The following is a 144,179-nucleotide window of genomic DNA, read 5'->3' as shown; positions in this document are numbered from 1 at the left end:
ATATGCAACAAGCCTTTTAAACCCCTAGGTTACCCCTAGTGGACGAGTGAAGTCTCGTGAGGGTTTCCAGAAATGGTACCCACAAACATTAAGCTCATTCTTTCAAAAGAGGTACCAATATTGCAAGCAAGCATTGGGAGAAGACTACCTCAAGTATGCAATTTTTCAACCCTTTCCAAGCAATCTCTCAAAATTTCAATATCAAGCAAGCAAGTATGGTCCTCCACACATCAAGAAAGTGATCATGCAAATCAAAACAACTCTAGAATTCTTTTGAGTGGACCGGCATCAATGTGTTGCTATCTTAGCCAACTAAAGAATAAATCACATCCTTACCCACAAACTAGCATACAAATCTAGTACCGATCATCAAGACAAAAAGTGGACCTTTTATTAAAGCTTTATTTATCTAGGTGCGCTTATTCTTTTCACTCGGATATTGTTTTTTTTTTAGGATCAAAGATGGAAGTATAGTGCAATGTGTTGATCTATTAAGCTTTCTAGCGATTCATGAGGTCGAGCGTTAGGTCAATGACTCCCAAACCAGACGGCTTTAGGGCATTAGGCGTTAAGACACCCCTACGAACTTACAAGCTCAAATCAACTAGGTTACAAATCAAGACAACAACCATCTAATCATTTCCTACTTCTTACCTCTTTAGGAGAAGTCCTCACTTTTTATTGCTTTTTTTTTTAATCAAGTTCAATTATTAACCTAGAGTTTGGGCCCTCCACCTTTCGGCGCGAGAAGTTCAGTACTTGATGAGGCTAGAATCCCGGCTACTTAGTGAAAAGGGGTTGTTATCCACCTTTATCAAGAATGAAAGCTTTCAATGCACTACTAGATCAATTGGGATGTAACCAATTCAATAATTAACAAAGCATGTACCCCATAAATGAATGCTAGTGTGCGCCTGTACTAGTGTAGAAGACTAGAGTGAATCTCAAAACAATAATAAAATCAGGATGATGTGGACCACAAGAGCAAGCAAGATATCAATCTTTTGAAAAATTTACTCCTAAATAGCATTCATAAGGCATACAAGTAGTATTGGACTCTCAAGTCAAGCAATTTTTAAATTTTAAGCAATATAGTCCTCAGAAGATCAAAATCATAGCTAGGTATGGACCAATCATAGAAATATCCCTCAAATACACAAGTCATGCTCAAAAGTTTGAATTTAAAACTATCACTATAGAGCACCATTCCCCCCAAACTTAAATTGCACAATGTCCTTAATGTGCAAAGAGAACAAAGGAAAGAGTATACCAATGCAACTAAGCAAGAATGATCGGGACTAAAGTATCCGAAGTGGGTGGCATGGCCCCCCTAAACTTGGGATGAACTGTGGTCCTGAAAATTGGCACTTGGATAAACTTATCAGATAACAAAATAGGATAATCAGTGCACAGTGAACATGCAAGTGTAAATGGGATAAACAGAAAATGAAATGAGAGAGGTATAAGGGTGGTCCTGAAAATTAGGTAGCACTCTCTCACTGAAGTCACTGTGATGCACCTGATGGAGTCAAACATACAGATATAAGAATACAATCAGATGACATCCATAGCAAAAATAGATATATAAAATAGAATAAGTGCAGGTACAACAAAAATATCAAAGCCGACAGACCAGCTATAAAAATAATACAGTGACAATAAAAAAGTATCAAAAGGAGAAAGGGATCATAAGATAGAAAAAAGTGGGAGCTCAGGAAGATGAGGTATGACGGGTAGGTCTAGCTCCGCGGATGTCTCTAGATAAATCTCTGAACATGGTCGCAACATCCATGCGGAAGGTAGCGAACTCCGCTTTGTGGGCCATGAGGTCAGCTCTGATGGTAACAACAGTGTCCTCGAGCGTCTGCAGACGCACTCCGAAGCCAGGGGTCAAGTCTGGTATGGAGGAGTCAGAAGACAACTCCTGGGTCTGCTCCTGCTCGTGCATAGGTGACCCAGCTGGAGAATGCTGAACTGCGTCATCCGCTGAGTGCTCCAAGTCAATGTCTATATCAATGTCATCATACTCGATAGCTGGATCGACTGGTGTATCGTCCGCTGCGGAAGTTGCTGCTGCTGCTGGCTCTGCTGGTGCCGGGGCTGCCTGTGCTACTGCCTCCCCTCTAACTCCAGCTCTGCAGCCGCCAATACGGCATGGGTCTGCAGGTGAGTGATAATAGCTCTGTAGCTCTTGTCCCAGTCCTTCTTGAGGAAGTGACAGGAACCTTTCTCGGGTTCCTCCTACGGGTGGATGGGATAGCGCTGGTCTATGAGAATCTGGGTGATGAGGTGGTTGAATGGAAGAGACTTGGCCCTTCCGGGCGCCTCCTTGCTGACGTACTCATCGTACAGCTTCCTCATCACGCTCTAGATAAATGCAGGAATAGACACCCAGTGGCCGGTATAGAAAGCGTACAGGGCTTCTAGATAGTCGCCCCGCCTCTGAATCTTGTGGCCTGCCATGTATATGTTTCGGTAGAGCGCCGAATCTGTAAACCATAGGTCATCCGGCAAGAATGTCCGGGTGGCGAAGGTCTCGCCACTAGCATGGTGACCTGTGAGAAAAACTGCCATATCGGGGTAAGAAGGCCTGTGGAGCCTGGGATATGTCTCCTGTAGCTCGGGCGGGCACCGATGTGGACAGCGAGTCGAACGGGCCAGAGTATCCACTGTAATGGTGATCTCATAGCCATCGATAAAGGTGATGAGCTCGGCTGTAGTGCGTGGCGATGGTCGGAGGTTCTGGTAGAACAACCGTACCAGTCGCGGGTAGATCGGCTCTGTGACTCGGGCAAGAATAGCTGAGAGGCCCCACTGAATGATGTCCTGGTAGGCAAATCGAGTCAGCACCGATCTGGAGAAGAATGCGGTGTCAAATGCAAACTCGTGGTTGATAGTCATATGTGCATATCGAGGCGCGAGTCTGTCGCACTGTAGAGGAACTGGCTGAACAGGTGGAGCCGGCTGAGCTGGCTGCTCAGCGCCTCTATGCAGTGGAGATAGTGATGGAGTGAATGTTGGACGAGCTGGCGACTGGGGTGGAGTAGGGTGTAATGGCTCCTCTGTATGGGAGGGCTGCGCAGTCTCCTCTGTCCGCTGTCGGACTCTCCTCCATGTGTGCTCGGGGCTAGGATCCCGGACATGAGATAGACCGGCCCCGTCGTCAAGTCTGTGTCTGGTGCCGTGACAGTGTCTACATGCTATAGTCTTGATGTGAGCCATAGTCTGTAAATAGAATTTCAAGAGTTAGTGCCAGCATATATAGAATATAAGGCACAATATAGAAACATGTATGTCAGATAAGATAGACAAAACAATACATCGCATGATTCTATGCAAGTGGCAGAATATGAAACATGCCAAACAATGTGAGTATGAAATGCATCCAATGTGGAATATCATAGGCATTGGGCATATATAAGGTAGCATGAACATAAGATAAGATGAATAGAGTGTGTATATGAGATCTGTGAAACTCGATCGATCATAAAAAGAAATGAGATCGATCACAAAAGTTGGATCCATCGAATGTTGAGTTGGATCGATCGCAAATATTCAATCGATCATAAATTTGTTTGATCGATCGAACAATACGATGATGAAACCTAACAGTCACAGATCTGTGACTTTTGAAGAACGGGGCCCACACGAACGTGTTCGTGGGCCCTACAACACATCAAATCAATAACTCACATCACCCAAACATGGCCCGTACTCCCAAATCAAACAAAAATATCAAAAATATATACAACGATATACATATATATATATACATATTTCAAGCATCAACAATAGAGGTTCAATCATATATAAAGCATGAATCAAACATATAAACTATGTATGCACGAGATTGAAGCTTGAAATCGACTAGTGAGGTCTCGGATCTTACCCAAAACGAAGGGAGATGTGGATGCAAAGAGGGAGGGATGAAACCGAGATAAGAGAGAGAGAGAAGCTTGGTTCTCGCCTGAGATCTCACCGGAGATGGAAGATATGAGTAGGTGCAGCGGCGGCGACGAGAGAGAAAAAGGGGGGTTTTGAGGTTAAAGGTGAATTGGATCGATCTAAATGATCGATCAGGAGAACCCTCGATTTTTAAAAACATTCCCCCATTAGTTCGATCGATCGAACTTAGCTGATATCGATCGAACTTTCTCTCACAATAGTTTTTTTTTTTTTTTTAAATGAATTGGAAAATAGAAAATCTTTTTGGTATTTTTGAAAAATAAAATAAAATAAATATTTTTGGATTTTTGAAATTTGAAAAGTCAAACTAAAATTAAAATAATGAAATGAAGATTTGTGATCGATCGAATCAAGAGTTCGATCGATCATACAGAGAGCAAAAATATGCAGGCTTTTGGTTCAAAAATTTGGCTAAGTGTTGGAACATAAGATCAATTAAACTGGGAAGTTGGATCGATCGAAGAACTTTCAGATCGATCTTGGAATGTTTCGAACGATCAAACAGAGAGCTGAAAATATGCAGGTGGATGCAGGCTCAAAATTTTTCTAAGTGTTGAGGCATGAGATCGATCGAACTTGGAAGTTGGATCGATCGAATGTCTCTTGATCGATCTGAGAATTAGTTCAAACGATGGGACAGAGAGGTGATTTGGATGCAGGTTCTGCAGGCTCAAAAATAATCTAAGTGTCAACACTCAAGATCGATCGAACAAGATAGTTGAATCGATCGAAGGTCCTATGATCGATCCAACTGAGAACTAAGATCGCAGATTTTTTTTGGATCGATGGGACAGAGAGCCTATTTGGATGCAGGCTTGAAAATTTTCTAAGTGTTGGATTCAGATTGAAGTTCGATCGATCAAACTCTGGTATGAGATCGATCGAACTTATGCAGAATGCTCAAAATTGACATGCAAGCTTATGCAATCCTCACCAAAGTTCCTTGAAATGCATATGAACCAAAAACAAGTATCTAGACTTCGCAAGAAATGAAATGAAAGATAGAAATGGGGGAGGAATAGGGTTTTGACACCCTACGAATACCTTTGCTAATCTTTAACGTCTCTAGCAAGACATTGGGCTCTTTTAGCCCGGATCAAAGATCTTATAATGCATCCCCTCCTTGTTGGGGTGATGATTATCTTGAGCCCCACCCAACAAATTTTTCTTGGAAGAACTTGTTGGATCAAGCTCAAAAAAGGCTTTTGATCCTTTGTCTATGCCATCAAAACTTTTGGGCTTCCATGCCCTTTCAAAGCAAGAATTTGAAACAACACTTTGAGAATGCAAGGTTGAAGATGATCCTTTGGAAGTTTTGGTTTTACACAAAAGTTCATTTCCTTGACATTGAAGATCATGACACTTTTCTACAACATTGACCTCTCATTCATATTTGTCAAATGAATTGGGGTGTGGAATTAAAGATATTCAACTTCACCTTCATGTGGCCAAATGAAATCTTTATTATCCCCATCCTATAATTTATGTTGGCATTAGCGGTTGCCAAGAAAGGACGGCCAAGGATAACGGGAATTTGGCTCTTAGGATTGGAAACCGGTTCCGTGTCTATGACAACGAAATCAACGAGAAAGAAGAATTTATCAATCTTAATCAAAACATCTTCAATGACACCTCTAGGCTTTTTAATGGATCGGTCGGCAAGTTGCAAAACTACCGACGTCGGTTTCAATTCACGTAAGCCTAGTTTGACATAAACCGAGTAAGGAAGAAGGTTAACACTTGCTCCTAAGTCAAGAAGCGCCCGATTAATGATAAGTTCACCAATGATGCATGATGTAGTGGGTGAACCGAGGTCCTTAAACTTTGGAAGAGTGTTATGTTGCAAAATTGAGCTTACTTGCTCGGTCAAAACCACTTTTTTTGGTGCTTGGCTTTTGTTCTTTCGCTTTTGGGTGCAAAGATCTTTTAAAAACTTGGCATAAGCTGGAATTTGCTTGATTGCATCCAAAAGTGGGAGATTAACTTTTACTTGCCTAAACATTTCCAAAATTTCATTGGTCTTGACTTTTTGCTTTTCTTTTGAAATGAACCCTTTCAAGGCGTCCGGAAATGGAGCTCTTGGCTCGAAAACATTTTAAGAATTTTCTTTCAAAGCCTCTTCAACATAAGAAGTTTTCAAATTAGGTTTCAATTCACTTTTCAACAAAATTTTCTCAACATCATTTTTCAAAACTTTCTTCAATGGATCATTTTCAAGATTGCTTTTCAAATCACATTTTTCAGCTTTCTCATTTATAAGATCATGCACATGCAATGAAGGAGGAATAGAATGTGAAACGGGACGGGTGACAACTTGTGGTTGCACCGGTTCACTCTCTTTATTGGTCATTTCTACTTGATTATTTACAACTCTACCACTCCGCAAGGTGGTCACCGCATTAACATGTTCTATGGTACACCCCTCCGATGAGGATTAGGTTTCCACAACACATTGTTGCTTAGGCGGGGCATTAATAAGCATCTTTTCCTTCTCTCTAGCATTAAGAGTGCTAGCTATTTGCCCTATTTGGGTTTCTAGCTTTGTAATAGATTGAGAGTGAGAATGAAGCAATTGTGTGTTAGCCTCTAAAGTGCCCAAAGCATTTAAAACTTTCTCTTCAAAAGCGGGACTTCGAGAATTACCTTGGGAATATGATTGGTTGGGAAAATGAGAATTAGAGAATTGATTCCCTTGTGATTGGTATAGCCTATAACCTTAGGATCCTTGGTTTTGAAGTGGAGGTGGAATGTATTTCCCTTGGAAACCGCCTTAGGAAGGGTTTAAGCCTTCTCCTTGGTTTTTCCAAGAAAAATTTGGATCACTCCTCCAACTTGGATTATAATGAGTACCATAAGGATTGTTCCCTTGGTTCACAAAAGTCGCATTGACTTGCTCATTAGGTTCACTTTGCACTTGTCCATAAGGACAATGAGAAGTATAATGAAGAACACTAGAACAAGTCATACATGTTTCATTTGATGCACGATGAGAATGGTTAGGGAAAGAAGTTACTTGGTTCGCCGAGTTTTGGTTAATCAAAAATTGATCAAACCTTTGAGACGAAGACTTCATTTCGGCGGCTATTTCATTTGAATGTTCAACTTGATGTAAGCCAACACTCTTCCTACCTTGTGTATTTCTACCATTCTTTGATGACAATGTTCTATGCAATGAATTTTCACTCATGCTTTCATAGAGACGCCATACGTCATCCTCATGCCTATCAATGTAAGAGCCACCCATAGAAGCATCAACCATGCCCTTATAATTATCCGATAAGCTCTCAAAAAAATATTGAATTAATTGCCATTTGGGCATGTCATGGTGTGGACACGTCCTTAGCAATTCATTGAAGCATTCCCATGCCTTATGGAATATCTCCTCATCCCCATGTGTAAATTCTCGAATTGAGGTCCTCATGGCATTGGTCTTAGAAACCGGATAGGACTTCTTCAAAAACTCTTGTTGCATTTTTGCCCAAGAAGTGATTGAAAAAGGCCTAAGATTGTTAAACCAATATTTTGCTTTATCTTTAAGGGTGAATGAAAAAAGTTTAAACCTTAAGACTTCTTCCGGCATGTCCGTATATTTTATGGTGGAACATACTTCAAGAAACTCATCTAAATGCTTGTAAGGTTCTTCACTAGGAAGTCCGTGAAAGTTAGGAAGCATTTGAATGGTTTGTGCTTTAATTTCATAATGGTGTGCTCGAAATGGTGGCAATTGAATGCATGTGGGTGCATTATATTCATTTGGCACATAATGGTCTCTTAAAACAAGTGGTGGGTTAGTAACTTGAGGTGCAACATGAACACCTTGATTTTGAATTCCTCGATTGACAATGGGAGGTTGTGGAGCATACATTGGCCTTGGCATTCAGAATGGAACTTGGCCTTGTTGTTGTGGTGGTGGGTGAATGTATGGTCTAGGCATGCCTAATGGTACTTAAATGTTCTCATTGTGCACATTTGGATAAAGGATGCCTTGTTGGTCTATGTGACCAAGGTCCTCAACATGATCATCATTATGGTCATCCATTGATAGGCGGGTTCTATTTGAACTTCTCCTTCCCCTATGATTTCTAACGATGGATTCGAGATGCAAATCAAAAGGGATAAGAGTTGGTCTCAATGAACGACGACTATGCATGCACAATAACAAATAAGCAAGCACAACAAATGAACAAATACTTTGCCTTCACAACAATACAATTAAACTTCCTCCACAAACACAATTCCCATATTTGAAACAATAATAATACAATTACAAGAAAAATGCCTCCACGCGGGCTCACGATTTAACTAAGGAGATTGAGTCAGGAAAGTCTCACAAAGGTCCTATAGCACTTCAACTCCAAATTTAGCTTAGGTTAGCAATTTTTTTAGAATTTTTAGCTTTTTCCCTTATTTTGTTTTGCTTAGCTTGGATGCTCCTTTGCTTAGCTTCTTTCCAACAATACACCTAGTTAAGTGAAAACAAACACAATAAGTAACCAAAAAGAAAAGTGAAATCAAAGTAAAGAAAAGACACGATCAAAAAAGTACTAATTCCTAATGAATTCCACAAATACGACGTTGCCTAATCCCCGGCAACGGCACCAAAAACTGATGGGGTGTGTCGCCGCATCATCCGTTTGAGAGTGTGCATTTAGGTGAGGGCCAAGTTTTACATTTGTAACAGCCACTAATACCTTTCACTATAAATATAACTAGGGCGAGTGGGGATCGTCCCAAGGGATTGGAGTCGGAGTTGATTATGGAATCGCTATTAGGGTTAGTAGGTCGAGTGATCAAACAAGTGGTTGGTTGTTTATTTAAATTAAATTAAGTAAGAATGCAATGCTAAAGAGAGTAAGTAAGGGAGGGAGAGATCTTGAGGTTTAGAGATCACCACCAAGCAATGCATTTCTATATCATTGACAAATGATTAATGAAGGCAAATAGTGGGTTGCAATAGTGGTGTGTGTGTATTTGGTTGATTCAATAAGTAAGGATGACTAGTTAAGCATGTATTATCTAAATATCATGTGAAAGGCACAATATATCTAAGCTATGAAGCATATATTATCTAAACAACATGTGAAAGGCACAATAAATCAAAACAAATTATTAATCCTTTCACTAAGCTCACAATCCAAATACAACACAAGGATAGAGACATATGCTAATTGCATTCACAAGCTTGGATCATCAAACAACAAGCATAGATTGTCCTCCCATTTAACACTACACTACAACTACACTACATCTACACTACTAGCATGAAAATAAACTAAGGGAGAGGCACAATCCATCAAGAGGTAAGCATGAACCATTAAGAGAATCACAAAAGCATTCTTTTAAGCACAATGTTTTGACAATCTCTAAATCTATAGCATCAATACACATAGACATGCATCAATAACACAAAATCTAGAGATAAACACATGAACATCTATTCTAGCATACATAGACATATGGATAGAATGAAATGACCAATTGGAAGCATTAAACTACATAAATCATTGAATAAACAAGATTTATATATATCAAAGTGTCAAAACATCAATTACAATACTAATCCCTCAATAATACACAAGATTAAGATATAAAAAGCATGCTTGGGGCTAACTCTAGCCCCAAGAGGATGTCTAGCCACTCATAGTGATGATGCTCCAACCCTCAAGGGCTAACTCCATGGAAGAGGTTTTCTCCTTGTTGATGAAGATCTCCAATGGTGTCTCTAGCCTCCTCCTCCCCTAAAACTTCCTCTCTAAGAGATGATATCAAAAATAATGTTGGCTCCCTTTTGAAAAAGCAATCATTATCCTTATATAGGTAGGTCAAAATGACACCCAAAATGAGCTTTGGTCGTGCACACAATATTCTCCAATGATTGGATAAAGGACAACTTTCAATGAGCTGGAATTTTAACTTTTTCGCACTGGAGAAAGTTCGACCTATCGAAAGGAAGTGAGATCGATCGAAAGTAAGTGAGATCGATCGAACTTAGGCTGGATCGATCCAACTGGCCGAGTTTTTTGGAAAAAGACAAATCCGAGATATTTATGGGAGATATTTATGGGAAAAGGACAAAAGTGGTTGGTGGGTGGTACAGCCGTGGATAGGATCAATCATTTGGATAAGGACAAAGGTGTTCAATCGATCGAAGAATGATGTTGGATCGATCAAACTTTTCGACTTAAGTGCTTTGGGTCAAGGCTTGGATCTATCTTGAAGTGCTGAGATCGATCAATGTTCGATCGATCGAACCTTGGACTTAGATCGATCGAACTTGCTGCTTTGCTTCATTTTGCTTCTTTCTTCCTCCACTTTGCTCCTTTCTTTGTTCAATCCCAGAATTGCTTCAATTAAGCTCTTATTTGGCTGAGTTAGCTTATTTTCAGGATAAGTGCCTGAAAATGAAAATAATACGAAATCAATCTAAAACGGTAAAGTAAGATAGATAAAGGTACTAGAATGCCTAAGCTTAAGGGGTTTAAATACGCACTTTTCAGTGCTCATCACTTTATTGTTCATTGTGTCAGTGAAACAATTCTTTCCATGTACAGTATTATCGTATCTCGCCATGAGATTCATAGTGTCTTCACTGATAACTTGGTTTCCGATGATGTGAGTTAAATTAATTTTGTACATTATTAATACATATGTATGAATTTTAGAGAGAGAAATGAGTTGAGTACAATATAAAATGATGTATGTTATGTGTTTATTATGTGATGGGTAAAATATCGGTTGAAAATGGCATATTCAACCCATCTTGACCCTCAAATTAAGTGGTTAAAAATTACCCAACCCATCTTGACCCTCATTTAAATATAGTTCACCCATAACCATTAAAAAGTTGGCGGATATGGCGGGTTGATGTATCCTAACCCATATTTCTACCCCTAATTTTATACTTTAAATTTTTTAAAATTTATGAAGAAAACTCCATTAAAATTACAAAAATAGACCCACCATATAAGTTTTTTCCCACAAATTAAAAGTCTTTCCTTTCTCACAAAATTTTCTAGGTTGGTCACTGACCATATCCAACGACTTAGAAACTTGAAATATGATACCTCCAAAATATTCTAGAATTTTTCAAAACTATCTTGGTTAAGGAAACCATTGAAAATAAGTGAATAGTTTTTCCCATAAAAAAATTTCAAAAATTCATTTTATGAAAAACATATTTTTGACTCTAAAACATGCCTCGAAAAGTCTCTCTCTCTCTCTATATATATATATAAATCCTCCCCCAACTTTTAAAACTTTTGTTTGGTTAAGAAAAAGCAATATGAAATGGACTCATATATATATAATATGTGTATATAATGTATATATTACTCCCACGTGTCAACTCAAGGGATTAAAAGATCCACCGAGACTCTGTTAACCCTTGTGTGACTATATTCCCCTTCAACTTGGAACTTACTGCGAATCCAACTGCCAATTGACTTTCCAGCCTACACCAACTGTAATGTTTCCAAATTTTGCCATTTTCTAATTTCTGGAATTTTCTGATTTTTTAAGGGTATTTTCGTATTTTCTCGTTTTTCGTACCGGACACCGTGGGGTGTGCAGGGTGTGTCCGAGAGTTGATTAGGGCATTTCTTTGAGTTCAAGACTCTAAGAAATGCAATAGTTGTTATTTTTGCATTTTTTTATTTTTAGGGCCGGACTATCCCGTGTGGGACCCGCTACTGGAATTGTTGCATACAGGGATTTTAGTTGGATCTATTTGCATCATAATCATTTTATTTAATGTGTTGTATGAGGTTGTGAATTATTAAATGTGTATGTATGATTGTGTGGTGTAAAAAAAAAATGAAAATAAAAGAAAAAAAAAAGGAAATTAATTTTTGGTGGTGGGACCAACCACCACTTTTAATGGCCAAAAGGCCACATTTGAGGCCTCAAACTCTTTCTCTCCTGTAAGTCTTTCTCTCTCCTTCTCTTTTTAGATTTTTCTTTTTGTTTTGGTTTCAAATTTTCAAACTTTAATTTCACAGTCATCTTTTGGAGTTTTTGGTTCAAATTGGGGGTTTTTGCAATTCTTGAGATAGGGATTTCTAATCCATAACCTCTTGGATTTTTGTGAGTCAATTCATTATAATTTGTGTTATTACATGATTAATTTGGGTATATTTCATACAAACCTTGTTATGTGTTGTATATGAGATGTATTTACATACTAGTTGATATGTAATGAAGAACTATGTTTAAATGATGATGTTTTCATGCCTATTGTGTTATAAGTTATGAATTTTGTGATTAGAAAGCATGAGATATATTTTTAGAATTTTTCTGTTGATGTAAAGTATGTATATTGTTGAATGTTAGCTTGATGAGTATGAATTTCTCCATTTGCACGACATTGAAATATATATGAGACATTTATGCGTGGCATTGGGCAAAGAATTGGGAAATGTTGATTTAAAATAAATGAAAGAAAGGGGATTTTTGGGAAAAAGATTTGATAAAAGGATTTTGTGAAAAACCCGGACACCGAGGAGGTACCAAAGGTCCGTGGAGTTAATATAACATAGAGGGAACTAGAGAAATCACCCTAGCGTAGTTGAGCTATCTGAACCCAAATGATGCTACGGAGGTACCAATGGTCAGGGACAGTAGCTAATCCTTCTCTCGTGTCACCGCGGAGTCACCAACAGACGGGTTATATTAACAGTTTGAAAAGTGATAGGTGATTTTGAAAATGGAGAGCGACATAGCACGGTATTTCATTCTATAGTCCATATTGTTCATTTGGATTTGAAATTAAATTATTGTATCTTCTCCCGGCATAACATGATCCCGTTCCCTATTGTTTTATTCATTACTTGGATTCACAAGGTCTCAAGAGGTGTGTCTTAAGTACTACCTACTGAGCAATTTTGCTCACCCCTTATTATTAACATTTTTCAGGTCTCAGGAAGGAGTTGGTGGAGGACATCCCTCCACAAGTATGGGGGGGAAATTTGGAGTGTGTTTTTGCAACCATTTGTAGACTTGGGCCATCATTTTTGTAAAGCAACATTTTGAGATGTATTAAGATTGTTTAGTATGGCCATGGAATTTAACTATGAGCCTTGAGCTCTAATTTGATGTAAATTTGGACACAATGTAAAGACTATGCAATATATCTTATTTGAATGGAAGAAATGATGGTGCATGCTATTAAATTGTTGAAGTAAGTGACTATGACATGTAGATCATTATTTTGCATTGTGTTAGGACAGGTTTTGGACTGGGATTAAGGCCACCAATGGACCATAGGAGTGCCTAAGTGCACAAGTTCATGATTTTAGGCTTTCAGAGCATTTTTTTTAATTTCTGGACTTAAAGAACCGGTACCACATCCGGGAACCGGTTCAAGGGGTACTTGGTTCACGTTCTAGGCTCTCTATCAATTTGGAACCGGTACCAAGATTTAGGAACCGGTTGTGGACATTTTGCCCTTCAACTTTTTTTCAGCTTTGATCACTTAATTTCGGACGGTCATAACTTGTTTGTTCCAAACTCAAATAGGGTAATTCTTGAGTCCATTTTGTAAGATTTTGAGTTAGCTTTCCAATGAGACCAACCTCATCCTCAAATTCTATTCATGTAGAGAGTTATGGTTGTTTTAGTGGAATAGTATTGGATTTCCCTTGAACCGGGTAAGGGCGCTTTTTGGGAAATCATATCCGGCGACCGTAGAAGCTCACCGAACATCATAGAATGACTAGAATAATTGTTTTAAACTTCATTTGACTAGTTTAAGGATGGTTTACCCTCTCACAATGTAAAATGACCATTTTTCCCTTAGTGTATCCTCGGGTTTGGTCAAGGACCCGGTTAGCAATCCTGACCCCCCGGTTTGGGTCGTTACACCAACTCTGTTATTCACTGTAAGTTCGTACGAAACTTCATTTTTTTCACTATAAATCAGCTATTAAAACCCTCAATTTCAATTTTAGATTGTTTTCATTTGCACTATGTTTGACCTAAGCTTTCCTACGCATATAGACACACGTACATACTAGGGTTTACATATGATTAAAATTGTGTACATATTTGCTGATAAATAGGCTTTGGACTGTATAAAAACATGTATAACGACAAACCCTTTTCTGGTTTTTGTTTTGTTGATGAGAAGATAAAGGGGGAGAAGAGTTAGATCTTTATAACTTTTACTGATGTCATGATTCCCAAATTTTACAACCCAACTAGTTAGAACAATTATTAGTCACTTGAATGGAAGATTTTTTATTTTATTATTTTTTATTATTAATTTTTTATATTAAGAAGGTTGAATGGAAGATTATAGATTTATCAAGTCCCTTAGATAAATGATCTTGAACGTTATTTTATTTTTATTTTTTCCTTTCTGTCATACATGTTATTTTTATGTGTATATAAACTCACTAGATTAGGGTATATAAACTCACTAGATTAGGCACTGGAATTTCAAAGAAAGAGGCAAAAATCTCTTGAACTTCAGAAAGAGAATTTCCATTTGAACCAGCTGATTCACCTCACGTCTTACTTTTTTCTAGGCTACGAGGCCAGAGCTCCTCCACAATACGAATACAGTCCTAGTTCTTCTCTTCTGCAGTGTCAGTCAATGGGTCTTCACTCAGTCTCTTCAATATGAGTATGTCAATTGAAACCTAATAACTAGTTTCTTTTCTTTATTATTTTTTTTTTTCTCGAGAAAATAGATGAAAAATTGTTATTGTTTCCCTTGAAATCTTCTTTTTCTTTCTTATACAAGTTTAAATGCAACAAATTCTTTGTTCTTGTCCTAGGAAGCATGTACAAGAATACAAGAAGACCTACATTTTTTATATATGAAGTTATATTATATATGGTAGATGAATACTTAATCAATATAACATGAAAGTTGTAACTTATAAATCATAAGATAAAGGGTAAAAAAATCTCCTCAACTATGTCTAAATTTACAAATAACTCCCCTGAACTATTTTTTGTACATAAAACCCCCTAAACTAACACATTTAGTTACAAAATGCTCCATTGTCTTACCTATTTTTCATTAAATGACCATAATACCATTTCTTATTGAATTACACTTGATATATTTTTCTTATTAAAATAAATTATGAAAAAAATTCATACTAATTTGATGAATTATTCTCCATTAAATTTGCATAAGTTTGCCTTTAATTTTTTTAATTAATTATTTAAATAAAAATCTTAAATAGAAAATTTTGAAACAATTTAAGTAATTTCTTAATTTTCATGAATACATTGCATTAAAAAGAAGATATTTTTAATTTACGTAATTTATTAATTTTTCATGAATATTGTTTGAAAAAGAAGATATATTTTTATAGTAAATTTTTTTAAAGTGAGTATAATAAGTTTTATTATAAGTTAATCATTTTAGAAAATGATAGCTACAAATTTATTTATTTATTGTTTCATTTTTATAATCAATTGATACTAATTATAAAATTAAGGTAAATGGTATAATTAATATTTAAATAAGAGAAAATATAATAAAAAACAATTTAATAAGAAATGACAAATTTAATAATAAAGAGTAAAATAGTCTTGTGTGATTAGTTTGTCCTTAATTGTAACAAATCAATAATTTAGTGAGACAATCTTTAGTTTAGGAGTTAGTTGTAAAAAGTCAATAATTCAGGGGATTTTTTTATACTTTACCCAAAATCATATTATTAAACTTACCCATGTCGCATAGAGAAGTATGCAATATCATGACATACACACTTTTGATCCACGAATATACACACACATTTGGTTATATATTTAACGGACCAACTAGAACTAATTTATGAAGCCCAACCCAACCCATAATTTTCACTCATGTACAAAGACCAACCCAAGCCCAAATATTTGCCAGGTCAAGCCCACGACCACGCTCCTCTTCCTTTCTCTCTATTTCTTCACGGGACGTCTTCCTCTTCTGTAGCAGCAGTTCTTCAATCTCCTCTCCTCATCAGTTATCTCCTTTCACCGATTTTGAATGCGTTTGTACATGAGTGAAAATGAGTGAGTTCATACAGAGGTTTTAGAAATTCAAATGCCATCAAGGTCGATCTTCATTTCTGATCGAACAAGGGCTAGAGATGCCCCCTCAATCGTCAGGTAGCCAACTCCTCACTTCTTCTTCTTACTTTTTAATCTTTGCTGATATATTATTTTGTTCTGATTTGATGCTAGATGTGAATGCAAATACTTTTTATTATTATTATTATTATTATTTGTAAGATGTAAATGAGAATGCTTGTAATATTTAATATTAAAGTAAACGAGTCAAATTTGAATTTAATTTTCAAACTCGTTTAAATTGTTTAATAAATGAACCCAACTTAAACAATGCTAAGCACGATTCTTTAAGCTCCCAAACAAACTCGGCTTCTTTAAATAATTTTTTGTACTTTAAATCTTTAGCCCATATTTATAATTTTAATCGAAGTTTGCATAGTTTTAATAGGCTCAATCAATAGCTTAATCTTTATAGACCCATTAACTCAATAGTCCATTCACCATTAGCCCATAAGTTATACCTGTTGGATTGCGTGAAGGACTAAGCTGAAAACCCCAACACACTAGGGCCGCCACACCCCACCCCATCGGCGACGACTACACGCCATCGGTTTAGCACTGTTCTCTCACATGTTGACCACAAACACACTCCCATTAACTCAATAGTCCATTCACCATTAGCCAATAAGTTATTCCTACTGGATTGCGTGAAGGAATGAGCAAAACCCCAACACACTAGGGCCGCCACACCCCACTCCATCGGCGACTACTACACGCCATCGGTTTAGCACTGTTCTCTCACATGTTGACCACAAACACACTCCCTCTCTCTTTATCTTTCTGTCTTTCTCTTGGTGTGTATATATTTGTGTACGTATATATATATATATATATATATATATATATATATATATTATAAATTCACCTCTTATGATTTGTAGTATATATCTTTATGTTGTATAAACAACATTGTATCTAAATTTGTGTTTCTAATTTATTTTTGTTTAGTGGAAGCATGACAAAAACTTCAGAGGTCATTTTGTTAGTCTAGGAACGTCAAATGGTATCGAATATGGAATATGGACGAACTTGATAGGTATAGAATATGGCAGAACCTCACTATTGCACCGACTCCTTGTTTTGAGATTTCACTTCAAGTTAACGAATCGAATCTAACCGGAGAAAGGATCTTCGGGCAAAAAGTTTACAAAGAATATCCAAATGAGGGTTAGCAAAGTAAGAAAAAATTGATTACATTTTTTTCTAACAATGTTCATTTATTTATTTTATGAACAATTGATTACATTTTTTCTTGATAATGTTCATTTACATATTTTATTGCAGTTAAATTAACTGTTTTCTCACCCATTTACTTTTTTATTTTATTTTTTATGGTAAAGAACCCAGTATTTTTGGATTGCAGAGTACATAAAGCTGAGGTTCAATCCTGAATATGAGGAAAACTGCAAAAACTAAGACTCCTATACGTTAGGAGTGCGGTTCGTTCGATAAATTCATACCTCTCTATCTATCTCTCAAATGTTTGGATTTTTTAAAACTCCATGGACTTTCAAAACTTGGCTTATGGTTGGAGTTTTAGGATGGGGAGTAGAGAAGATTCAATGTATGCTACATGTGGTCCAAGTACAATCTTGTTTAAGTTGCTATCGAGATTGCCGACAGACCTGCAATTATTTCTTGAGCAACTTAGTGTTGGCTTTTGCTCTGATACCACTTTCTGACTTGACTCTAATACCACTTTGTTGGAAATAGTGGCCTAGATACACACACAACACTATAATATTTGAAAGAGAATAATATGGAGGAATACATGAAAATTTATTTTATTTCACTTATCCAACTTGTTCTTAAAATGACTAAAGTACATGATTATATAGGCCTCACATATGTATGCATAACCATTACATTTAAAGGCCTAATTACACCCATTATTCCCACTAACATAACCATTAGTAGCATAACTCCCATTAACATAGTATTTAGGAGACTTAATTCCCATACCTCTTAGTCTTACATAACCTTCTTCATCAAGACCATTTACTACCCCACTAACATGAAATGCACGCATGCATCATGTATACCAAATACTTGAAAATACAAATTACAACTAAAATTTTAAAATCAAGTTTATTTTCAACATCCCCCTTTAAACTTGATTTGGTAACTTGAAAGTCAATCGAAAGTTTATTACTTTGTCTTGAGTTCCACCTCCTTCATCTGCAACAATCTTCTTGGCCATTTCCCTTGACGTATATGGCATGTGAAAAATTTTCAAATGCTTATTTGATGTCTTCACATAATCATATATCATCTTCTTTATACAAACACACCATTGATCTTTTTTATTCTTGAATTTTTTTTATGGCTCTTCAACTTCACATATGCTTCTTCTTTAGAGTTAAAAAATAACTCCATATTCACCCAAACTGTATAAATTACAAAATTCTCCAAACTATTTTTTAAAAAATAATTTGAGAATTTCTTATCATCTTAAGTTTCAATCTCGTACTTCTTTGGAACAACTTTCTTTAAGAGAAGTTCGTCATTCTCCACAACATGAACATAATTTTCATAATATTTGATTTCTTTTTCCAATTGAGATGAATATGAATAAATCATAATTTTATCAAATAATTCAAATATAACTTCTTTCAAGGTAGAATTTGTAACCATACCTGAAGATGTTAATACACCAAATTCATCAACTTGTGTATCTTCTTTAACACTTTCTTCTCCTTTGTACTCTCTTTTAACTTCATTTTCTGCCACTTTTTTAATCCCTTCTTCAACACATTTCTTTACCTCTTCCTCATTCACCATTTCAAGTTCTTCAAATTCTTCAACTTCATTTGTGTTGTACGCCTCTTCATTCTCCATACCTTTGTCCTCCAGACTTTCATAATCAGCCTTCGTAAACTCATCATCCTCAACGCATTGTACCCAATACTCCATAGGTAGTGATTCACCTCTATCATTGGAAACGATGGTTTCGAGCATCTTCCAAATACAACTTGGAGTTTTGGGCTCTCCAAAATACTCCCAAATTTCTTGATGTATTGCCTTTTGCAATACTACCAATGCCTTATCTTTTTTCTTTTCATGAAGCTTGTTGGACATGTCATTCTTTGGCTCTTCTCCAACAACATCCCACAAATCACATGTTTTAAGGTATGAAGTCATTATGATTCTCTTTCTCTTGTGATTAGAGAATCATCTTCTCACTGAGAAAATACATTTTCCCCTCTTCTTCATCATCGAGGAGAAACATGTTTTTCTTAAAATGTTGAACCTTCTATAGGATCAACTTCATCAGGCCTTCAGGACCGTCTAGGCTCTGAACATGAAATCTGGCTCTGATATGTTAGAACCTGGCTCTGATACCACATAGTTGGCTTTTGCTCTGATACCACTTTCTGACTTTACTCTGATACCACTTTGTTAGAAATAGTAGCCTAGATACACACATAACACTATAATATTTGGAAGAGAATGATATGGAGAATCAAATATTATGAAAATTATGTTCATGTTGTGGAGAATGACGAACTTCTTTTAAAGAAAGTTGTTCCAAAGAAGTACGAGATTGAAGCCCAAGATAATAAGAAATTCTCAAATTATTTTTTAAAAAATAGCTTGGAGAATTTTGTAATTGATATAGGTTGGGTGAATATGGAGTTATTTTTTAACTCTAAAGAAGAAGCATATGTGAAGTTGAAGAGCCATAAAAAAATTCAAGAACAAAAAAGATCAATGGTGCGTTTGTATAACGAGACTGATATGGATGAATACTTAGAAAATTATTTTATTTCACTTATCCAACTTGTTATTAAAATGACTAAAGTACATGATTATATAGGTCTCACATATGTATGCATAAACATTACATTTAAAGGCCTAATTACACCCATTATTCCCACTAACATAACCATTAGTAGCATAACTCCCTCTAACATAGTATTTAGGAGACTTAATTCCCATACCTCTTAGTCTTACATAACCTTCTTCATCAAGACCATTTATTACCCCACTAACATGAAATGCATACATGCATCATGTATACCAAATACTTGAAAATACAAATTACAACTAAAATTCTAAAATCAAATTTATTTTCAACACTTAGTCAAGTGCAGAAAAGTGTTGAAGAAATGCAAGAACAATAATCTTATTTTATATATTTTATCTAAACTTCATACCCACTTATTGTTTGTATTTGTTTATATTTCCGATTATGATGATAAGGCCCAGGGAACAATTCATATGGCTTGTTGATAATCCGTATGTTTGAAATCTAGAGCAGAAGAACTCCTTTATGAGAAAGGTGTAGCACTTGTACCAAAATGAAAAATCTTTGTTCAATTAAATTAAAAAAATTGTTGCCTAATTACTTTGATCCGAGATGTATTGAAGCATGGAAAAAACTGGTGAGCAAAAACTGATGATTAACTCACGTGGCACAACATGGTGGTGGAATCGTGTTTTACAACAACAAAGCTAAAGATGAAGTGCTTGGAGTCTCCAAAGTCTACATAGATGGGCTTGGGGAAGTTGAGGGACTTGTGACTCAGTTGCTTAATGATGTGGAGTACAGTGACTTTATGAATAAGACTTCACAATACCCCTGCACACAAGTTAGAGATTTTTTGACTTCATACTTGTGGGGTACACTTAGTCGGTTGAGCAGTATCACTTCATACGGGTAAACACTATGTCATCATTACTCATTTGGTAGTTTATGGCAGTCGCTTATAGATTTATCTATTTTACAGCAAATAATTTAGCTTTCTTGAGAGCAAAAAGCAATACTAGGTGTCAAAGGGATGTTGATAAATAATCACAAGAATGAAATATTTTATTTGGCCAGAAACCTCAAGATTACGGGTTAAATGATCTCAAAGTTATTACATTTGCAAGTGAACGATGTGGATTATTCATAAAGTCACTGTACTTCACATCACTAAGCGACTAACTTAGTCGCTTAGTGATGTGGAGTATAGTGACTTTATGAAAAAGACTTTATAGTACCCCTATGCATAAGTTTGAGATTTTTTGACTTCATACTTGTGGGGTACACTTAGTTGGTTTGGCGGTACCACTTCATACGGGTAAACACTATGTCATCATTACTTGTTTGGTAGTTTGTAGCAGTCATTTACAGATTTATCTATTCTATTTTGCAGCAAATCTATTAGCTTTCTTGAGGGCAAAAAGCAATACTAGGTGTTAAAGGAATGTTGATAAACAATCACAAGAATGAAATATTTTATTTGTCCAAAAACCTTAAGATTACGGGTTAAATGATCTCAAAGCATGCTTGGTTTGTAACTCTAAAAACTGTTCTCAAGAATTCAAAGAATAGAGAACAGTTTTTAGAAAATAATAAAAGACAGTTCTTTAAAAACAAATATTTTTATAGCTGAATTTTCAGAAAACTAAAGGAAGCAAAAAATTTTGTACAGTTTTTTGTTTTCAGAAACTTGTTTTCAGAGTTACAAATAAAATAGACCTTTTAAAACTCCTTTCTTTTGGGGGTAGTGTTGGTGGTGCCAAACTTGGTGGTTTGAATGTATTCATCAGCAGCCCGTTAATATTGGATGAATGTTGCTCAGATAATAGCTCAAAGAGCTAGGGTATTATGTACAAAGCTTTATTTGGTGTGCATTCATAACCTTATTCAAACCTTCTATCACTTTGTTGCTTAGACTAATTTTATAATACTAACTTGTACTGATATAGTGATTGGTCATGTATTTTCTAGTACACAAATACACACGCAAAACACACATATTGCACTACATGTCTTGCTTACATGGGAATTTTTTTTTTTTGAAAGGTAAAATAATTATATAAAAGAAAAAGATATAAAATATAATAGCCTGAGGAAGGCTATGTGTATAGTACAAAGCCTAACCCAGCCTAAAGAGAAGCAACATAGCTCAAGTAGAGCCTAACAACCCCAAAGGGAAGCAAATACACATGGCTGTTACCAGTTTACAAATCCAATGAATAGAAGAGACTACAATGAGGTGATTATTCGTTCCACTTACCTTCTTCTAATCCGAAGGTTTGGGTGGCGGCTGAAGGATGGAAGATAGAATTTCCCATTCAAAAAAGATGCACTTATTAATCAGGGACTCAACTGGGGATCCAACATGATTTTTGGCTTAATTGACTCAATGATTCAGCAAAGAAGAGAGTTTGATGAAGTTCTTTTTTTCATCAAGATTTACCAGTTTCTTTCAACCCAAATGTTGTAGACAGGTGATGATAGTGCTAACTGATATGTAGCTTATGTAGTCTGAAGATTTGTTCTTCCAATGCTGAGAAGCTCAAGCCATAAGCTCATTCCAAGTGGAGGGCAGTATGTGAAAGCTGCCAGATAGGAGCATGGAAGGGGCATTGGAAGAAGAGATGGTTATAAGACTCAGGTGAAGATGAGCAAAGTGGGCAGAGGTTGGGGGAATTTTAAAAAGATGTGCATCTTCTGTTAAGTGTTGATAATCTGGATTGAACAGTAAAAGCCAAAGGATGAAAGAGTGTTTAGGAATCACGGGCTTGAACTAAGTAACCTTTGACCAGGGGACAGAGGGGATGTGGGCAATGGAAAACTTCCTTGATAGTGATGGAATCCAAAAGATTTTGTCTGCAATGTGAAGGTTTGGAGAAGGGAGTGTGTTTGGAATGAGTAGCTGAGGAATAAAAACAGTGATTGATAGGGGAAATGACCTTGAATGTCCAAAAATGAAGGTATGAACCATTGTCTTGGTATCAAATGTGGACTGAGAGAGTTGGTGACTTGGAACTTTGAGGTTAAAAGGTCCAAGAGTAGACTAGCTGTCATACTAGAAATTGGTGTTCATTCCATTACCAATTTTAAATATAACAATAGGTTTAATGGCCGGTCTGAGTTGAAGTAGTTTTTTCCATATCCATGAGCATTTGCTAGGAATGTTGACCTCCCATATGTTCCTACCTTTCAGTAGATAGGTATTAGCCCAAGTGACCCAAAACATTCAATCACTTTGCTTGATGATATTACACAAGTGCTTTATTATTGCGATTTTGTTCCATGAGCGGAGAGAAGGAATCCCAAGACCTTCAGCTCTGATTGGCAAGCAGACTGAGGGCTATAATAATATCTTTGCTCCATTCTTCCTAAGCTCAGGACCTGTCTAAAGAAAAGCTCTTAAAATGCAAGTGAGTTCATTGATAATAGACACAGAGAGGATAAACTTAGTGCTCCAATAGATTTAAGTGCTATGGAGGATAGATTTTATGAGTTAGAGTCTTCCAACAAATGATAAGAGTTTGCTTGTCCAATGTCTTATCTTAGCTGTGATCTTGTCCGTGAGGGCTTTGCAGTCAGTGGCCTTGAGCATGGTGGATGTTAGAGGTACACCAAGGTATCTATAATTAGAAGAGTGCCTTTCTCAAAGCCCACCAAGTTGAGAATATCAGCTTCCACATTAGGTTTGACCCTAGAGAGAAAGATGTTATTTTTGTTTTGGTTGATTTGGAGTCTAGACAAGTTGCCAAAGATATCAGTGGTATTGAGTAGTAATTGTACAAAAGGCATACTGCCATGGCAAAACAACATTACATCATTAGTAAACACCAAGTGAGTAAGACCTAATTCTCTGCATCTCCAATGATACTTAAATGAGCTAGATGTCGTGAGCATGCTTGAAATTGATGAGAACACCTAATTCCCTACATCCATTGTGATTGACTGATAATGAATGGGAGGATCGGTTTGATTTTGTTTGTTATAAGTTTAGATATACATTTGTAAATATGTTAGCAGCATGAAATTGGTTTGAAATTCTGAAGGGATGATGGGTTTGGGACTTTGGGGACTAAGTAAATGTAGTAGTTATTGACCTCCTTGAGCAGTTTGTTTGTGGTGAAGAACTCTTTAATGGCTTGGGATACATCAGTTCCAATAATTGGCCAAACATGTTTAGAAAATACAACATTAAATCCATCAGGGCTAAGGGATTTATCATTGTTCATTGAGAACATGCATTTTTGGATTTTATCATTGGATGGGATAGCAAGGAGGGAAGAGAGAAAGTCAGGGTTGATGGCTTGGTTAATGTATAGTTAGAGATGGTTAGTACCAAGATAAGTGTGAAAGGTAGTGCTAGGTGAATTTTGGAAGTAGTTAATTACCTTTTGCTTAATGAGCACTTTTGTGTCAAGGAGGGAACCATTGGAGTTCAAGATACCAGTGATCTTGTTCTTATTATATCTAGAGGTCATGGATTTGAAGAAGTATGTGGTACTGGAATCACGCCACTGAATTATGGACTTCTACTTGAATATTAGTTCCTCGGCTTCTTTGAGTTGTTTGTAGTTGGAGAGTATTTCATTTTCCTGCATTCTCATTGAGGGGTCATTGGGAAAGTTATCTGGGGTTGTTTGGCAAGAATGAAGCTTTTCTTTTGCAATCTATACTTTTCCTAAGATATCAGACAAGACAGTAGATAAATGTTGTTTGAGGGGCTGTTCCTGCATTTTGAGCTTGGATATGACTTGGAACATTTTATGCCCTCTAACTGGTGTATCCCAAGTAGTCCTTAAAATGGCTAAGAAGTTTTCATTCTTGCTCTAATAATTGAAGAATCTAAATGGGGTCTTCCTTTGTGGAATAGGTGTTCCTAGAGTGATGATTACAGGACTATGGTCTGAGATGCCATAAGGGTAGAAGTGGCAACTGGAGAATGGAAAGGTTATGTTCCAAGCATCATTGATGAGAAGTCTATCTAATTTCCTTGAGATATTAGCTAACCCCAAACTTTTATTAGTCCATGAGTAAAGTAGACCAGTGAACTTGAGGTCATCGAGGTTTATATTGTGTAAGCACTCTAAATTTTGGTGACTCAATCAGAACCACCAAAATTCTTATGTAGTGATATATTGATGTTGAAGTCACCTGCCAAGACCGATGGGAAGGTGGTGAGGGTGGATGAAAGTCTTGTGATGTCACTCTAAAATACATTCCTCTCATCAGCTGCCTTAGCACCATAGATGAATGAAATGAGGAATGTGGTTCTTAAGCTTAGAATAGTGGTAGAATAATGGATCATTTTCCTTGTGTGATAGATTACCTACAGGCCAATTGAGTTGTGGTTCCATAGGATCCAAATTCTTCCCAATGGTGAATGATGGTAATTGTGAGTCAAGCTCTATAAGCTAGCTAAGAACTTGTGAACCATGTCAACATTGACCAAGTTAACTTTGGTATCAATGATGGACATTACATCCACTTTATTGTCTCTTATGAAGGCTTTGACCTCTCTCTGTTTGTCAAGGCCATTTAGGCCTATGATGTTCCAAATGGCTAAAACCATTTAACAATATTAAAAAACTTACCACTTGGGAGCATGACCCATTTTTGGTTGTCCCAGGTCCTTTATGCTTTCTCTTCATTTTGCTTGTTGTAGTGATTATAGTGCTTTTTAGACTGGAGTCCTTTAGCGAAGGTAAAGGTGATGTGGGTTTTGAGTGAGAGCTATCTTCATTTTCAGATTGTGAAGGATCATCTGAAATATCTCCCACTGTAGGAGCCACGGAGGATGATTTGAAGGACGACAGTGGCCCAAGTGGAACAAAGTCTATAATGAGTTTGTCTCTGTCAGTGATGTGGTGGGTTACTTTGTTCTTGGAGGAGAAAGGTAATAAATGGAGTGGTGTATTCAACTGGGGGGTTTTTAAAAAGGGAACCATTTGCCATTCTGTTAAAGTAAGTGAGGGATTAGGGGAATGATGAGGATGTGGATGTGGGTGGTAGCTAACTGAGTGATATATTAAGCTGATATGAGGAAGGTTCTGAAACTCAAACCTGATGTTGGCAATCTTTCCTAAGTGAAGCTTCAACATAAGTAAGTTTAGGAAAGATCAGCCATTTTCTATCTCAATACAAAGCCTTACATACCTAGTCTTGGTTCTGCCCTCAGTGATGGCATTAGCAAAAAGTGGTTTTTTTAATGGCACTTGCCATAAAGCTAAGCCCAGGTGGTCCGGTAGTTTAATGGTAGTCCAAAAATCTTTACCCAAACTTGGATGGATAAGGAATGATTATCAATATTGAACTCAGAATCCCATTTTCTGAGGACTAAAGGTTTGTTGGCAAAAACTATGGTTCGTCAGCAAACACTAAGTCCCACTGGGTGGGAGAGAGAAATGGAATTCAAAAAGGCCCTTAACCGGGCTTGTGATCTTAATGAGCCCCATTTTGTTCCAGAGAGAACTTGAAATTGTTTGAACCATCCCAAATGGAAGTTATGCACAAGGAATCCCAAAAGGCTACATTTCATTGGGGCTAATCCTGCTGCTTAATGTCAGATGGAAGGGATATGAACTCATCAGAATGAGAGTGGTGGTGGTAGTTGAGGGTTATCTTTGGTGAGGGATTAGTGACAACAGTGGCCCAAGAGGGAGGGTTGGGTTGAGGATCTAGTAGTTGGGGTGTATTTGCAGATAGAGATAACTCTATAAGTGCATTCGAGGCAAGGGTAAGAGGTTTAGTGGAATTAATCTTTGGTGAGGGCTGGTGATTAGGCATGGGAGATGGATTCGTTGTTAAACCATTGTGTAAAGGGGATGTAGATGGGGCATGTGAACTTTCTTTGATAAGCTTTTTAGAGTTTACAGATTGATTTGAAGGGTTGGTGATTTTGAAATTTGACTTGGTTAAGATAGGTTGATGTAATGACCCGAACCTAGGGGTCCGAACCGCTAACCGGGTTCTTACCCGAACTCGAGGTCGTCTAAGGGAATTACTGTCATTTCTAATGTCAAGACACTACATGCACAACATACCAAAGTTGATACGTCACAACTACGTCGTATACAAGCTCCATGATGGTCTTAGGCAACATCCCAAGACTTAAGGATAGCTAAACCAGAAGAAGAAACAAACCAGACAAGGGAAAGGCATACGAGTCGACCGAGCTAGTCTACCGGTCTGCTGGAATGGCTCTATACCGGTGGACCAAAGCTGGTCTGCCGAATGAGGATTCAAAGTTGACATGGCTATTGGAATGTAACCCAAAAAGATACCGGTCGACCGGTACTCCATTTCGGTTAACTGAAATAACCCTGTGAAGCAAATTTAGCTGCTGAACCTGCTTCCAACATAAGCAAAAAAAAAAAAAAAAAAAAATGCATAAGCCTCATTTTGGGGCCTTAAATCTGTTTTACCCTGTTCCAACACACTGCATTATAATACTTTCAACATTCCATTCATCCATTCATTTAAGCATAAAAATACAAGTCTTCACGTACTATAATGACCATTCAAAATGAATTAAAACCTAATTTACATCAAAAGAGTACAAAACAATACTAAACAAGTTATAAGGCCGTAAAGCAAGGTTAAAATTACAGGAGTCCATGAATTACATTAAGACTTTACAAAAGAACAAGGCTTCCTATACAAAATACAAACAGTTCTCTAATCCACCTATGCTTGTGGTGAAACGTCGTCCGCCACTTATTTCCTGTATCCTGAAAATAATAAAGTAAGGGGTGAGCACAACGACTCAATATGAGGTGTCTAAGACACACCTCTTAATGACCCTGTGAATCCACACAAAGCATAGGGTAAAAGTAAACGGGATCATGCCATAGGGGAAAAACACAACAACGTCAACAATATCGAAATCAACTATAAAACAAACCATCCAACCATATGTATACAATGCATGCCAATGTGATGCAATGACATGCCAATGTTGCTCCTCATTTTCTAAAACATTTATGTTTCACCATTCCAAATCTTTAATGTAATCCGACCCATAGCAACTCCATAGCGTCATAAGAGAAGGATTGACTAGCTATCCCCGACCACATGGCAACTCCAAGGCATCGTTTATGGCCTAGGTAGCTCAACCACGCTAGGATCTCTCTAGTCCCCTTTAGACCACACTAATGCCACGGACCACTAATCAACTCCTAGGCGTCCGGGTTTTCACAAACACTTTTCAAAGCATTTCTTCAAAACCAATTTTCATTTCATTTCAAAACAAATTTCCCTTTCTTTCCCAATGAAATGCATGAATACTTCATGCCATATACAATCATGACATTATACAAATTTTCATAATTTGAAATCAATCACAACAATTTAACATGCCTTTATAGAATTTCTAGAAATAAAACGCACCATGTTCTCATATAACAAATCCAACAAATTCAACATAGTAAGTATATCCCATGTCTTGATAAAATGAAATTTTAGCATTTACACACATACAATGCAAACATCAGTTTAACATGGTTCATCAAATCATTCCAAGTAACATAGAACACATTTATACATAAAACCCTCAAAGTCATAGAAAAAATAATCAATTTAAGCATGCTTAGAGTCAAATTAAAGAGAGAAATTCACTAAAATAAAAGAAGTTATGGATTAGAACACCCCTACCTCAAGAAATGAAGAAAATCCCAAAGAGAACCCCAAATTCAAAAATCAAAAAACTGCTCCAAAAGGTGTTTTCCTCCTATTAATACGAAACCCTCAACGCGCTCGTTAACTTTGCTTTCTATGGCAAGATCAAAATCCCAATGAAAATGGCTCGATTTGAGCCTACAGTTGTGTGAGAAAAAGAAAAAATAAATGGAACCGAGAGAGAGAAAAACATAAGAAAGAAGGAAGGAAATGGGTTTATAATTGGCCCTTTGGCCATATGTAATGGTTATAAATCTTGTGGGTTCCACGACAACTAAAAATCTCATTAACATTAACATAAATATATCTATATACATACTAACCAATTTACAACGATAAATAAACATATATCCACATAATTGTACATCAAATAATAATGCATGAAATGCAATGGACCCAAAATAAAATCCTTGTGTACAATAACCCGAGTAGCGGATCCCACCTGGGACCTCCCAGCCCGAAAAATGGAAAAATACCGAAATGGTGACCATTACATTTCTAATAGTCTTGAACTTAAAGAAATGTCCCAACAACTCTCCGGACCCATCCGACACACCCCACGGTGCTCGGCACGAAAAACGAGACAAGACAAAAATAACCCCAAAAAATCGAATAAATCCCAGAAAATGGAAAATGGAAATATCAGAAACATTACAGTTGAGATGGTTGAGAATCAAATGTGATCATAGGACATGTTGTTAGAAAAGGTGGTGAAGCATGGGAAGTGGGTAACAGATGAGGTGGGGACATACCTGATATCAAGGGATTTGAATTTGAATTCAAATTTGTGTCAGTACCAATGGTAGTAGTGGTCACATGTTGCTAGAAAAGGTGGTGAAACATGGGGAGTGGGTAAGAGATGAGGTGGGGACATACCTGATATCAAGGGATTTGAATTTTAATTCAAATTTGTGTCAGTACCAATTGTAGTGGTGTTCACATGGCAGTTATTGTGGTGGTCGATGGTGGAGCTGCCCTGCTCGAGTGGTGGTTGTTACAATGTGCTGCAGGGAAGATCAACACCATGGTCTAGGATATAGTTATGGTGCATGATCCTGTCACTTAGTTCAGTCATTCGTGCCCTTAGGGTCTTTTAGTGTTCTAATCCATCACTAATAAGCCCTCCAAGCCATTCAACTTCTTCAAGCAAATGTGTGTATCACTAGTTGCTCTTGAATTTAGCAAACTCAACTCTAAGCCTGAAAATTTCATGACTCATAGCTTGGATGTTACCTGGATTAACATCAACAAGTATGTTGTTGTGATCATCAATGAATCTAGAGGTGGAGTAGACTGGTTTAGGAGCAGAGAAGGTGACTTTTTTTGGTATATGATGTGGTGGTGTTTTGGTGATAGAAGTGGTTGTTGCCTATGCATTATGTGGTTCTAGATCATTGTTTGAGGAAGGTGGTCTCTTGAGGAATGAGATAAGTGGTTGTGGTTTTGTGTGGATGCATTTAGTGGGTTGTAACAGTGGTGGAGGCGGGAGGAATGGAGGCTTGAGGTAGTTTGGGATGGGATTTCGTATGGAGGGGATTTTGGTACTGGTTCCCAGAGTTTCTCTCATGGCATGCGGATGTTAAGAAGGAAAAGAGAACTGGTTTGTTGTTCTAAGGGTTAAATTAGCAAAACCCCATTTTACTATCAGTTTTGGTCAATTAAACCCCTATATTCTATACTATAAAAGTGATCATATACTATCCATTGTTTGGTGTTTAAATGACTAAAACGTCCTTTATAAAGCCATTCCAAAATAAAATACAATAATACCTTTTTTGTTGCATTATATAAAGTCTCTATTATATACTCCATCTGTCCCACAATAGTTAGGTGCTTTGGGAACTGTAACTCACAATTATGGGACAAAACACCCAACTATTATGGGACTAAGGGAGTATGTATTTGCAACCCACCAGAGTCCCTAAAATAATAATAATAATAATATTACAAATGTCCTTTGTGTGAGTAGGTATGTACTCATGGATTTTTAACCCATTTTTGAAAAGAGAAATCAATAATATAATAATAAATAAAATAAAATCATGTAGAAAAGAAATCATAGTGTCATTCATTGAATAAACAAATATTGTTCTGAATCATTCTTTTCTCACTTCTTCTTCTTTTTTAAATCGTATATGGTTTTGTTTAAAAAAGTTCATATTACTCACTTTCTAACTGGTTGACCCACAAATTAGCATAAATACCTTAATTCATTTCAATGAATTCTAAATTCACCACAAATGACAAAAATAAAAATAAAAAATAAAAAATAAAGTAATGTCTTGCACCATTCATACCAAATTAAAATGTCATCCATAATACAATGAAGCTAAATATAGAGCCAAAGTAATAAACTTAGGGCATCTGATATGGTGGATGTAGTTAGGTTAGTACGAGGATAAGAGATATTGCTATGGACCTGTCATTTTTGAAAGAGGGAGAAAAAGAAAGAAAAATGAAATGTGGCCCATTTTTAATAGCAGAAGAGGTGCTACATGTAGCTAGCCGAATTTCTAGCAGACATGTGGGGGTCGCTTATTGCCAGTCTCATGCCCGGGGGTCCATTTCCCTTGCAACAAGGCCCATATACCGAATAGCCATAGTATGCCGTCAAAGTACTGACACTAAACTTAGCCACCAAAAACCGAAACACGTCCATGACAACAGCCCTTCACACACACACACACACAAAATGTATTTATGCCACTCCCCATAAATTGGCACACCGGGTTATATTTAATTATGTGGAATGTGATGACATTTCTAATCTTCGATCCCTATAAATAAGTGACATTTTCATTTCTAACAACAAGTTACAAGAAATTGGATTTTTGTGCTTATTGATAAAATTAATATAATAAAAAAGAAATAAAAGAAATTGTACATAGTAAATCTAAAAGTATTTTAAATTTAATTAATTGTAAATGTAAAACTTTTATATATTAATTAATAGTCTTAAATTAATTAATAAAATTTATGTGGTCCCCATGTTATTAATTGATGGAAGAACTCCAAGCTTGTGTCTCTAACCTCCTCATCTCCTTTCTTCTTTACTAAGTATATCAAAAGTCTCTAATTCTCTCCTCTAAGTCTCTCTCAAAAAGTGGCTCATATTCCTTATATAGGTAGGTCAAATATCACCCCAAATGAGCTGGGCTCATACACTAAATATTCCTCCAATGATTGAATATGAGACAACTTTTAATGAGCTAGAATTTGGATTTTCTCGGGATTTGGGAAGTTCGATCGATTGAACTTGTGGTGAGATCGATCGAACTTGGCTGAGATCTATCGAATTGAAGCTGGATCGGTCCTCTATGGTGGCGCCTTTTTGGATAAAAACAAATTTGAGATATTTTGAAGATATTTTTGGGAAAATGACAACAGTGGTTGGTAAGGTGGTACAGTTGGATAAGATCAATCATTTTGATAAGGACAAGATGGTTCGATCGATCAGAGAATGAAGTTGGATTGATCAAACTTTGAGATCTTTGAATAGGGACAAACATGGCTCAGATCCATCTGGAAGTGCTAAGATCGATGAAAGTTGGATTGATCGAACTTTTCTTGAGATCGATTGAAGTTGCTGAAATTCCACCTTTTGCTTCCTTTTGCTCTACTTTGCTCCTTTCTTTGATTCATCCCAGAATTACTTCATTTTTGCTCTTATTTGGCTGAGTTAGCTTATTTTATTGATAAATACCTGAAAATGGAAATAACACGAAATCAATCTAAAGTGGGAAAATAAGATAGACAAAGGTTCTAGAATACCTAAGCTTAAGGGGTTTAAATGCGCACTTTTCAGCGCTCATCATTAATTTACTGTGGTTATACTATATAGTGCAATCAATTCCAAAAAGGTAAGTGATGAAGCTAATTCCAACACCCCTTGCCCTTGTAGTCCCTGCTACAGTCCTTGGAACAAGTGGTCCACACCTGCTGCAACCCTTGGAATAATTGGTTAATTTGTAATTTATATATTTCTTTTATTTTCTTTGCAAAAAAGACTATCAAAACACTATAACAGTACTCTTAGAGGGAGAGCGTTGTCTCAACTGTTAATTTGATAGACTAAGAATCAATGATTTTCAATCCGTTCAGAACTTGAACGAAGCGTTACCTGAACATTATCAGCAGGGTTCTATGGACTTGAGCTTCAATAATGTCATTAATTCATCTCTGTTAATAGTCCATCAATTCAAAGACAAAAGGGGAGCAAATGGTGTTAAGGAGGGCACTTGGGCAGTTATGACAGCTCCAACGGGATGAAAACCATGTAAAAAGGTTTTCAATACGATTCATAGCTATGTAAATGGAATTTAAACTCAATGTGGTTGCTTGCTGATGAAGATGTTATTGTATGGTAAAATCTAAATACATTTTGGACAGTAGTTTCATCCTAGTTTTGTTTAGTTGATGAAGATGTTAATGTATGCTCCTATTACTTTACTATGCCTCTAGTTCTTGGTTTTGTCCATTTCTGGTTTCGACACAGCTTCCCCTGGTATGTTTATACAAAATGACTGTAACCTACAATGCTATACAAAAAAGTGGAGGCATGTTTATATAAAATGACTGTAACCCATAATACTATCATATCCAAGGTCAATACGTCATTACTAATCAAATTATACAAATGTCATGTACACAATTTCCAATGAATTTAAATACATAAACGAGGCCGCCATGGCTGTACATACAACCTTTTAACATTAAAGAGATTTTTAGCGTCGCCTAAATCCGTGAATACAAGTCATACGCCATTTCTCTTCCGGTTCCCTGAAAATATTAAGATAAGGGGTGAGCTCAACAGTTCAGTAGGTAATGCCTAAAACACCGGTTTTGGACTCCCTTGAGCCAACAACCGAAGAACGGAAATAAAATAATAATAATAAAAAATAAAAATAAATAAAAAATCGGGGTCATGTAATGGGAGTCCGTACAACATTTATAACATAACAATCAATACACACAGTCACATATCACAATTCCTCAAAATCATGCACGTGATATGAAGTGTGATGCATCCCATCCCAAACTTGGTCTATACTGACCCAATACTCACTTTTCGAAAACCCGCTAATTGACTTTACCGAGGCGAGATTGATAGGTATCCTCAGTTCCAATTTTGGCAAAACCTGGTAACCATTAAAGGACCTAGTATTAACTTTTTTATGCCCTACACCGAGACGCGCTCCCTCTAGGTCAAGCTAGCCCCAGACTCGCGAAATCCGGTTCATTTCTAAATCATTTCCTCACAATCCTTTCCAAACATATTTCTTTAAAAAAAAAAAAAAAAAAAATCATTTCAACCTTACTTTTCCCAATCCATGCCTGTGCCATGAATGGAATCATGCTTGAATGAAAGTGATATAAACATGCCTGCACTTTATCAGTTTAGTCATACATACTCATCATCACATATATGTAATCTCAAGAAACAAACTCGATGCAAGGCATGTTCATTAAACAACTTTACAACTAGTCACATATATACATACACAATTAATATCATCTAGAGCATGTTTCGTCGCATAAGCACGTAAGCACATAACCGACATTAAAAAAAAAAAATCATTTCAACCTTACTTTTCCCAATCCATGCCTGTGCCATGAATGGAATCATGCTTGAATGAAAGTGATATAAACATGCCTGCACTTTATCAGTTTAGTCATACATACTCATCATCACATATATGTAATCTCAAGAAACAAACTCGATGCAAGGCATGTTCATTAAACAACTTTACAACTAGTCACATATATACATACACAATTAATATCATCTAGAGCATGTTTCGTCGCATAAGCACGTAAGCACATAACCGACATTCAATTTCTCTGAAAGTTATCATTTTAAGCATGTTTACCAAGAATTCATGTATACGAACTCAACTAAAGTCAAAACTTAATGGTTTAGACATCCCTACCTCAAAAGTGACCAAAATGTATCCCCGGCCGCAAAAGTCAATGCCAGTCAATGCCGGTCAACGAAAGTCAACTCCGATCAATGGCAGCGGAACGAAAAATTGTTCTGTAGGAATGTAGCCAATGACGACTGTTCCAAAGGCGTGTCTCCGGAATCCGACTTCAAGTGGCCCAAAACTTAAAAATTCATAAAATAATTACCGCTCCTCCAAAAATTAAATCATTTGACTATGTGATAGAGAACGACGAGAAGAATATTTTCCATTAAAGAACCAAGACCAGAAACCTGACCGTTTGGCTGAAAAATAGAAGAGAATTTTGTGGCAAAAGAAAAAGAAAAAAATGAGGCTGAGGGGGAGAGAGATACTACGCGAGAGAGAGAGAGAAGAACTGAGGCTGATTTTAGTCAAAATGGCTTTAAGGCCACTAAAGAGATAACATGGCGGGTCCCCCCAAAAAGAAAAAATCTCACCTTTCATTAATATATATATATATATTTATAGCCATATCAAGTTACAGCCACATTTAGTCATACCATCAATATAATATGCACAAGATCATGATGTATAAGATGCAAAGGGCCCAAAACAGAACACGTACGCAACGATCCCGATAACGGGTCCCACCTGAGACCTCCTATCCAGAAAAACAGAAAAATGCCGAAATGGCAACCAATGCATTCTCAAGAGTTCTGAACTCAAGGAAATGTCTCAATCAACATCCTGACACACCCGACACATCCCACGGTATTTGGCACGCAAAACGAGACAAAACGAAAATAATTCCGAAAAATTAGGAAAATCCCAAAAAATGAAAAATGATAAAAAAAAAAAAAAAAATTGAAAACATTACAAACACATTGCAGAAACAATTTGATTAACAAGTTTAGATTTATAGAAAAAAAATTCAAATGCGAAGCAACAAATTCAGAAAATTGAATTTAATATTAACAAAAAAATGAGAGCAAGTATTTACAAGGGACCGGTGCTTTTGGCGACACGACTAGTTTCGTCGGCGAAAAGGCCAATAAGCTCGTAACAGATAGAATAGTGAAAAGAATGTTGGACGGGATCCCTAAACCCTAAAGAACTCCTGTTGGCATGGTTAATTTGTTATCCACTTGAATGTTATATTCAAGTAATTTATAGGACAAAGTAGTAAAAAACCCCTGAACTATGTCAAAATTTGCAAATAACCCTCTTGAAATATATTTTCTGCATATAACCCCTCTAAACTATCACATTTAGTTGGATTATATTTCATTAAATGTCTATAATACCATTCAAATTGAATTACATTTAATATATTTTTCTTATTGAAATAAATTATGAAAAGTAATTCATACTAATTGGATGACATGTTCTCCATTAAATTTTCATTAATTTATATTTAATTTTTTAAATAAAAATATTAAGTAGAAAATTTTAAAACAATTTAAGTGATTTCTTAATTTTTCACGAATATATTGCTTAAAAAAAGAAGGTATTTTTTATCTAAGTTATTTATTAATTTTTCAAGAATACATTGTATGAAAAGAGGGTACGTTTATGGTAAAAAAAATTAAGTTCAAAGTGAGTATCATAAGTTTTATTATAAATAGTAAAATTTTAATAATAGGTTAATCATTTTAAAAATGGTACTTACAAATCTTTTATTATTTATTTTTATTTTAATGATAAATTGATAAAATTAATAAAATTAAGATAAATGATATAATTAATATTTTGATAAGAGAAAAGCTAATAAAAATAATTTAATAAGAAATGAAAATTTTAATGAGAAAGGATAAAATAATCGTTTGTGATAGATTTGTCCTTAATTGCAACATATCAATAATTTAGAGGGACAATTTGTAGTTCAAGGGAATTAAATACAAAAATTTAAAATTTAAAATTAAAAATAGTCCAAGAGATTTTTTTGCACTTTACCCTAATTTCTGTACCACATCCTTAGTTCTTCATATTGATCAGCTAGGATCTAAAATTCTTGATATTCAATTTTCTTTGTTTTAAGCTATAATTCAATTTCAATTAATTTTATGTTTCTTTAATTTTTATTCCAAGACGTCAATTTAGTACTTCTAAATATAACTTCTTAATTCTTAATATCCAATTTTCTTTGTTTATAAACTAGGGAAATAAAACTAAATTTTCTCAAATTAACGTAGGTCTGAACTATTTTATTCCGGCTCACTCTTAACATCCAATTTCCTTTGTTTATAAGAGAGAGATGGGAAGGAGTCAAATGTCTTCCGCCGGCCCAAAAATTTTCCGCGGGCCCCAAATCAACATAAAAACTATTGTAGGAAGTCATCCCCATTTGGACAGACTTGATGAAGCCCGTTGACCAATATAAATATAAATATATATACATTTTCTATGAAAAACGGCAGTCCTAGTTGCTTTCTTTTGTTCTGTGTTCTTCAGTGACCTAACACTGAAAGTTGAACAATGAAGCAAAATGAATCATGAATCATCACACGGCCTACTTGTGGATTAAACATGCAGTGTCGATGGCACGGGACGGCATGAAAGCAAATAAAGTGTTTTCTTTACTGCATTATGTGAATTTTCTGCAAAGCTTACTCAGTCAAATAAATGGAGGTTGGTTTAAGTATAAAATTTGTCTGTACCTAAACCTCATCACCTTTCACCTTCATTTTCCTTCATAGTTTATTCTATGAATGTTGAGCATCTATACTACAACTGCGCTAAGCCATAATTTCTGTTCACATAGCTTCTTAACAGACCACAATATAAGATAATATTGGCTTGTGCTTTTTTTGTTCCAACATACTGTGTTTACACTCACCCTGTCAGCTTTCAGAAGCACAAAGATATGGTTTCAAAGCTATTAAGTTTAACTTCCCTCCTCTTTTACATCCTTTTTCATGCAAGCTTCATTTTACTTGCCCCAAATTCCACTTTCGGCTTCACAAATGAGACGGACAAGCAAGCCTTGCTAGCCATCAAGGATCAAATTGTTGAAGACCCTTTCCAGGTCTTTAGCTCATGGAATGATTCTATCCACTTTTGTAAGTGGAAAGGAGTCACATGTGGTCTCCAGCATCAGAGGGTGACCATCCTAAACTTGTCATCCTTGAAATTAGTTGGTTCCTTGTCTAGTCACATAGGAAACCTTTCCTTCCTTAGACGGATCAGTCTTGAGAACAACTACTTCCATGGCACTATCCCCCAAGAAATTGGTCGATTGTTTCGCCTACAACATCTCTCACTTTGGAGCAACTCCTTTCAAGGTGAGTTCCCTACCAATTTGACTGATTGCTTAGACATCAGAGTCGTCAATATATCTTCAAACAATCTTGCAGGAAGAATTCCTATCGAACTAGGATCATTTACGAATCTTTTACAATTGGATCTTTCTAGAAATCATTTCACTGGCAACATACCACCTTCACTGGGTAATCTCTCCTCTCTTGGCGTACTTATTCTTCACAATAACAATCTAAATGGAAGCATTCCTTTCGAACTTGGAAAGCTTTCCAACTTGAAATATTTTCTATTGAGTTCCAACAACTTGTCCGGAATGATTCCTACCCCGCTTTACAACATCTCATCCATCCATATCTTTGCTCTAGCTGCCAACCAGTTAAGCGGAACCCTCCCCCAAGAACTGGGATTGACCCTTCCAAAACTAATATCATTCTTACTTGGTGGTAACCAATTCTATGGGCCTATCCCACCATCATTGTCCAACGCTTCAGCACTTGTTGAATTAGATATCGCTATTAATTTTTTCAGTGGGTCTGTACCAATGAATTTGGGCAACCTTCGAGATCTAGAATGGCTAAATATTAATTTTAACCGACTCGGAACTAAAAAAGCCAATGACTTGAGCTTCCTTGATTCATTAACCAATTGTACAAATCTAGGACTTCTATCTTTAGGTTGGAATTACTTTGGGGGTCTACTGCCCAATTCAATTGCAAATCTATCCATCAATCTCAACTCACTTGGGATAAATCAAAACTACCTATCTGGAATCATACCTCAAGGGATTGAGAACCTCATCAACTTAAAGGTTTTAGCCTTACATGAGAATATGCTCACTGGAAGTATTCCTGAATCCATTGGAAAAAATTCTAAGTTGGAAGAACTCTACATTTTTGCAAATAACATCTCAGGAAAAATTCCATCATCTATTGGCAACATGTCTCGGTTGAGCATTCTTTCATTAGGACCAAATATGCTAGGGGGAAGCATACCTGTTGCATTGGGAAATTGAACAAATCTTCAAGGATTGGATCTTCTACTTAATCACCTCACTGGTGCAATACCCGAGCAAGTTATTGGACTTTCTCCCCTCACTGTTGGTCTCTTCTTGCAACACAATTATCTAACAGGACCACTACCATCACAAATGGGTAACTTGAAAAATCTTGGGCAATTGGATATTTCAGAAAACAAACTTTCTGGAAAAATCCCAAGCAGTCTTGGTGAGTGTCTAGTGTTAGAAGTCCTGCATATGGAGGGTAACCTTTTTGAGGGTACTATTCCATCCTCTTTTCAGCAATTAAAAGGAATTCGAGACCTAAATCTTTCTCGTAATAGTTTGTCTGGACGGATTCCAAGCTTTCTAGGCGAGCTCCGATTGATTGAATCTCTAGACCTTTCATATAATAAATTTGAAGGTGAAGTTCCAAATGGCGGAGTGTTCATGAATGTTAGTGCATTTTCAATTGTGGGAAATGACAAACTTTGTGGAGGAATCAAGGCACTGGAATTGCCCGCATGTCCCACACAAAGGGCAAGAAGGCCTTTTGCCCGTAAAGTGATAATTCTTGTGACAAGTATCACTCTATCTACAATTTTGTTGATAGCATGTGCTTTTGCTCTTTTTTATCTGATGAAAAGGTCAAAACTCAAGTCTTCTGCAGATTGTCCATTGGGAAATCAGTACCCAACACTCTCTTATGCAGAACTCCAACATGCTACCAACGGATTCTCTTCATCCAACTTGATTGGTGCGGGGAATTATGGTTCTGTTTATAAAGGAATTCTCAACTCCGGTGAACAAATTGTTGCTGTGAAGGTATTCAACCTTCAACTACCTGGAGCCAACGAGAGCTTCTTGGCTGAATGTGAAGCGTTGAGGAAAATTCGCCACCGCAATATGGTCAAGGTCATAACATGTTGCTCAAGCATGGACTTCAAAGGAAATGAGTTCAAGGCTTTGGTCTTTGAGTTCATGCCAAATGGGACTTTAGAGAGCTGGTTACACCCAATTCAATCTGAGCAGCAGCATCCAAAGAGCTTGGATTTCATACAAAGGCTAAACATTGCGATTGATGTAGCATCTGCATTGGATTATCTTCACCATCATTGTGAAACAACAATCATTCATTGCGATCTAAAGCCAAGTAATGTTCTTCTTGACAATGAGCTCTGCGCTCATGTGGGTGATTTTGGGGTATCAAGGTTTCTTGGAGCCGTGAGAGGTAAACCCAGCTGTTCGCAATCTAGTTCTTCAATTGGGATTAGAGGAACAATTGGTTATGTCGCGCCAGGTAACTTATAATCATACAACTATTTCATAATTTTATACACCTACCTTTTGATACATACTCTGATTTAGTTTCTTCAAGGGATTTATTAAGGTTTTGACTAAAATATAAGAAAATTTCTTAGATTATAGTTTGAAACACATCTAGTTGATTTCAAGATGACACCGTTTTGCATAACAAAGTTGAGCATAGTGTAATTGTAAAATTTTACTGCAGTGTCATAATATAGATTAAAATAATTTAGAACTTTGAGAAAGTTGAGCATAACATATTTAAGCAATATGTTAATTAATTTATTATTATCATTTTGTGTAGAATATGGTATGGGTGTGGACTTTTCAACCCAAGGTGACATATACAGCTATGGTATTCTCTTACTGGAGATGTTTACGGGACAAAAGCCCACCAACAACATGTTTACTGAAAGGATGGTGCTGCCAAGTAGAGTGTTGGAGGTTATCCACTCTTTATTCTTATTGGAAGAGGAAGATGTGATCCTCCGTATTGGAGTCATGTGTTCTTCTGAATTGCCGAGAGAACGGATGGATATTAGGGATGTTCTAATGGAACTCCACAAGATCAGAAACACATTTCTGAGAAGAAGCTAATGTCTATAGAAAGGAGACGGATCAAAAACACCTTTTTAATCATCAAATGTTTAATCATAACCTCATACAAAATCATGTGATAGAAACTTCTAATAGTTCGTTGTGGCTGTCTAAAGTTTTTTTTTTTTTATCTAGTTGTTTTCTATCTCAGGTTTCGGTTACTTTTGCAATGTTTGGAAGCGCTATAACATTCTGTGAATAAATTATATATGATCGTGAATTGTTGATTACCACCCAAAAAAATCTGCTTATGAATTATACACTTGATGGTTGGCTACTTGATGGAATTTTATTTTTTTATTTTTATTTTTCGGTATTTGGCAAAAGTCTAGGTCGAGTCCATCGGGCGAACGTATAAAATAAATTGTCAAAAATTGATAGATAAATTATTTTTGTTAGGTTTTACGACAACCATACACCAAAAAATTAAAAAATAAATATTTTCTAAAAAATATTTTACATCCAAACAAAAGCAACTTAAAGGTGCAAAAAAAGTTTGATCTTAATCACCCAAGTGTCGTAGATGTACTTCTTCTCTGCTATGGGAACCTTGACTCAATCTTTCAACAGTCCCTTAACCAATCTTATCCATCAAACTCTCCAAGAGTTTAATCTATTTTTCTGGTCCATCCCTGTCTTCTGAACTGAGTAATTCAAACAACAAGAGAATGATGCATTTGTTCTAGAAAGAAACCATTACCATTTACCACACACAAATTAGGCATTTGAAATATGAAAAAATGAGCTTAAACACACATCTACCAGCCTAATAAAATTGGCCGAATACATGATTTCTTAATTTTGCATCTCATTTTATTTCAAATAATATTGACTTTTAAATTATAAAACAAGTAGAAACCTTCTGGTGATCACAGCAATTGATCCTCTTGGTTGGTTACATAATGAGCAAACATGGAAAGAGAGAAAAAGCACATGGAGCATTGGTTATACATTGTCTATGAAAGCATAAGAAGCGTTGCCCAAGCCCACAAAATTTCGGGCTGGGCTCGGTTTATTTCAAGTTGGATCCGTCTGAGTTACAGCCCTAATTTGAATTATGAAAATATATGCTTAAACACACATCTAAGTTACTGAAGAACTTACCAGCCTTATAAAATTGGCCTAATACTTGATTTCTTAATTTTGCATCTCATTTTATTTCAAATAATATTGACTTGTAAATTATAAAACAAGTAGAAACCTTCTGGTGAGCACACAGGGATGAAACTGAACAGAGCAATTAGGACGAATTTGTTATTGTTTATCAAACTATTTTTTCTTTTCTTTTTCTTTTTCTTTTCTTTTATTTATTTATTTTTTTGTTCACTTTTAAAAACAAGTTATTGATTTTCATTTTCAAAAATAAAGAAACTACAATAATGAAAGTTTCCAAAATAGGGACATTTTTGGGCTTCAGTTGTTAATATACTATGGTAGAATAATAAACTATAGTAGAATTCAAAGACGCTAGGTATCATGCGTCACCGCAACAACTTCACATTGGTTGCGCACTAACTCTAGAATTTTAGATCGTTTATGTAACAACTTACCTTGCATGTAGACTGATATATTATATTACATAATGATGTTTTATGTAGCGTGACATAAAAATATCTTGTACTACATGAGGAGATCTTCTTTATTCTACTCCATATATTAGCATTGTAAATTTCTTGTACGCTTTTGCTAATTGGATTTTGTTTGAAGTGTGAACCTTAAACCAAAGATGTTTTTGCACTAATGCAAATTTTGTTAACAAAGCAAATTCAAAAAACTAACAAGAAGTTCTACAATACCTCAGTTACCGTACTCGAGATCTCTTTGTGATTGGATCATCTATGTGGTAGGCCCCACCACCACACCCAGACCCAGCATAGGACTTGGGTTTTTTATATTTTTCATTTTATATCTTTTTTTAAAAAAAAATTATGAAGATGCCCCCATTGGATTCTTTTTTTTTTTTTGCATTTATACTTCAAATGTTTAAGAATTTATAAAGATGCTCCCACTAAAATTACAATTCGCCCCACTATTTTTTTTTTTTTTTTTTTTTGCATTTTATAGTTTAAGAATTTATAAAGATGCCTCCACTAAAATTACAATTCGTCCGACTATTTTTTTTTTTTTTTGCATTTTATACTTTAGATTTTTTCAATTATTTTTAAAAAAACCCATTAAAATTACAAAATGAACCCACCACATAAATTTTTCCCCATAAATTAAAAAGTCGCCGTACTTCATAAATTTTTTTGAATCTGTTACTAACCACATCTAACAATTTAGAAACACGAAATATGATACCTCCAAAATATTTTAAAATTTTTCAAAACTAACCATGGTTAAGGAAACCATAGAAAATAAGTGAATAGTTTTTCGGGTAAAAAAGTTTCAAAAATTCATTTTATGAAAAACATATTTTCGACTCTAAAACATGCCTCCCAAAGTCAATATTTAAAAAAAAATCCTCTCCCTCATCCTTTTCAATCTTTTGATTGTTTAAGAAAAAGCAATACGAAATGGACTCATATATATAATATGTATATGTATATAATGTATATATTACCCCCACGTGTCAACTCAAGGGATCGAAAGATCCACCGAGACTCTGTTAACCCTTGTGTGACTATATTCCCCTTCAACTTGGAACTCGCCGCGAATCCAAACGCTGATTGACTTTCCGGCCAACACCAACTCTGTTGTTCACTGTAAGTTCGTACGAAACTTCGTTTTTTCACTATAAATCGGCTATTAAAACCCTCAATTTCGGTTTTAGATTGTTTTCATTTGCAATATGTTTGACCTAAGCTTTCCTGCGCATATAAACACACGTTACATATGATTAAAATTGTTTACACATTTGCTGAGAAATAGGCTTTGGACTGTATAAAAACATGTATAACGACAAACCCTTTTCTGGTTTTTGTTTTGTTGATGAGAAGATGAAGGGGGAGAAGAGTTAGATCTTTATAACTTTTACTGATGTTATGATTCCCAAATTTTACAACCCAACTAATTAGAACAATTATTAGTCAGTTGAATGGAAGATTTTTTATTTTATTATTTTTTATTATTAATTTTTTATATTAAGAAGGTTGAATGGAAGATTTTAGATTTATCAAGTCCCTTAGATAAATGATCTTGAGCATTATTTTATTTTTATTTTTTCCTTTCTGTCATACATGCTATTTTTATGTGTATATAAACTCACTAGATTAGGCACTGGAACTTCAAAGAAGAAGGCAAAAATCTCTTGAACTTCAGAAAGAGAAAAAATAAGAAATATGCCAAGGCTATAATTCACTTGTCATTGATTTGGGAAAGAACATTAATTGAAGTGATTGAATGAAAAGTACTATTTTGGGTCAAGGAGATTGAAAGAGAGCAATGGCAAAATTGAATGACAATATAGGGAAAAGTATGATAATATATACCTCGCCACTAACCACTCGCTCTCCGGCCCCTCTCGAACAAGCACGTGGGCACCTTCCGGCTGGATTTCATGTAAGCTGGCTCAAAACCAGCAAGGAGTCACTTTTCACCTGAACGGTGAGAGTTCCCATGTCTAAGAGAATTTCCATTTGAACCAGCTGATTCACCTCACTTCTTACTTTTCTCTAGGCTACGAGGCCAGATTTTTTAAGGATGGCAATGGGGCGAAGTGGGCGGGGATCTCATTCCCCATTCCCCTTCCCGGTCAAATTTTTTACCCCCATCCTCGGCCCATACTCATTTAATTTTCAACCCCATCCCCGCCCTTTAACACAGTCTTAATATTTTCAACCTAATAATTTAATAAAACTTCAGCATAATTATAACAAGTTAAAATATGATCAGATATTTGATGCACAACGACTCGGGGGAATAGATCTAGGGTTTCAGTTTTCAGAAGTGAATGTATTATATAGCTTTGTAATTTAGTAATATTTTATAACATGTAAGGACAAATTTGTAAAAATGCACTATAAACGGGCGGGGTTACCCTCCCCCGTTCCTACCCCATCCCCTGTCGGGTTTCAAATACAATTCACATTCCCTTCCCATTTACATAAATGAGTCCCCAAACCCGCCATAAACAAGGCGGGTGGAACGAGGACCCGCCGGGTATAGGGATTTTGCCATCCCTATCCACAATAGGGATACAATCCTAGTTCTTATCTTTTGCAATGTCAGTCAACGGGTCTTCACTCAGTCTCTTCAATATGTGTATGTCAGTTGAAACCTAATAACTAGTTTCTTTTCTTTATTATTATTTTTTTTGAGAAAATAGATTAAAAATTATTAGTTCTTCCCTTAAAATCTTCTTTTTCTTTCTTATACTAGTTTAAATGCAACAAATTCTTTGTTCTTGTCGTTGGAAGCATGTGCAAGATTAAAAGAAGACATATATTTTTTATATATGAAGTAATATTATATATGGTAGATGAATACTTAATCAATGTAACATGAAAGTTGTAACTTATAAATCATAGGATAAAGGGCAAAAAAAACCCCTCTAAGTATGTCTAAATTTACAAATAACTCTCCTGAACTATATTTTGTGGATAAAACCCCCTAAACTATCACATTTAGTTGCAAAATGCTCCATTGTTTTACCTATTTTTCATTAAATAACCATAATACCATTTCTTATTGAATTACACTTAATATATTTTGCTTGTTAAAATAAATTATTTCATTTGAGAGATGAATTCAATAATTCGCTGGCCTTCTTGTTTAAGAGTAGAAAGTTGAACCATTAATTGAAATTGGCAAGCCCCATCAGAACCAGAGTAGAGAGAGGCAAGCATGTCCCAGACCTCCTTGGTAGTCTCATAACTCCCAAATTCCATACCAATGGAAGAATTGGATGTGTTGCGTAACCATGTGATGATCTTGTGATTCTTCAACAAGTGTTACATAGGCAAGGCATCTGATGTCTCTTCTTTGGCTTGAGTAGGTTTTGTACAATCTCTGGTGACATAGGATCATAGCTTGCAACCTTTCAGAAAGGTTGGCATAGATTGATTCCAAAAGAAGTAATTGTCACCATTAAGAATAACTGAAATAGGATGAGTTAACTCGTTTTGAGCCATTTGGAAATCCTAAATGCAAAAACGAACTGCAAATTCGGAATCAGGAATCAGCGTGAAAAACTGGGTTGAATTGGTGTTTTCAAAAAAAAAATTCTTAAACTGTTGACGTGGCCTGACACGTGCCGCAGCGTGGAACTAACGCGCCTAGGAGTGTGGCAGGGCGTGGCGACGTGGAGGCACGTGGCTAATGGAAAAAGCTGGCTGAACCTTCTGGTGGGAAGGTGTGCGTGGTGTTTTCTGGCTATTTTTGGTTGATCTTTCGCCTAGTATACTTAGAATTGCGAAAAGACTTGCTGAAGCTCAAATTCGAACCCCTAACAGGATGTATGCTTGATGAACTTATTGGAAGCCATCAGAGAATAAAGCAAAAAAAAAAATTTTAAAATAAAGAAGACATAGAATTTAGCTCTGATACCATGTTATATATAAATAAGAGAAACTGCATATTGTATTGATGTGTATGAGATTCATACGAAAGGGGTTTATATAGGTAGGGTTATGTGTAATGAACAAGTAACCCTATATGTATATGGTAACTATATATATGATAATCCTATACAAGATTAGAATATATTATACAGTACACTAATAATATATATATATATATATATGATAATTCTATACAAAGTTAGAATATATTACACAATATACTAATGGTATATTTTATGATATATTCTGACAATTTTAGTAGTTTTCAACCTTGCAATGTGTTTTTTTTTTTTTTTTTTTTTTTTTTTTTTCAGACCCCCGTCAAACATTGTCAAGACAAAAACAAATAAATTAATGTAATGACTGATTTACTCTTTTCTTATATACACTTGACCAAACAATTTGTTTTATAACTCCCGCCAAGGTTAGGTTTATCTGTTGGACCAAACAACTAGTCAGTGAACCAAACGGATGAGGAGAGCAATTGGCGGCGGAAGCGCTGGCCTTGGCCGGCTCTGTGGATGGCCGACATCGCGGATTGTTAGGGTTTCTCGGGCATCGGGAGGGAAAGATCGGCACAGCAAGGTTTGAACCTCCAAAGGGCTTCGAGACCATCGAGTCCGTCTCTCAGTTCACATGTACGGCAATACAGTTTTATGATCTTCAATCAATCAATGCTTCTTCTCTCATCCCTCGTCACTTACGTTAGGAGAAAACGCCGAAGGTCTTGTTTCTACCTCCGCCGCCGATCAACACCACCTCCTATGGAGAACCCTAATGAATCCACACTGTGGAGGGAAAAAAAACTCCCTCCAATAAAAAACGCACACGTCACCACTACCCATATCTACAGGCCAAGGACATATAAGGCCCATCATGCTCAAGCCCAAGTTGAGGGTATTTACAGTCCAAGACCATTCCATCAAGGCTGACTCAAGAAGCCATCAGCCCAGCTTGTCGTCAGCCCAGATATGAGTATTTAACATCCGGCCTGTTACCCAAGCCCAGCCGGATCAAAATATATTCAGCCCAAGAATGCACAAATCCTACCATTTGAAGAATTTACCGTAGAAGGAAAATTCGGATAGGAAGTTCTGTACAAGGCAAGTTCTATGTATAGAAAATTCAACAATGGAAAGAATTCTATTAGAAAAGTATGGTTATATAGAAAGAATTGGAGGGCAAGCAACGCGAGTCCTACCATAATTTTGCAATCTTTTGTATATAAATAGGGGCTAAGACCTCCAATAAAGGATCAAGCAATTCCACACTTCTCTACACATTGTTCTTATTTATTTTTATGGTTTTTGAATGAGTTGTTTTATTTTTCTCAGTCATTATTGGTTGAGCGAAATTTTGCACCTACACTTTGGCTCCGTCTGTGGAAACCGTATAGAAATATACTCCCACTTGTTCTTCAAAATAAATCCTTTAATCGTGTCTGGAATGTCAAACGGAGAGTCAGTAATGAATCAACAGATAGAATTGATGCAAAAGATGCGAGAAGAGTTCTTGCACCAATTTGAGACACTCCGGCAAGCAAACGATACGAGTGTCGCCCAGATAGCTACGCTTCAGCAGCAGACTCATACGCTGCACACGGCCATGGCCAGGCTAACGCCACAACCACCACCAGGCGATGCTGCGGCACCACCTCCCACCCGGAATTTACCTCCGGTTCACGAGCCTCCAGCCAACGAGACACCACCCAACGGGGCTCGACCTAGTGAGGTTCAGCAAAAGCAAGGGACGAGGTCCGAGGCGGTTGCTTCGGATAATCTCCCGCATCGCACTCAGGACGAACAGGCCGAGTCCAGCCATAGGCTTACGGTATGGTCCAATGGCGTTCCGGATGGCGCACGTGTACAAGATGCCTTCGACGAAAAGAAGCTCTTGAGAGTCCAGACACCAGCCGAGATGGCTAGAGAGCACAAGAATTCCTTGGTCAAGACCCCCTTTACTGACGAGGTGTACCTTGTGGAGAGGCCGAAGAAGTTCACTATGCCATCCTTCACCCAGTTCGATGGGACAGGAGACCCCTCTCGGCATCTTGATCATTATGCGCAAAAGATGGCACTGGACGATCATAACGATCCGTGGATGTGTAAGGTTTTTCCTACCAGTTTAACCGGAGCAGCGTTAGAATGGTTCAGGAATAGGCCACACAAGTCTATCCCTGACTATGAGACCTTGTGCACCATGTTCTTAGCCCAGTATTGCGGAAATAAGAAGCAGAAGAAAAGTATCGCCAGCCTTTTCACCATAAGGCAAAGGAAGGGAGAAACTTTGCAAGATTTTTTATCCAGGTTTAACATGGAGGCCTCGGAGATAGCAGATTGCCATCCTGCCATGGCAATCGAAACGTTTAAGTTGGCGATGATCCAGGGAACCAAGTTTCACACATCCTTAGTCAAATATTCCCCCCCGGATATGCAGACTTTGAACGCTAGGGCACAAATCTACATCCGGTTGGAGGAAAATGTAGCCCACCGTGCACAGCACGCTACCCTCGTCACGGTGGAAAACAAGTCTCGAGAGAAAGCTGCGAGCACAAGGATGCAGAAGGTCCCTCATACCGCCACACAAGTCACCCAAGCGTCTGAGAAAAGGCGAAGGACATAGGACAGGCTTACCCCTCTCCGTACTACCTTGGCGCGCCTATTCCAAGAGAATAAGACGAGGTTCGCAACTCCTCAGCCCATGAAGCAACCGTTGGAGCAGAGGGACAAAAGCAAACATTGTGCCTACCATAGAGATTATGGGCATACCACCGATGACTGCAGATCCCTACAGCAACAAGTAGAAAGGATGATAGCGAGAGGAGAATTGGTGGAGTATCTCGCCACAAAGGAGCACGTAAGACCTCGGGAGGTTAACCCTCGACGGGTAGAAAGCGGTCAGGTAAAGGTTATCCATGCCATACACGGAAGGTCAGAGGATGATGAAGAATCTGAAGAGTTGTACAGATCCAGGCTGCGAGAGGCTCATAAGTTACGCAGGTTGTCTTCGGTAAACACAGTTACACCAGGCAGCATCAACATTGGATTCGGTAACAATGACCTTTCTAGAGTCCAGCGCCCGCATGAGGACCCCTTGGTCATCAGCCTCCTGGTAGCGAATTACATGATCAAGAGAGTGCTGGTAGATCCGGGAAGTAGCACCAACATCATTACAAAAACAGCTTTTGATCAGTTGGGGATTTCGCCATCATCCATCAGGCCAACTTCCGGCCCCCTAATGGGATTTGATGGTACTAAGGTGAATCCGCTTGGGGTGGTCGATCTATCCGTTACTGCAGCAAAGAGAAGTCTAAAGGAAAACTTCGTCGTGACAGAGATTCATCCATCTTATAACCTCATTATGGGAAGAGGTTGGATCCATCGTATGAATGGAGTCCCTTCTACGCTTCATCAAGTAATGAGGTGTTTAATCCCCGGATGGCAGGGACGTCATCGACCTCTGGGGAGACCAGGTTGCTGCCAAAGAATGTTACATGCTAACGCTACACGAAGCAAAGAAAGCGTCGAAATCACCTCAGTCAGAGGCGAATCCCAAAGACGCAATCAAATAGCAGCTACAGTATCCTCTGCCCAAGTATCTCAAGGCAGAGGAAGAAGCCGAAGTTGAGGCACCTACCGAGGAGTCCCTCGAAGCTGTAGAGGTAGTCCTCGGAGACCCTCAGAAGATCACCTACATTGGCTCATCTTGCACAGCCGAAGAGAAGGAAGCGTTGATCAGGGTTATTCGGTGCAATTCGGATGTCTTTGCCTGGGATCACTCAGATATGGTGGGGATCAATCCTACAGTCTCATGCCATAGTTTGAGGGTTAACCCAGAATTCAGGCCAGTCAAACAGAGGCACCGACGGTTCGCACCTGAACGCAATCGCATAATAGCTGAGGAAGTGAATAAACTGTTACAAGCAGGATTCATTCGAGAGGTGCAATACCCACAATGGCTCTCGAATGTAGTAGTCGTTCAAAAGAAGAATGGGAAATGGAGGGTGTGCGTAGATTATACCAACCTTAACAAAGCTTGCCCAAAAGATAGCTTTCCTCTGCCCAAGATTGATCAAATGGTGGATGCTACAACGGGTTATGAAAGGCTCACATTCCTCGACGCATACTCTGGCTATAATCAGATTCCCATGAATCCTGAAGATGAGGAGAAAACTGCTTTCATCACAGAAACGGCCACTTACTGCTACAGAGTGATGCCCTTCGGTCTAAAGAATGCCGGAGCCACCTACCAGCGACTTGTCAATAAAATTTTCAGTAATCTACTGGGCAATACAGTTGAAGCTTATATCGATGATATGGTGGTTAAAAGTATACGGAAAGAGGACCACCCGAAGCACCTCCAGGAGGTCTTTGATACTCTCAAGAGATACAATATGAAGCTGAACCCCACCAAGTGCTCCTTCGCCGTTTCGTCAGGACAGTTCCTTGGGCACGTCGTAAATAAAAGAGGAATAGAAGTAAACCCAGCTCAGGCAAAGGCACTCATATAGAACCAGGAACCGAAAACTCGCAGGGAAGTGCAAGTTCTAACCGGCCGAATTGCGGCTCTCAGCCGGTTCATATCCCGATTATCTGATAAGTATAAACCTTTCTTTGATGCTATTCGATCCAAAAACAAAGATATGTGGGGACCTCAGCAGCAGGAAGCTCTCAATCAATTGAAAAGCTACATGGCAAAACCCCCAATCCTTTCTGCTCCAACGCCCGGAGACACTCTCATCCTGTACCTGGCAATATCAGCTATAGCAACAAGTGCAGTGTTGATCAAAGAAGAAGACAAGGTTCAGCACCCAATCTTTTACACAAGCAAAACTATGACGGATGCCGAGACACGGTACAGCAAGACAGAAAAGGTAATCCTGGCGTTAATTTATGCCAAGAGGAAACTTCGACATTACTTCGAGTCTCACAGCATAGTGGTACTTACAAATTACCCTATACGAGCTATCCTAGCTAAACCAGACCTGTCTGGTTGAATTACAAAATGGGCTATTGAACTTAGCTCTTTTGACATCACCTATGCACCGAAGGTATCTCACAAGGGGCAGTCGGTAGCGGATTTCCTACTAGAGTACGAAGATCAACCTGAGGAACCGACACTTCCAGAACCATACTGGGAGTTACGAGTTGATGGCTCGTCCAACCGGAAGAGGGCAGGGGCTGCTATTGACATCACAACACCCGAGGGTACCAAGCTGCAGCAGTCAATTCTGCTAGATTTCCCATCTACTAATAACGAGGCCGAGTATGAGGCAATGCTCGCCGGACTTCGGCTAGCTAAACAGCTACAGGTACGATGTTTAAAAGTTTTTAGTGATTCACAGCTTGTGATCAATCAAGTGACAGGGCAATATTCTCCCAAGGAGGAACGTATGAAGTCATACAAAGATGCTGTAGAAAGTGCTATCCGAGAGTTCGATCAAATCGAGTTCCATCAGGTACCACGAGATGAAAATGCCGAAGCAGATCGATTGGCCGCAGCCGCATCGTCTTCAGATGAAGAATTGGTTCGGCTTGTTTCAATCGATGTTCTCGAAGGACCTAGCATTAATCCCCAGCAAGAGGTGATGGTGATCCCGGAAGTACCACGCGAGCCCTGCTGGATTGATCCAATCGAAGCCTACCTCAAGGAAGGGGTTCTCCCGAATCAGAAAGCTGAGGCAAGGAAGCTTAGGCTTACCGCGGCTAAGTATGCCATCATTAATAACCAGTTGTACCGAAGGTCATTCTCCGGTCCCTATCTCAAGTGTGTAACCCCTACTGAGGCTCTCACAATTCTAAAACAAGTTCATGAAGGAGATTGTGGAAACCACTCCGGAGGAAGATCCCTTGCACACAAAATTCTGACCCAAGATTATTTCTGGCCATACTTGGCTCGGAATGCCGAGGAGTACTCAAGACGATGTGACAAGTGTCAGCGTCATGGTCCAATAAAGCACCAACCTGCCGAGGGTTTGCACGCCATGGCTAATCCATGGCCGTTCGCCCAATGGGGGATTGATATAGTAGGACCATTGCCCAAAACCATGGACAAAAAGGAGCATGTGCTTCTGGCTACGGATTACTTCACCAAGTGGGTGGAAGCTGCAGCCTTCTCTAGCATCACCCACGAAGAAGTAAAGCATTTCATTTGGAGCAACATTATTTGCCGGTTTGGGGTACCAAAAGTCATCGTAATGGACAATGGTAAGAACCTCGATAACAGAAGTACAAGGAAATTCTTTAGCGAACATGGAATCTTGCAAAAGTTGGCTGCAGTTAGTCATCCACAAGGCAATGGGCAAGCTGAAATAACTAATCGCACGATATTCGGGTGCTTAAAGAAAAAATTACAGAAATTAAAGACAAAGTGAATCTCCCTCAAGTGCTTTGGGCCTATCGAACCACTCCAAGACGACCCACGGGAGAAAGCCCATTTGCTATGGCATATGGGTCCGAAGTTGTCATTCCTACCGAGTCCATAGTCCCAACCCTTCGGACATTCTTGGTGCTGGAGGGGAACAATGAGCAACAACTCGAACATAGCCTTGATTTGGTAGACGAAAGGAGAGATGCAGCAGCAATTCGACTCGCGGCCTACCAACAACAGGTGTGTAACAGTTATAACAAACGCGTCAGGATCAGGAGTTTTGTGGTAGGCGATTGGGTGTTGAAGCAGGAGACAGCTCATGTAAAGAAACTGGAACCTCATTGGACCGGACCCTACAGAGTGACCGAAGTAGTGGGGAAAGGAGCATATCGTTTGGCCGAAGCTGGCGGACGCCCCATTGCGCGTCCTTGGAACGCAATACACCTGAAAAGGTATTTCCATTAGTTAAGTTTGTCAATTTTGCTATAAGTTCTTCACAAATAAGGCTGAATATGTCCGCAGTCAGCCAAACTTTTCTTTATTTTGCTTCTCTATTCAATATCACTCTCCTCTGTTTTTGTTTCTTTTATAAAAATGGGGAGTCATACGAACTCTATGATTACGCAATTTTTATGCGCATGCCAAGTCGCACAAGATTACGCAATTTTTATGCGCATGCCAAGTCGCACAAAACAATGATTTTTATAAAACAAAAGCAAAAACGAACAAAACACAAACACAAAAACCAACAAGCACATAAGACACATGTGTTATGGCCTGTGCTTAAAACTTTCTATCCCACATCGATAAAACAGTATGTGCTACATTCTGTTATATATGGGAATATTCAAATAGTTAATTACGGTGTAAGGAGGGTCCACTGGTATTTAAAGCTGTCAAGCTCAATACCAGAGGCATTCCTTACACCGACTTTTTTGACAAAATTTAGTCTATGTCCCACATCGGATAGAAATAGAGAATAAATGCGGTTCATATATGCGCGGTCCACAACATTTGGCTGCCAAGAAGGGAGTATTAGTGGAGGCAGGTCTCTAAAGTCGGCAAATGGAGAACTTCACAGCCACTGTTACTCGCTTTCTTGGCCTCCTATCATTTTTGAGTCTTCAGCCTCATAATAAGTGATTTGAGGAAAAATATGAAATAAACCTCCCCTCAGGCTCAGCGCCGGGGAGTAATTCATTCGCCTCGGACCCTAAGTGTCCGGCTCGGCAAAACCTCCCCTCTGGCTCAGCGCCGGGGAGGGATTCATTTAAACCTCCCCTCGGGCTCAGCGCCGGGGAGTAATTCATTCGCCTTCGCCTCGGACCTCAAGTATCCGGTTCGGCACAACCTCCCCTCTGGCTCAGCGCCGGGGAGGGATTCATTTAAACCTCCATTCGGGCTCAGCGCCGGGGAGTAATTCATTCGCCTTCGCCTCGGACCTCAAGTGTCCGGTTCGGTACAACCTCCCCTCAGGCTCAGCGCCGGGGAGTAGTTCTCTCGCCTCGAACCCTAAGTGTCCGGCTCGGCAAAACCTCCCCTCTGGCTCAGCGCCGGGGAGGGATTCATTTAAACCTCCCCTCGGGCTCAGCGCCGGGGAGTAATCCATTCGCCTTCGCCTCGGACCTCAAGTGTCCGGTTCGGTACAACCTCCCCTCAGGCTCAGCGTGGGGGAGTAGTTCTCGCTCCTCGGACCCTAAGTGTCCGGCTCGGCAAAACCTCCCCTCTGACTCAGCGCCGGGGAGTGATTCATTTAAACCTCCCCTCGGGCTCAGCGCCGGAGAATAGGTCATTCGCCTCGGACCCTAAGTGTTCGGCTCGGCGAAAATCTCGCCTCGGACCCTAAGTGTTCGGCTCGGCGAAAATCTCGCCTCGGACCCTACGTGTTTGGTTCGGCAAAACCCCCCTCCGGCTCCACGCTAGGGAATGTATAATTCGCCTCGGATCCTGAGTATCCGAGGCAGCTTCGGACCCTAAGTGTCCTATTCAGATCAGAACTCTTTCCTCCGGACTCCAAGTGTTTAATACCTTGTGTATACGGATATGTCATAAGTTCATCATATTCCACCCCACATCAGGAACACATGAGAAGGAAAGAGTATGTATACTGAAGGCAAGTAGAAGGCGAGGAAGGTTCATTTAACAGTTAAATCATTGTCCATACGACTCGTCCTGCGATATCAACTAAACTGTTAAAAGGGATCTCCTTCTTCCCACAATCCTTGCATTTTCACGGATAGCATAAATCCGAAGTATAAAGACAATGTTTAGTGTTTAAACACAATACCAGTTAGAGAAATATATTAAGAGCATATAGCAAAAACAAGTCAGGCAAGCCTAAAACGAAAAGTTATATTCATTATCCCAAAACAGGCTGTTCATAAAAACAAAATACATAGTTCTACTTCCTCTTCGGATCGAAGGGAGTAGATTCAAAAGCATCCACTACATTAGGACTTGAGGTAGCCGCAGGAGCAGGGGAGCTAGGAGTACCCTTCAGGTGTGCCTTCACCATCTCGGCAAAGCGAATTTCAGCTTCTAAAGCCTCTGGCCCTTCATCATATGGGAAGTGCACCCCTACCTGCTTGTCAAAGGCGTCCGGATCCATCGTCTTAGGGCCTGAGCCCTGATTATAGCCAGACCGGAACGCCTTAGCACTAGCCAGGTGCGCCAGACAGGAGTAGCGCCCCTGCATTTGCTTCCCTGCCTTGAAGCAAGTAGTAAGAGCCTCGGTCAGGCGTTGAACCTCGGCCTGAAGAGAATCCACCTTAGCCTCAGAGGCTGACAACTGCCTCTTGTACGCATCCTTGGCTTCAGAAGCTATCTTCAGATTGGTAGAGGCAGTAGTGGCTCTCTTTTCTGCATTGTCAAGATCCTTTTCCAACTTCTTGATGGAGAGGGATTGAGCTTCAGCAGTGGCGCAGAGGGCCATGGTGTGGTATAGACTCTGTTTAACAGGGAAGCGAATATAAGCATAAATAGAAACACAAGCAGGCAAGAGTAGCATAATTCTGAAGGTGCAATGCGAACCTCTATGGCCCGGACTGGGGCAGAGGGGAGAAGTTGCTCCAACCCCATTTGGCTGATGGCTTCCTCGTCCTTTGGGAGCCACATTCCTCGAGCCACCGCCAGTGCAACTGAAGGGTCTGTAACCACAGAATCCCCTGAGTGTAGGACTGACCTGTCAGCCCTGGTGAAGGAAGGAGTCCAAGGAGCTCCAGTCTCAGCAAGAACAAAGGCCCTGACTTCATCTTCAGGTTCAGCCTCCCCAGCTTTTTTCCCTCTGCTTTTAGAGGGGACTTTGCCCTTGCCAGAGGAAGAGGGGTTGAGGCGAGATTTCTTCAATGGTGGTTCCTCAACCTCCACCTCATCCTCAGTTGATCCAATGACGACCAAGGGTTGGGCATCTCCGGCTTTCTTTTTTAAAGCCTCAGCCCGCCGTACCTCCTCCTCGGTCATAGGGAAACTGTCAAAGGATGGTAAAGCCAGGTCCATGAGGTCTGCAGCAACGGCACTGGAAGCAATGTCCTTGAGGTTGGAGGAAGTTAGCAGGTCCTCGATAGGCGAGGGGTTACTCCAGACTCGTTCCTCAAGAAAAGAAAGTCTGTTCCTTGCTGCGGAGGCCGGGAATGTAGCTGAAAAAACACCAAGAAATTCATAAATACGGCGAAATATTAAGACTTGGCAAGGAAAACAGCCAGAACACTTGGTATGAAGGGAGGTTAAATATTCTATACCTAATTTCCCGAATTTGCGCGGAATGGGAAGCGCAATTGATTGGGACACGAACCATTTCCCTTTAACTACAACCATCCTTTCTTTCCATTTCTTTTCGGATGAAGGAAGGTTCGTGCATATCCTTTGATGAAGGGGAGAGGTAAAAAAAAAGCGACCAGGCTCGGTCCCATGCTTAGATATATTGTAAGTAAGCAGAAGGTCGGCAAGGGTCAAATCCAGAGCCTCTAATTTCCGGCGCACCAACAACGCCGAAAGGATGCGAAAGAAATTGGGATTTACTTGAAGGGGGACAAGACCTAGCTTATTGAAAACTAAATGATAGAAGGGATGAAGAGGGAATCGGAGGGCGTTAAGGTGCCCTACAGAAAGAAGCAACTCATCCTCCTCAATTCCCTCGCCGGAGGTGAAATCGGCACCCTCGGGATATTCTGGAATGTCTACTCCTTCAGGAACATCAAATTCTTCCATTACCGAAGCAATAGAGAATTTGATGCGGCGAATAGAGATGATTGCTTTCTTCTCTTCATGGGTAAGAACGTAATCAGAGCCTGAGGTGGATGTTTCGGTTGGAAGAGGGGAAGTACCTGATGAATTCAACGAAGGGTGATCTGTAGAAACCCTAGGAGGGGGAGCCCTAATGCGAATGGGGGAAGATGAAGGTGTGGATTCAGAATCCCCAAGGTCTACACGTTCGGGAGTAGATGAAGTACTCATAATGAAAGATTGAAGAGAAAGATGCGAGACTAACCTGACAAAGCGAAGGAAGCGATGAAATGAAGGACGCAGAAGTGCAGCAAGGGCAAATGTAACCCTTGCAAAATCTTGTGCGACGGAAGTAATAACGAAAGGCCACGAACCGTTTCTGAAGCAAAGTGAAAACCGGTTTCAATTCCCTCTTTAATAGGAGCCGTCACTCAATTAAAAATGGAATTTGGGGCAAAGTGTGGAGGGAAAAAAACTCCCTCCAATAAAAAACGCACACGTCACCACTACCCATATCTACAGGCCAAGGACATATAAGGCCCATCATGCTCAAGCCCAAGTTGAGGGTATTTACAGCCCAAGACCATTCCATCAAGGCCGACTCAAGAAGCCATCAGCCCAGCTTGTCGTCAGCCCAGATATGAGTATTTAACATCCGGCCTGTTACCCAAGCCCAGCCGGATCAAAATATATTCAGCCCAAGAATGCACAAATCCTACCATTTGAAGAATTTACCGTAGAAGGAAAATTCGGATAGAAGTTCTGTACAAGGCAAGTTCTATGTATGGAAAATTCAACAATGGAAAGAACTCTATTAGAAAAGTATGGTTATATAGAAAGAATTGGAGGGCAAGCAACGCGAGTCCTACCATAATTTTGCAATCTTTTGTATATAAATAGGGGCTAAGACCTCCAATAAAGGATCAAGCAATTTCACACTTCTCTACACATTGTTCTTATTTATTTTTATGGTTTTTGAGTGAGTTGTTTTATTTTTCTCAGTCATTATTGGTTGAGCGAAATTTTGCACCTACACACACTCTTGACCTCTTTCTAGCTTTCAGATTTTCCTCCAAATCTCAATGGCCCACCAATCACAATCCCAATCCGAGTCCTCCAATTCTATCAATCTGATCAATTTTAATTTTAATTTTTAAACTTTGTTGACTAGATTAGGAGATTTGTGATTTGTTCAATCGAATGTATTCTAGAGAGAGAAATGAGTGAGTTAAATTACTCGGCATATTGTACTCCGATCGCCGTCGCTGAACCGGCGCCACCCCCTACTCGCGAGCAAATCCACGTCGTTGAATTGCTCCGGCGGTAGTAACGTGCAGTTCGCGGAGGTCGTTGGTGGGGTGACGGCGGATTATGACTCACCACAACAATCATGTATATATATAACTTATATATAATACTTATAATTCAAGACTAATCATTACAGAATTAGTAGAGAACCTTGGCGCTACAATCCAAATGCAACAAGTCCCTCTTACGGCTCTAGACACCTCTTTCAAACTACTTACTCTTCTCTTAGTTGTGTACAGTTACAGTATATATTGCCAACTTAGAAAATTCTTCCACTATAATTCTTCCATTAAATCACAGACCTCTGCACTTGTATTTCACAATGCTATGGGAATCGTTAAAATTAACCTAAGTGCACCGGAGGGTCGGAGACTGTTGTGGAAATTACCAAACTAGCAACCATACATGCACAAGGCCATATTTCATGCATGAAAAAGTTATTAGAAAATTCAGGATATACAATGAATGAGGGAATGGTTCAAAGAAAGAAACAGCCTCAAAAACTAATAAACACGTTTTAAGAACAAGGTTTTAATTAAGATTGTTTCACCTAAGTCGGATTTATAATATTTTACAAGTTGTAAGGTCTTCGTCTCTACAGCTTTCATCATTAACAAAAAGATATAAAAAAGGGTAAGTTATGCACTGAAATTAAATCTAATAATCGAAACAGCCATTTCCTGCATCGATAACAGTCAGCAATGAACTATATATGAGTTATATATAATATTATATAAATTTGGCAAATCATCTTAATAAAGAATATCCGAGCAGTCTTCAAATTTCTTAAAAGTAATTATATAAAAATTATCCAGGAAAATAAATCAAATCCTCCCACTGCAATTGCAAATTCGAAGACGCGGAGCTTCAAATCCACCCCATCTCGGTCGACCTGTCGCTGGCGCTGGCTGATATGCCGGAGAATATCCGACCTGTTGCTGGCGCTGGCTGAGAGCTTCAAATATATATTGTTCTAGTATTAGTCCCCCAATTTTAACCCATCCAAACAAGCCCAATATTTAAGCCACAATTTTAAAGCAATTGACCCAACCAAATAGGCCCAAGCCAAACAAGCCTTAAACAATCACTAAGGCGAAGCACATAGAACTCTTAAATTCCTAATCTTACACAAATCAAAGAGCTCACTCATTCTCTCCCTCTAAAGTCTAACCCTATTTCCTCTAAAATTTTCCAACTCTTTAATCTTTCGATCCCCCCCCCCCCCCCCCCCAAATTAACAATTTCTGGATTCGCCCCTGTTCTTAGAGGGGAGTACTAACTTTGGAGAAGTCCTCCTCGGAGCAATAACTTTAGTGTTATATAGTCTGTAGCCAAACATAACCAAGGGGCAATCTGGGCATTAAAATTTTATTTTTTGCTGATGTCAGTAAAAAGTTATCTTTGACCAATTTTGACTGTTGACCGAGAGAGGAAACTGATATGTGTCGGGAAAAGTAGGGAGTCCTGAATTTTTTTTTAAGGGAGATTCTAGTTGTGCCAAAATTATGAAACATGGCATAATTTAAAATTAATAATTATTGATCTCTGGTTTTGTAGGATGGCATCATGGCAATGTGGCTAGATCATCAGAAACAATGGGATGACGAGGCAGGGAGATGGGGAATGTTGGGGTGGGAAAAACAACTATATTGAGTACTTTGAATAACAAAATGTATGAAAATGATGTGTTTGACGTAGTTATTTGGACAACTTTTCAAGAAGACAGCATAAGAAATCTGCAGCAAGATTTGCTGATAAAATAGATGATTTGCCATCCCTCAATAATATTGTAAAAGAGTTACTGAGAAATCTGAGAAATGAAGATGAGACTTCTGAGAATTGAAGTAAGGAGAATTGGCATTTGGGAAATGTTAGGGTATGAAAAACAACTATATTTAGTACTTTATATTGAGTATTTTGAATAACAAAATGTATGAAAATGAAATGTTTGACATTGGTATTTGGACAACTTTGAAGAAGATACAAGAAAGCTATAGCAAAGATATTGTGGGGCGGTTAAAAACTAAATGTGGGCTTCCAATAGCCAGGGGGAGCAAGTTGCTGATACAATGTCTAGAGCACTAGAGAATATGAAGTACCTACTCATTCTTGATCAAATGGTGTGGGATTTTGTGTCATGCTGATCAATTATTGTTATGTGAGTTATGCACTTGCATGGGATAGGAACTACTTACCTGATAGAGAGGAATTGAAGACAATAGAAATCATAATGCATGCATAACATTTTCAACTTTGTTTTATTTTATTTTTTATTTTTTTTATTTTTCTTTCAGGAAAGAATTTTACTTCGTAAAAGTGCTCTTTGATTATTCAAAGATCTGTCATTTTCACCAAAAATAGCATTTACCTCATAATTATGCTTTGTTCGGTAGGAAAGAAGGAATGAAGATGTGTGAAGGGATCAGGCACAGGTGTGATGGGCTCAGGGGCAATTGTACCCATTGAAATTTTTTTCTTTTTGCAATTATGCCCACTAATTTTGCTTTTATGAATTCTATAGTAACAAAATTTTGAGTTTGCTCCCATTGAAATTAGAGAAAAACTATACGTTTTTTATTAAAGGTTGCCCCCTCTCACATATTTTCTGGATCTGTCCTTGGGAGGGATGATAGATAGAAAAGAATAAACTTCTCGGTAGAGGAGAAAAAGGATAATAGGAGGGATGAATAATCATTATATCTTCACAAATTTCCATCCCTCCAAATATGAACGAAAAATGAAGGAAAACAAGTGGGCTAAATCACTGCTATCCTAAATTATACAAACAAATTAAATTACTACTATCCTAAATTAGAACTATCTCTTCCCTATCTCCTAATGAGTAAATTGTGAATTTATTATATTTTCTCTCATTCAACTGAACAAAAAGAAGAAATAACGCAATCTCTTTTTTAGGGACTTGTCATCCATTCCTTCTTCTTTTCCTATCATTTTTTTTTTTTTTTTTTTCTACAAGCATTAAAGTATAATTTTTTTTTTTTTTTTTTTTTTTTTAAGTTTAACCAAATGCACACACCACTACTATCACAAAAGTTATTATCCAAGTGTTCTCGTTAGGCTCCGTTTTGTTTCGACGTACAATATTTTCTTCGGATAACATTTTCTTTTTTCAGGTAAAATATTTTCTGTTATTTTTATTTTTCAACATTTGACAAAAAATCTAGATCGAGATTGAGGTTGAGTCGCGTGTAAAATAGCTTTGGTTGCGTGTAAAATAGCTTTGGTTGCTTGCAAAGCCATTATCTGGGCGCTCGAATGGGGATGCTCTGAGGTGGTGTTTTGAGGTTGGCTACTGGGCTGTGATGAGGATTTTGTCTTCCCAAGTCTCCACTTTGGCAAATTACAGAGCATATTTTGATATTGATGAGTTGGCAAACTCAGATAGGCAAACTCACTTTAGTATGTGCTGGATTGAGAGAGAGAGAGAGCACTTTGCTTTGCATTTCAAATATATTTTTAGTGCCTTCTGCAACTGAGCTTCCAAGTAATGTAAGCTTCTTAGCCGCCTCAGAATGTAGCTCTGATTATTTAGTTCAATGAATTCATTTGCCTAAAAATAAAAATAAAAAATCCCACCCCACCCTGACAACATCAAAACTATGTTGGTGACAACATCAAAACTATGTTGGTAACGTAGACGCTCTACCAACTTGACCACTGACTCTACATAATGCCCGACTACCAAGATATTGAGCACATTCTTCTTGAATACCTTCTCGTTTGGCCTGCTTGACATTACTTGATGCTTGTCTTGGCAGCACGTACCTTGAAATCAAATGCTTAAATTGGTACCTAAACCTCACACTTGTGTATGGCTGTGGCTGAATTAAATTTAGAAGGGCCCATCTAAAAAACACACTCTACATTCCAAAAGGCAAGACAAAATTGATCTACGAACGAAGTGTCGGTAAAAACAATCCCACTAATAACTATCTGTATCACATGACTATCAATAGAAACATATAAATATAAATATGGTACATTGGGGGAAACACTAGTTCTACGGTAAAAATTAACCACTATCCAAAACAACCACATCAATTTTCAATCATTTACATTGCACTCTTCAAAGAAAGAGGAAAAGAAGGAATCGAACAAAAATGAATTGCAGCTACTTGCTTTTATGGCCCAAAACCATTCACCTACCTCCAAAATCATAGGGCCTTTTCAAGCATTAACATCATTCATTGAGCCTTCGGTTTTTGAATCTTCACATAGGGGAAAATTCCCAAGAAATGGATGACTTTTGGATCCCATCCCCGTTGCTGAGCACGACAGAACATCAAGAATGTGTTTGCAAAATAGGCGTTAAAACCCATGAAAACATGCCATAAAGCATGACCCTGAGGATTGAAGAACCAGTGAGAAATGTCCTTACAGAATAGACGATCAAAGAGCCAACAAAGACTCCCTAGCAATAAGGTGACCAAATATAATTTGGCAAGCTGCTTTGCAGATCTATCTTCTGTGTGGATGTAATACTTATACATCCGCGGGATGCAGAGAAAACAAAGCACCACGTAGTGCAACTTAAAACCGATTGTGAAACGGACCTGTGAATGCACAATGGCAAATACTGCACCATAGAGGAACAAGAATGTGGGCATTGTACTCCGGTAATGCCAATCTGGTGAATAGAGGATATAGATGTACAGGAGCATTTCCCATACCATTGGTGTTTCATCACCTTGCTGTTGCCTGAAAAAAATAAGTAATCATCCTCAATCATAGATCAATAAATATCTTTTTGTTAAATGGTGGAAGTTACACAATTTACTTTGATTTTAAACAAATGATACTATCAAGACGTAGACAATACAAGAAGAATGTGCACCAGTGTGTGTGCCTAGTGTTTTGATTTAGAGGGAGAAACACCATTGGTATGGGAAAAAAGAAAAAAACTTTAAAGATTCCTTTTATTCTCGTTGGGTTGGCAACATAGTTTCAAGACCCAAAAGATGTCATGCAGAGAGAGGCACTCTTTACGCTGCTCAACTCGAAAGTTGTTATTCCGATGTACAGTCTAGGCTAACTTTTAACAACATAATCACTTTGTTCCAAGGCTTTTAAGCAATATCACAAACCTAACTTGCCAAGAACGTGGGATCATTACCCTCCAAAAACAGAAAAAAATAAATGATCTAACGGAAAATTGGTAATAAAAAACTATTATCCCCATTGTAATGCTCCTAATCTCCTGTTATACCTAATGCTCCTAATCTCCTGTTATACCAAATGCACCTAATCTGAACAAAAATAGCACTAACTGTTCTGCTCAATTTCAATACTCTAAACATGCCAGCAAAAGCATCCTTGCAAATGTATAAACTTGTCAACTCTCTTCAACGAGGTAAATCAAAACCTTCTAATGTAGTTGTCATAAACCAATTAATAGCTCAAGCTACTGAGAGCACAATCATGAGTGCATAGGGAAGTAGCTCCATGCCAATTAAATCGATGTTCACCCAATCCATCCATGCAAACATGCCGAACTGACAAGTACAAGCGAAGGTAATGGTCTACAGTATTAAGCTTACCCTTTCACGAAATAATAATAATAAAAACATAATTGGTCCACCATATTCTTCTTGTTCTTAATTAGTTAGCTAGAATATGTTCAGAAGAAGAAAAATCGCCAAAAATTAAAAAATAAAAATAAAAATAAAAAAAGAGAATTAGAGAGGTAAAGGGTATATATAAAGTCTTATACGATTTAGAAAAATTAATTGTCATAATATAGGACAAGCACAAATGAACCCTGATACAGAGTTGTAGGACAAGCACAAACGAACACTGATATAGTGCCACTTACTATTGACTTCGAGGTGGGCTAATGTTGTGGGAAGTACTAGGTTTTAAAAGGTTAGAAGAAAGGCTATAGACTTTGTGGCTTAAGAAGGCAACGATTGGTAGAGAAAAGATTTAAATTTTCTGTAGAGCATGGTTCGTCAAGTTCTCAGTTCTTGTGAATGGTTCTCCCGCTGGATTTTTTTAGTGCACTAGGGGTATAAGACAAGGCGATCTTTTGTCATCTTTCCTCTTTCAAATTGTTATGGAAGGCTTAAGCAGACTTTTGTGCAGGGCAGAGGATCTTGGTCTCATCAAGGGATTTAGGGTGGGAAGAGATATAGACCAACAGGTGGAGATCCCTCATTTACATTTTTTTTTTCCTAGTTGGTACTCACACACGTCTCTTCTGAGACTTGAACCCCTAACCTCTCTTTGGAAAGTATAAGGCTGATACCGCTAAGCCACTGGCCCGTTGGTCTCTCATTTACTTTTTGCAAATGACACCCTAGTTTTCTGTGATGCGGATTTGTCTCAACTCGGATACTTGAGGTGCATCCTGGCTTGTTTTCAGGTGGTTCCCAGGTTGAAGGTAAACGTGGCTAAGAGTGTGTTTGTCCCGGTTGGGAATGTTCAGGATATCTTTTCTTTAGCTGCAGTACTTGGGTGTGGGGTGAGTTCCTTTCCTATTCCTTATTTGGGTTTGCCCCTAGGGGTCTCTTCCAGGATTGTGGGGAATTGGGATTCTCTGATTAACAGGTATGCAAAGAGGTTGGCAGGATGGAAGAAGCGATACTTGTCTAAGGGGGGTAAAGTAACTCTTATCAAGAGCACTTTATCAAGCCTCCCCACATATTTTCTATCTATGTTTCAAATTCCATGCTCCGTTGCTGATAGAATTGAAAAAATTCAAAGGGATTTCCTTTGGGGCTGAAGGGGAGAAGAGTTCAAGTATCACCTTGTCAAATGGGAGCAAGTCTGCATGCCCATTAAGTTGGGTGGGTGGCCTTGGCATTAGACGATTGATTCCTTTTAGTCAAACTCTCCTGGGAAAATGGTTGTGGAGATACGGGAAGGAAAAACATCGTCCTTGGCAAAGGTTAGTCTCATGTCTGTATGGGGAAGACGTTGGCGGTTGGACTACCCATCCAGTTTCTCTTGTACGAGGAGTTGGGGCGTGGAAGTCGATTCAAAAGGGTTGGGATGCCTTTTCCTCACATATCAGATTCAAAGTTCGTGATGGTAGATGCGTCTGTTTTTGGGAAGATCTTTGGTGTGGGGATCAGCCATTATTTCGTACATTTCCCAGATTATACAGTATTGCAATTGATAAACATGCCTACGTAGCTGACTGTTAACGGTTAAATAGTAGTGGGATTACGTGGGACGTGCATTTTCGACGTTCATTTCTGGACCAATTGTATCGGCAGGAAGAATTTGGCAGGGGTTATAACAATTTGATATGGATTCCCTCTTCTCACGGTCGCTTTGAAATAAGATCTTTATTCTTATGTCTGTCTAATTTTGTCAACCTTGATTTCCCATGGAAGACCATTTGGCGCTCTATGGCTCCAACTAGGGTGGCATTCTTTGTATGGACAGCTGTTTGGGGCAAAGATACAGACAATTGATAATTTGAGGAAGAAGGGAAATTGTTTTATTAATTGGTGTTCCCTATGCAAGTAAGATGGGGAGTCAGTTAATCATCTCCTAATGCATTGCCCCGTGGCGCACGACTGTTGGAATCTTATTCTTGGGTTGGTTGGCATGTGTTGGGTGATGCCACGTTCTTCTAAGGATTTGATTCATGCTTGGAGAGGATGTTGTGTGAGTAGAAGTGTACGCGATTATTGGAGAATTGTCCCACATTGCCTTTGGTGGTGCATCTGGAAGGAGAGAAATAGTAGAATGTTCTCAGGGAAGGAGTCGTCTACGGCGACGTTGAAACTTGTCATGTTTGCAATTCTTTGCAGGGATTCCAGGAGTCCAGATGCCTCAATGAAGGAGAGATATACTTGCATATGGGATATAATGCCAAGTTGGAAGCTAAAGCAGTGGGATTATTCGTTCTCTCTTTAGTTATGTGAAGAAGAGTTCATATTCCTCTTCTGTTGATTTAATTATTTTTTTGGATTCTTTAGGGCCTTAGCCCCCGGTTCCACTAATGTCTTTGGGACGCATTCCCCTTTTGAACGCCTTTTTTAATTCATTATTACTTATCAAAAAAAAAATTTTAAGGCAAAACAAGTAAGGGGGAAAGGTTAGGGATATGGATTTAAAGTTCCTATATAATAACCCTAAGACCCCAAATATTATCACTATACAAAACAAATGTTGTCAAAACATGGATGAATGCAAAACATGTAACAAGGATGTGCACATTATATGCCATTCAGTTTGTGGTCCCCCGGGAGGGGGGGGGGGGGGGGGGGGGGGGGCGGGCTTCATCTATATGGATTGACTTATGGATATAATGTGGGTAATTTGCAGTGCAGTACAACTTTCATTTTCATCAATTAGAGACTAACCATTATCTTTGTAACCTGTCAAGGTCGCTTGGATGGAAGGGTATCGGGGTTACTACTTTGAGGTCTCAAGTTCAAGCCTTGGTTTAATTGATATCCATGGTTTGCAGCTGATTGCCAATATCCGGGGATTACACTGTATCCACGAGTCCTGCCGGGTTACAGCGGTTCCTCACAAATTGCACAAGTATTCTATCCACTATCAAAGCCCATTAAATAAGACCAAACCATGTAAAAATCATAACTAACAATTATCTTTATGGTGTGCGTGAGAATTCTTTTCACTGTTCTAAAGTCTATTAAATAGAGACAAACCTTGTTAAAATCATAACACTTCTTTCCTCATTGCATCCGTTGCCCTTTGTACCTTTTTTCTATAATCCAACATCCTGTGCTATTAGTTTCCACTTCAATATTAGGAATAGTTTCATTGTCCCCCTGTTCCAAGACAAGTGTCCCTTTTGAGAACTCCAACATTTTAAGGGGACACACATTTCATGCATTCCCTTTGAAATTCCAAAGTAGAACTCCAAAATTCAAAGATATATATATTGTTAATTTAGGAATGTTTTCAAAACCTAAAGATAATTTAGGAAAGCTTCAATTTTTTAATATTGACTTATTAAGAGGAACGCTTGTTTTCGATCATCCTAAAAAGGCAAGAGGTACACTTATTCCACGACGGAAGGGGTAACAGAAAAACGAGTGAGAATAAAATCTAAGGATTGATAATTTACTTTTCTGGAACAAGATGGCATCACATGGAACACAATGCAAATCGCAGATCACTTGAGTTCTAGTGTCATTTGTTACTGGTCAAGTACAAATACTAGCTCAACATTAGGCAAATTTCAAATCAGTCAACTTCAAATTTAAGCTTTTTATACCACAACTCGTCATCATAAGTACTCTTAATTTCATTTTTGTTTGTTTCAGTTTTTTTTTTTTTGGTTACTTATAAAAAAAAGAAACCATGCTAACAAGAAAGGTCAAATTGGCAATTTCACATGCAATAATCAAGTTTAGGTGTGAATCGACCTACTTTTAATAATTTCAGGGTTTTTTCCGGCAAGATTAATTTTAGGTTACTTTGCTACTGATATAATTTCATTTATATTCTCTTGTATTTTAGTGGAGGACGCTTTGGTAATGTCAACCTTTATTGAACATTGACGGACGCTGAGCCCATGGGTCTTATTTCGGGTCGAGGCTTTTTTCTTTTTGGTAAGTCACAGCAGCCATAAAACCCTTAAAATTAAGGGCTAATTTTGGGTCCCATCAGCCCTAAAACCCTACAGTACCAACCTAATCAACACTTAACTATTCTCCTTCAGTCGGCCTTCAGTTTTACACAAAAAAATGCCAAAATACTTGCTGAGCACTGAATAGAGATTCCAGCATGTTGTTCTTCAGAATTTCATGTAAGACATCAATTCCAAATCAAGCAATTCGATTCATTGTCAGTCTCCAATTGGCCCAGTCTCTTTTATCCAACCTTGTTAAAACATAAACCTCAAAGCTTTTCTTACCTCAGTCCACCATAAAACTATAGCAGGGCAGAATTATTCAGGTATGTTAGTGCTATCCTCCATCACATCACTAAAATATCATCAAAACTGGTTCTAATAAAAGGCACAACTTTTCAATCACAAACCACCTGGAGTGACATATCCAACACGCCTTTGTTCAACAAATATATACAGAGCACTACATTTTTTATTGCCTCCGTAAAGTGGGAAAAATTATAAATACAAACATTACAGTACAGAAACGGACAAGGTCATACGTTGTGAAACCACCAACAAGAAAAAAAAAATGCCAACCAAGCTAAGGAATCACCCAAAACATGAACAGACCAAAGCCAACCAAAACCACTATTACAGTCAGAATACAGCAGAACAGAAGCTACAAAACTTACAGAGCACTACATTTAAATATAAGATTCCGCAACTCATTACAAATAATCATTCTAGACCACGACTCACTGCTTGCTTGTCACGACCCACCCCATGTAGATACTGTCCACTTTGCACACTCTCCTCTTGGTGTGCACAGTTTTCCGCGAAGCGCGTCTACACAGTTAGGGGATGTCCACAAATATAAGGGTCAACAAACTCCCCCCCCAAAAAAAAAAAAAGCAATGGGGGAGTATCGTTATTATTCATATAAACGTGCAACTCTGCAAGAACAATCTTAATCAACTTTCTATATTTATCACCTATTGAAGCTAATCAATAAACCTTTAGTAAAACTTACATGTATCTTGGCACTGTATTATCAAGGTAATTAAAAGGTCAAAATACACACTACAATAGTAATCCAATATCATGCCGCACTTCCAAAAGCATGAAACGTGCAACTTGTCTATGCATTAACTAATTTTGTCCAATTTCAATAATCTTGATAGGCATCATAAACAAAAAATAAAAACGGCATCACCCAGTCAGTCCCACCTCCATGGGGTGCTATTAGGAGAAGCCAAGACAAAGCTTACCTTGGGCATTATCTTTGCATAAAGTGGCTTCTCTCATGACTTAAACTATTCAATCCATCTATTATACTTACTACTGATGCATAAGCTATTACTGCATTACCAACATGATGCATACTCCAGTTGATATTAGACACAGATGCACAGAAGACACCTAGCTGGCTCTCTGATACTTGTCTATGCATCAACTAGTTTTGACCAATTTTCATAACCTCAATAGGCATTATAAATGAATAAATAAACCTCATCACCTTGACATCCCCACCTCCATGGGGTGCTCTCGTGACTTGTTACTATTTAATCCATCTAATATACTAAACCTGCTGAAGCATAAGCTGTTGCTGCATTACCAACAAAATGCATACTCCAGTTGCTAAAAACACAGCTGTATAGAAGATGCCTAGCTTCTGGCTCTCTGATTCTTGTCTATGCATCAACTAATTTTGCCCAATTTCCATAGTAATATATCCACGATTCCCTCAGAGGTTTCTTTTACAGGGATAGTGTACCAGTTAAGGATCCTGATATTTATATTCATTATTGATTCCCACGAAGGTCTATCGACATCATATATTAAAAATAAAAACGTCACCCAGTCAGTCCCACCTACTTGGGGTGCTACTAGAAGACCAAGACAAAACTAACCGTGGGCATTATCTTTGCACAAAGTTACAGCTCGTGAAAAACTATTTAATCCATCTAATATACTAAATACTACTGATGCCTGAACTATTACTGCATTACCAACATCGTGCATTACAGTTGATATTAAACAGAGATGTATAGAAGATGCCTAGCTTCTGGCTCTTTGATAGTCCACATATACATGAGTTTTGCCCCTCCGCCTCGGGCACTTTTATCTATATAAAAATTACTTATTCTGTTAACAAGTCTATAATACATTACTTGTCCAAAAAAATAAATAAACTATAATAAACATGCTTGACAAATAAAGAATTCAAAGGGCATTTCCCCACCACTAAAGGCATTCTAGTGATAATAAGAGTGAGATAGCATAGACGCTTATTCATCTGTGGTCATTAAGAAATGGTTAAATATGAGAGACCTTTTGTAGTCTTTAGTAAATTAATACCATTAAAAACCACTTCCATTTTTAGGTTATACACTAAACATAGTCTTTACAGTACACCCAGGCAGCATTTCAGTGCAGAAATTTAGCTCCAAAGTTTGTGTCACTTCGAATAACTTAATCACAGCAAATATTAACCAACATGACTCATATTCACTCCCACGACCATATGAAAAAGCAATTGCAACCAATTAACAATTTAACAATCTAGATGCACCAACATATGTCCAGCTTCCCTATACCCACAACTATCACCATTGAGCTCCAAAGTTTGAGTCACTAACTTGATTGCCACAAATATTAACAAACATGGCTTGGATTCACTCCCACAACCATATCAAAATGCAGTTGGAAACCAATTAACAATCTAAATGCACCTATACAAGTCCAGATCCCCATACAGTATACCCGCATTATAACCATTCCAACAACCCATTGCCACTGCACTACAGCCATGATTTCGCTACTGCCACCATAGCCACCATTCAGCCACCACATTGACCACTAAGCAACTACAACCGCACCATCACCCCCAAGTCTCAAGTTGAACCCACTGTCTACGCCTGTTGATGCTATGAACAGATCACAATTTGAACAAAAGTTTTTAACCTTGCAAACCACTTACATTCCACTCCTATAGATCCAGTAAGTGAACCAAAATTCAGAGAAAAAAATATCTGATCTAATTCCATAATAACTATATAATACTCCCTTTGTCCCATATTGGTTGTCCCCCTATGGTAGGTTAAAAATTACTAAGTCGTCCTTATAAGTTTAAATATGTATATTAGCAAGTTCGAAGATTATTTTAAACTTAAGGGGCAATTATGGAAATATGGCATTTATTTTGCTTTTACTTTCAAATGGAACAGCTAATTTGGGACATCCCAAAAAGGAAAGAGGACTACTAATATGGGACAGAGGGGAGTAATATATAGAACAAGTGTGAGATCGATTGAAGATTAAGAATTTTTATCCAATCAACCCAGCTTACTAGGTCAGATACAACACAGATTACAATGCACCAGAATACCAGATCAGATCATGTTTGAATAATTCCTAACTGCATCAAATTTATAATATTCCAAATCAAAAATATTCAAACGCATCAGAAAACTGCCTAAAAGAGTCATCAAATCCAGATCTTCCACCGAACTACAATAAAGATCAAATTTTAGACATCTGAACAAGAGTACCAATAAATTTTGGAGTCTGACTCAAGAGGATCCTATTCCTGGCTTTACTTGACAAGGGTTACCAATTTCTTCTTTGATCAATTGTTTTGACTAATCAACTTTACATAATGGATTTTAAAATCCAAATTTTTAATATGGTAACCACTTCAGCAACTAATAAGTACGCCAACAAGGTAACAAGGAGGCAAATGAAAAGAAGTTGCCTTTGGATTCATTTCATTCCTGTGCTCCAAAAATTAGTTTTGCCAGAACTAAGTGTCGTGAAGCAGGCCAATTCCAGGTCGAAACATTGTAATTGGTCAAGCAGTCCACATATATAATGGAAAACTAGATAGATGGCTATAATCGGTGACTGATTGAATCTTGCAACTTGATTGTTTGCCGATTATATGGTAACATAAATGAACACTTATAATTGCATTATATGTGCACACTATGTTATTTAATTAAATTGACTGGACCATTGGAACTAAATATAATATATCTAGACTTAATTGACCTTGTTAATTTAACTATTTGGAATTAAGTATTAGTGATAAAAACAACTGATTTTCGTTATTAGAAAAAAAATCACGAGACATCCCTGCATTCTGTTGGAGAGAGGAAAGGGATCAATCACACCATCACAAAATGGTAGGATGGATCCTTGTGTGTTCAGGACTGATCCACTAGAGTATTTTTAAAAAACATGTTTCAAAGTTTCAAAATTTTATTTGTACTAGGATTAGTATTCCATAAACAATATATATAACCTATTAAGGCTTCCTTTACACAGCCAGTCGCAACCCCGGATAAAGTAGGAGGGTTGCGTCAAGTAGCTTGACAGTCGGTGTAAAACTTTGTCATGACCAATATGAACCAAGGTTGTTAGAATCGGGATTCTACGTAGGATTGTCGGGGGCTTCGTACAATCAGAATCATAGAATTAGATCGAGAATCCTAAGATTCTACCAAACTAGATATGAACATTGTTAACCGACATATGATGGCGTAGAATCATATATATGACTTACCATATTAGCATAAATATAATAGTCTAGAATCATGGAATTGGACTTTATTTACACATATTTTGGCATAGAATATTCCAGGATTTTATTCAGTTTCCTTTCTTGTAAAATTAATATGTGCTCATTTTAGTATATAAATATCAGCGCTTTGAATGAGCATTAATTCTCATTCAAGCCTTTACATATTTTTATTGTATTTCTTCTTGGAATCAGAGCCAACAGGTGGGGAAGGTCAGGAGCTTATATGGGTGGGTGTGCACCACTACCCAACAATTTAAGCTTTTGGGTCAAAGGCAAGCGCCCTACAAAAAGTTTGTATTTGGATTTTTCGAGAATGGTCCGAGACATTGTCGATTGTTTATGGGTCAAAGGCAAGCGCCCTATATTGTTGATTCTCCCACCTACATATTTTAAATATATGAAGGGGAATGGTCTAAGAAGACATTGATGATTATTTTTAAGGTCTGAGAAGATATTGTTGATTATTTATGGTCAAAGGAGCCATTATTGATTGGAGATAACGCCATGGTTATGTCTTGGCTAGTCAATTTAATGTAGCCAAGCATAGACGTTGGCTATATGTTTATGACAGTGTTTCAGGATGCATTGCCCAAGTTGGGCATCTGGTTTTAGCTGAGATATGATGGCCTAGAATCATAGATGTGAGTAATGTGACTTACCATATTAACCGAGATATGATGGCCTAGAATCATGGATTTTGACTTTATTTATGCATATATTATGACATAGAATATGCAGTGATTTTATTAGTTTCCTTTCCTGTAATATTATAATGTGCACTTTTTAGTATATAAACACCAGAGCTGTGAATGAGTGTTAATTCTCATTCAAGCCTTTATAATGTGGATCATCTTCTTTTGCAGTGCCCAGTGGCCCAAAACTGTTGGAGCCTTATGTTGGGTCTTTTTGGCATCCAGTGGGTTATGCCTCGGATCTCACGGGGGCTTGTTGATATTTGGAGGGGGCAAAGGGTGGGGATCTGTGTTCGTGATTTCTGGAGGGCGACTCCTTTGTATATTTGGTGGTGTTTGTCGAAAGAACGTAATAGAAGATTCTTTGATGAGGAGGAGTTACCCATTGGGGCTTTAAAGTACTCCATTATTTGTTCTCTTTTGTTGGGGTAAGGGGAGAAATTGGTCCTCTATAGAGGAAATCATGGACTTTTTGGGGTCTTTAGGTCCATAGGTCTCCTCTTTTCCTTGTTTTTGTTTATTTTTTTCTCTCTTGTTTCTCATTATTGCACTGATCCTGGGACGCGTTCCCCTTTTGAACGCCTTCTAATACAATTTTACTTATCAAAAAAAAAAATGATAGGGCGTCCCCTTAAAGCAACACGTTACATCAGCTTCCGAATGCTTCGAAAAATGGGCAAAGGGGGACCCATCGGCACCTGGGAGTGGTAAAAAATCAGCAAGGGTTCTTGTGTTTTTCTGGACGAGTGCGGGTAAAGAGTTAGCCTAAGATAGTAGGCTTAGGATGGGGACCTGGAACATTGGAACCTTAATAGGTAAAGGAATGGACTTAGTAGACACTATGATTAGAAGGAAGATTAATACTTTATGTCTACAAAAAACTAAGTGGGTAGGTACAAAAGCTAGAGAGATTGAAGGATATATATTATATAATATCGGAAAGAATAGACATGGAAATGGAGTAGGGATAATCATTAATAAGAATTTAATAGAAGATGTAATAACTGTAATTAGAAAAGAAGATAGGATAATATTAGTAAAACTCATATTAGGAGGAAATATAGGGTTTGTTTGGTACGCGTTTTGTTTTTTGTGTATTTATTTTTGTCAAGTACTGTAGCGAAAATGGAAAAAACGCATTTGGTAAAAAAAAAAAAAAATTGTACAGTACCGAAACGTTTCGTGAATAGTGGCTAAAAGTCGAAACATCAATTTGATGTTTTTACATGTTTATGCACTGTAGCAATGGATAATATAGTAATACAATACCCAAAATAAAAATTTGATAAACTCTTAAACAACCTCTTTAAACTAGCCATAAAATTTTTTGAACGTACAACATTTTTTTACCAAACATGTTTTTATGTTTTTGCTTCCAAAGATTTTGCAACAACACTTGTTTCAGGTTAAAACGAAAACACAAAAACAAAACACGAACTAAACAGACCCATAGTTAATATAGTTAGCTCAAATGCACCCCAAGTAGGACTAGATGGCAATATTAAAACACAATTTTGGGAGCATATGGATGAATTGATGCAAGGGATGCGGAAGTGTGGAGGGTACGAGATGGTGCATGATGGATATGGATTTGAACATAGAAATGATGTCGGGGAGACTATCTTAGATTTTACGGTAGCAAATGATGTCGGGGAGACATCAGTGTTATTAAAGGCCCAAGGCGCTAGAGGTCCTTTGGAGCCCAGGCGCGAGTTGCAAGGCGAGGCACCAGGCTGAGCGAAGTGAGGCGCACAATTAAAAATTTACACTAGCATACAAACATTCATATCTCATAAGTCATATCAATATTCTAAAAATTAATATCAAATATAAATAAGTAAATCCATCAACTATAGAAGCATCCAACAACCATAAAATAAAGCACAAATTTGTTTTCTTGAAAGACAAAGAATAATTTGTTTTTTTGAATGGCAAAATAAAACACAAAAAGAAATAAATCTATTAACCGGGGCAAAAAAAAAAGCACTAGATGAAGAGAGAAAAGTAGACGAGAAGAGAGAGAAAGTGTTAACGAACAAGATAAGAAGAGAGGAGTAGAGGACAAGAGATAAGTATAGGAAAAGAGAGACAAGAAGAAGAAAGAACCGGTGTGGCTTCACCGTTCTTCTCTGCAACTAGGGCTTCGTCGTTCGTCTCCCAATCTCACTATCTCTTTGTTCAATTGACACTTTGACTCTTGTGTTTTCTTATTTGTTTATTTTTTCGAACAAAAGTTCCTTCTCACGTACGCTTGGGCTTTCTTATTTGTTTATTAAGTTACCAAAATTAACCTTTTTGGCTTAAGAAATAGAATAATCATATTTAAAAAATAATAGTAAACATCAGTGAGCCTGGGATGACAACAAGCGCTATATCTGTGCCCCGAGCCTAGGCCCGCCTTTAACAACACTGGAATACATATTCTATAAAGAGAGTTGAACACTTAATAACCTTTAAAAGTGGATCAAATATAAGTCAAAATGATTACTTTTTAACTAAATAGGTAGATGGATTAATATGGTTAGCTCAAATGCACCCCATGTAGGACTAGATGACAATATTAAAACACAATTTTGGGAGCATATGGACAAATTGATGTAAGGGATACACGAGTGTGGAGGGTATGAGATGGTACATGATGGACATGGATTTGAATAGACTGTCTTAGATTTTACGGTAGCATATAATCTTATAATTAGGAATACATATTCTATAAAGGGAGATGAACACTTAATAACCTTTAGCAGTGGATCAAATATGAGTCAAATTAATTACTTTTTAAATAATAAGGTAGATAGATTAACAAGCAAAGATTGTAAAGTTATTCCCGGAGTGCATCTAACATCACAACATAGGCTTCTTGTTTTAGATTTATGTATAAAAGGAGAAAGAGAACCATAAACCCAAGGACTAGGTGGTGGAATTTAAGAGGAGAGAGTAGAACTATTTTAAAATAGGATGCTAAAAGAAGTAACATGGAATGTAGAAGATGAAACAAACTTAATGTGGACTAAGATGACTACATATATTAAAAGAGTAGCAAAAGAACTTCTACATAATCAAAAGGAAAGGAACAGAACCATTATTTAAAGAAACTTGGTGGTGTAATGAAAACAGTCTTAAAAACAAAACGGAATGCAATAAAGTTTGGCAAAAAACTAATAATAGTGAAACATTTGAGGCTTTGACAAATATAAAAAAGTAAATAAAGAAGTTAAGAAAGTAACAAGTGAGGCAAACCATTTTTTTTATACGATAGTATAAAAAAGCGATCAAAAGGGGATTGCATCCCACAAGAACTACACAAGGCCAAACAGGGCCTCTACTCTCTCAAAGGGCCCAAAAAATCAACAATCTCCTCTAAAGATCTCTAATTTCTCCCTACAACCCAACAAACAAAAAAGAGTGCTAATAATGGAGAACTTCAGCACAGGAATAAGAGTCTCCTTTCCTTCAAAGAACCTCTTGTTCCTTTCAAGCCATAAACACCACCAGACGCTCAAGGTGTTGTCCTCCAAACATCCCGGACATGGGCCCCAACTATACATCCTCTCCAAGCCTCAACAAAACCTCTCAAACAACTGGGCATAATCCACTGAACTCTAAACAAACCTAACATCAATTCCCAACAGTCCCTGGCCATGTGACAATGCAAAAAGGAGGTGGTCAACCATCTCCTCATCTCTAAGACACATGCACAACAATTGACCACAATCTGATTTCTTCTCTTCAAATAATCCTGGGTCAAGATCCTCCAGACGTCCCGGACTTGGGCCCCAACTACGCATCCTCTCCGAGCCTCAACAAAACCTCTGGAAGACCTGGAATAACCCACTGAACTCCAAACAAACCTAACATCAATTCCCAACCGTCCTTGGCCATGTGACAATGCAAAAGGAGGTGGTCAACCATCTCCTCATCTCCAAGACATGCAACAAAAATTGACCACAATGTGATTTCTTCTCTTCAAATTATCCTGGGTCAAGATCTTTCCTAAGACAGATCTCCACGCAAAGAAAGCCACCTTCAAAGGGGCTTTGGATTGCCAAACCACCTTCCACGGAAAAGGTTTGTACAGCAATGTTACATTGATTCTCTTATTCCACTTAACCTACCACTGTCGATACAAGACAATCTAAGTAGTCTTGAATATGCATCCAACGCGCACAGCCAATTCATACGCTTGGATCCTTATGATGGAAGAAGATAAAGAACTTGAATTTGATAGCAAAGTATACGAAGTATACTTTCTACTTCTAATATAGATGCCCTTTTTCCCACTGCATCGCATTTAATTTAAATTATAATAAATAATAAATAAAAAAAAGTGTAGATGGAAGAATAAATAAGAAATAGAAAGAGAAAAAAAAAAAAAGTTTATTCAATCAAAAAAGTATTTAATCAATATTAAGTGAAACAAGCAAGCTTTATTATATTTTTAAAGAACATTTGATGACAAATATAATAATATAATATGCATTGAATGCTTAGGATGTGTTCAGGGACTTCCAACACACATCAAGCTAAGTTTATGTAACCTAAGATTTGAAATTCAGGGAGGTCCAACAGTTCGACACACATACACACCTGATACACGCAGCCCAAATCCATGTAAAAGAGTTGTATACAAACAAAAATAAGAAAGACCGTTATGCCTTGCCCTTTTTAAGGCATCAATGCACTACTTCACACTCTATCTAAATAGAACATTGATCATTAAAAGACCATGCCATGAAAGGATGGGAAGACAAAAGAACTCAAGAGAGAGAAACAACAAAAACGAAAAAAAAAAAAAAACACAACGACAACAACAACAGACTTAGCAACTATAATTAATGTTAATGTGATTTTCGCTCTCAAATTCCCTCCCATCAGTATGCATGTAAAACTTCACAAGTTTCACCATCTGTACGCATCAAAAGCACACAACACACTTAAATTTCACCTGCTGTCCCCATTTTCTTCCATACAACATCCAAAATTTATCCTCTCAAATGTGCAAAACCCTAACTATCATGCTATCTACTAGTTTTTTTTTTTTTTTTTTGATAAGTAAATCATGCCATCTACTATTTGGAATAATAGAACCTAGATTAGCTACAAGAAAAAAATTTCGTATCGTAAACAAGACCTACAAAGCTATCTTAAGATTCTTAACTAACACCTTTTTACCATCAAATGCAGCAGCCTCTCTGGGTGTAAGTCCAGCTGTCTGTAACACACAAGTTACATATGCCAGAGGATTCTTGTATAGCCACACACATCCACATTTTGTTGGAAGACTTACAAGCAAATAACTCACCGCACCCCCCCCCCCCCCCCCCTTTTCTTTCTTTTCCACAACAAAAAAAAAAAAAAGGCAGAATAAAAAAGGCATCAATGTTGTCTATGATGCAGCCCACTATGTAGAAATTTTCTTTCTTGCTAACTTTGAGGAGCCACTTCAACAGAATCAGTAAAGATGTATATAAAGAGAGGACAGATCAAAGACAAATTCTGAAGTTCTCTACCCAAATAAACAAATGAATAAAGAAGAATGCTCATGCATATAGCTAGCACATTCTGGTTCTCCTCAAAACACAATTTGGCCAAAAATACAACTAGAAAATCATGACATCAGTCTCCAGATTGATAAAGAACTAGCTTAAAGAGAGAGAGAGTAAGAGAGCTCCAAGAGTTGGACTTTTCCTATATCCATTTTTGGCTAAGGAAAGAACAAATGAATATGTTAATAGAGTAATGAAAATTTCCCCTACTAGACCAAAACTACGTTCTAACATAAATTCCACTTACAAGCTCAATCTAAGTTCTAGTAACACGATTCTGTTACCATGTGTTCTTTAATTTACTTCCAGGGAAAGGTTGCCCTGTGAGTTCCTTAATTTACTTTTCAGACAGTTTAAATAGTGGTTCTGGATCTACTTGTCGTTTGGTTTGAACTTTTGTGTGCTTTGTTTTTCAGCACTTGAATACACGCTCTTTTACAGTGAAAATAAATAAATACAAAGAAAGAAACAACAAAGACACAGTTACAATTTTCTGTGGTTAAAATAGTCAACTTGAGCAAAGCAGTTAAAGGAGAATCAGAGAAGAATAATTACAATCGCTGCAGCGTGCCATGGTATAGCATGCTCCCAATGGCAAGTATCATATTTGATATGTGAAGGACACTGAATCTTTTCTCAAACCGTTGTCTCAAGGCATTTATAAGACCAATAAGTGCCAAAAGAATGCATGGAATATTTGATAGAGTGTTGAAGAACTCCGCAATATAAGAAGAGTGCGCATAGTTCTGCTCACACCACTCAGTGGTGGATGTCACAGGGCCCCAAAAGCTCGATATTCCATCTTCCATTCTTCAATATATATGCCGAAAATGTAATATTGCTTAACAGAAATAACTTACGTCAAGATGCCGCTGGTCTCATAAAAGTAGTAAACTCTGGGCCTGTAAACAAACTTGCAAATTTCAAATTTCAAACTTCAATATTCCTGACAAATAGAGATTGATAAAAACTATAATACCATCTTCATAATTATCATTCCAATCATTGTCATGAAAGCCTATCCTAAATGAAATAGTGCATTAGTGAGCAAAATACCAATTAACAAATGCTCATACAAGAAGTAACTGCTCAATCTACATCAAGGGAGAATGATGCATATATGCAACAAACTTACATTTTCAAGCAACTTTGAACACGTATCATCCAGTCGGTCACAACATAATTCATCACATTTTCCACGAATTTTAAATCCTTTAGTCATTTCACTATATTATCCAACTCTGACAAAAATGCTAGATCTATAAACAATCAAATAAGGACCAATAAAAACAGAATTCTTTTATCAATTAAAAAAAAAAAAAAGTAAACAGAAAAAGAAAGATCTAGCCCTATAACTACACTCAATATTACTTGGAGAGCTAGACGATTTAAGTGACAGAATATGAGAAAGTATTATGCAGTGAGAGATTGAGCTTTAAGACACTGTAAGAATCTGCAGTATTTTGATGAAGGGTTACTAAATTGGGTGAAAAGAAAATTGGCAAAAGCCCAACAACTACACTAAATATTACTTGGAGAACTAGACGATTTAAGTGACAGAATATGAGAACGTATTATGCAATGAGAGATTGAGCTTTAAGACAGACACTGTGCTGATCCGTCTTGGGAATCTGCAGTAACTTGATTGAGGGTTACACTTCAGTATCATTTGTTGGTTAGATAAGGCAGTTTGGGTTCTTGATAAAACAAACATGTTACGCATGATATAGGGGATTTGTACCATTTTACTGGGGCGAAAGTGAATTGGGTCTTGAAATCTGATCATAAAAAAGGTGGATGTCCAGTGCCAGGGGGGTGAATGGTGATGCCATTTCATTTTGCAATTGTCATTTTCTCTTTTGTCTTCATTTTAAGTTCCTCTTCCTTGAGAGGATGATGCTCTTCCATCTTTCAAAATATTTCCTACCGTACTGGATGTTAGTCTCATATGTGTCAGTGTGTTTGTGCATGTGTATGTATGTATGTGTATATATATATATGTAGAGAGAGAGAGAGAGAGAGAAGATATAAAGCCAAGTCCTTAAGGCAAGCATAAATACTAAACTTCCCAGCTGAACTCTCAATTTTTAGCACCTTAATCTTCTAATATGCTCTCAAATACAAAGCACAATCTGGTGGCCTTAAACAAGAATGCTTTTGTTGAAGCCTTGAAGGAATAAAATTTGGGTTCACTACTATTAGTCACCAAACAACTTGAACCGTGACAAGGTAAGAGCGTTTAGGCATTAGCTAGATATCGAAGTGGTATACAACAGTGTTAATGGGAGTTTTTTATACATATGTTAAGGATAGATTGTGGTATAAAATAAATTTAAAAAAAAAAAAGTTTCCAAACATTTCATCTTTACATGAATCATTGATAGTGTCCAAGAGACCACTTTTTATCATTCATTTTGGGGGTTCTCACAAAGCTCTACAGCAGACAGAGCACTTTTTATATTGAGTTCTTCATTCCACTTTGTGATGGAGATGCTAAGAATACTTCAATTGCTAAGGCAGCTACATAGCCATTACTAGAACACTTCATCATCAAAGTCAGCAGTAACCAACCAGGGATTATTACTCTAATTATTTCCCACAGTGAAAATAGATGCTGAGGACTCTTCCATATATCATACGTTATGCATCTTTTTCAGGCTATAAGGCACATTAAAGTGCAATTCTGTTGGTGGGTTAGGTAAGGATGCTGGAGCTCAGAAGCCAATCAAAAATCTTCAGAGACACTTTCCACGGGTGAACCATTGAATTGGAGGGAAAAAGAATGGAAGATGGAAGGAGATCACTTGTCTATATATATATATATATATATATATATAAATAAATAAACATAAAAACCCTTGTCTAGGCCCTAAATTGGCACATATTTATCAATAGCTAAACGCAACAAAGGATTTCTTTCTCTGCAATGTCTCTTTGGTCAAGCTTTCTCAAGCCAAAAGCTGATCTTACTTAATGAAGTTGGCATGATGGGATGTCAGCTACAAGTTTCTTCAAATATCTTAGTGGTATAAGGGAATGACTTTCCCCAAAAAGAAGGTTACAAGTATGATTTGCTCAAAGCTGCATTTTTTATTACACATCCGCATTCCATGATAAAATTCCCTTTTTGTATTGGTAAATATATTATAAATAGAAGCGCCATTTGTGAGCAACCCGTACACGCGAATAGTTCAAGAACCAACACTGAGACCATTTTTAAACTTAAAACAAAAAATAAAATAAAATAAAAAGTGAATGAAAATAAAGCAAATAATCTAGAAGGCATCCATTGTCCAAAATAAGAGTTAATTCCTTTCAGTAAAGTATGACAGTTTATTTAGTCTCCTAACCTCCTCCAAAACTCTACACTACAGAATCCAATACCAAGGTTGCTATCCCTGCGAACCCACCTTGTAACTTAGAATTATTGGCAAAGCATTCAAATTATCCACGTACCCCATGGGAATGATCTGGCCTTGGTCAAACTAATGGCCAAACCTGACAACACCTCAAAGCACATGAGAATATATTGAGTACCTAAATCAAACCCCTTGCTCCCACACACAAACAAAAAAAAATAAAAATAAAAATAAAAAAGGCACCATCATCAAGAAGACATTGAAAACTAAGAGAAGAAAAAAAATCCCCTCACACCCATCTCGAAACCCCACAGGGAAATTTCCATCCACAACCTTACTGATCCTTCTCAAAACTTCCATCACTAAAGGAAAAGAAGATGAGAAGAGGATGGCCCTATCTCAACCATCTAGCACTCACAAAGAAGCCCTCAGGAACACCATTAATCAAAATATAGAAGCAATCAATCAAGATGCATCCTTTAACCTAATTCCTCCGTCCAACTCCAAAACCTATGCAGTCATATACATCCTACTCCTTCAACACAATTTTTATCCTAGCAATGGAAGAATGCATTGTTTCAATCCCCCTCCTTTGGCCATAAATCCCTCAAACAATCTGCTGCTAGGTATTTTAGTTTTATGTGCTGGAAAATTTCAATTTCAAAGCCGATTTGAATTATAATTCAAACACATACTAGGCAAAGATGGCCAATGACAATAATAGAAAATCATTCCCCAACCAAATTTATCCTTTTATTAGGCAAAATCTTCCATTTTTACTCAAACTTAAATTTTTTTTTTTTTTTTTTGTTAGTATCGGCAATCAAAATATTAAAACGAACCAAATGCATCCAAAACCTTAAATGAAAATCATTTGAATCAAAGGCATCAAACCCATTATTTTGAAAGTTTCAAATAGAAAAGCAAAGACAAAAACAATGAAAGAGTGCGCAAAATAAAAAACAGTGAGGAAAAAAAAAAAAAAAAACCTAACCTTTCGAATCAGATCTACGTTGCTTCCTATTCGAGTCATAACAATTCTTCTCTCTCTAATACAACTCTGTCTGAAAGAGTTTTTGAGCAAGAGATCGCACTTCTTCAATGTTTCTCTCTCTACTTTCTCTCTCTAAGAACGAAGTGCGGAAGCAGAATCGTTAATTGAGCGATTAGAATTTAGGGGCTCTGATGAAGAGCGCGTGGAGATAAACAATTTTGGGGTTGCACGTGCGAGATGGTTTATCACTTGAGAACAGTTACGTCCGTCGGATCAGATTTGTGAGTGGTTGCGATTGCTTCGATAAAAGGTCCGTTGCACGGTTCTCGAAGCAACTGAATAATGGAGAATCTGCTTTGACAGCTCTGGGAGGTCGCGTGACTTGCGCTCAGGGCTCTAAATGGAATAGGATTTCCGTGGATTAGTTTTGACAAAATTTATAAATGTGGGTCATGCAAAAGGACAGTTTAAAGAGTATGAGGATTCAAATTTTCCGTAAGAAGTGAAAGGCCTCCTCGCGTGGATGGGAGGATTTGGGGATTGGAAAAGAAAAAGAATAGAAAGAAAACATTTTGGCGAAAAAAAAAAAACTGATTTAGGGTTGTTTGGAAAGTGTTGTATTTTGTAGTGTAATACTCTAATTTAGAATAGAATAAATGTTTTAAAGTGTGGTGTTCTGAAGTGAGAACAAAACATATTTGGGATAAAAATTTGGAGCGAAAATTTTGGAATAAAATTTTTTTTTTTTGTATGATTAAAATAAATTAATTACAGAACTTGATTAGTTTGCAAAACAAAAATTATAGAGCTTGATTATTTGATTTAGAAAAAAAATTAAAACAAAACCCATACATACAAGTTAGCAGTTGCAGAGAAAGAAGGGGCAAGCTTGAGAGTTGAGAGAGCGGCTGAAGCTTGCGAACAACGATTCTTGTAAATTCTTGTAGTTTGTAGTTGTAGAGAGAGAGAGAGAGGGGGCAAGTTCAGAGTTGAGAACGGGAATACAGATGGAGGGCAAGTTCTGACTCTTGTAGATTTTGTAGTTTGCAGTTGTAGAGAGAGAGAGACTAGGGCAATTGGGAGGCTGAAATGATTTGCCCTAAAAATGGATTTGCAGTAGAAATGGAGGCGTTTGGGAGGCTGAAATGATTTGTCCTAAAACAAATTTCCCATCATCATCTAAGACCGCTCTTTCAAACATCCTCAGCGCAAAGCTCCACAAGTGTGGTAAAAATCCATCATCATCTCTCACCTGGCTAAGGCTGGACACACAGAGCTCCCACATCGGAGTATGGTAGAAGCGAGCCGGGGAATTCTCCGACTCGAATTGGGTGATGACGGTGGAGCTGGGGAAAAAGATCAACAAACAAGTAGTAGTACTGCCGGCGGAAGAGCTGAAGGAAGAAGCGTCGGTGGAAGCGCAAGCAGCAGTCGTCTTCGTCGTCGTCAGGGTGGGAGGTGGTTGTGAAAAATGGGATGGATGAACGAGATTAGGGCCTGTTTAGCTACAATAAATATTGGGCTAGAACAATATAGAATACCAAAATCTTGTTCCAACTTTTGGGCCAAATAGTGAATTTGTTTTGAAAGTGTTCTGGTACTGTTAAGAATAAAATAATGTGAGCCAAACATGTTGTAGACTCAAAATAGGCTACTGTAGCGGCCCGGGAACACTACACCACAAATGGGAACAGACACCAAACAAGGTCCTTAGGGATAGTTTTCTAATGTTAAAATTAGTCTTTAAAATTACAAATAAAAGGTAGGATAGTAATTCGATTGTTATTATTATTATTTTTTTCTTTCCATCTTATTTAAGCAAGAAAACTAACATTTCTTTTCTCTCCTACCGACCCAAATTTAAATGTAAATTATTACAATTCTTTCCTTTTATTTTTTAATATTTTGAGTTTGTTTGGCTGAGTTTTCTGATGGCTTCAAACGGGCTTCCAAGCTTATAAAGCCCTATTCATTTTTTCTCCAACTTATTTAAACAAGAATACTAACTTCTCTTTTCCCTCCTATCGATCCAAATTTGAATGCAAATTATTACTATACTTTTCTTTCATTTTTTTTATATTTTGAGTCTGTTTGGCTGAGTTTTTGATGGCTTCATATGGGTTTCCAAGCCTATGAAATCCTTTTCAAAAAATTATGAGTGTTTGGTTAACTAAGATAAAAGGAATTCCAACAAACATCAAAGTCCCAAAAAGTCTGGTCAAGCAAAGCTCGAAAAACTTGCTTTTGAAACTTATTTCTAAGAAAGTCGCTAATTTTAAGTAACAATTTTTAATTACAATTTGATCCTTATTTTAAAGGGAAAGAACACAAGACGTAGAGGATTTGCAAAAAAAAAAAATTCTTATTGATTTCCATTTAATCCAAGATTTGGAGGATTTGCAGAATAATATTCGAATTGATTTTCATTTGATTTCAAAGAGTAAGAAACAAATGAGTTATAAAGATATTTTATCATTTTCTTTCTTTTCTCTCTTACTTATTCAAATAATACAAATTTTATTTCTAAATAAAGAGTGATAATTAAGTACACCGTTATGCTTTCAACAATTTTGAACAATTGTTAAGTGTGTTTCAAATTAGACAAACTAGTGTTTTTCTTTTTCCTTCTTGAAAACACACTAGTGTTTGACATCTACAGGTCATTTCAACACATTGGGACCTACCAAAAGAAATTAAAAAGTGTTGAAATCTTTGTCTCCTCTTTTTATAAGATTGAAATAATAATGAGTAGTGAGCATGCAAGTTTTCATTAATTTTGATTAGAAATTCATTTAAACTTTCTTTAATCTCTAATATTTTACAAAGTTATCAAACTTTTGAAGTGCTGGCACCAAACGCTTACATAGATTGAATTAGAGAGAAATTTTTTATTCTACAGTAATGGACAATAGAAAATTGGACTATTTTCTTAAATTAATAAATTAAATATTTGTTCCAAATTTTGGTTAATTAAAATTTTTGGGGCATATGTCTCCGGGACATCTCTGCCTCTGATCTTAAACGAGCATCCCAGATCAAAAAACTCGCTTTCAGATTGGCTTTTCGAGTAGGATCAAGTTTAAGGGATTAAAATCTTCTTAACAAAATTGACCGCATTAGTTGATTTATTTATGCTGCCCATATTAACCTCAAATGCGATGTTAATTACAATTTTGTCTTCCCCTAAGGAGAGAAATCTATGAGAAATTACTCTCTCAATACATTGAAATCTCATCCCTTACTGGAAGGCAGATACTTAAATAAACAATTTCAAAATTGGATGATTATGATATGCGAGAAGGGCGTGACCAATTTATGAATCACGATCTTGGAGTTGTAAATGAAATCAGGATTCACCACAGGGGCATAGTGGCGTTGACAGATATTCAGGAGGTAAGTCTTTGAGGTCTCACTTTCAAATCGCACTTCTAACTTGAATGGTGTGTGTGTTGTAGGGTTGATACACGTGTTCTAAAAAAGAAAAAAAATGAAATCAGGATTCTCAATATTTTAATTGAAATCAAGGGTATTTATTTGTTGTCGATGTCAATCCTAGTAATATTGCTGCCTCCTGATGCATATACTACGTTCTTAATTTTTTTTAACTTAAGTGTTATTGGATGTGCTTCACTTATATAGAAACTCACATGTTTTTACTAAACTCGAAAGATATTTCTTTGAGATAGGAGTGTTGAAGGAGATTAACCAAATCCTATTGAAAGTAGAAGACTATCACAATCTTGTTATCTCTTATGTATACGAACAAAAATTTGATTGAGCTTTTACTTCTCAAAACATCACCACTACTTATAATTTGTCTCTTTTAATTTATCTTGCAAGAGCTAATACTCAACAATGGCAACCAGTACGAATGAAATTGTTTCTCTATGCCATGTAACTTGTAACGACTCAAAAATTCGGCATGACCTCTGTAAAAAAGAGTCCTTCTACAACCTTCTTAGTGCATATGAAATGCAATGGCCTCACTTCGGCCTTCAAAACTAAACTAACATACTCCAACACAAGATGTAAATAATAAACCTTAATCCAAAATCTACAACATCGACACCATCCTCAAAAGAGTTTATTGTCATCATCCCATTCATCCAAAACATAGAAAATACCTGTCTTATACATAGTCCTACACTCACATACTAGAATTTTACTCCAGTTACATCAACTTACAGTCCATAAAACAAAATTACAATAAAAAGAGTTCATAAGTCTCTATACCGAATACAAAAAACTAAGGTTTTACAAAAATAGTGGGACTTAGATACAAAAATAGCAAAATGATCTTCTAATCCAAATAGGCCTATAGTGAAACGTCATTTGCCAATTCTTTCCCACGTTCTGAAAAATGTTAAAAAAAAATAATAGGGTGAGCATAAAGCTCATTAAAAGTCGCCTAAGGCATTAGTTTTGGACTCCCTTGAGTCACGCAATATGTAAAGGAATATAAAAGGAATTGGGGTCATACAATGGGGCATACAACATTTTCAACTCAATAGGCAACAATCACAATACTTAACACAATTCCACAATTGATGTGCATGATATGAAATGTAATGTACCCGTCCCAAATCTGGTCTATACCGACCCAACCCACACTTTTTGTAAAAAAATACGCTAACTGACTTTATCGAGGCAAGATTGATAACTATTCTCAGTTCCAAATCCGGCAATTGTTAAAGGGCCTAGTATTAACTTTTTCACGCCCTACACCGGGCCGCGCACCCTCTAGGTCAAGCTAGTCCCAGACTCGCGAAATTCGGTTCATTTTAAATAAATAAAAAAAAATCTTTCCATTTCAAATAAAACTTTTCTTTTGCAAAACTTTTCTTTTCAAAACCTTTTTAAACCCACTTTCTTGCCATGTCATGCAATGCACCATGTTACGTCCTCTAAACATCCATCTCAACTATATAACCTTAATACATGTACATAGCATTCACATTTCAAAGAACTTAATCAAGGCATTCTATAGCAATTAATCAAGATCGTGGCATGCTTTGAAATTTTAATACAAGGAGGAAATCCATCACATCATTGTTCCCAGAAAGGCATTTACAAGAATTGTCTACGGGCATGCCCATCATAAAATTATACACACACTAATATTAAACTATCACATAGACATCAACACAATTTCCATATACCAATTCATACATGTCTTTGTAAAAAAATTTAAAATAAGTCATGCTTTGATACTTGAGCTTATACATAAAACAACAATTTTCTATCAAAGTTTAAAATTCTGAAAATATAATAAGTAGAGATGGAATTTGCTCAATCAAAAGACAAAACTTGAAACATTAGAGGTACCCCTACCTCAAATGGACACCAAGAACCCAAGAAGCCCCAAATCAGCCCAAGAACCCCAAAATCTCGAAATCCAAGGATGCTCCAAATTGAAATCAGCTCTGATCAAAATTAAGGCCTCAACAAGCTTATCAAATTTGCCTTAAGTGGTAAAATCAGATTCTCAATAGTTTGAGAGAAATTTAATCTTAAATGTACAGAAAAGAAAAGAAAAAAACAAAGAATTGAGAGGGGAGAGAATTTCGTGGAAATAGAAGAACAGGATATGGGTTAGTAATGACCCATGGTCATTTGATAAAGTGTAATACTCATGTGGGTCCCACAATTTTTTTCTTTTATAAAAATCTTTATTAACATAAACTTATATATATATACAACAAACATAATACCACCACACATTTAAACATATAATTATGTACATAAGCATCAAATAAATATGCGTGTAGTGTAATGAACCTAAATAAAATTCTCGTACTCAAATAAACTGATAACAAGTCCCACGTGGGACCTCATGACCCAAAAAACAAAAAAAAATGCCGAAATAGCAACTGATATATTTTCATGAGTTCTGGACTCAAGGAAATATCCCAACTAACTTTCAAATACATCCGGCACACCCCATGGTGTCTAGTACGCAAAACAAGAAAGTATAAAAATACCTTCAAAAAACTAAAAAATTCCAGAAAATAGAAAATGGTGAAAATCTTAAACATTACATAACTTTAAAAAGTGGCATTCACTAAATAACTTTTCTATTCTAAATCCATTGTGATGAAGTAATTCATGTACGGCCTTTTTAGTTAAAGGACTTTTTGAGTTTGAAAACTACCCCAAACACTGCCCGAATTAGAGAGAATTTTTTTACTTCACAATAATGGACAATAGAGAATTGTAATACTTTCTTAAATTAATAAAATTGAATATTTGTTCTACATTTTGGTTCATGGATTTTCAAACACGAAATTATGTTTATAATTTTTTGGCATGCCTGGTAGGACATCTCTACTGTAACGACCTGGGGTTCCTAATCATTATCCGTGTCCTTAACCGAACCCAAGGTCATCGAGGGGCAACACGATCATTTCCATGGTTAAAATGTAATTTGTACACCTCGTTAGGCTTTGTGGTACACCTTAGTATCATTGGAAAGGCCAATATTGGACAACAAAGTAAAAGAAGAAGAAGAAGGGGAGCTATAGAACCGGTTGACGTGAAATGCCTACACGTCTACCGGTTCATGGAAATCAGTCGACGTGAAGTCCCTTGCGTCGACCGGTTTGCCAAGGATTGTGTTTTTGGTTCTTTTTAAGTGCCTTTGGCACTTGACATCCCTTTTTAGCTCACTTGCGACATTGAAAATAATTTAAACCGGTTCCAAAACTTGTGAAAAGTGGGGATAACGTCGCATACTTGAAGACATGGGTCATTTGATGAAAACGCCCAATTTCAATTGAAATTCCATTATCAAACAAAAGGTAATCTTTCTTGAAAAATCTTTCATGCTTATAATAATCACAAATCAATAATTTACACTGCCAATATAATAAATTTACATTCTCTTAAAAAGGATTACAAAAATTATATGTGTTTATGCCCAAACTTTGTAAATATAACATTGGTTACAAAAGCTTACAAAAGATAATTCTAGCGACATAAACTACGCTTGTGAAGTCCATCATCATCCAAGTCCTTGTCGTAACCTAAAAAATGTTAAAAGAAGAGGTGAGAACGGAGGCTCAGTAAAAGTTGCCTAATTCGTTAACTTTAGACTCCCTTGAACCACACAACACATAATGGGATAAGAGGGAACCAGGGTCATACTTGGGGATTTCTTAACATTCAATTTATAAATCAATCTTAACAATGGCAAATTGACATTTCAATACAAAATGCATATAATGCAATACTATGCCCCATGATTCCTAACCTTGATCTTGACCGACCCCAATCTTGGTCTCTACTGGCCCTAAACTTGATCTCCAACGACCCTAAACTCACATTTAAGGAAAAATGCTAACGGACCAATACGAGATTGATAACTATCCATGGTTCTAAATTCGGCAACTATTTGGGGTTAGTATCAACTTTTTCACGTCCTACATTGGACCGCACTCCCTTTAGGTCAAGTTAGCACCGAACTCGCGAAATCTGGTTTCTTTTTTTAAAAAAAAAAAAAACTTTTCATTTATAAAAAAACTTCCTTTTCAAATGCCTTTTTCATTTCCCTTCCCACCATGCAATGTAAATGCATCATTTCTCATCAATATAATCTCAATATCATCTAAGTGCGGAAATGATAGAATTTGCATGGCATCCTCAACGTAAAAGTTATAACATTGCATTTTGAATAATTTAGCTACAAGCATTTCATTTATAGCAACTCATTATAATCATAGCATTTCTACTTCATTCAACAACAAGCATGGTTTTTACATAATTACATCATTTAGATCATGTTAGCAACATTCATAAAGCATGGAAATGCACTCATTCATCACACACAACATGTTTAGAACATAGCATTAAACTTCTATCATTTGTCTAGAAACAATCCAAAATCAAGCATCTAAAACATAGATTTTTCAATAGAGCAAGTAATATACTCAAAGAGAGACAAAGTATAAGGCATTAGGACAACCCCTACCTTAAGGAAGCTAGCCAAACAAGGCCTTAAGAAATCTCTAATTTTTTAGCTCCACCAAACCCTAGCAAGACCGGTCTCAAAATATTGCCCTCGTCGAGTAGAATGAAGCTCCCTTCTATGGCTTAATCAAATTCTTACTCTAAACCCTTCAATTCATGGCTTGAAACATAGGAGACAAATCTGTATATAGATAGATATAAAGAGAGAAAATGAAATGTAAAGAGAGGGAGAATGCTGCAGCCAAGAATGAGGGGAAGAAGATGATGGCTTGGTCAACTTTGAAGCTTTAGCCCACAATGTGCCAAGTGTCACTCAATAGTTGTTTAAGATATTAGACTAGATTACCATCTTTCCCCTCACTTAACTAATTCATACCCTCTACGTCCCACAAAGTATCTTCCTAATAAAATTATATATACACGCATATGTATATACATGTGAAAGGCCTATAACGCCCCCAAGGCAAAATGGTACAACCGGGAGGAGTTCCCGAATTCGAAAATCGTCTTGATTTCTGAAAAACTATAAAAGTAATCCTGTTACCTTAAAATGGATTAAAATAATTAAAAATATCTCCTAGAATTCTCTGCTCAATAAAATGACCTAAATGGCTCTCGGGACTAGCGTGGCATGCAAAACAATGCACAAAAAATAAATAAAAATAAAATTTTGAAAAAATCCAAAAAAATCTGGGACGTTACATCTGCCTCTCATCCTATATCCCTAACAGTGTTTGCAACATTTTATCCCTTTTGCATCAATGGCCTTGAAGAAGGTTCAATTTGCTCGAGGATTCGAGAACATTGGCAATAACATCAGTATTACAATGACCAAAAATGTTGTCACCATAAAGGTCATTAAGGGATGTGCCTTGTTGCCTAGGTGGTGGGCAAGCCTCACGGTATGGTGTGAGTGTCAGAGTTTGGGCCATCCATCCTCCCATTTTCTCCTCTAACATCTAACCTACCAACCCCTCCAACCATTGCCAGGACCAAAAAAGAATGAAGGTCATTAAGAATGTTTTTGTTCCTTTAAGTGGCAATAACACCTCTACGTGACCAACAAACTGAATCAAGGCTAAGACTGTTGTTTATTTGACAAGCAAAGTATGGTCATTCCCGAGGCAATGAATGTCAACAACAAAAGCACCAAAAGAAGCTCTTCTATTTTGGGAAGGCTTTTATCATAGAAACATGTCACTGCACTCATCTTACTTTTTTTCATATTCTAATTCAAGCATGGGATTACATTCAAGGCTCCCCAAATCTCCAAGTGTTTGACTTTACCGAATCCTAAGGCCTACTTGGATCTATTCTATATTGTTTTTAGTTTTCAAGAATAGTTTTTTGAGAATAAGAATAGAGACCAGTTTTCAATTTTTTGATAATGAAAACCACTTGGTTAGGGAAATTACAAAACAATTATGAGAGAACAAAAAATCATAAATATATTTGGTAATGTCAATTGGAAAACAGTTTTCAAAATTAGTTTTTCTACTAAATACATTTAATTAATTTTCCATTATCAATACCATACTTATTCACTAGTTCTTTTCTTATGTTCTTTAGGATCTTTTTTTTTTCCCCTGGCAACAACAAAACAAAAAGAAAACAAAGAAAAAAATAGAGAAGAAAAACCAGAGCAAACTAAAGATGAACAACCTCAACATCCCGCACAGCAAGATCAACAATCCGGGGAGGAACAAACTCAAGCACCCAATCCGATGCCAATTGGGAACGCGAGAGAGCAGCAAGGGTATGAGAAAACCGATTACCAGATCACAAAACATGAGAGCAGAGACTCATAGAGAAAGACTGGAGCTCCCACTTGACATAAAAAATGATTTAGGCAATTTCAGCTGGACAATATGCACCATTAGCCAAAACATCAACAATTAGCATCAAATTCAAAGCACACCTTCTGGTAACCAAAAGAATGAGCCCAAAAAATAGCTCGACGAAACGAAGAAGCCTCTACCACCAAAGTCGAAGAAGAAAGAAAATGTTGCAACACAACAACATGAAATATATATGGTACCATTATAGTCACGAAAAATTGCTCCCCCCCCCCCCTCTCAAACCAAGAATCCACTATAAAACTAGCATTAATATTACACTTAACGACCCCAACGGAGGTATCCAAGTTGAGACACAAGCATAATTCATTTTTAGCCCTACCTTTGCACATTTATTTTTAACCTCATGAAATTCCCAAAACCTATTCACAGTCATATTAACCACCATCTCCCGTTTTCGTACCTTACCATCAAACACTTTCTTGTTTCTAGCCTTCCATATACACCAAGCATAGAAAGATGTCAAACCCAAAACAAAAGATTTATCTGGTGAATTTTTAGCGTGACTAATAATATAGCACCAACCATCCAAAAAATATTAAAAATTTGCAGCAAAAAAATCCAATCGGAGGTGATAATTTCCATACTTGCAATGAGTGAGGACGTCTGAAAATTAGATGGGCAACATCTTCCTCTTCCAAACCACATTGGGTACAAAACGAAAAATCCAAATAGCTTCTATGAATAAGAGTCGTTCCTATAGGAATAACACCATGACAACAGCGCCATAGAAAATGTTTTACTTTAGAAAGAATCAGGCATCGCCACACCGAATTCCAGGAAAAAATAGTACTCTTAGAAGATGCATTTGTCCTACAAAAAACCTCATGCACCACATTAGACATATCATAAATAGAAAAAACCAAATAGTAAACAGATTTTACAAAAAACTTCCCTGTAAAATCAGGAGCCCAAATTTGAACATCTTCCTTGTCCCGATGACTGAAAGTTACACGGGAAATTGGTTGAGCTTTGTGTTGTGGAAAAAGTTGATGTAAAACATCTAACTTCCAAGATTTATGTTAAGTGTCGATCAAATCAGCCACATGACAAAATATCCCATTTAGTCCAATGGATTGAATAAGACTTATTTTTGGCGCGCCACCAGAAGCCTCTAATTTGTTTCATCAATTCATAACATAAGGTGCATAGAAGTTTAAAAGAGGACATAACATAAATGGGCAAGGCACACAAAATTTCTTTTCCTTTAGTCGAAAGTGTGTTTGCCTTCCAAGAGGCTAGATACTCTTGTATCCGTTGAGAGATAAAATGAAAAGCATCTCGCTTGGATCTACCAATGATAGCCGGCACCCCTAAATTCCTAGCATGCATACCTTCTTTCCTCCTTAAGACCAAGCAATCTACTTGTTGGCCTAAGGATTTTATCTAAAGGTCAATCTTATGTTTTGATGATTACAAACCATTAATGATGTTTAAGTACTAATATTTTCATTGAGTGATATATAGTTGATCAACATTCAATCCTCAATGATGAGCTAGAAGATCCATTCCAAGCATTCCAAAGCATTCCAAACATTCAAGCAATGGATTCAAGGAAGCATCAAAGTTGCAAGAAATCAAATAAAAACTCGGACTTCAAAGATCACACAGAGCATTTCAAAGAAACAAAACAAGTCTTCATCCAGCCTAAACAATCATGGTCAAAGAATGAAGAAAATGGTAGATAGGATGGTGAGAGCTTAAGATTTAATGTCAAAGTATATTTGAATATATTTTGAAGCTCAAAATTATAGGACCATGCATATCATACATCATTCATATGCTCCTATGACCATTAGCAATAGACTAGGAACTTCATTTATAAATATTGTGATATGAAGTCTTTGCTAAGAAAAAGTTAGTTCAAGCTTTATAAGCTTTGAAAGAACTCATTATTTAAGCTATAAATTCTAGGACCATGTGCATTAATCATAATATTTTTTTTTGGTCTCTAGAAAGTAAAGGAAAAGGCATCAAAATTAATCTTTTATCTTTAAAGCGTTTGTTGTCATAATTTGGTAAATGACTCTAGGACACAATGCACTTGAAATTTATCATCTACAAATGTCCCTAAACTCTTAGAAACAGGCCTTGAACTAAATTGAACCATTCATCCAAGTCCTAGGTGCTAGAAAGATAGATATCTTATAAGAAGCAATTTTCAGCCCAGAAAAATTTCAGACCGGCCTGTACTAAAAATGCTATAACTATTTGTGTAGTTGGAATTTTTATGTAAGGCCAGTGGAATTGGAAAGCTGACTTCGAGCCCTTGAGTTTAGACCCAAATTTCACCTAAATTGGATTTAAAATGACTGAGATATGAGCTTCACAAAATACATGATTCTGGTATGTGAAATTTCTGACCAGGTTGCACTAAAATGGCCATAACTACTTCTGTGGTTGGAATTTTTGAGTAAGGCCAGTTGGATTAGAAAGCTGAATTCAAGGAAATAAATTTAGACTTAAATTTCACCTCATTTGGAGTTTCATGGACTAAGTTATGTCCATTTGAAGTCATACACTCTTTTATGTCCAATCCTAAAGAGCCTTCATGTAAATAGAGCCAGTTCTTTCAAGGCAAATGGAGCCGCCTCCATTCAAAAAAAAAGAGCCTGCTCCATTTTTTTGATGGAGCCACCTCCACTCAAGGTAGAGCCTGCTCTCTTCATTCTAGTAGCTTAAATTGGCTCGTAGAACAATTTTTTCTTGGAAAGAGCCGCCTCCCAAATATTGGAGCCTGCTCTACTCAATATTGGAGTCTTCTCTACTCAATATTGGAGCCTCCTCCACTTTTACAAAGAGCCGGCTCCTTTGAGAGATCTGAAATTCTAACGGCAATTTTTCTGCATTTAATTCCTCCAACTACTTTTAACAACTATATTGAGCTATGAATTTCTTTATATATACAGAGGGCTTGTCTGCAAAAAATATACACCATTTAAGAGACATTATATTACATTGCAAAGAGAGCTTTTATTCTCAATCTTCTCTTCATTTCTCTCATTCACTCTTATTCCATCTTGAGAGATTCCAGTAAAGATTAAAAGGGTTTTTGCTCTTGTTTTAATCTTCATAGAGTTTTTGCTCTATTATATACTTGAGAGATTCTATTGAATTCATATAAGCTTATTTTCTTCAGATATTTCATCTTCTCTCATTCATTTCATTCATAGAGTTTGAGCTTCATTTATATTCATCATACTCTAGTTGTGAGCTAAAAATTGTACTACTATCTTTGAGAGATTCATTGTACACTTCATTTCTATTACAAGTTATTGTAAAGGGTTGGTGTGACCCAAAAGGAAGCCTAGGAGAAGGGTGTTCTCCTAGCAAGAAAGAGAAGCAAGGTCTTGCTTCAATTGAAGGTTTGCTCTCCACCATTAAGGAGAAGCTCTAAGGAATTTGGGAAGTCTCAAGAGGGATCTTGAGCCAAGGAGTAGGAGTTTCCGAACCTCGCAAAAATCGCCGTGTTATTGTTTGCAATTTCTCTTCTCTTATCTCTTTTACAATTGTGCTAAATTGATTACTTTCATATCTTGATTATCGCATAATTGGTTATATTGTTGATTAGAAATTGTATTTCTATAATTTGCGAAAATTGGCCATTGACTCTATTCACCCCCCCTCCAGAGTCAATTCTTGGGTAACACTACTTACAAATCTCCACAAATGGTATGGGGTATTTTTTGAAAAGAAAATAGAAGATTTGGCAAAATTCACTTGTTGACTAAAAGTGCACTCGTAATTCTTGAGAATTCTTTGCAAAGAGAGAATTTCTGATTTCAAGGTTAAGCAAAACACGATGGAATCATCCGCAGAGAAAATGTGAGAAATTGATGGCGCGCCCATGCATATTTTAATCCCTATAAGGATCTATGCTTGTTGAGCTTGATGTATTGCCAAAGAAAGCGTTTCAGCATAGAGAATAAATAAATAGGGTGAAAGAGGATTGCCTTGTCGCAGCCCACATGTAGGATAGAAAACCCCTATCAATTTCCCAATAATAAGAAGGGAGTATGTAACCGTAGACACACATGCTGAAAGAAGCTTGGTCCAATGAGAATTGAGCCCCAACCGTTAGAGTATTTGAAACAAGAACGCTTATTCAATACGGTCATAAGTGTGACGACCCTGGATTTTTCAACCCAGTGTGTCCTGTGATGACCCGAACTGGATCCAGAATACGGAAGCAAAAGATGAAACAATAGTCTCTAGAGATACAACACGTCTCTAAGACACCAATGTGACCCTCAACGAGGTCACGGAACCCAAAAGAAATAAATGCGGAAGTGGCGTTTCAAAAACGGACAAGAATGAACCTACGAGCAAAATGGTCATTTCCAACATGAAAGTAGGTGCTACCAAGCACACCATTGGAAAGACAACGAAAAATTAATCAAGTTCACAAAAAGTTCACTTGATTTGAAGTCCGGATGAAGAAGATATGGCTAACGGAAGAAAAAGGGGCAAAAAGGTCAAAAAGAGCCAACCCTAGAACATTTAACCGGTTACCACACCTTCCTAACCGGTTAAGAGGCCAAAAATCACGACCACAACACTGCCCAAGCACATCTAACCATTTAGGAGACCCCTTCTAATCGGTTAGAAAGCAAAAACAGTAGGTTCAGCAAAGAAAACCTGGCAGCAAGGGTTTTTCGTCAAAAATTGGATTTTTGAGGACCAAGATGACATTTTTTTGAAAAATACAAAGAAGAAACCCCCCTCAAAATTGAGTTTTCTACATGAAAACATGGAGGAATCAAAAAATACTCAATGTAAGATGCCCAAAATGACCCTCCATGAAATCAGGTCATGAGGGTCCAAAAAGCTGCTAAATGCAAAACTGAAAGCTGAACTTCGTGAACGATTTCCGGTACCAAGACGACATTTTCTGGAAAAACACGAAGAAGAAACCCCCCCCTAAAATCATGTTTTCTATTCAACCATGTTGAAATAAGAAAATAAAAATACTGTGACAAGTCAAGAATGCCCCTAGATCAGATTATGCAATAAAGATGCGAAATGAGTCCATACGAAGCTCATTTTACCAAAAAAGAAGTTTTTCTTGAAAACAATCATGCACACAAATGTAACTTACCTAGTGGGATGTGTTACAATGATCCACGGCTGAAAAATATCGCCGATGCAAAATCCAACCCCCCAACGGCCAAAATGACAAAAATGGAACTGGGAATGAAAACTCGAAATTCAAAATTATGAAATGGTTTCAAAATACCATTTGGCCCTTGGCCACAATTCATACATGATTAATGAGACCCTATGAAAGAATCAAAATAGAATTCCCACACCCAATGCAAACATGGTGAAGCAATAACTCAATATTTTTCAATATTTTCATAATATTCCATGAAGTCAAAAATCACATAGGATACAAATTACATGTCATTGGCCTCCAGCCTCACCTTATACATGTTAAATACATTGTAAAGAGTGTACTCATGTACACATTACATATATGGAATCAAATATACACATTTTGACATATAAGGCTATAAGTGGCATTCCAAGCTAACCTTTACAAGAGTTAAAACCTTCAAGTCTACAATCATCCAAGCAATGATGAACACCACGAACCAAGTCTTCGTACCTGAAACAGCCCCCCAGTAACTTCAAGGTGAGTAAACAAGTTTACTCGTAGAGAATGAGCATGTATGACTCGATTTCTTTAGAGATTTTTACATTGACTTGAAACAATTTAAAAGGGTCATGCCAACTAACGTCTATGTCAAAGGTTAGACTCAGGGAGCATCCTAAGCTACCTTAAAACATTTCTAGCATAAATCACATCATGCATGCAATCCCAAATAACATAAGGGCATGCTATACAAAGCAACAAAATATAGATTTTCAAAGTTATCAACTTGAAATCTAAGGTACGAGAACAACTAAATATAACCATTTGACATAATTAGAACTTCTAATACAATGCATCAAGACATATATTCTCAAAGTTATCAACTTGAAATCTGAAATGCAAAAACAACTAAATATAACAATTTAGCATAGATGTACTTAACAACATCAAAATTTACCATGATTCATTGAAATCATAAAGCTCGGATGTACTTAACAACATCAAAATCGTCAATAACCAAAACCACAAGTCACAATTAAACATGATTATCAACTTGGAATTGAATGCGAAATCCAATAGTGGAAGACTTGGACATCACGTCTCGAGGTAAACCAAGATCAATACGGTTATTCTGGGCACTAACCCACTGGGAAGACCACCCTAGTGCGCACTATCTCAACTGGGGAGAACTCATACCTCCTGCACTTGAGCCAAACTTTAGCCATGTCACTTGTAACAACAATGTCCCAAGACTCAAAAATAAACCAAATAAGTTCACAACTTATATATAATTTATATAATGCATGAAAACACCTTCCATGCACAAGTAGGTTGAAACCACACAATCCATGCCTTAGACTTTCAATTCTAAAATGGCATACATAATGTCAATTACAAAGTGTGTAATTCATTGCACAAGGCAACAATATATTCCATAAAGAAAACATATTCTTATGAATATAAATATAACAACAATGCTATCCAATGCTCAAAACACAACCAAGTGAATACACAACAAGTCCAAGTCCAAGTCCAAGTCCATGATTTGAATGTAGAAACAACTTCTAAAACACAAATAAATTCATGGAGCCACTAGATAGAATTTAATTAAACAAAATAATTAAATTCTCTAAATTTCAAATCAAATTCAAATAACCTCTAATTAATATATGTTAAACAACATAGCATGCTCATTACATATATCAAATCAAAAGTGTAAAATGAGCAAGATATCATCAAATAGAATTTAATTAATTTAAATCAATTAAATTTCTAGATTTCAAAAGTTGTTCAAATGATCTCAAATTAATATATGTCAAGCACTAAGTCATGGTCACACCATATATCAAGTCTAAAATGTAATACAACCAAAACTCAATTTACTAGAATTTAAATCAAATTAAATTCATTTAATCTCTAGCTTTGAAAACTCATTTAAATCATTCCAATTTAATATATAACAAAGATCATGTCATGGCCATGCTATATACCAAGTCTAAAATGAGTTATATGCAAGTTACGACAAATCATTAATTTCTCAAATTAACAAAAGACATGCATACAACTTATATATCACTACAAAAGCAAAGAATACCCCTAGGTAATAAATTATAACACCCCCTACCTCTCAAGAGGATTGTTCCTCTTGAATTCAAGGCAAATCAACGCAAAATGGCAAACCCTTCAAGGGTTATAAAGAGGAGGATGAGGGGAACAAAAAGTATTCCCAAGGTTAAGCTTGAAAATTAATGGAAGGCTCTCAAAAATCAAAGTCAAAGCTTAAGGCTTTAAGCTTCATCCATGGAGGCTAGGGTTTTTGGTGAGGAAGATAATGAAAACAATGAATGAAGTGTGAGTGGAGGAAATAGAAATCATCCACTCACTATGTGATCTTACACCATGGTCAACACACACAAGTTTGGTCAATTGCACAAGAAACCCTTCTTTAAAACCATAATCTCAAAGTGGCCCAAAAATAATTGCAAGACTTAATTGTGAATCTACACTTGTCACAAATCCAAGGTTCCTTCCTAGGCTTAATCTCAAGCCTACACTTGTCAACCATCTAAGCCAACAAGTGCACCAATCCTAGGCCAACAAGTGGGTGAATCTCCACCCTCCAAATGTTACAAGATGACGCATCCAAGTCACTCCACCCTAATGCCAACAAGTGGCACCATGAGAAAGTGACACTTGTCACATTTTTCAAAAATTACAAAAAAAATCCTTTTACAAAATAGTCCCTAAGACGAAAAATAATTACTTTATTTAATTACACTAAAACCCCAACAAGTTAAAAATAATTACAATAAAGTATACATCCATACCCTTTACAAGAAAAGTAAACACTTAGCATGCTTTTCTAAGAAAGTAAAAATACACATTGCATGGAATTTAAATATCATGGATATATGCAAAACTGGAATCAAATCTGAAAACAAAAAGTGAGGTTGTGCTAGGTAAAAGATAAACGAGAAAAAGACGAAAAGTGAATAGTGTTCGGAAAAAATAAAAATGTGGAAGTGACATAATCCTCAAAGGAAGTTGTCAAACTAAGGAAAAGAGTATCGAAAACCATTCCCGAGCACTCAAGATGACACTAAGTGATGAGAAACTGAACACAGAAAAGAAAAGACAACAGAAAAAAAAAAAATATATCCGTAAAAATCTAAGAAAAAGGAAAGGAAAAAAAAGACCGGGTCATTACAGTAAGCTTTGCTCATATCAGGTTTAAGCGCCATAAAAGCCTTCCACCTTTTCTGTTTGTACTTTAGATAATGCAAGTTCTCATGAGTACTGAGGATGTTATCTGTTATATGACGACCTGCAACAAAAGCACTTTGGGACTCGCTAATAATAGAATCAATTACAACTTTCAACCTGTTAGTCATAACCTTGGCGATAATTCGATAAACAACATTACATAATGATGTGGGCCTATACTGGGAAACTAGATTAGGTGATATGACTTTAGGATTCAAAGAAAAATTTGTATGATTTAGATAATAAAGCATGTAACCGGATTGAAAAAAGTTAAAGATGGCAGCAACAATATCATTCTTTATTACCTCCCAATATTTTTGGTAAAAGAAAGGTGTCATCCCATCCGGACCTGGAGCCTTAAGCAGAGCCATGGCAAACACCGCCTGTTTGATTCCTAGCTCTGTGGGGGGTTCCAAGAGAGATTGATTCATATCTCCAGAGATTTGATAAGGAACATAACGCAAAAAATTGTTAATGTTTGTTGGGTTTTGAGACTGGAACAATTGCTTAAAATAATGCCCAAAAAAAAAAAAAAAATAGCATGTATTTGTGGCTCCTCTTCAACCCATGCACTCCTTTCATCCTGGACACCAAAAATAAAGTTTCGAGCTCATCTGTGCTTAGTAGTTGCATGAAAGAATTTAGTATCATGATCCTCAGCTTGCAACCATTGATTCCTATATTTTTGCTTCCAAAAAAATTCTTCTTCTAACTAGTAATTCCTTAGAATTTGTTTAACATGACTACCATATGAATGATTATAATCTAAAATTTTCTCCTTTAAGTCCCGAAGACGACGTTCCGCATCATCAATTTTAGAACGTAAATTAATATTTCGCACTTTCGCCCATTGTATTAGGGTCGTTTTATAAGTTCTGAGCTTAGTAGCCCAACTAAGTTGTCGAGGCCCTTGGACTGGGGCATTCCAAGCCTTAGCAATAATGAAAGCACATTGATCATCCAACGTCCACCTTGCATTAAAATGAAATTGGCATTTTGTAGGTTGAACCAACGGTCGAAGCTCGAGAAACAGAGCATTGTGATCAGATCCCGCTATGGTTAAGTGTGGTAATCAAGCTGTGGAAAGGAAAGACACCATTTCCTTGTTGCAAGAGCCCCATCCAATCTTTCTTGAATGTTGGACAACCCATTTCTTTGGTTATTCCATGTATACGGGTACCCCGCATAGCCTAAATCCTATAGATCACATCATCCCATCAATGAACAACAATTCCCAAGTCTCCAACCTTGTTTAACTAGCCCTCCCCTCTTTTTAAATGGCATGCATAATATCATTAAAATCCCCAACAAGTAACCAATTTTCCATCCAAAATTGAGACTGTTACTCTAAATATTTCTATTGCACTGCCCTGACATTATCAAATGTACTAACATAAATAATGGACAAACTCCATGGTGGCAGATTATGTTGAAAAACAAAAATAGTGATATGAAATCTGGTCTTTTCCACAACCTACAGATTGACATCATCTGTCCACCACAAAACTAGACCTTCAACATGCCCCACTGTCTCAGAAAGACACACGTATTTATACCCAAGAACATTTTATAGAGATGCAATGTGGCGCCACCCATTTTTAGTTTCAATAACGGCTAAAATATCCGGAAAATGCTGAATTTTAAGTCTTTTTAGTTGCTGTATGGTGAAAAGAGAGCCTAGTCCTTGATAATTCCAGACAAGAATTTTAGTTGGCCTAGGAGGATTGTCCACCCTAGATCGATCAATCATAGGTGAAGGATCGATTATCCGTCGAGAGCTTCTGGAAGAAGACGGAGAGAGAAACATAGGGGCATGTTGTGGCATAGGAGCATGTAAATAACTCACCTGTGGACTTGGATAATCTTCGTTGTTAGGAGCAAAGGATAGTAATTCACCATCAACATTTTGGGCTAGCCTACAACATTCTACTGAATTATCTCTTAAATTTATATGACTCCAGGGCCGGCCCTGCCCAAGGTGACCAAGGCGGTCGCCTAAGGCCTCAACATTTTTTAGGCCCATTAATGATAGATTCGAACAAAAAAAAAAAAAAAAAACTTAGGTCCCTTACCATGAGTGATAGGCCCAAATAAAAAGAAAAAAACTTAGGCCCCTTTTCCATGAGTGATAGGCTTAAATAAATAAATAAAAACTTATAACCCTTCGATTAAACGAATTCATAGTCTATTCAAAATTAGGGCCCTTAAAAACTTGGTAATTAAATTTAAAATTGAATATGACCCTTTACTACTTTATGTGTATGTTAGTGTCTATTTTAGTAATTAAAGGGCCTCACATTTAAGTTCGCCTAAGACCTCTCAAGATTTTGTCAATTTTAGGGCCGACCCTGTATAACTCTGGGCATAAGTGTGGGAGGCCTTAGAAGAGAGACCCATGGAGGCTCGTATTCGGCTTAGAGGAGATGCCGTTTGGAGCCTAGGAGGGGAAACCATCCGGCCCATAACATAGGGGTCGTGTATTATAGATACTTCCTGTAACGACCCTGGATTTTTCAACCCAGTGTGTCCTGTGATGACCCGAACCGGATCCAAGATGCGGAAGCACAACAAAGACAAGTCCTTAGAGATGTACGTCATCCCTAGGGCACAAGAATGGACTTTCAAAGAGTTTCGAGACTTAATGGAAACAAAATGAAGAGAAGGGCATCAAAACCCTACAAGAGTAGAGCTAGGGGTAAAATGGTTATTTTACCCTAAGAGGAAGGAATTTAACTTTCAATAAGTCAAATTAGATCTAAAACATCCTAAAACATCCTTTGGTAACTTCACATGAAGTCCCAAGGCCAAAGGAAGAGAAATCCCAGATGAACCCTATCTCGGTTCAAACCAAAACTGACACCCTCTCACTAAAACAAAGATATCCTGAGCTAGGAGAAAAATCTAAGACTAAAACTGGTACCATTGGAAAGACAATGAAAAATTAATGAAGTTAGACTCAAGAATCACCTGATTCGGAGTCCGGAAGGAAAAGATATCAAGTCCTGAAGTCGAAGAAAGGGAAACCCTATCCCGGTTCGAATCAAATCCTGACACTACTTCACTAAAATATGAATAAATTGAGCTACAAATGGAATATAAAGCTCTAATTAGTACCATTGGAAAACTTATTTTGACGCGGTCAGTTTAGACTCAAGAACGGACCAATTCAAAGTTAAAATGAGTGAGATATGGCCCGTTGAAGAAAGATGTCTGCAGCAGGAACTGTTCCTGCGAGGGCCCACCAAAAACCTGCAGGGGCCCGCCAAACATGGCAGATTCTCACGGGCGCCCACCAAAACACTGCGGGGGCCCGCCAAATGAGGCAGTGGGGTGGTCTGGAATCTCAAAAAATGCAGAAATAGTGTTTTTACAGAAAATTGAGTTTGCAACGCGATTTTCGAGGTTCAGATGACATTTTTCGAAAAAATACAAAAAAAAAACTCCCCCTAAAATCACATTTTCTATGTGTTGGAGTCACCAAACGTAATTTATTTCCCAAAGAAAATCCCCAAAATGCGCTTGAGTATGATTTTTCAACAAAAGGGTTAAATGAATCCATAGGAGGTTCAAAACACAAACGAAAGGGTTTTTCCAGGAAACGATCAAGCATGCAGACGTAACTTATCTATTTGGAGATGCTACAATGATCCACGGCTTAAAAATACCGCCGATGCAAAATTCAACCCCCCAACGGCCAAAATGACAAAAATGGAATTTGGAATGAAAACTCGAAATTTAAAATTATGAAATGGTTTCAAAATACCATTTGGCCCTTGGCCACACTTCATACATGGTTAATGAGACCCTAAGGAAGAATCAAAATAGAATTCCCACACCCAATGCAAAAAGGGTGAGACAATAACTTAACATTTTTCAATAATTTCACAATATTTCATGAAGTCATAAATTTTATAGGATACAAATACATGTCATTGGCCTCCGGCCTCATCTTATACATGTCAAATGAACACTTCCAAATGTACTTAGATACATATTACAAAAGGGAAGCCCATCTTAGCTTCTAAAATACCATACATCCATGGCATACAAAATATAACATCCAAAAGATAAAACATGTTAAACAAGCGCATGCCCATATACAAAAATGCTTCAAGCACTCATGAGCCCCTATAGATGATGAGCATCCACAAATAGCGTCTCCTTACTTATAAAATAACCCACACAACTAGAGTGAGTAATCAAGTTACTCGTAGGATGTGGTGCATGCGCATAGCCTATAGTCTCAAGTATAATGTGAACCAAGCATGGATCATCACAAGAGTGCATTCCATCTAACGTCTATGTTTTCAAGGTACTCTAAGGGATCATCTCAAGCTATACAAATATTTGAAATGACAACCACATAGCATCCAAGTATATATGAACAAGTACACTAACCACATTGAAACCAAAATCACCAAATCACAAGCTACAAGAAATCCATGATTTACAACTTAGAATAAAATGCGAAATCAAATAATGGGAAGACTAGGATATGTGGCCACGAGACCATACAAGTTATTTTGGGTAATTACGACCCACAAGGTACTACCTAGTGCGCACTATGACTTAGGAGAATTCCTATCCTCTGTACTAGAGCGAAACCCTAGCCATCAACATCTCATATCCTTACAAGTTTCCAAAAATCAACAAGTTCATGACATTTATGCAATCTCAATGCATGAAACTACCTACCAAGCACAAGTAGGGTAAAACCACACAACCCATGTCTTAAGGTTACATGTCTAAAGTGGCAAGTTAATGATATTACACATCATGTTATATCAATTTACATTCAATATAGGCCATAATTGTAAATCATGAAATATAGTAATCTACCTACAAGTAATTATAAGTGCCACACACAAGATTTTCATACTAAGCTTTCAATGAAATCTCTATTACTTAACATCATAAATGTAATCTCAAGATATCTATAATAAAACCTCAATGGAATCATAAGTATTAGGCAATTTATTAGATAATAGCCTACCTATACAATTTAATAGTCACATACATGCTTTAATCCACAATCCTAGGTCAAGCATATAAAATCTTTATTTACATGCTAGTACAAGAATTTAAAAAGGCATGTAATTAATATATATTAAGCTCCAATACATATAAAACCCAAAGAGGATAAACATACAATCACCCCTACCTCAATAGAGAATTGAATCTTTATAATCCAAGTAACCAACCTCAAAATGGAAAACAAGTTTAGGGTTAATGAAGAGGAGAGTGAGAGGAAACTTTTGTATTCCAAGGTTTTAAGTCTAGGGTGAATGGAAGGAATCCAAAAATGAAGTCAAAGCTATTAACCAAGCTTTTCTCCAATAGTGGCTAGGTTAGGATTCTTGAAGACAAATGAAAATGAAAATGATAAAGTGTAAAATGATGAGTGGATGGGCTAGAAATCCTCCACTCACTATGTGTTCTTACACTACCTCTTACACACACACAATGCAAGACTAAATGGTGAACCTACACTTGTCATGAATCTATGGTTCATTTCTAGGCTTAATCTCAAGCCTATACTTGTCACCATCCTATGTAAACTTCCAAGACTTAATATTGAACCTACATTTGTTAACCATCCATGCCAACAAGTGCACTAATCCTAGGCCAACAAGTGGGTGAAACTCCACCCTCCACGTGTCATCATTCAAGGCATCAAAGTGTTTCCACACAAATGTTAGCAAGTGGACCAATGAGAGTGTGATACTTGTCACACTTTTTCAAAAATTGCAAACAAGTCCTTTTTGAAAATATCTTCCAAATTAAATTGCAAAGTGGTCCCTAAGACGAAAAATAATTACTTTGCATAATTACACTAAAACCCCTCAAGTTTAGGTTAATTACCAAATGCACTTACAAGAAAAGTAAACATTCAATATGTTTTTCTACAAAAGTGAAAATGTAGATATTATAGAAATGAAATATCATGGATGTATGCCAAGCCGGAATCAAATCCGAGCACAAAAAGTGAGGCTATGCAAGTAAAAGTGAAAAACGAGAAGAAGACGAAAAAAGGAAAAGACGAAAAAAGAAAATTACCAAAAAAAGAAAGGAAGTAAAATGACCGGGTCGTTACACTTCCCCCTCCTTGGAAAAACTGTACACGGGTTGCATGGTTGCATCTTGAGCCGCCATCATAGACGGCACCCGACGATGCTATCGGAGCTTAAACGTGTCCATTAAGACGATTCCCAACACAACTTGTATGCACCTCCAGGAAATAGAATGACTTATTAATTGAATTGGTTGCCCGTGCGATTCAATTTGTAGTAATTTTGTGCCTCGAAATAGAGATGACCCATCCATAGGAATGAAGATGATCGTCCAAACAGAGACCAACCAGTTAGTTATACCCATAATCACTTGGATCTTCAACTTAATTGAAAAGATCAGTATACAATAACAATGAAAACAACACAGAGAAATGAAAACACCGTATAAACAGCAATCCAAGAGAGACGTAAACCCCAGAAAGCGAAAAAGGAAGGTAGAAAGAAATGGGAAAGATCAAAAAAATTAAGACAGATACATAATAACTCTAACATGCAGAGAGACTCTTATAGAAAGGAGAACTCCTATGAGAAGGAGAGTGGCTATATTTTCTTAGGGTCAAATTATAGATAATGTTGAGAAATATGTGGATCAATTCCACTTTTAACCGTTAAAAAATAACCCAAACTAAAAATTATTTGTGGAGGGATTCATCTAGGAAGGAAAGCCTCACATATCTTGAATTTGAACCCTTTTCAAAGACTTAACTAAACTTAACATAAAGAGGTTTGCAATTAACTAAGCTAGCGAAGTGCTAAAAGCTTTTTATCAATTGTTTCTGCATTCAAACCCTCACTGAATAATATAAAAAATTGTGCATTCAAATTACTATAGTGATCACTGATAAAAACAAGTAACACACAAAGATGAGAGAAAAATCATCAACAAATCTATCATAGAAACTTCAACACAGACAATGAAAAAAGTACATATGAGTAGCATTGATGGATTGGATTTGCAATCTTTTAATGTAGGGTTTCTATTTCTCTTCGGTAGAAACAACTTCAAATAGGGTTTTGGAAATTTTGTAAGAGAAGAATACTTTAAACAGGCAACCTTATATCACTTTCTTACTTTTGCTTTTTTCAAAAATAAAATCATGATTTTCATTTATGAAGTTGAAGTAGAAATTGAAATATCATTTAATAATATGTCTATTACTTTTCAAAATTTGAAAGCAAAAACAACAAATTCATTAAGAACAAGTCATTCTATCAATTTTAATTCCATACAATGCTTTTCCTTGTTTTTAAAATTTTGGAAACTACATGTCAAAACTCAAAGAACTTCTTTTTGTTGTTGTTGATGCAAAAATCAGCACAGTTCAGAGTCAGGAGCCATTCTTGCAAGACAAGAAAAATGATGAACAGGGTGGCGCTGGCTGGGTGCATTCTAGATGTTCAAGTTAGTACTCAGGGACGGAGGCACGTGCACCCCCTGGATTTTCTCCCTCTCTTATATTCTATATATATTTTTATAATAATATATATGTTTTTTTTTAATGAAAATATAGAAAGTGCCCCCCCCCCTAAATTTTCTCATTATTCATAAAATTCTATATATGTTTCATATTTTTTTCTCCTAAGTTGTTTCCTTAATACTTATATTCTATATCAATAAATTAATTTAATTCCAAAAATATCACCATCTCTTTCTATATATATATATATATATATATACACACACTTATATGCATATATATTATATTGTAAATATATGTTACGGTATATAATACTTATAGTGCCCCCCTGAAAAAAATTTCAGGCTCCGTCACTGTTAGTACTTCAGCCATTAAAAGTCATAGCAATACTCTGTATTTAATTTTTGGCGCACCTTTTTAGGTTAACCAACGACTTCTTTATAGAGTATTAATGATGGTAGTGTTCTATTATGAAACTTATTTCTTTTCCTTATCCATCATGAATTAGAAGAGTCATTGGAGAGAGTGTTAGTAGTCATCTCCACCTGTTTGACTTTATCCATACCCTCTAGATTTCCATGTCACTTGGACTTCCTAACCAGTCAAATATTCCGTATCAATTGCCCCCATTCCTGAGTTTGCCTGTCAAACTTAAAGAATGTTAAAATCATCTTCGCTCTCCTTTATGTGTCTGTCACCTAATTCAAAAATTAGCTAAATAACAGAGGGACAATAATATACATTTCGTACACCACACTATTATGCATAGATTTTCATATATACATACTTGAATTTTCTTTTGTTATCTCAACCTATCGCAAAAGTAACAACAAAGTGTTTGAAAAGTCGAAACTACCATTCTAATAATTTAGCACATGATAGTAATAAGTAGCAAGTGAAACAATTCATTAAACAAAATCATGGCTCGCAGAATTCATATACTTAGCCATGTATAAGTATAACAGGATGGGGTCCATGGCCTAATGGATGAAACTAAGTGGTGTTGAGTAGGTGGTATTCAGCTTAATTAAATGGGTGACAACCACGAGAATTGTGATTTAACTCTACCCCTTACTTAGTTTGCTAATAGAGTCATATTACCACTATTTCTCCTTTTGAGGTTATCAACCAAGAAAAATCAAATAATGTGCTTGATTTGGCTCCAATTCTTATTTCAAAGAAAACAAATGTCAAGGCATAAGATTTGGTTGAGACTGTGTAAGAAATTCGAATGAAAATGAGAAAAAAAATTGAGAAATCAAATGAGAAATATAAGGCTGTTGCTGATCGTCACAATAGAAGAATGATTTTCGAAGTTGGAGATTATGTTTGGGCCATTGTATCAAAAGATTGAATTCCATTTGGTTCTTGCAATAAGTTGAACGATAGAAAGATTGGTCCATTCAAGGTGATTAAGAAGATTAATGATAATGTCTACTGGCTTAAGTTACCAAATCACATTCACATGTCAAATGTTTTCAATATCAAACATTTTGTGTGCCCAACAAAGGCGATTCTTCAAATGATGATATCACTAACTCTAAGGCGAGCCCTTTCCAACACGGAGGGACTGATGTAGTCACTGATTTTGTGAACCGTTGTGTTTATAAAAAATAAAAGGACAAAATTGTATAATGAAAAAGAGTTACCTAAAATATTCAACATCTACTCATAACACAGTTTTAAAAGCTCCAAATTCTAGCTTCATTCAAACGCTCCACTGAACTAAATTTGATAATCATTAAAAACGCTTTTAATGGCTACTAAACACAATTTTTCAAAATAAAAACACTTTTAAACAATAGAGAAGTAATCCTAAATGAGCTCTAAGTAATAGCTAAGGTTTCATCATTGGTTGGAGATAAAAATTTTCAGCAATTATAGTATGCTTTTCTAATCTCCTTTATTCTGCATTGTTTCTTTGTTTCATTGAAATATTATTATGACGATGATTTATTAGTCTCCTCTTGATAAGGCGACATCACTTAACATCCGAATAATTTTTCTTTCTTAGTGCAATTTTAGTTTTATATATATTTTTCTCAAACACAAATTCTAAATTATTTCTATTTTAGTACAATTTTAGTTTTATTATGGTGTTTTGTTGTAACGACCCAGTCATTTTCCTTCCTTTCCCTTTTTTCTGAAATTTTACGGATAAATTTTTTTCCATTTAATTTTCCTTTTTGAATTCGGTTTCTCGTCGCTTAGTGTCATCTCGAGTGCTTGGAATTGGTTTCCGAGACTCTTTTGTATGGATTGACAACTTCCTTTGAGGATCAAGTCATTTCCACATTTTCACTTTTCGGACACTATTCACTTTTGTCCTTTTCCCTATTTCGTCCTTTTCCTTATTCTGTCTTATCTCCGTTTGTTAGTTTTTGGCACAACCTCACTTTTCATGCTTGGAGTTAGTTTTTGACTTCACATGCCATCATTTTGAGTGGTTTTTCTCGAAATACGTATATTTACTTTTGCAAAAAAGTACTCTGGTTGCTCTAGGTGTCCATAGGGGCATGAATGCATAATTCTTCAGAATCTTTTTCTTTTCTTAGGGTATTTTTCGTAAATATTTTTTGAAGATATTTTATTTCAGGGGCATCTAAGAAAATATCTTTTGGAAGATATTTTCATTCTGGGGCAGCTTCGCAGTTAACCCTTTTTGTAGGGGCCATTGTGCAATTAACGAAAGTTATTACAAAAATACCTCGTCTGGAGCCTGGATCCTCGTACGGGATTCATTTTCACATTTTGTTGGTCTTGTACTCTTAGAATTCCGTTCTGGTCATTTTTCTGCAGTTTCAAAGTTTCTGGACCTAATTGCCGTCGAACTTGTTCGGGGTATATCTCTCTGGTCGGGACTCAGTTTTTAACTCTGTTTCTTCCGCTGTTCATATTTTCTTATTTTGAATCTTTTTCGTTCATGAAGTTTTGCCGTTTGAGCGCGTTTGCTCAAATTTCACTTTTTCGAACCCGGCGGGGCACTTTTTGAGATTTCTATAAATAGTTTGCCCTAATTTTTAAAATCAAAATTTCAGACCTTCTTCCTCTTCTTGGCCGGCAGCCATGGGAGCCCAAGGGGCTGCCTTCACTCTTTCTTCTCCTCCACTTGATTTCCTTAGTGAAAACCCTTCGGCCTTAATGTTTATTGTTCGCCTTGACGCCGCGCACCTTTCCCCCTTATTAGAACCCATTTTTGGCCAAATTTTGAGTTCGGGTTTGATGTCAAGTTGTGATTTTCATGGGGCTTCTTGGGTATTCTTGTTCATCGTGTTGTCCCCGACAAAACCCTTCGATATCGTTGGATTCGGAGCACTTTTCTTTCGGTGGGGATTTGAGATTTTCATCTCAAATTGAGGTAGGGGGTGTTATAGGTTATTATTCTTGTTATATTACATGCTAGTGATGTTTATGCAACTTATTTACATGCTTTGGTAACAAATCTAGAGATTTTATTATTTATTTTTCTTGTGAAGGATTTGATTTTCCCGATTGACTATAGCTTTGTTTAAACATGTGGCATGAAATTATATTACCCCTTGATATGGTCATTGACATATATTAAATTGAGAATTTTTGGACAAGTAATGAAGATTTTATTTAATATTTTTCTTGAGTAAATATTTAATTCATGTGGCCTTATCTAGCTTGAAATCAATATGTGTTAGCATATTATGTTAGGCTTTAATACACTCTTCAACATATGTGAAATTGAAAGTAATCGGAGATGTTTTGAAATCTAGTAATTATTAATTAATTTGCTCCAAGTGCACTATTCATTTCTTTGAAATTCCGACTTGATATTCTTGATATGCATGTCATATACTTTCACATATACTAAATCTAGAATATTTGATTAGATTTTGAAACCTTTCATTTAATTAATTTCTTTGTTTGAGATTTAATCCTCATGATGATATACAACTTGGAATTAAAGTGTGACATGCTAGTAATTTAGGCCTTGGTATACTTGTTACCATATATTAAATTGGAATAATTTGAATGAGAATTGCAACTTTTATTTAATATTTATCTTTGGTGAAAGTTAAATTTACATAGATGTAACTTGCATGAAATAAGTTTGTAATGTGATATTACAATAGGCCTTGGCATGTTCTCTGACATATGTTAATTTGAGAACCTTTAGATGAGTTTGAAAATCTAGAGATTTTAATTAAAATGATTAATTAAAATCTATTTAATGGTTCCCTTGGCTTAATTAAGTTTTTAACTTGATATTTGCAATGACCATGACTTGTTTACTAGTATATAGTAATTTGGAACCATTTGAAGTTGCTTTAGAACCTTGGGATTTAAATTAGTATGATTTAATTAAAATTTCACTTTATTGCTCCAACAACCTAATTGAGTTTTAGAATGGATATAAGTGATGACCATGCTATATCCTTTAGTATGTATTAATTTGAGGTTATTTGGAATTGAATTGGAATCTAGAGAATTTAATTGTGTTTATTTAATTAAATTCTATCTAGTTGCTCCATGGATTTAATTACGTCTTGGAAGTTGTTTCTATGTTTAAATCATGGACTTGGACTTGTTGTGTATTCACTTAGCTACATTTGAGCATTTGATAACATTGTTGTTATATTTAAATTCATGAGCTTATGTTTTCAATGTTGAAAGATATTGTTATAGCGTGTAACGAATCACACACTGAAGATTCGACATTTGTCATGCCATAGTAGTTGTGGACTTAGTACATGTATTGTATGTGTTTCCAAATTTGGTTGTGCTTAGTAGATAGTTGATATCTTGTATATACATGTTGATATATACGTTGTTGCACAACTTGTTGATTTTGGAAACTTGGGGATGTCGTTGTTTGGTTACGGCTAGGACTTGGTTTTAGTACGGGGGATTGTCCCTCTATATAGTCTAGTGCGCACATAGGGAAGTTACCCGTAGGCTAGTAACCCTAGCGTAACTATGGTGTCGGTCTGATCGAGCGTGACGTCAAAGTATCCACTTTGGTTGATTTCGCATTTCTTTTCAAGTTGATAACTAGATGATATCGTAACTTGTTGTTCTTTGTTTGATTTACCATTTTAAGTTGCAAATGTTAACTTTGAGAAATCATGTTTTATGCATTGTATTGGAAGTTCCAATGTTGGTTAAATTGTATCGATATCATGATTTGTATTTTGATGTTCAAATGTAATTTAGGAATGATCCTATAGATTCATTTTGAATATAGACGTTAGGTGGTATGACCCACTTTTGTTATTTTCGTATTTTAGGTTTCAAGTTGATGACTTTGAGAATCTATATCTTGTTACTTTGTATAACATGTTTCTATATTGTTGAAATGTATGAATGATGTGATTTATGCTAGAAACACTCTAAGGTAGCTTAGGATGCTTCCTGAGTCTCATTTTGATATAGACGTTAGCTGGCATGAACCTTTAACATGTTTCACCATAAGGTGATAAAATTGTAAAATGCTAGCTCGATGCATGCTCATCTCCTACGAGTAGCTTTATGTTACTTACCCACGTAGTGGGGACATTTTTCAGGTACAGGAATCAATGTTGAGATTCTCATTATGCTTAGATGATTTGTGGACTTGAAGATTTCCATTCTTGTGAAGTTAGCTTGGAATGCCATTTGTAGCTATTTTGTCAAATGTGTATATTTGATTCCAAACTTGTATTATGTGCTTAAGCACATTTTTTGGTATTCATTCTATATATATGATACATGGCCAAGGGCCAAAATTCATTTGTAATCCATGTATATTGAAAAATGTTGAATTTTGCCTTTAATGAGAAAAGTATGAAAACTAGGGTTTTGGTATGTCATTCTCGCACCGGTGTGTGCATTTTGTGTGAAATTCATCCTTTACCATTCATTTACCATATGTGAGGTGTGGCCAAGGGCCAAACACCATTTAGTTTTCATTTTTGCATTTTAGTTCATATATTGCATTTTTTGGGCTAAAATAGTATAAACCGAGCCTTTAAGGGTTCATTTTAAAATCGGGTGGTGTAAAGTGTGTTCCGACACTCCACTAGGTCTCATTTATCTTGTATGAAGTGTGGCCAAGGGCCAAACGGTCATTTGAAACCATTTTCTAATTTTGGTTTCCATATTTTCCATTTCAAGTTCATTTTTGCCTTTTTGGCCGTTGGGGGGTCGGATTTTGACTCGGCCATTTCCGGGAGCCGTAAACCATTCCCGCACTCTCAAAATCACCATTTACGTCTGCGTGCATGATCGTTTCCGGGAAAAACCCTTTCCTTTGTGATTTGAGCCTCCTATGGAATCATTTTTTAATCTTCTTGCATAATTTGATTTCAGGAAATTCTGGGCTTTTCCTTCGGGAAATAAATTTCTATCTTTACATGGTCACTTAGAAAACGTGATTTTAGGGGGGGGTTTCTTCTTTGTGTTTTTACAGAAAATGTCGTCTTGGTACCGGAAATCCCTCGTGAAGTTTCAGCTTTCAGTTTTCATTTTAGCAGCTTTTTAGCTCTCTTGACCAGATTTCTTGGGAGGGCATTTTGGCCATTTTGTAGCGAGTTTTTTTTTCATTTTCTCTCTTGTGGCTGGGTAGAAAATTTGATTTCGGGAGGGGTTTCTTCTTTGTGTTTTTCCAGAAAAATTCGTTTGGTAGCCCATTTTCAATCTCAGATCCTGTAGCAACTTTTTGCCCTCATTTCCAGTTCTAATCTAGGGGCATTTTGGGGATTTTATAGTGAGTTTTTTCCGTTTCCTTCCACGTGGTCGGGTAGAAAATTCAATTTTAAGGGAAGTTCCTTCTTCGTGTTTTTCCAGAAAAATTCGTTTCGGACCTCGTTTCGGCTCTCAGTTCTGGCTGAATTTTTCTCTTTCCTAGCATGTCATGGTGCATGCCATTGGACACCAAATGGGGCGCCGACATGGGCCCCAAGCGCGCATGGGGCATGCCATGGCCTTCGTTGGGCCGCCATGACGTCACAACTTCAAACACTCGTTTCTCCCTCGTCCGGATTCCCAATCGAGTGAACATTTTTTTATACTTGACTAATTTTTCGCTGTCTTTCCAACGGTGTGCTCGGTTACACCCGATTCTTCCTGGATAATTACCAGTTTACCCTTTTAGCCTTGAGTGCTCGTTTTTCTTCGTCATGTCGTTTCTCCTTTGTCCGGATTCCGAATTATGCGATTCTTGAGTCCATCTTGATTATTTTTTTGTTGTCTTTCCAGCGGCGTGCTCGGTGGAACTTGAAACCACAGTTTTCAGAAATGACTATTTTGCCCCTTGGGGCTTATTTGTTATATTTATGATCTTTTACTTCTGCGTCAGTTTTCTTTGAGTTCCGTGACCTCATGGAAGGTCATCTTAGGGTCTTAGAGGTATGTTGTGCCTTGGGAGACCATTTTCTTGTTTCTTGCTTCTGCATCGGGATCCGTTACCGTGTCAACTTTCGGGTCACCATTGACGCACCGGGTTGAATAAAACATGGGTCGTTACATTTGTTTTGAATAACCATTCTCTTTTACACTTTTTAGACCCATTATGCAATCACTATGAAAGAGTGACAGTGGATGGACGGATAGGTAAAAGACAAGTCATCTCTATTTTTTCAGTTGTTAAATACGATGTCTTTATCATTCCTAGTGAGTAGGGAGTAGTATGCTCACTTTTAATTGTAGCTGTTGGATTTAATCCAACGAATGTCCTTTATTTGTAATAATTTGGGAAACACTTAAATCTTTTTATTACCATTAAATATAATTAGAATGAAAAGACAAAAGGGTACAATTTTAGTGAAGGAAATAAAATCTATCTATAGTATTAGTTAGTATGCCCTATTTCATTTTTTCCCCTCGTGTTTATGATTTTCAGAGTCTAAATCAAGAAGAACAATTTGGAGACTGATTTTTCTTAGACCGACTTAATGCATATTGTTTTCTTATATACTCCTTTCAGTTTTAATAGATTGTGGAATCAGTAGTTACGTGCATCTATGTAAAAATTTTGATCTTTATTCTGTATGTTTGTAAGGATGGTTCTATGTAAGAGCAATGCTTGGATCCTGCCCTATCAGGACAACTTGTGTCCTTCATCTTGATGTGGCCCTGGATCAAATTAGTTACCAGGGTAGAATCCATAAGAGAAACCTATTTTCTCTCTCCTTCAGTCCTTCACTCTCTCTTCTTCGCTACCCTTGTGTTATCAATACACGTTGCTTGGTAGAATAGAGGGTCAAAAACTTTTACTTTTAAGGCCAAAAAGATAAAAATTAATGGAAACCCACCGGCACCATTCTGTTCAGAGTCAACTCGGTGATCGGATATGCCCTGATGCTGGCAATCATGTCGTTCAACGGCAGCGTCTTCATCACCGTCGTGGCCGGACTCTCCGTCGGGTACTTGGTGTTCAAGAGTAGCAATGCAGATGTGGTGGTTGTTGACAATCCCTGTGCTTGTGCTTGAAAATAGACACATTTTTATTTCAATTTACATATCTTTGTCGGTGATCTATCTCTTGTCGTTTAATTGGATCTGTTTATCTCGAATGACCCAGTTTGATTTTCTCCAATAATTTTATTTCTCTCTCTATATATGTGTTGTCACAAGATATGTAAAATATGGGGATTTGAATTAAACTGTTTGTTTTTCTTTATGTTCTTATGAGTACAACAGCCTTTGACTGGGAAGAAGAACCAATCAACATGAAAGAGAAAAAAAAGGGGCCAGTGGGTTTCCATTAATTTTTATCTTTTTGGCCTGAAAAGTAAAAGTTTTTGACCTTCTGTTCTACCAAGCAACATGTATTGATGATGTGAGGGTAGCAAAAAAGAGAGAGGAATGACTAAAAAAGAGAGAAAATGGGTTTCTCTCATGGATTCTACCGGGTAACCAATTTGATTCAGTGTGACCCATTTTTTATTTTTATGGATAGGTGTCAAGTTTTCATAGGGCCACATCAGGATGGAGGACACAAATTGTCCTGATAGGGCAGGATCCAAGCATTGCTCTCTATGTCATGGTTTCTTTGTTTATCAAGAAAATAAAAAAGAGCTTTGAGCCATAACTATCTAATTGTTTTGTTTGGAGGATGAACTAGTGGCTTCCCATCAATTGTGATTTTCTTAAATTTTATATTTTCAATCAATTATGATTTTTCCGATCAACTGTGTTCATGATCAATCGTGTTTTGTAGGGCAAAGCTCTTTTATGATAAGGAACTGTGATTTTTTTTATTTTCTAAGATTTTATTTCCTTCAATAAAGTTGTACCATTTTGTCTTTTCATTCCAATTATATTTAATGGTAATAAAAAGATTTAAGAGTTTCCTAAATTATTAGGAATAAAGGACATTCGTTTGATTAAATCCAACAGCTACACTTAAAAGTGAGCATACTACTCTCTGCTCACAGGGAACAATTGAACACTACTCTGTGTGTGTGTATATATGTATATATATATTGTGTAACTTTAATTGGAGAATTACATAGATTATTTGTAGATATATATACAATTATAATTTTTTTTCCTAGTTGGTACTCACACATACTTGTCTCTTCTGATATTTGAACCCTGACCTCCTTTTGGGAAGTAAGAGGCTGATACTGCTAGGCCACTGGCCCGTTGGTATTTAAAATTTTCTTTCAGATCTTTTAATTTTTTATTGTAATTTTTTACATATTTATTTTATTTTATTTTTAAAAATTTATAGATCTTTTTAGTGATAGTATAAAGATATTTTTAGAACTAACAAATCCTTACCAGATGAAAGATAAAATGAGTGAGCAAGTTTTTTAAGGATATAAGCATGTGCATAAATGTATCAGGTGATATTCTAATGTAATTTAATTTGAAATTGATTTTTAATAAATTTTAGTTATGTATTTATTTTATATATAGGCCATTAAGTAAAGATGGAAAAAAACAAAGCGAATTTTTATTTATTTTTAGATAAACATAGTTGATTATTTGAATTAGAATTTTTTTTAATGAATTGATGATGTCATGGTTATTAATTAATTATATTTACTAAGTTTTTTTTTTTTTGGTTATTGTGCTAGCTTCAATTTGCATAAAATGATAATTTATTTTATAATTCGTAATATTTTATTTATTTATTTTTGTTACCCAACTATTGACCATAGAGGGAGGTGAATAGGGTCATTAGCAAATTATGAAACTTTTTCAGTTTAGCTTCTCTAAACTCCTTTTACTTGTCTCTTTACTTTAGAGCCAAATATGATTCATTGTGATGAATGCTCTTCTAATGAGTTGTAATGTAGATATCACTTAATATTCAGAATATAAAATAATGAGCTTACTACACTTGAGTATATTGTTTTAGCAAATGACCAATTCATTTTATACATTGAATCATGAGAATTAGTCATGCAATTAAGTGTGATCATCATTGATTCAAATAAATGAATTCCTTTAAGCTTCAATGCATTCAATTCAATAAACTATTTAGAATTAGTATTTGCATAATATTGATGTGAATAATATTCAAGGTGCAAATGTCATGAAACACATTATCATATAGTTTATAACAAATTTATCAAATACTTGATGTACATATAAACTCTAAATGTGAAGGTTGTGTTGAATATACATTTTGTCAAACACTTGATGTGCAACATGATTTTATCTATATAGGAATCAAATATAGAACATATAGTCTGAGCTAAAATCAATCACGCACTCAACTTAATCTAAGCATTCATCCCATCCTCCTCATACAATCAATTAAACTTAACATACTAGTTAATTGATTTATATAACTCATTCTACTCAAAATAAACTAAACATTTGATATATAAAGATTGAGTAAATAAAGATGCAATCAAATGTAAAGAGAGTAGAGATTATATAGTAGAGAAATTACAAACCAAATGACACATGATGTACATGGTTCGGCACAACCTCGGCCTACATCCATGCCTTGAGAAAACTTCTCAAGGATTCCACTACGGCACCTCCTTACGGGTGGAGAACAAACCTTTACATGTTCTTGCTTGCGGGTGAAGAACCAATCTTATAATGAAACCATCTCGCTTCTCCTTCTTTTGACGGCTAAGAAGAAACCATTGCTCACTCTTACGGGTGGAGAGCTCTACCAAATCCTCCTCTCATTAGAGAGACATATTTTTTCTTTTATAGTTTGAGAAAGAGAACCCTTATAATAGCTTAAACAAGCTTTCCCTTGCCAAAAGAACATTTTAGTCTTCTTATCTCAAGAATAGATATATAATGAAGCTTATAATGAATGTCTCTCAAATAGACAAATATACAAATTAAAGCTCTCATACTTAGAGTTACAAATGAAATAATCAAATGAAAGCTCAACTCTAAGTTTGCAAGATGAATCACATGAATGATATGCAATTTGTATTTCAATGATGATTCCTAGAAGAGATTTATATCAAGAATGATAGTTAATTCCATGCCCAGTTAATTCCATCCCTAAAGGGAGGTCTCAATATGGCTTTCTTGCATTCCCACAATGTTCATACATTGTGTATTTATAGGCCCTTGGAAGAATATAGCTATTTGGGGGCAATATAGTAAGTTCTTATTAGGTCAAATGGTCAAAATAGCAGTTGGAAAGCTTCTGCTCATACATCTAACTGGTTACAAGGCTTAAACTACTCGAGTGGATGAGATTCAGATCTCATCTAACCGGTTAAAAGATCTGTTTAATCGGTTACATGAAGGTAAATGCCCGAAGTCATTTGTCTAATTTAGTTTAACTGATCGATTACTTTTTGTGAACTAACTGGTTACTTCATGCTAACTACTCGGTTAGATGCTCTATCTAAATGGTTACATAATGTGTTCTAGAGAACATCTTTCTCTGCCTCAATGCATTTAACCGGTTAGATAATTTGTTCTACTCAGTTACATGGTCATCAGATTTTGTTGATAGTTTTTCATACAGATTAACTGGACAGATTTTTTGCAAGACTTCTTACATACCTTATTTCCATTGAAAATATTTAAGTAACCATTAAATTTAAGTTTACAATGTATATAAGGAAGTACCCTCCATTTGGATTCAATAAAAAATGTAAAAAAATTGAAATCCAACTAAATCAAAATGTAAAAATTCAGTTTTAGTATAAATTGGGTTCCCGACAGTTTTGGTAAAACTTGATTCTTCGTGTAGACCAATGTAGAATGGATAATAAATTATCATAAAGTCACATTAGGCTATTTGAAGTGTAATGAGTAATTACCGGAAAAAATTATCTTGAAAAAATGTTTGCTTCAAAAATTCATTTTTCACACTTAACCAAAAACTTAGTTTTTCATGAAGCGCATACAAGGGTCCTAAAGTCCGTTACCAAGTCATGGTAATAAAGGCTTGATATGCCTTAACCTCTACTTTCTAATGACTAATATGAATCATGTGATTAATGTGCATGGTCCTAGTATTTTAGCACAAATGTTAAGTCATTTCAAAGCTTAAGCAAGTGATAAGCGCTGAAAAGTGCGCATTTAAACCCCTTAATCTTGAATATTCTATGACCTTATTCTATTTTATTTTTCCATTTTAGTCTAATTTCATCTTATTCCCCTTTTCAAGCACTTATTCCTAAAACATGTCAAATCAGCTGCATTAGAGCATTGGAGAAAGCAATCTAAAGTCTTGTGGAAGAAAGGAGCAAAGTGGAAGCAAAGTGTGAAAAAGTCATCTCCGATCGATAGAACCAAGCTATGATCGATCGCATTGCGATCATTCTAACCCTTCCATGATGGATCGAACCCTTGTCCTTATCCTCAAGAAAATTTCTTATTCGATGGATCCAACATTTCATTCGATCGATCGAACCTTTTGATCTTATCCTCATAACCACTTTTGTCCTTTTCCTAAAAATATCTCAGCCCTTGTCCTTATCCAAATAATTGCGCCACCTTACTTCGATCAATCAAAGCAACCATGTGATCGATCGAACTGCCTCAAAATGCGTGCAAAACAGATTTCAAGCCAAATTGAAGGTGTGCTCGTGATGCAATCATTTGGAAGTCGTAGTGCATGAGGTCTGACCATTAGACGTGACATTTGAGCTACCTATATAAGGAATTTGGTTATTTTTAGTAAAGAGGTCGGTTAGTTAAAGAGAGAATTGGCTAGAGATAAAAGAGAGAAATACATTTTGGGAAAGTTCTTCCATTCTTCTAGGGTTTCTACTAAGAACACCAAAGGAGAATGATGAATTTAACCATGGAGAGATCCCTTAAGGGTTGGATGACAACAACCATGAGTGGCTAGACTATTCTCTTGGGGCTAGAGATAGCCCTAAGCATGCCTCCTAGACTTTGATGTTTGTACTTAATGGAGATTTGTGTTGTAATTCTTATTTTGACCTCATATATATATATATATATATATATATATATATATATATATATATATATATATATATCTTGTTTCTATATAATTTGTGTAGCTTAATACTTCCAATTGATCTTTTAATTTTATTCATATGTCTATGTGTGTAAGAATGAATGGTCATGTGCTTTACACTTGATTCTTTACATTTGATGCATGTCTAGTGTGGGTTAAGGCATGGTGCTTAATGGATTACTCTTGTGGTTTATTTGATAGTTCATACTTATTTCTTGATGGATTATGCCACCTCCTTAGTTTAATTAGTTTAATTTTCATGTCATTAGCATAGTTATAGTGTAATTGCTTTAATTTCCTATATAAGTGGACAACCCATTCTTGTTGTTTGATGATCCATGCTTATTAGTACAAGTAGTATATTTCTCTAAATTCTTGAGTATGCATTAGTTGTGGGCTTATGGAATGATTAATGGCTTAATTTGATATGTTGTGTTATTCATTAGATTGATTAGACAATGTATGCTCACTTAGCCATTCAAGTTTAATATTCGAATTAATAACACACACTTTGTTTACAACATATAATCTCCTTAATTTATCAAATGTTGAATGTCTAAGAAGACAAGGCTTAGTGGTGAACTCTATGTCCCAAGAACCATCTCTCATTCTCTATATCTCATTTGTTTAGTTGTTTTACATTGCATTATTTTAGCTTAAATTGTAGTATAACTCAACCAACAAAACCCTCTCTTGATCATTCGACTTACTAATCCAATATTGATTCTGAAATACCTTCCTCATCCCTTGGGAAAATCCCTACTTACTCTTTCTACGTTGGTAGTTAGTAATGGTAGTGAAATTTTATAAATTTAAATTTGGCCACATTTTATCACAATTCAAGCATTGGTTGTCATTGCGACGAAAGGCACACCAAGTTTTGGCACCGTTGCTGGGGATGAGCAACGCTGTATTTGGAATTAATTAAGAATTAGTACTCATTTGATCTAGTTTTTACTTTCTTTACTTATTGTGTTTGTTCTTAATTGGTAAGGTACTTGGAGTCAAGGAAAACAAAACAAAAGAACTTCAAAGCAAAGAAGCAAGCTAAGCTAAGTAAAGCATAAAAATAAAAAAATTTACAAAGCGAAGCATAGCAAAAAGCTAAAAATATTTTGAACTTGCTTAAGGACCTTTTGTGAGCTATTTTAACTCCCTTTGCTTAGTTAAATCGTCGGCCCGCGTGGAGGCAATTATTATTTTCATTAGTTAAATCGTCGCCCAGCGTGGAGGCAATGTATTTCTTGTATTTGTTGAAAACATAGGAGTATGGAATCAATGTATGTGGAGGTTTGTTGTTAATTGATTTGTTGCGGAGGAGAAGTGTTTGCTACTTGCTAGTTGTTGAGTTGTTGTTTGTTTTGATTTGCATTGTGCATGCATCGACCAACAAGGCATTCTTCACCCTAATGTGCATCAACAACATGATAATATTCAAGTACCATTAGGAATGCCTAGACCTTTCATTCCACAACAACAAGGCCAAGTTCCAATGGAAATACCAAGGCCGTTTTTTGTACTACCACCTCCACACCCCGTTATTCAAGCAAATCATGGGGCTTATGTAGAGCCACCGGTTGTGAATCCTCCCATTGCTTTAAGAGACCATTATGTGCTTAATGAGTATAATGCACCAACATGCATTCAACTCCCTCCATTTAAAGCACAACATTATGAGATTAAACCACAAAAAATTCAAATGCTTCCTAATTACCATGGGTTACCTAATAAAGAACCTTATAAGCATGTGGATGAATTTCTTGAAGTGTGTTCCACCATGAAATACACGGACATGTCAGAAGAAGTTTTGAGGTTAAAACTCTTCCCTTTCACCTTAAAAGATAAAGCAAAATACTGGTTTAACAATTTGAAACATTTTTTTATAACTACTTGGGTAGAGATGCAACAAGAGTTCTTAAAGAAGTACTATCCGATGTCTAAGACCAATGCAATGAGAACTTTAATTCGTGAATTCTCACAAAGGGATGGGGAAATGTTTCATGAAGCATGGGAACAATTAAATGATTTGCTTAGGAAATGTCCTCACCATGACATTCCTAAATGGCAATTAGTTTAATACTTCTTTGAAAATTTGTCGGACAACTATTATGGTATGGTTGATGCTTCTATTGGTGGATCTTATCTTGATAAGCATGAAGATGATGTGCAGCGCTTATATGAGAGCATGAGGGAAAACTCAATGTACCGATCTTTATCATCTAAAAATGGTAGACATGTAGATGGAAGGAAGAATGTAAGCTTGTATCAAGTTGATCATTCTAATGAAATAGTCGCCGAAGTAAAGTCTCTATCCCAATGGTTTGATCAATTTTTAATCAGCCAAAACTCGGCTAATCAAGTGTCTTCCTCACCTAATCATGCCCATCATCCTTCCAATGAATCATGCATAACTTGTTTTAGTGTTTTGCATGCTACTTCCAATTGTCCTCATGGACATGCGTATAGTGAACACCATGAGCAAGTTAATGCCCTTTTTGTTAACCAAGGGAATAATCTCTATAGGACTCACTATAATCCCGAGTTAACGAACCATCCAAATTTTTCTTGAAAAAACTAAGGGGAAGGCTCAAACCCTCCCTAAAGTGATTTCCAAAGCAAGTATGTTCCGCCCCCTATGCAAGGCCAAGGTTTCCAAGGTTATCGTTCATCTTACCAAGCATCAAATGGAAATCAATTTTCTAACTCTCATTTTCCAAACCAATCATTATATTCTTAAGGTAACTCAAGAAGTTTCGCATTTGAACAGAAAGTTTTATCCGATTTGGGTACTTTGGAAGTAAATACTTAATTGTTTCATTTCCACTCCCAATTGATTGCAAAACTAGAAACCCAAGTCGGGCAAATAGTTAGCACGTTGAATGCAAGGAGAAAGGAAAAATGCCTTTGAATCCCCAACCGAAGCAACAATTCATTATGGAGACCAATTCCTTTTCGGAAGGTCATACACTTGAACATGTGAATGCGGTGACCACTTTAAGAAGTGGGAGAGTTATTGACAACCAAGTTGGTGTTTCCAATAAAGAGAGTGAACTGGTGCAACCTAGTGTTGACACCCCGTCCCGTCTCACATCCCACTCCTCCTTTATTGAATGTGAAAAATCCCATTGTTAAAAATGCTTCAAAAAATGTTTTTGAAAAAACTTTTGAGCCTAAAGCTCCATTTCCGAATGCTTTAAAAGCATCCACCTCTCTTAAAAAGCAACAAAACAAGGCTAATGAAATCATTGATGTGTTTAGGCAAGTAAAAATCAATCTTCTTCTCTTGGATGCAATTTGACAAATTTCGGCTTATGCCAAATTTTTTAAAGATTTTTGCACCCTTAAGAGGAAAAACAAAAGCCAAGCACCGAGAAAAGTTGTTTTAACCGAATAAGTGAGCTCTATCTTACAACACAACACCCTCCCAAAATTCAAAGACCCCTGTTCACCAGCCACTTCATGCACTATTGTTGATCATGTTATCAATCGGGCTCTTTTGGATTTAGGAGCGAGTGTGAATCTTCTACCCTATTCGGTTTATGTTCAATTGGGCTGGGGTGATTTGAAATTGATGTTGATACCCCTGCTCACCAACCACTTCATGCACTATTGGTGATCATGTTATCAATCGGGCTCTTTTGCATTTAGGAGCTAGTGTGAATCTTCTACCCTATTCGGTTTATGTTCAATTGGGCTTAGGTGATTTGAAGCCGATGTCGGTAGTTTTACAACTAGCAGACCGATCAATTAAGAAGCCCCGGGGTATCATCGAAGATGTTTTGATTAAAATTGACAAGTTCTTCTTCCCAGTCGATTTCGTTGTCATTGACACAGAGTCGGTCCTAAATCCTAAGAGCCAAATTCCCGTTATCCTTAGCCGTCCTTTCTTGGCTACCACCAATGCCAACATCAATTGTAAGACGGGGATAATGAAGATCTCATTTGGTCACATGAAAGTGAAGTCGAACATTTTTAATCCAACCTCTAACTCTATGGACAAACATGAAGATATTTGTGTTGTTGAAAAATGTTTTACGAATGAATTTGAAAAGAATGAGTTCTTACTTTGTGTTGAAAATCCAAATGGTTTGCCTTTGAAAGAGTTTTCAAAAGATGTTGTTTTAAAATCCAATGTTGAACGGATATGGAAGCCCAAAAGTTTTGTTGATCAAGAGCCATTAAAAGAACTTGAACCAAATCCAATAATTTCCTTAGGGAATGGTTTGTTGGGTGGGGTTCAAAGTTCCATTCACCCCATCAAGAAGGGGGTACCTACAAAGATCTTTGATCCGGGCTAAAAGAGCCCAATGTTTTGCTAGATACATTAAACACTAGTACTTCATAGGGTTTTCCAACCCAATTCCACCCTCATTTCTTTTTATTTTTACTATTCTTGTGTCGTCTAGATACAACCTTGGATCTTCTATGTTGTTTTGAGGTTTTGATAGGGAATGTTTGCACTTTCATCTCCAAATTAGGCATTTAGTGCCTATTCGATCGATCACAAAATATCCTCAATCAATCGAACATCTTTGCAGTCAATTCTCTGCAGATTTTCAGGTCTTTGTCCATCGTGTGAACTTTCTGTTCGATCATTCCAAGCAACCTTCGATCGATCCAGTGTTCCTGTGAACGATCGCACTATTACACTTAGAAAATTTTTGAAGCTCTGAAAATTTCATATCTCTGTCCCATCGTTCAAGATTCTCTATAGATTTTTAGGTTTCCGTCCATCATGCGAACTTTCTGTTCAATCGTTCCAAGTTATTTCGATCGATCCAGGTGCCCCTCATAATCGATCGAGATTCTATACTTAGAAAAATTTTGAAGCTCTGTAAATTTTAGGTCTCTGTCCCATCGTTCGAATTTCTCTGCAGATATTCAGGTCTCTGTATATCGTTCGAACTTTTGGATTGATCAAGGTTTGATCGATCATAGTATGATGGATCGAAAAAAAAAATATCAATGGTGGTATTCCGTCTTGCTAGAGACGTTAAACTTATCAATCATTATGCATATTTCTTGCATTTTTATTTCTTTACATGCTTTCATTAAATGAAAAACATAAAAACTTTTCAACATTGTGCCCTTTTGTGTAGTCATGCATACTTTATGATTTATCTTGAGCTTGATCTCATATCTCTCTTCCATCTTGTGCTATATTGCATTAGAATGCTTGATTAACTTATATTATCCCATTTGATATTTGATGTGAGTTTGCTAGTGTGATTATTCAAGTAGGTTGTTGATTCTAAGTTTGGGGGTGCACTTTTCCCAAATGGATCATTACCGAGCTTTATACGTTCGTCACCACGGTATACTCGTTCCATTTTATCCATGGTTCTCTTTGCACATTGAGGATAATGCGCAATTTAAGTTTGGGGGTAATGTCTGTTCTTTGCATTCAATTCAAGATTTTGAGCATGACTTGTACATTTGAGAGATTTACTATGATTGGTCCACATTAGCTATGATTTTGATCTTTTGAGGCATATATTCCTTAGAATTTAAAAATTGATTGACTTGAGAGTCCAATACTCCTTGTATACCTTGTGGATGCATTTAGGAGTAAATTTTTTGAAAGATTGATATCTTGCTTGCATTTGTGGTCCACATCATCTTAATTTTGTGATTATTTTGAGATTCACTCTAAGATTCTATACTAGCACAGGCGCACACTAGCATTCATTTGTGGGGTACATGCTTTATTGATTATTGATTTGGTTATATCCCAATTGAGCTAGTAGTGCATTGAAAGCTTTCATTCTTGACAAAGGTGGATAACAAACCCTTTTCACTAAGTAGCCAGGATTCTAGCCTCATTAAGCACTGAATTTCTCACGCCGAAAGATGGAGGGCCCAAACTCTAGATTAATAACTTAAAAAAAAAAAAAAAAAAAAAGCAAGTTTGCAAAAATAAATAAAAAAGTGAGGACTTCTCCCAAAAGGTGAGAAGTGGGAAATGATTAGATGGAGGTTGTTTTGATTTATAACCTAGTTGATTTGAGCTTATAAGTCATTAGGGGTGTTTAAATACCTAATGCCCTAAAGCCGTCCTATTTGGGAGTCATTGACCTAACGCTCGACCTCGTGGATCGCTAGAGAGCTTAATAGATCAACACATTGCACCATGCTTCCATATTGCTTGGAAATGGTTGAAAAATTGCATACTTGAGGTAGTTTTCTCCTGATGGTTGTTTAGAATATTGGTGCCTTTTTAGTGAGAAATAACTTAATGTTTGTGGGTATCATTTCTGAAAACCCTCACGAGACTTCACTCATCCATTAGGGGTAGTATAGGGGTTTAAAATGCTTGTTGCATATACTAAATGTAATCGTGTTCTCTGCGAAAGTGGCGTTATCCATTTATTGCTTTTCTAGTTCATAGTTGTTTAGTTGTTCATTTCTTTCTTTACTTCATAGTTCATTGTTAGGGACTAGCAATATTTAAGTTTGGGGGTGTGATAAGCGCTGAAAAGTGCGCATTTAAACCCCTTAATCTTGAATGTTCTAGGACCTTATTCTATCTTATTTTCCCGTTTTAGTCTAATTTCATGTTTTTCAGGAACTTATTCCTAAAACATGTCAAATCAGCTGAATTAGAGCATTTGAGGAAGCAATCTAAAGTTTAGTGGAAGAAAGGAGCAAAGTGGAAGCAAAGTGTGAAAAAGTCATCTTCGATCAATCGAACCAAGATATGATCGATCGCATTACGATTGTTCCAACCCTGCCATGATAGATCGAACCTTTGTCCTTATCCTCAGGAAAATTTCCTATTCGATCGATCCAACCTTTTGATCTTATCCTCATAACCACTTTTGTCCTTTTCCCAAAAATATCTCAGCCCTTGTCCTTATCCAAATAATTGTGTTGCCTTACTTCGATCGATCAGAGCAACCATGTGATTGATCGAACTGCCTCAAAATGCGTACAAAACAGATTTCAAGCTTAATTGAAGGTGCGCTCGTAGTGAAATCATTTGGAGGTCCTAGGGCACGAGGTCTGACCATTGGGCATGACATTTGAGCTACCTATATAAGGAATTTGGCTATTTTTAGTAAAGAGGTTGGTTAGTTAAAGAGAGAATTAGCTAGAGATTAGAGAGAGAAATACATTTTGGGAAAGTTCTTCCATTCTTTTAGGGTTTCTACCAAGAACGCCAAAAGAGGAGGATGAATTTAATCATGAAGAGAGCCCTTGAGGGTTGGATGACAACAACCATGAGTGGCTAGACTATTCTCTTGGGGCTAAAGATAGCCCTAAGCATGCCTCCTAGACTTTGATGTTTGTAATTAATGGGGATTTGTGTTGTAATTCTTGTTTTGACCTCATATATATATATAAATCTTGTTTCTACATAATTTGTGTAGTTTAATACTTCCAATTGATCTTTTAATTCTATTCATATGTCTATATATGTTAAAATGAATAGTCATGTGCTTTACACTTGATTCTTTACATTTGATGCATGTTTATGTGTATTAAAATGATGAGTCTAGTGTGGGTCAATGAATGGTGCTTAATAGATTACTCTTGTGATTTGTTTGATGGTTCATACTTATTTCTTGATGGATTATGCTACCTTCTTAGTTTAATTTTTATATCATTAGCATAGTTGTAGTGTAATTGCTTTAATTTCCTAGATAGGTGGACAACTCATTCTTGTTGTTTGATGATCCATACTTATGAGTACAAGTAGTATATTTCTCTAAATTCTTGAATGTGCATTAGTTGTTGGCTTATGGAAGGATTAATGGCTTAATGATATGTTGTGTTATTCATTAGATTAATTAGACAATGTATGCTCACTTGGCCATCCAAGTTTAATATTTCAATTAATAGCACACACTTTGTTTACAACATATAATCCCCCTAATTTATCAAATGTTGAATGTCTAGGAAGGCAAAGCTTAGTGGTGAACTCTATGTCCCAAAAACCCTCTATCATTCTCTACATCTCATTTGTTTAGTTGTTTTACATTGCATTACTTTAGCTTAAATTGTAGTATAACTCAAGCAACAGAAACCTCTTTGATCATTCGACCTACTAATCCAACATTGATTCTGAAATACCTTCCTCATCCCTTGGGACGATCACTACTCACTCTTGCAACTTTAGTAGTTAGTAGTGGTAGTGGCATTTTATAAATTTAAACTTGGCCACATTTTATCATAATTCAAGTATTGGTTGTCATTGCAACGAAGGGCACACCAACAAGCTTGAACTAACTCATTCTTTAGCAATGACTTCATATGCCAATTATATATGTGAATGAAGTTCAAAGTCTATTGTTAATGGTCATAAGAACTTATAAATGATAATGATATGCATGGTCCTATAGAGATGAGCTTTCAAATGAAATTACTTAAAAAATTACTTTACAATTTAAGTTAGCACCCACCAAACTATCTATCCCTTTCTTCAAGCTTTGTCTATGATAATTTAGGCTTTGAAGTATTTTTGCTTTCTTTCTTTCTTTGAGTTACTTTCTTGCTTGTTATAGTCCAAGCTATCTTTGGATGGACTTTGCATTTGGTACCTTGTAACTTTATGTTCCTTTGTTTCCTTTGCTTTCTATAGATGTGATCTTGAGTAATGGAATACTTAGAATAATCTTTGTGATCTTTATTGATGTTCTTCTTTGAATGTAAATCATCTATTACACTTAATGTGAACATTAGTCCTTAAAAATCATTAATGATTTGTTATCATCAAAACCTCTAGATTGTTCTTGGATGAACCCTTATGATCAACAATTTTATTATTTGTTACATTTTCTTTTAATGTCTTTATAAAGTTACGATATATATAAAGTAAATAAGATGTGCATAGCTGATTTCTTAGTCCAAAATTTTTAGTTCATACAACGAATTATGCATGTTTGTATTCGTATGTTTGTGCATTGATTTGCAAAAAAAAAAAAAAAAATGAATTACACTTGTACGTTCTCGAATCCGGGGTTTTTTTTTTTTTTTTTTTTTTTTTCCATATTGTATTTTACTTTGTTTATCGTTTAAAATGTAAAATTATCGTGAAGAATAATAATAATAAAAAAATCTATTTATGTATATATATTTTTTTGTTGACAAAAAACTCATGTACTCATTTGTCCCTATGAGATTCGAAATTTATGTAATGCTTTTAAAATTAAATGAAATGGAGCTTAGAGTAAAACGAGTTTTGACCCTTCTTCTTGAATCCATTCTAATTGATAAAAATAAAATCAAACCACTCTCATTTAGAGAGGGACAAACGTGTTGCGTTTCACTTCACTAATTTACTTTTGCTCTGTCCTCAAATAAAAGTTGTATTGTTGTATTAAATTCGTTTGTTAGTAAAAATGCGCTTTTTAATTACATTAGAACTAGTCCCTAGGGCAATAGCGGTTTTAGCAAGGATCCAAAAGGTAAGTCGTTAGAGGTTTTGCTTTTGAATTGCACTCTTGACTTAAATAGTACGTGTGTTGTGGGACTGATACACGTGCTCAAAGGGAAAAAGAAAATACATTAGAACTAAGAGACCGTTTTAAATAAAAAATTTTGATGAAAAGGGAAAGTGAAAGAAAGTAAAGGAAATGAAAATAAAATTAAGTTTTCATCATGTATTAGGTTAGCAAAATTTTTTTCTAATAAAGTTATGAGAAAATATTGTTTTGTGAGTTTGGAAAGAATGAAAGTGAAATAAAAGTGATTGTAGTTCCCAAAACTACCCTTTTAATTATAAAATTACTTTGTATTCTTTTGAGACACTATCATATTTCCGAATTATGAACAAAATAAAAATTTCAAGTTCAAAGATGAAACAATGAACACTATATTATTTGTCTTTTGATATTTAATAATTAGATATATGTGATTATAGGTGCAAGTTTAATTAATAAAAAAATTTGATTGAAAAAATCTTGGGGATAAAAGGTTGAAGTTAATATATATACTTTGTCATAAAAAAAAAAAGAAAAAAAGAAAAACAAAGTTCAGTCTAATCGAAATAAAGTACCAAAAAGTTTAAGTTTGGTACATTTAATAATATACGGACAATTAAAAGTTAAAAAATAAATGAGTTTGGTACATCTAATATACCTTGAGTCCTAAGATGTCTTAAAGTCAAGATAAGTCTATGGACAAAAAACATACATATATGAATTAAATTATAATTTCAAAACTTTGTATATGCAATACACTAACCTAGTTTTTCCACCCAACACTCTATTACTAAATATTCAAATATATATATATATATATATCACTCTCAATCATTTAATTATGGAAGTGTAAAAAAAAAAAAAATTTAATTATGGAAGAAAAAAATACAATAAAAATTTAATTTTGTTTGCACATATTAAATTATATACAATTAAATTAGTATTACATTATCTTATAAGTAATTTATAAAAGAAGAAAACTCACTTGTTAGACAAGTTTGTGGAGAAAGTGAAGGAGGGTAACGGAGGTATAATAGAAAACTAAGATATGAAGACACCACTTTCACAATAAAGTAGAATTTTCTTCTGTTTTATGTCCAAAGAATTTTAAGAAAAATTAAGCCGTTAGAAGAAAATTATTTTTCTGAAATTTTTCTCTTTCAGGCTAACCAAGCTATTAACCAAACGAACCCGAAAAAAAAAAAAAAAAAAAAAAAAAATGGGTTTAGAACTGCAAAAAAATAAAAAAAAAATCTTGTCTTGATAAATAGATTATGATATTTTCGAAAGAAATGACGAATAAATTGTAAATATATTTAAAATTGAAATAATAATAATAATAATAAATTTTAAAAACAAAATCCAAAAAAAAAAAAGAAGAAGAAGTTGCTAGATGTAGGAATTTATACCGTCAGAGAAGCACCATGTGTACGCTGCCCCACGTGAGGACAGTCTACTGAATGAGATAACTAACAAACGACTGGAGCCAAATGTCACTGGTGCCACCAGTCAGCCGGTCACAGCTCTCTCTCTCTCTTCTGAGCTGGGCCTTTCACCTTTGTTGGATTCGCGAAGAAAAGTTTTGAATCTATTGAAAATTGTTTGAATCTATTGAAAATTCTTTCTTCTGTTACGCATACATATTGGGTTTGCCCTCAGAGCTCATTGAAGACCAATGGCAGTGAGTTTCTACTTCTTGATCTTTCTTTAGGTTTGAAACTACTGACAGTGTTAGTATGCTCTTTTCACTTTGGTTCTTTTGAGGTTATTCAATTACAAATGTAGCTTCTAATTTTGTAGATTCACTAGGTAGTAATCATGTTCTTGGGAAGTTTATAATTTGCTCAATGAAATTGAATTGTTGGGTTATTTGGATTCTATTTTGTCCTTGATGTGATGGAGCTAGAGGTTTTGAAAATTAGGTGGCTATTGTATCTGTTTCTTAAAGCTCTTTAATGGGAGCATATAAACTGAGTTGATTTGATTCTTGGATGATGTAAAAATGGGTTTTTCCTGGGCATAATTCTGTCTCTCTTCGAGGCTTTATTTTATTTTATTTTTTTGGGGAAGTAAGTTTAGGCATAAGATTTTCATTGGATAGACTACCGTTCATCAATGATGTCTGATCTTTTGGCCTTTTTGATTTTTTTATTAATTTGGGTTTTAACTAGATAATCTTAGGTTTTTGGTTGTGTTAGTTAGCAGATTCACTGTGTGAGATCGATTTCGGTTGGTTGCTTATGTGTTGTCTCAATTGGCCTTAATTTTGTTGACAATTTTTGTTTAATTCAGAATGCAATTAAAAAAAAGCATAGTTTTTTATGCTAACATACTTTATTAATATTTGGTTTGCTTGATTTGTGTACCATCTTTTCGTCTATTAGCTGTTTTTAGGTGTGCAAAGAGCAAAATACATGGCCTTGTACTGGATGATGCCCATGTGTTGAATATGAGAAGTGATTTAACTTGTGAGTAAAAGCAAAATGAAATAGCAACAGTTCTTTTTCCTCTTTCAGACACGCGCTTGTGAATGTTGGGCTTTTCGGGTTTGTTGGTAATCCTTTCATTGCTTTTTAAGAGAGAAAGAATGCTCTGCTGTGTCTAGTGATTATTTTATCTTCTGCGTGTATGGATTAGTCAAGATGAATCCTTTTCAAACTTTACCAAACTTAATTTTTTCTGAGTCACCATGAGAGGATGACATGGATTCAATTTCTATTGTTTGTCAAGAGAAAGAAAAAATGGTACAATTCTTCATCTAAATCATACTTGAAACTTTCTCTCTTTGGATTTCTGTGTTTGTTGATAGTCCTTTTTTTGTGTTTTAACATTAAAGAGAAAAAAGAATGTTCACAGGGCTCTCTTTCTGACTTCAACAAATCTATATTTTCTACAATCACCACAGAGTGGGCGAAATGGGTTCAAATCCTTTATTTAATATAGACAAACAAATGTTCAAACACTATTGTTTGTCAAAGAATGAAGGTGAAACAATGTTCTGGCTAGTTGAGCATCAAAATGACGCAGCAGCATCTTCAGTAAATTGTTTTGGTACAATTCTAAACCTATATCTGCGCTGTGCCAAAATTTCTAATATAAAGTTTAAGAATTATTTTCTTGTCTTTGTAATTTTTGGCCATGGTGTAACAAAGTTTGGGTCATTTCCCAATGAACCACCTGTATTAGTGTTGAGATAAGCTGTCTGCTCATTTCATTTCTTTTCTTTCTTTCTTTCCTTCCTTTTGGAATTTTTTTTTTAAAGTTGTAATGATCAGTGAAGCAGGATAGTCACATAACCTAATAATGTTTTGGCCTAGGAAAAGAATAATGATAAATGTAGTTCATGATGTTAATCTTTAAGGTGCCTATACAAAATTGAAATTGTCTATCATTGTATATGTCAAAAGGACATCTCTCAAAATGCACTAGTCTTTAAGGACTTCTTGTTGCGTGGAAACAAGCAGAAGAATGTTAACATCTATATGTGTACTATAATTTGTTTTATATTATTGGCAGTTATTTTGTTTTTCGTTTTTAATGGGGTTTGATGGGGATGAAAACAATATTTTTAATCATTGCAATCACCCCATGGGCACAACATTTATATGTTACCCAAGGATGTCTTTTGTGGTGCAATGTCTGGACATGAATATGAATGTCACAACTTCTATAATGATTTTTGAGTGCCGATATGGTGTTAAACCATCAAGAGTTAGACTGACATGGCCTTTCTAATTTGAGCACCACGTTTACTATGTGTGTGCATGTTTTGTTGGATAAGTTTGCCTCTCATTGATTATTAAGGAGGTGTCTCCCTTTAGGTTTTTATTATGAAAAAGTACACACTTGTTCAAGCAATTAACGTTAATGTCTACACAAAGACTTATCTTATACCCTGGCTGACACATACACATAAATATCAAACCTAATTGACCAAAATTTAAAAAGTGAAAGGTTGTGAGAGTCGAATGAGGAGGCTCCCGATTGGATTCATTAATACTCAAATAAATGTAGAGGGGTGTGAATATGTCTTGTTTTCTCTTTTAACCAATTTAAGATTAATTTCTTTAATTACAAACAATCACACAAATGTTGGCCAGCGGAGCAAGCACAAATAGAGATCCTAGCATAAACAATAAAACAATCGTACAAGAACACATGATTTGTCGTGGTTTGGCACAACCTGCCTTACATCCATGGATGAGAAAAGATTCCACTATAATTATGTTGAGAAATTACAACAGTAGAGAATATTCAACAGACCGTGTACATGAAATTTCCTTCTTATGATTGGTGTTCTATCTACTCTACCAACCCAAAAACCACATCTCCACAGGTCATGTGAAATAGAGGAGTTGAAACTCCGCATGCACCTAACTATTCTATCAAGAGGTTACATCACCTCTCACTTTCGTAAGTCTCAACCCATAGCCTAAGGTATCTATTCATAGAGTCCTAAGCTCAATTCCTTGTTGGACAAAGATTACATGATCTTGGAGCCTGAGTACACCCCAAACAAGAATTTTTAAACAAAACACAACTCTTAAGATATAAACATGTTTAAAGTAGGAATTTGAGACACAATATCATACAACAAAGCAAGTAGCAAAGAAAAGAGAGACACAATTTTTAAACGGAAAACCCTGGCACGGGAAAACCATGGAGATATCTGTCTTCGACTAGTCAATCCTCTATGAATAGGGAAGAAGTGCAATAACTAGTATCTTGATAAAAATTTACACTTGGCCACTTGATTAGACACAATTGCTGCCAATGTCTTGGACTCTTGCTTGGTTCCCACACGTCTCCTAGAGTCTCAGTTGTTGCATACTTCAATCTCATACAAGCTCTCCCGAAGTCATTCATTTCTGTCTATCAACACCATTGACTCCTTCGATCTGATCTCTCTCACAATGGTTGTAAGCCGAATCTCCACATAAAATTGATGAAGATTTGATGGAATGAACTGGTGCTAACACCAAATATGTGTGTGTGTAGGAGAAGAAAAATTTTTGTACACTGAAGAGTGGAGTCTCTATGGTGAATTAGAGCTTCGGTGTGACATCTTTTGTGACATGTTATAGGATAATACATTAATATATTCATCCATAAATGCATTGGGTCAGTAATGATGGTTGGATGTTTTGTTCAAGAGTTCAAGTGACATATAATATGAGGTGACTGAGGTGTGTGTATTGCGGGTAGCAAGATTATTACTTGAAAACAACATTTGGACATAAAATGGATGAAGGGCGGTTTCTTTTGATTTTAGACTTAGGTTACTTCAAATTAAACCTGGATAGTGTTCTGCAAATGGCCTTGGCCTTGGTAATTGACAAACCTGTGTTTATTTGTCTCTTTGTTCTCTATGTGCACGTGTGTTTGATAATTTTTTCCTGTATTCTTGATGCAGCGCTCTCAGGTACCCCAGTTTGGAAACTGGGAAACTGAGGAAAATGTTCCTTACACAGCCTATTTTGATAGTGCAAGGAAGGTTAAAAGTGGCGGGAAGATGAATCCAAATGACCCCCAAGACACTCCCAATAAGTTTTCCAGTAACTCTTCTCCAGTTCGAGCTCCTGCATTACAAGAAGATGCTGAACCAAAAGGTGGAATCAATCCACAGGCAGTAAGGTCAAAGCAGGAGTGTCGCACTAGCCGAGAAGATGGTGAGGTTAGGATGCTATCTAATTCCCCATTGCACCCTGACACTGTAGGACAGAGGGCTACAACTGACTTGTCTCTTCAACATCATGGTGGTGTAAGATCTGGAAGCAGTAAATCAGAATCAGGAACACCAAAGGGCACATTAAGACCGAGGCATGATCGCCGGCCAAGCCGAGAAGATGGTGATCTGAGGAGACCAACTGAGTCTCCATTACACCATGACACTGTAGGTCGGAGAACCACTGTTGACTCGCCTTATCATCGTTATGGTGGCTTAAGCACTGGTGATACCCCCAGAAGAGTTTCACGGCAAAGTGCAGGATCTGATCGCAGCATTGAACACTCACCACTGCACCCACATTACCAGGCAAAGGTTGGAGTTAAAGGCAGTGGAGTTTCTTCTCCCTCATGGGATAGAAAGGGTTCATCTGAAGGTAGCCATGGCCTTGCTCCCTCAACTCCTGGAAGATCCCGGCTGAGATCAGTTAATCGAGGCGATGGAACTGTAAGTTTTTCCTCTTGTACGATGTTAATCTACCCTATGACATTTGCATAGATACCAAGATACATTTACTTATAAAAAAAAAAAAAGATACCAAGATACTTTTGCATCTGTGTATGCTTACGGGAATTGGTGATTTAGGTCACCTATGAGATTGTTAAAGGTGAAGTAGTTTTATAGATTTCTTTAGATCTTTGATTGATTGCGAGAAGTTCTACAAAAAGAAAAGAGAACACGGAAATTATGATGGCCAAGCACAACCTGCTGTAAGGTACCAAGTAATCTTTCTGTTCTAATGTTTATAAGCAATCAAACAGATACTGAAGAATAAAAAGGCAGCAAGGGGAAACTTTTGGCCACCAGAGACAGCCTTTTAAACTCTGCCAAGAGAGGCTAGTTTTCCCTTTTTTCCTACCTTCATAGCCTGTTTCTAGTTTCAAACATCATTTAGCATTTACTCTTAATTTTTGATTCAACATACAGATCTCCAAATTGTAAAGTCGAAACATTTTCCCCCTACTTTCCCATAAATTTTGAATATTATAAAATTGGTTTGACAATTTGACTTTGATAGTTGTAAGACCAAAACCCTTGGATTTATTATAGAGTTGTGCAAGGTCCATGATCTAACCTAGAAAGGAGGGGCTGAATAGGACTTCTTTGATTGGATTAACTGTTTTTAACTACTTTTTGAATTTAAACTAAAATAATAGAATTTTAAATTCAAATTATAATAAAAAAATAAAATCTACTATTATAACTAAAAATTAAAATCTACTCAACCCACCATCCAAACAATCACACAATAATCAAATAAAGTAGTATACAATGGGCACATGGATTTTTTATGTGGAAAACCCAATCGGGAAAAAATACAGGACCTAGTCCAGTCAAATCAAATCCACTATGAGAAAGAAGTTTAAAACTTGGTAAAAGTTCCCAAATCCTAGAACCCCCTAGTTACCTCTTTACAAAGATTGATCCACCAAGCTCTTCACTCAATTATTTAGGCACACGATCCACTCGTCAATGGACTTCGATCCATATGAATCTGCTTCTCTAACCAGTGATTCAGTTTTTAGCCAACCAGTTGTCAGGTCCAATCTTTGAAGGATTGAATAGTGTTGTTGGTGTCGAGCTTCTCAGGTTAGCTCCACAACAATGATGTCAACACAATTAGCACACACTCACCAGCTCTAATGCCAATTGATGAATGTATGAAAGAAAAAGATTGGTGCACTCTAAAACTCAAAAAGGTAGTCTCTATGCATATTCTGTATATTCTCTGTAGCGATATATTCTGCCCTAGAGTAGTTTATATATTGGCAGTATAGAATTATATAGAGAGTAGGGTTTGCAGGTTTTAATTTGAAAAGGAAGCTGAATTTTTTAATGAATTGATCAATTGAGGAGCAGGATGATTGATCGACACTACTGCTAAGAGCTTTGATCTATTTAAGTCTGCTGCAGAATTATACAGAGAAAAATTTCAGATTTGGAAGTTCCCAAAACACTTTGCATGCATATCAAAAAGGATTTTCTGAATCAAATCAAATCATGAAATTTTAGAAACCCTAATACATAAGTGCGTGAATCCTAATATTGGTGAGTACATTCAAGTTTCTAGTTACCTTTATACTCTTAGTGTAGAAGATTACACACTTTGGCCTTTTCATGAAGCTTGAAATCCATCTTCAACCATGTCCAAGGGGTAACTAACATGATACCAACTTTTGAATACTAACTAATGTAGTAATAAAAACAAAAGTACAAACTCTATTTTTTATCAATGAAATTTGCCAACCTAAGTCCTATTGACCTAACAATCTCCCCTTTGGCAAATTGATAAATTTTTATTTTTTATTTTTAATAAAAATGAATGATAAAATCAGAAATAAAAAATAAAACTAACTTAAATGACTCAATTTGCTTTTACTTATGCTTCTCAAACTCAACCATTGATATATAAGCTGCAAAATAGACATGAAACTATACCCAGTGCATTATATCAATGTGAGATGAGTATAACCATAATGATAAAGCATAAAACATAAAACACTCTTGCCCCCCTTAATATATGCCTAACAAGTAATCATATCAAAAATCATTTAAGCAATTAATCAAGGTTAAGCAAGTATATAGGCAATCAAACAAGCAATCAAATATATATCAGTCATATAATGCGTTGTTCCCCCCTTTATTTTTGTCTCAGTATTGACAAAACTTAAATTAAGAAATAAAACAGACATAATATACTAAAATCCATATTTTGTTAATGTCAAAATAGCATAATTACACCTTACTGGTTGTTGTAGACACTCCATCTGTCCCATTGGCTACAAATTGTTGGAGAATTAAGTCCTAAAAAGAAAAAGAAAAGAACTGCTAAATCCTAAACAACTCGGTAGATAGAACCACAAGAACATGAATTTAGAGAAAATCAAATCACACATCCTCTTGGCCACCACTACCACTTCAAGTTATTTGGAACCAGTTCAATTGGGGTCCCTAATCCATTTTGAAAGCGAGAAGACTTGCAGAAAGAGGCTGAAGATTTGGGAAGAAAGTTGTCGTGCATTAGGCTGCTATTTTAGAGTTGAAGACTGATGTTGGGAACTCCTTGTAGGCAAGTTGGGGAATTCTTGTCCAATAAGGAATTGGGTTTGAAGACTATAAATACAGATGGGTTTAGGCAGAGAGAGAGGGGGGGGGGGGGAAGAAAGATGTAAGGGGTTTAAAGGTGAGTGTTGTGAGGAGAGGGGAGAGTATATGTAATTTCCAAGTGTAGAGATGTAGCCTCAAAAGAGATGATGAGTGAGTGAGTGGGGTTTTGATATTTGGTTGCGTATTCCCTTCCTTAATTCATGATAGTAAAATCTCTCTCTCCATGAACGTAGCCCTATAGTTGGGTGAACCATGTAAAATATTGTGTTGTGTGTGGATATATATGATTGTTATCTCCATATATGCTTGTGTTGATGTGATGTGATGATGCTTTCACTATGTGTGATGAAGGAGGGATTTAACTCTCTACAACAGCCAACCGTTGAGTGGGTTGGAGGTAGTTAATATCCCTAACAGACTTGAGGTTTATAGCTTCACTTAATGTTCTCAGAATTTTATCTTGCTTAACATGTCTTTCTTCTTATTCTCAAGCTCATTAATCAAAGACGTTCTTAGATTTTTCTGTCATTCTCATCTAAAGTATTTTCAAGTTTCATACTTAAAAAAAAAAAAAAAAAAAAAAAAATGTATTTTCAAGTTTCATAATTTTTTCTTTCGAGTTCATATTCAGCTTTTGAATAGTCTCCTTGAACAAGTCATTAAAAGTAGATTGAAGCTTACCAGGAGCTTCATCTTCCTTTTCATGCTCACTTCCAGTAAAACTCTCAGCATCAACCTCAGTTTCAGTATCTAGTTCGCTAGTTTTACCATCAGTAGCATTTGAGGGATCAACAATTGCTACCAAGGCTACTTATCAAACTTAATCACCTTTGCAATACGAATTTTCAATTTCAGGTTCAGATGAATCAGACTGTGTTGCTTTAATTGCTTTGGCGTTGCCTTTCTTTTTGTTTTTCTCATCATTTTTAAATTTCTTAGGACAATCTCCAAGAACATGGCATTTCTTACCACAATTGCCACTAGTGACTGTTGGATTTCTTCTCATCTTTCGTAGGCTCATCCCTATGTCTCACAATTAGCTTTTTTACTAGTTTTAGCATTAAACTTTGACTTTTTCAGAAACTTCTTGAATTTCTTATGGAGGAAAGCTTTTTCTTAGTGTCACTACTAGAGTTCTTACCTGACTCTTCCTTAATTGCTTTAAAAGCTACACCTTTGTTCTTCTTGGGAAGAGGAAATTTAACCCATAAGTCTGTAGTGACCCTACAAATTTTACTACCTTAATGTCGGCATGTCTTTACTTTATTCTATGGCAATGACCTTTGGTTGAAACCTAGGAGGTAGAGACCTAAGAAATTTTCAAACCACCTTCTCTTCTGGAATTGCTTCACCTACTATTCACTATGTCATTAATCTTAGTATAGAACTCATTAAATCTTTGGTTTTCTTCCATTCATAGATTTTCGAACTTGGTGGTCTAACATTTGATTTGAATTTTAGAAATCTTAACTGGTGTAATACCTTCAAGCACTTTTCTCTAAAATTTGCTAAGCCTCTTTGGCAAAAGTGCAGTTTATTATTAGGGGATGGCAACGGGGCAGATTTGGGATGGGTTTCCCTAAACCCTAACCCGCCGCCCAATTTAACAATACTTCTTCCCATAGTTGTCCTAAACCATCCCGGATTTGAACTTCAAATCCAATCCTCGTTCACAAACAAGATTCACAAACCCGCCCCGTTAATGACCAAAAGATTTATATTCATACATACATTCATACATATATATATATATGTTCAATGGTAAAGGCGAGAGGAAGGAGAGGACTAGGACTGGTAGGTTGTCACTGTTGCTGGAGAGGGAGGGGAGGACAATTTACAGAAAAGCACAAGGCAAGAGGTGCTAGCCATTGCCATCATTGGAAGCGCTGGAGGGGGTGGAGGAGAGGGAGAGGGGAGTGAATCCTTTTTGAGATGCATGCATTTCTGTTGACCTAAGAGAGTTATTGTTGAAACAAGTATTTATTGACTGGAACCCTTGTTAGGTTGGAGAAATGACAATTTCTGTGAACAGTGTCTTGGACACCCCAAGCAGCTAAAAATTTCCATAGCTTTTAGTGGATATTTTCATACACATCTGCTATGGCCTAATTTCAATTGCGATCTGGCAGCCTGATCATAGCCCTGCTGTCCCCAAATTTGGTGATTGGGATGAAAGCGACCCTGCGTCAGCTGAAGGGTACACCCACATATTCAACAGAGTGCGAGAGGAAAGGCAGAGTGAGGCAGGAAAGGTACCTGTCACAACCACCGAAAATTTTTATTCAAACCGTCAGAAGCAATATGGAAATGAAAATTCCAAGGTACGTACACCGCTTCTACTAATGGCTTCAATTCCTCTCTGTTTGCTGCAATTGACCATTTGGTGGTATCCTTGTTATACTGAAAATGTGTCAAATGTCTTGGTCATTTTGCAATCGCAACTATTGCAGGGTAGCAAAATTCTTTGTTTATGTAGTTCAATGATTTTGCCAAGTATTTTGACCCCACTGTCTCCCTCTCTCTCTTTCTCTCTCAGAGTTGTTGCTGTTTTCCATGGGGCAGAAAATGATATCTTTTGTACATGGATGAACAGAAAGCGTGTGACGCCTTCATACTATATATATAGCTTGGAAGACTATCTAATGTATAGATTAATTTTCTAGCAAGTGTATTCTTTCTGGTGTGCTTTTGATGATAAGAACACGAAAGAAAATGAAGTTTAGATGGGAAAACAACAATCCCTTTTTGTTTTTTTTTCTCGTTTCATTTTCTTCACATTCATTAAACCCTTTCTCCTGTGTGCCTAATTCCCCTCTTTGCCTTATATATTCCTGTTATATGTGGTGAGAAGAACGCCCAGATGAAAATCCTATTTCTTCTACATTAATAATGTTAGTTTTACTGTTACTTTCTCATAAAGAAATATGAATCAAATTGAAATTTATGTACTAATTTTACAATGGTATGCTGAACTTTAACTTGTTCCAGTTCAAGGAAGCATTGTGTATTCACACGAGTTAAAAGTTAGCAATTTTGGAGGTTGCAATGGAGGTTGCAATGATGATGATTATATCTTTTATTGAGCCCCCATGTTTAGCACTTCTGGGATTTCCTTTTGGATATGTCTTATTAATAGTTGTTGCTGTTTTCCATGGGGCAGAAAAGATGTTTAGCACTTTTCATTCATAAACACTATCATATGCTTGAGCCCCATGATATTGAAGTCTGATTAGTTGCACGTTCACCAAAAGGCAAATTTTTATTTAATTTTTTTTTCTTCTTCTAGTTGGTACTCACACATTCCCTTTTTGAGAATTTTTTTACACCTAATAGGGATTGATACATTGTCTAGATTCACTACAAGAAAAAGTGGCGATGAAATTTTGGTGGCCGCCAAAAATAAGTTGCCGCCTAAAACTTTTTTCAATGTGAATTAAAGTAACATCTCTGTAGCCCCTTTCATTTCATTTCATTTCAGTTCTCTCTCCTCTCGTTAAATTTCATTCATATACCTTACTCAACTACTCTGTTTCTCACAACAAATTTCATCTCTGGGTCCTCTCTCTTTGTTTCATCCGAATTTTTCACACAAATTTTCGATTTCACTCACACATGACAAAAATGAAGTTTCATCGGTCTATCTTTCATTAATTTCTCTCTGGTCTACTTAAGAAACGTACACACAAAATTATTAGGATGACAAATTAGATTACACGAGTGTAATTGTAAATCATGTTCATTTTAAGATAAATCGAGGTTCTAGGTACATCGATCGACAGGCGCTGTTGTGGCTGGGTCGGATTGAGGTTCTGTCAATTGGTTGGATCGAGGTTCTAGGCATATCGATCAAAAGTCTGGCTTGGTCGGATTGAGATTCTAAACCCATCGATCGACAGTATGTAGTTTGATCGGATCGAGGTTCTAGCCCATCAATAGACAATCTGTGGCTTAGTTAGATCGATATTGTAGGCTCATCGATTGACAGTCTTCGAGTTTCTCATCATAGCCTATCGACTAGTCACTAATGTTTCTTGCCATGGGCCTATCGTCCAACTGTTAATGTTTTTGCTGAACTAGCTGTATATCGACACAGTGTTGACCACTTTTGTCTTGTTCTTGCTTTCTTTTGAAGCTGGCATTGGGATGATGTGGTAACTTTTAACTTTTGACGACGTGGCATAACTTATATACACAACCATTTACCCAAAAAAATAAAAAAATAAAAAATAAAAAAAA

The 144,179-nt window shown here is 36.5% G+C and overlaps 5 protein-coding genes, 2 long non-coding RNA genes and 1 other non-coding gene across 11 annotated transcripts; 5 read left to right on the top strand and 3 right to left on the bottom strand.

The window, feature by feature from the left end:
• Window positions 1–37,213: 37,213 nt before the first annotated feature.
• Window positions 37,214–38,620, top strand: LOC132273634 (putative receptor-like protein kinase At3g47110). The gene has a single exon (XM_059774624.1). It carries the CDS (start codon window positions 37,214–37,216, stop codon window positions 38,618–38,620), a length of 1,407 nt encoding a protein of 468 aa, XP_059630607.1.
• A 135-nt stretch (window positions 38,621–38,755) lies between these two features.
• Window positions 38,756–40,563, top strand: LOC132273627 (probable LRR receptor-like serine/threonine-protein kinase At3g47570). The gene is made up of 2 exons (XM_059774613.1): window positions 38,756–39,902; window positions 40,215–40,563. The coding sequence occupies exons 1-2, from the start codon at window positions 38,756–38,758 to the stop codon at window positions 40,505–40,507; spliced, it is 1,440 nt and encodes a 479-aa protein (XP_059630596.1). The 3' UTR covers window positions 40,508–40,563.
• Window positions 40,564–40,645: 82 nt separating this feature from the next.
• Window positions 40,646–44,133, bottom strand: LOC132298995 (uncharacterized). Its single transcript, XR_009480001.1, has 2 exons — window positions 43,939–44,133; window positions 40,646–41,146 (listed from the first exon to the last, which is right to left on the bottom strand). It is a non-coding gene; the product is annotated as an uncharacterized LOC132298995 (long non-coding RNA).
• Window positions 42,953–60,188, top strand: LOC132298990 (uncharacterized). Its single transcript, XR_009479998.1, has 2 exons — window positions 42,953–43,212; window positions 59,464–60,188. It is a non-coding gene; the product is annotated as an uncharacterized LOC132298990 (long non-coding RNA).
• A 1,643-nt stretch (window positions 60,189–61,831) lies between these two features.
• LOC132298974 (alkaline ceramidase-like) lies at window positions 61,832–83,237 on the bottom strand. Of its 3 annotated transcripts, XM_059795393.1 has the most exons (4): window positions 82,639–83,237; window positions 78,841–79,187; window positions 62,481–62,625; window positions 61,832–62,270 (listed from the first exon to the last, which is right to left on the bottom strand). In XM_059795393.1, exons 2-4 carry the CDS (start codon window positions 79,092–79,094, stop codon window positions 62,112–62,114), a joined length of 558 nt encoding a protein of 185 aa, XP_059651376.1. In that variant the 5' UTR covers window positions 79,095–79,187; window positions 82,639–83,237; the 3' UTR covers window positions 61,832–62,111. The 3 variants fall into 3 exon arrangements, with proteins under 3 accessions (XP_059651376.1, XP_059651368.1, XP_059651359.1); XM_059795385.1 differs by having other exon boundaries at window positions 61,832–62,625; window positions 78,841–79,198; window positions 82,639–83,236; XM_059795376.1 differs by having other exon boundaries at window positions 61,832–62,625; window positions 82,639–83,231.
• Window positions 83,238–83,929: 692 nt separating this feature from the next.
• Window positions 83,930–116,746, top strand: LOC132273618 (uncharacterized). The gene is made up of 2 exons (XM_059774603.1): window positions 83,930–84,096; window positions 116,587–116,746. Exons 1-2 carry the CDS (start codon window positions 83,930–83,932, stop codon window positions 116,744–116,746), a joined length of 327 nt encoding a protein of 108 aa, XP_059630586.1.
• A 6,890-nt stretch (window positions 116,747–123,636) lies between these two features.
• Window positions 123,637–123,743, bottom strand: LOC132282563 (small nucleolar RNA R71). Its single transcript, XR_009471799.1, has one exon. It is a non-coding gene; the product is annotated as a small nucleolar RNA R71 (small nucleolar RNA).
• An 8,826-nt stretch (window positions 123,744–132,569) lies between these two features.
• Window positions 132,570–142,696, top strand: LOC132298962 (RPM1-interacting protein 4-like). 2 transcript variants are annotated; one of them, XM_059795363.1, is made up of 5 exons: window positions 132,570–132,791; window positions 134,016–134,161; window positions 136,524–137,282; window positions 142,073–142,264; window positions 142,480–142,696. In XM_059795363.1, exons 3-5 carry the CDS (start codon window positions 136,623–136,625, stop codon window positions 142,510–142,512), a joined length of 885 nt encoding a protein of 294 aa, XP_059651346.1. In that variant the 5' UTR covers window positions 132,570–132,791; window positions 134,016–134,161; window positions 136,524–136,622; the 3' UTR covers window positions 142,513–142,696. The 2 variants fall into 2 exon arrangements, with proteins under 2 accessions (XP_059651346.1, XP_059651337.1); XM_059795354.1 differs by lacking the exon at window positions 134,016–134,161.
• The last annotated feature ends 1,483 nt before the right edge of the window (window positions 142,697–144,179 follow it).

Source organism: Cornus florida, unplaced genomic scaffold, assembly GCF_030987335.1.
Source record: "Cornus florida cultivar Cherokee Brave unplaced genomic scaffold, ASM3098733v1 CherokeeBrave_3.0.0_Hap2_Chr01, whole genome shotgun sequence".
Lineage (NCBI taxonomy): Eukaryota > Viridiplantae > Streptophyta > Magnoliopsida > Cornales > Cornaceae > Cornus > Cornus florida.
This window is presented reverse-complemented; position numbering and strand designations above follow the sequence as displayed.

What these genes read in the sequence shown, in the direction of transcription:
- LOC132298962 (XM_059795354.1), top strand. An exon ending in TTAATCGAGGCGATGGAACT is followed by an intron (nt 137,283 to 142,072) that starts GTAAGTTTTTCC and finishes GCGATCTGGCAG; the next exon opens with CCTGATCATAGCCCTGCTGT. An exon ending in ATGGAAATGAAAATTCCAAG is followed by an intron (nt 142,265 to 142,479) that starts GTACGTACACCG and finishes TTTCTCTCTCAG; the next exon opens with AGTTGTTGCTGTTTTCCATG.
- LOC132273618 (XM_059774603.1), top strand. Translation starts at nt 83,930, where the DNA reads ATGGTAGAAGCGAGCCGGGGAATTCTCCGACTCGAATTGGGTGATGAC. An exon ending in CGTCGTCGTCAGGGTGGGAG is followed by an intron (nt 84,097 to 116,586) that starts GTGGTTGTGAAA and finishes CATTCTGTTCAG; the next exon opens with AGTCAACTCGGTGATCGGAT.
- LOC132273634 (XM_059774624.1), top strand. Translation starts at nt 37,214, where the DNA reads ATGGTTTCAAAGCTATTAAGTTTAACTTCCCTCCTCTTTTACATCCTT.
- LOC132298974 (XM_059795385.1), bottom strand. Translation starts at nt 79,094, where the DNA reads ATGGAAGATGGAATATCGAGCTTTTGGGGCCCTGTGACATCCACCACT. An exon ending in CATGGCACGCTGCAGCGATT is followed by an intron (nt 62,626 to 78,840) that starts GTAATTATTCTT and finishes TATTTTTTTCAG; the next exon opens with GCAACAGCAAGGTGATGAAA.
- LOC132273627 (XM_059774613.1), top strand. Translation starts at nt 38,756, where the DNA reads ATGGGTAACTTGAAAAATCTTGGGCAATTGGATATTTCAGAAAACAAA. An exon ending in AATTGGTTATGTCGCGCCAG is followed by an intron (nt 39,903 to 40,214) that starts GTAACTTATAAT and finishes CATTTTGTGTAG; the next exon opens with AATATGGTATGGGTGTGGAC.